This window comes from Callospermophilus lateralis, chromosome X (genome assembly GCF_048772815.1).
Source record: "Callospermophilus lateralis isolate mCalLat2 chromosome X, mCalLat2.hap1, whole genome shotgun sequence".
Taxonomy (NCBI): Eukaryota; Metazoa; Chordata; class Mammalia; order Rodentia; family Sciuridae; genus Callospermophilus; species Callospermophilus lateralis.
The window spans coordinates 110,300,936-110,445,114 of NC_135325.1; the positions used below are offsets into that span (position 1 = coordinate 110,300,936).

Here is a 144,179-nt window from a genome sequence, read left to right on the forward strand (position 1 = left end):
TTGTTCAAGAGAAATGAAGTCTTCATATAATTGAGCTGTTTTAAACAATGAGAAATGTTCTCTGTATTTGTAAAGTTCATTTGATGTGAAGTCTAATTATGTCTCCATAGTTTGTTCCCACAGTTAACAGATGTTAATTTGTGTCAACTGTAGATTTCTATATACTTTCTCATAGTTTGCCCTGTCTTGTTGTTTTTTCCTTCAACTCATATGTAGCACATTCTAAAAATTACATCATTTATACAATGTTTTTCAAAATGAAAAATTTCTTTCCTTTCTGACAGTACTTTTTAAAAATAATCAAGCAATAAAGTAAAAAGTTAAGGTTTCTGTATACGTGTCTACTTCCGAGAAATAACTTCTATTAACACTGTAGTATATTTACTTTCAGACATCGGATGTGTATATACAAAAGTGGAATTATAATATAACTTGTATTTTTCACTTAATGTGGTGAAAACTTTTTATTTCAATCTTTCAATTTTTTTTTCTTATCCACCAACTAAAAAACAACAAATAAATAGAAGGAAGACCACTAGAGTAGGGGAAGGGGTACGGGGGAGGAGGAGAGGAGGGAAAATGGAAGTATTGGGTATTGAAATGTATCAAATTATATTCCACACATGTAAGAATAGATCAAAATGAACCCTGCTATTATGTATAACTATAAAGCACTAAGAAAACTAAGAAAAACATTTTAAAAAGCTTATGTTTCTTAATAACAGTGTGCCATTTCATTGCGTGTGGATATGTGTGTCTTGTATGTGTGTGTGTATAGTAACTTATGTCATCAGTATACTTAAAAGCTGTTGTAATCCATTTTGTTGCTACTGTGTTCTTTGCCTTTGAAATAAAGATTTAAACATTTAAAAATAAAACAATGAATATACTAGGTGAAAAAGTACAATATACTTATCACCATGAATTAGGAAGAGCTTCTTAAACCATGGCAAAACCCCCCAGAAACTATAAAGAATATGCCAATCAACCCTGATGGCAGAATACTTAAAAAAATTTAACTGATTAACAAAGTTAAAACATGTATTAACAGATTGGATTAAATTGTCACAACACATGACAGAAGTCATAGTGTTGCTGTGCAACAAGCTCAGCTCACAGAAAGTAGTAAGAAAAGTTCAAAATTAAGTAGGAACATGGGATAAGTGATATTAGTCAATTCACATTAAGTGAAATACAAGTGGCCCATAATCTTGTGAAATGCTGTTCAATTGCACTAATTAAATAAAAATTAAAACAACAATGCAATAGTACTTTTGCCTATTAGCTCTAAGTGTGGGAAAGCAGAGCTTCCTTCACTGTCACGAGTGTGAAAATTGGCACAACCACATCAAAAGGACAATTTTGCATTCCATTTTAATATTTAAAATATCTATACCCTATGATACAATGGTTGCATTTCTAGGACTCTAACCTATAGAAATGAATGAGTGCATAAAGAAATATGAACAATTCCACATATTGCAGCAATATTTGAGAGCAAAATGTGAAACCAACCCGTAATTTTCCAATAGGGAAATGGTTAAATAAATGATGGTGCAATACTCTGAAACTTTTCATGAATGAAGTAAATATTCATGTATTATCATGAAAAAATATACAGGAAGTAATTTTAGGTAAAAAAAACACCTAAATTGCACAATAATATTCATGCTATTATCCTATTTTTTTAAAAAAAGTTTCTTAACTGTATCTATAGTATATGTATTTATATATGCATTTCTGTGTATTTGTGACACAAGAACATGCACATACACATGTATATACTTAGAAAAGGCACACACTCACACTAGAAAAATGTCTGGACCATAACACCAAATGTTAATAGTAACTACCTCTGGTGATGAGACATTTCTATCTTTATTTTAACAAATATGATTTGTTACAATGAAAAATCCAAGTGCTATTTTTGCAAAGATATATATAAAAGATAATTATTTAGAATATACATTTAGGATAATATGTATATATATGTGTGTGTGAGTGTGTGTGTGTGTGTGTGTGTGTGTGTGTGTGTGGGAATTTCCATCTGGAAGTTGTTTTTGTGAAAATTGACAGTTTTAGAGCAGGAATAAATATGAACAATTACAGCTTGGCTTTAGTTTAATGGGCAGAAAGGCAAGTACCGAAGACAAATAGCAGAGCCATTGTGGAAAGGAAAATCTATATGACCTGACAATGAATTATATGTAAGTGGAGAGATGGGGGTGAGTTAAGACACTGAAAGAAATTTGGAGATAGCATTAACCTGTGTGGTGAAGCTAGAGGAGCTGATTTTGAGGGAGAAATCACGACTTCAGAGTCTAGGCATATGTATTAGTTTATTGCTACTAAATAAATTTCTCCTAAACTTAGTGGCTAAAAAACTTGTTTCTACCCATGATCTCTGTGCCTAAATTGGAAGATCCAAAAACTGGAGGCTAGAATCTCTGATGATCCTTTTACTTGCATGTCTAATGATTGATGCAACTGGTGATTGGTGTCAGTTGGGAGCCTGGCAGGGACTATTGACCAATACACCAATAAGTGGCCTCTTCATGTGGCCTGGCTTCCATACAACATGGTGGTTGGGTTCTAATTGAGAGAGCATTCTGATGAGGGAAATACAGAGAGAGATCCAGGTGACAATCATATTGCCTTTTAGGACCTTGCCTTGGCCATCACAACACACTGCTCTGCTGTATGCCTCTGGCCACAGCAGTCACAAGCCCTCTTCTTCAGATTCAAGGGTGAGAAAACTAGACCCCACCTCCCAGATTGGAGAGTGTTATATTTTAAGAGCATGTGGGTTGAAATAAATGTATAGTTGTGTCCATCTTTGGAAAACAAATCTGTCATACTTCATCAGGCCTTAAGGTGAATTAGACTATTAATGGCTTCATGGATTATCACTTTGAGATAGATATGTATTGTTTTAGTCAGTTTTTTCATTGCTGTGACCAAAATACCTTAAAAATAAACTTAGAGGAGAAAAAGTTCATTTAGGGTTCATGGTTTCAGAGGTCTCAATCCATAGATGGCTGACTCCATTTCTTTGGACCCAAGGTGAGGCAGCATATCATGGTCCATTGGAGGAAAGACATTTCCCTCATGGAAGCAAGGAAGCAGAAAGAGAAGGGGAACGGGGCCATGGGGAAGATGCACCCTTCAAGGGTGCCCTCAGTGACCTACTCCTCCAGCCATAACCCACCTCCCTACAGTTACCACCTAGACAGTTCATTCTAAGTAGGATGGATTGATTAGGTTACAATTCTCATAACCTAATAATTTTACCTCTAAATAACACAAGCTTTTGGGAGACACCTCATATCCAAGCCATAACATGCATATAGCCTAAGGACCCCAATGACATTCAATGCCTTAATCTAAACAAATATGTCACTATAAAGTTGGGGAGGCAACATCATTAATAGTAGGAAGCATGATTGGAATATGGGAGTTTTAATCTTTGATTTAAAAGACTTACTATAAAAACTTTAAAAATACTTAAAAGTCTTTCACATGGCTGTATTAGCTTTCTGTTGCTATGGCAAAATACCTCAGAATAACATTTTATGAAGGAAATATTTATTTAGGTTCATAGTTTCAGAGGTTTCAGTCCATGGCCACTTGGCTCCTTGGTTTCTTGGCTGTGGTGAGGCAGAACATCATGGCAGAAGGGAATGGTGGAGCAAAGCTGCTCAACTTATGGTGGTTGGAAAGTAAAGAAAGAAAGGAAGGGGATTGGGCAAGATATATCCTTCAAAGACACACTCCCAATGATCCACCTCTATCAACTAGGCCTCACCTCCTGAAGCTTACATCAACTCCCAATAGTGCCATTAGCTGGGGGCCAAACATATGAGCCTTTGAGAGACATTTAAGATCCAAATCATAATAATGACATTCAAAGTTCCCTGTGATCTGGCTCTTGCCTAATTCTTGTAATTAATCTTCCATCTATTCCTTAATTTACATCTTAGCTTCAATGCATGCCAAATGCCTAGAAGCTTATCAAATAAACTCTCTTAAGTCAGCTTCTATAGAAGCAGAGTGTGAGGCAGGGATTTGGGCCCTTGTAATTTACTGATGGAGACCACTCAGGAAGAAGGGAGTGATAGAAGCAGGATGCAAAGCAAGAATGTGGGCTGATTTACAGTCGAGCGTAGGTCCGGAGGGACACCAAAAAGGTAATGCCATTCTGAGGCAAGTGTCAGGCAGTCATTGGCTGCAGGTTGTGGAAGGGGTCATGGCAGGCTGCCTGATATGATAGGGCCTGGACTCCATCCAAGGTGGCTTTCACTCCTAAGGGTAGTATTCTGGAGAAATGGGAGTAATCTTCAAATGAGGCAGCTGTAGGATTGGAACTCTGGCCAGTAAAGGGAACCTGGGAACTTGGGAACCTGGGAAGGCCACCTGTGGGGGCATCACACAAATGAACCAGTTTCAAGGCTTCAGCCTATGGTTCCTATTATTTCCTTATTCTGGGAGATAATTGCCTCTCTTATCACTAGCTCTTCTTCATCTCAGGTGAAGTTCAGGTGCACCTCTTCCAGGAGGCTTTCCATGGTAACTCTTCAGCTACATCCTCTTCATCTATATTCATGTAGAACCTTGTGTAACTCTCTGTCTGTGAGCATTTACTGCACTATATTAAAAACATCTGTCTCTATATCAGGCTTTTACAGTGGAGTAGCAGCTTACCAAGGCAGGAACCATGTCCTGTTTGTCTTTCGACCTCAGGCATGTAGCAAAAGGGCCAAGCAGAACCTAAGTAAATATCTGATGAACTGAACACCAAGTAAATGGCTTCTGTGGCCACGTAAGTCCAGCTGGCTCTGCTGCCAAGAACTCTTCCATGTGGGATGAGGGAAAATCAGAGACTAGCAATATTCTTAGGATGAATTAAGTAATTTATGATATAAAAACTAAGGGTTCTCACTATATGAAAGTAAAAGTGTGATTCTACTATCCTTTTTTTTCTTTGCAGTACTATGGATGGAACCCGGGGCTCCAGCATGATAGGTAAGCACTCTACCAGTGAACTACACTCAGCCCTATGGATACATTTTAAAGGACACATTCTAACATTGATTCCATGTTGTCAATTTTTAAAAATAGCCTTGGAAGGGAGTAGAGAAAAACAAAGAAGCCTATGCTTTAGCAGGAATCAAAATGTTTGTTTTTTTAATTAGTGGAAATGGTTTGTGTAAAAGCTGGTTTAGAATTCTTCACATCACAGATCCTCCTGAGAAGTTAAATGGAAAACTAAAATATATTGGCACTATGGGCTAAATAAGATGCAAAGGGCCTAAACCAAAAGAAAGGCAGCAGGGAGGGGGATTCAAGTGATATCCAAAAAGTAATAACTCCACAGTACTTGATGGCCTGGTGGATGTAATGGAAACAAGAGATGGAAAAAGATTCTAGGTTTCTAGAGACAGGAGAGGATAAGACTGGCTGTGACAGGCCTCCCTGGCCACTGTGCTTAGAATCACTCTGTGTGTCATGCACCCCCGGGGCTTCACAAACAGAATAATGATTCTCTTGCCTGGTGAGTTCCTATCATTCCATACTACAGCGGGGAATGGGGTGGTGGCCTCAGGGAAGTAAAGTAGAAGGAGGAAGGCTCCACAGAACTTATAAAGAGGAAAGATGGAGATTCTGAGGCCTCAGTGCAGACACTCATGCACCCTGACTTGTGGCAGGAAGTTACTCAAGTGGTATAACCCGCTGGGGATCTTGTGGGGACTGCCCTGGGCCTAGTTTCTTCACCCGCTATTTTATTTTTAGCCTACACCACCTCTCAGAGCAACCAGGTCTATAAACATCCATACAGTTAGCTGTGCCTGGAACTTGGCAGAAGGGAACAGCTAATAAAAAAGAATTGTACTTGGCTTTCTGCTGGGTACTTGGTTGCCTTTGATTGACAGATGCCTGATTTCACTTTGATTTTCTGGGTGTCTCACTATCATCACCATCCCTCAGCAGCTCTCCTCCCATTGGGTTTCAGAAAGAGGGTTCCCTGAGCACAAGGGTTTTTTAAAAATATTTTATTAATTATGCATGAATCTTTATTTATTTGCTTATATGTGGTGCTGAGACTCAAACCCACTGCTTCACACATGCTAGGCAAGTGCTCCACCACTGAGCCACAACCCCAGCCCCCCTCAGCACAAGTTGATCAGATCTATCAGTAGATAGATCACAGCAAATTGAGGCTCCATACAGTCCCAAAAGATGGATTACCCAAGGCCAGTCTCTTGGGGAATGCAGGAGGGCAGTCCCCAGACTGTGTTGCTGCTTGAAGCTGGTTGACTTCTGCCCTCCTCTCTGTGGCCCATCTGCATCCTGCTGTCCTGGCTTCCTGGGCTTCTCTGTTGGCAACCTGGATCCATGCTGGACTGCTCTCATATATCTGGGCTCTCGGGCACCCAGCACACACTCTTTCATTGTGATATTATTTCTGCACAGTGGGGAAGGTGAGCTTGGACTTAGGGTCAGGCAACTGATCAGCAGAGGGACCTAGGTTTCCCCACCTTCTCTTGGAAGAATAGTCCCTATCTCACCGGACTATGGCCCCAAGATAAGGTGTGCAAAGTGCAAGGTCCTTGCCTTGCACATAGTAAAATGTAAGCAATGAAGCATTGAAAACTCTACTATATTAAAAAAAAGCTGCCTGTGCAGCTTCTCCTCCTTCTGAGGTTTATGTTTATACTTCACCACTCCAGATTGCTTCCTGGTTATTTCTACTTGGGTGGCCCACAGGCAATTCAAACTCACCTTGTCCCCCTGCACACAGAATTACCTTTAGTCCGAAACCAGCGCAGATGGTGTGAACGGTTTGGCTACGTGGGAAAATCCTAAGGGAGTTTAAATTAAAGACACAGCTCTCATATTTTCACCTCTGAACATTCTTGCATTATCTCACACATGAATTTTTGAAGGACACCTCAGAACAAGATTATAATAGACAGTTACAAAGTCAGACCCTTCAGGAAACCTCTGTATGCATCCCTAAACTCTCTACTCCTTTTAGAATATGTCCTCATTCTTGTTGCTTCCATAACTTCCTGTATTTCCTGTCTGACAGCATTTAATATGTTATCGCATCTGCTCTTTTGCTTATTTTCCTTCTAGAATATAAGCTTTATGAGGGTATGAACTATAACTTTTTTTGCAGTGATGGAGATTAAACCCAGGACATTGCATATGCTAGGCAAGTGTTCTACCAGTGAGCCACAGCTTCAACTATTTTTAAATTTATTTTGAGATGAGGTCTTGCTGAATTGCCCAGGCTAGCCTTGAATTTGTGGTCCTCATGCCTCAGCCTCCCAAGTAGCTGGGATTACAGAAATGCACCACCCTGCCCAGTGGACTATGTCTATTTTTTTTTTTTTTAATTTTCTAGTTGTTGATGGACATTTATTTATTTATATGTGGTGCTGAGAATTGAACCCAGTGCCTCACACATGCTAGGCAAGCGCTTTACCACTGAGCCCAGCCTCAGTCCTGGACTATGTCTATTATTGCTTTTATTTAATACATGTGAAGAGCTTACTCTCTACTAAGCACTTCTATATGAGCTTTATAAGTATTAATTCATATCATCTTCAAAACAATCCTGAGATGCTATTATTATTACTGTTATTTAGATGATAAAGCTGGGTCAGGGAGAGATTAAATAATTTGCCTAAGGTCACAATCTGGTAAATGGCAGAGCTGGAATTCAACCCCCCAAATCCAAGGACTTAATCACTAAAGTGTGCTGGTTCCCTTATTCCCCTATGTATTGTCATTGCCTGTCATCTGCAAGGCCTACCCAAGAAATATTTGAAAAAAAACAAAGAAAGGATGACTAAATGAACAGACTGTGGAAATAACACAGTCCTTTGTGAGGGCAGAGGGAAGAAATAAGTAGCTACAGAATGGGAAAGAGATTAAGCTAGGAATTAGCAAATGTTGGGGGAAAAAGTCCAAGGGGTCAAAAGACTCCAGGAGAAATGGCAGGTGATGAAAAGCAAGGTAGATGGGGGTGGGGGGAGCTCAGGAAGGCAAGTGACAAACAGCTCTGCAATCAACAAAGGAAAATATAGAACAGACCATTGAACTTGGTCAGGGGCAGGCCACTGGGGACCTCTGAGTGGTTTCCATGGAGTGCTGGGGAGAGAAACCAGATTGTGCATGGTTGAGGAGTGAGTGGGTGGTGGAGAAAGCAGGCGGGAGGTTGAACTCCCCTCTGAGCCCTGAAAGGCAGGTTTTGGGAGGAGGTTAAGTAAGATGTTTTTGTCAAGATGTGGTGATTAGGAGCTGCTTGAAGCCAAGAGGGAAGAAATCTTCAGAGGGAGAAGTCAAAGAGGCCTTCACCAAAGCAAAGTGTCGGTGTCCTACATGGTGGTGGACCACATGGTGGCCAGCCATATGAAGGGTAAACAAGGGGAAAGTCTTCTAACATCTGTGTGAAGGGAATAGAAGCCAGGAGAGAATACTTTGTAGAAAATTCCTTCCCAAGAAGCAAATGGGGCCTCAGACATGAGGTAGAGAGTTCTGGAATAGGGGAGTGTGATAAGGTAGAAAAGCAAATTGATTTAGGGGCTCCTAGTGAATGAAAAGCAGATAAAGACCAGAGACATACAGAAGAAAGAGGAAACTATTTTCAAGAGCCCACAAGTTCAAAAAACATGAGATGACTAGAAAGAAGACAGGATGATTAGAACTACAATGAAAAAAAAAAAAAAAAAAGAATCAGTTTATCGGTCAGAGGCCTGACAGTGAAAAATGAGCCTGAAGTTAGGTAACAGTTGGGAAGAAGATTTGACTGAGGGTGACAGTGAGCAGTGCCACTGTCACTTTATAAAGTAGGATGATTGGAACATAAGGGATGCTGCCAGAGTTTGGAGGGGAAGGATGTCAATTCAAGATCTTAGTCTGAAGGGGCCTACTGGTGCCCCAAATTAAAAGGCTGTTGATCCCTAGGGACAAGGACTTGGTCCTACAAGCCAACTCTGATAGGGGCTGGCAGGCAGGAGCAACACAGCAGGGCTGAGTAGCCAGGAAAAGAGCCACAGGATAATACCCAAGTAGGAAAACAGGGAAAGAATGAGAACCACAGCATAGTTGACAATTTCTTTTTGCAGCCATGTATTTTTGTTTTATTATGTATTTATTTATTTTTGAAGTACTTGGAATTGAACTTGTGGCCTCAAACAAGCTAGATGAGGGCCCTACCACTAAGCTACATCCCCAGCCCAACAAACATTTATTAAGCAAGTATTTTATACCACACATTTGTTACAGGTACTGGCTGAGCTCAAGGAGTTTGTGTTCTAGTGGGACAAATAAGTCCATTCAAGGCACAAATGACCCCAATACAAGGGGGTTGATATTCTGTAGCAAAAATATGTCAAAAGAGCTCTGGAGTTTTAGTGTTGATGTATGCCAAAGAAATATGCTATAGAGGTCTATATACCCTCTACTATAATAAAGAGTTTATTTTCCTTCAGAAAAGGAAGAGTGGTTGCACACTGAGGGCTTAGGTTTTGGTTTAATGTGAATAAATAATACATTCAGTAAATTGGTATTTTTTGTATATTGTCACCATTTTTGTATTTTATGAGACGTGGTATTTTTCAGATTCTATGTTTTCATTATTTCAATTACATTTGAGCTCATGCCACAAAGAATAAATAACATGCCTTGTTAGAAAAAACAAAACACACAAATATATTAAAAGGCATTTGCCTGCCTGGAAAGAATACTTTTTTACAGAGGTCCACACTGTGGGAGCTGCATGTCCTCAGCCACTGCAGAATTGTGTAAATGAAACTATTTGTCCTTCACTAATGCTGGTAAATCATGTGTTGAGAGCCACAGTTTAGTCTGAATAACGCCTGGCATTTTGCTAGAGGGAATGGTTGAAAGGTGACCCTGCTCTGGGATTAGGGTGGCTAGGGATTAGGGCGGATCCTGCGGAGCCCAGTGGAGGGAGTGTCTTCTGGGGAAGTGTGTGTTGAGTGAGAGTTCGGGAATAAAGAGTTGCTGTTTGAACCTACAAGGCTTGTGGCGGCTCAGTTATTTTGTGCCCAGCCAGACTGCGGCAATCAGTTTGAAAAGAGTTTCCATATTATTCACCTGGGAGGGACTTTTTCAAGTTCTTTGTACGTGATTTTTAACATAGCCTCTTTTCTGATTATTAAAGTAAGGCACGCTAGTTGGAAAAAAGTTGAGAGAAAGTGTAGAGGAATTTTTTTAAATGTCATCTTAAAATGCCACTTGTGAACTGGGGCATATCATGACTTAGCAGTCTTTTCATATATATATATACATATATATATACATATATATATATATATATATATATATGTGTGTGTGTGTGTGTGTGTGTGTGTGTGTGTGTTTGCACATATATATATATACATATATGTATATAAATATATGTATATATACATACATATATATCAATCACAATAAAATATAAACTTATAATAAGAAATTCTATAATTCTTCAACAAAAGCATAGTCTAAGCAATCAACTAACCCAATGCATGTATTTTGGCAGGCTGAACATGTCATATTATTACTCAGAATTTACTTTAACCAAAACTGAGCTAGGTGTTTCCAGGTAATGATCTTCTCCCTACCTAATGATAGGCTGAATTCTTAGATGGTTCCCATGATCTACATCTACTAGTATTATTACATCCAATGTAATCTCCTGCAGGACCTGTGGCTTTCCTCTAGTGAACAGAACATGACAAAGGTAATGATTATGTTATATGAGGTTCCTCATTAGCAGATCAGAGTGAGAGATTTCCCTGAAGACAAGGCCATGCCCCCATGGCTGGGAACTGCAATAGCAGGTGGGCCTGAGGGAGGCATCTAGCTTGCATACATACAGCCTCAAGGAAATGAGTTCTGCCAAGAGTCTGCATGAGCTCAGAAAATGATTCTTTTTCCAGTTGAGCCTCCAGAAGAAAATGGCCTGACCAGGCCTTCACTATAGCCTTGTGAGACTGAGTAGAGAATCAGCTAGCTAAACCCAGACCCCTGACTTCTTGAAACCATGAGATAGGTAATAGATGCATGTGCCATTTTAAGCTGCTGAATTTGTGCTAACTTGTTACAAAGAAATACAAAACTAATATACAGGCCCACATCATTCCTATACTTTTAGTACCCTAGCCCATAAAGCTATTGTCCTCCATAATATTTGTATCAGCAGGATACACATATTGTAGTTTTTTCATCCTTATTTCTCCATCAGTTTCCTAACATTCCACCACACTGGCCTGAAATACACCGTGCATAGTACAGTCTCTGACTGAATTTTCGTTCATACCATTCCTTCCAACCAGAGTCCCTCCGGTCCCTCTTTGTACCTTGACCTTGAAACTTTCTGAACTTCTAGAACACTGGACCATTGCTTCCATTGAACTTTTTATTTGCATCACTGTTTGTCCCTGCCACATGACCTCTTTTGAAATCTTATTTCCCTGAAAATACTATTGAGTATGCATACAGAATATGTATAACACATAGAATAAATACATAGGATGTCTACATCGAACATTTAAAAGATTATACATGTGTGTGTAAGAGAGATCATCTCTACTCACCAAAAGTGCAAACTCATTGAGGCTCAGGATTCTACATCATGTGTGCATAGCATGTTGCTAGAAATACTCTGTATTTAAAAATTGTGTCACATGGTCACCACCATGTCTAGTTGACCACTTACTTACTGACCCCTTCCACAGAGACAGACCTGACCGCATCCCCATTGTTACCCTAATCTCAGGAGCTGCAATTTCCTATTCTGAAAATTGAGTATGATGTCATTTACCATAATTATTTCAAAGATTAAATAAGTCTACCACGGGTGCCTGGCACTTCATGGGTGCTCAATTGTGAATTGAAGCTGAATTTAGGTTGGCAAACCTCCCAGTGTAAAGGCTGTGCAGACACACAGTGGTGGAATTATCACAGGCTTGCCAATGCTTCAAAGAGCTGAATAAAACTGAAGAAGTCTGTGTTTACAAAACGCCAGTTTCCGTATTTGTTAAAGATTTAGTTTCCTTTCTAACTAAATATATATGGAATACAAGGTCAGCAAATAATGCACAAATACCGATCAAGCCAGTGCTGAATCCAAAGGAATGCGAGTAATTCTGACCAGGAAACTTTGCTTCTGAAATGTTTTGGTCTTAGCCACTGGCAGGATTGATCGGTTGCAGTTAGTAAAGCATTTTCTGTGCGGCCCGTCCAAGCATCTGCTTCTGTACTTCTATACAACTGTTGCTCAATTCACTATTCCTTTCGAGTTACCATCTTTGAGGAGCAAGAGAAAATCTATCCAAGCCACCTGCACGAGTCATCCTAAAGGCTTCCAAGTCCTTTAACTGAGAATCTGAGCCTACCAAGGGTCCTTTACATTTCCCTTTACCCCCTGTCTTGGTTCTAATTTCAACACCCTGGGTTCGCCCAAGTCCCTCCCCGTGTCCTGTCATCTGATGAATATGCAAATTCAAGATAATTGGCAGCCAATGGCGTGGATTGTGGTCACATGGTACTGATGGTAGGTGAGCAGACAGAAGTTGTGTGTCGGTGAACAGAGAGAGCTCTCAGTCTGGGGCGAGCACTCTAGTCAGTGCAGACGGATGCTTAGGCAGTAGTCCTGGCAGCAGCAGCGGCGGCAGTTGTGGTGGCAGGAGGAGAGGGGAGGGGGGAGGTCCCCGAGGGCTACACACGCTCACACTTTCAAGTTCCCGTGCAGGGAAAGGAGGTGGGGCTGCTAAAAGAGGACTCTAGGAGCTGTCCCATCTGTCCCGTCCCGTCTCCCCCTCTTCCTCTTTCTCCCTGCCCCCTGGCTCTGCCAGAGTTCAGGGTTCGGGTGGCCGTACGTGGCAGTGAGGGCAAGAGGGCCAGGAGAGTGGGGAGCAGAGCCAGGGGTGCGGGGCAAGATGCCCATCCTGCTGTTCCTCATAGACACGTCCGCCTCCATGAACCAGCGCACTGACCTGGGCACCTCCTATTTGGACATTGCCAAAGGCGCTGTGGAGTTATTTTTGAAGGTAATGGGAGGGGAGGGGAGTGATGGGTCTAGTTCCTGAGGGATTGGGAGGTGGATTTAGGTGCTTCTGTAACGCTCGTGTCATTCCCCTCCTTTTCCACGCGACCCCCTCCGTCATCCCTCGTTCCGCAGCTGCGCGCCCGGGACCCGGCCAGCCGCGGAGACAGGTACATGCTGGTCACCTACGACGAGCCCCCGTACTGCATCAAGGTAAGCGGGCCATCCAGGGAGTGATTGGTGAGAAGCAGCAGCAAGTCGGCTGGGGCTGCCGGCGCCTCGGCCCCCTCCCGCCACGGTCCTGCGTCCCCGGAGGGCGTGCGGGCGTGGGTGGGGGACGCAGAGGGCGGGCGGAGCGGTGCAGTCAGCCACTTCCGAAGAGCCAAGGCGCCCGGGATCCGGGATAGGGGAGCCCACCCGCGCCCCCCCCCCGGAGAAACAGCGGGAGGGCAGAGGTCTTGGCGCGACAACGGCGGCCGCCTCGGAAGATGGCGGACATTTTGCTTTTGTATGAGGCAGAGAGAGAGAGTCTGAGGGCGCTGCGGAGATGGAAAGGAGGAGGGGAGGGAGCAGAAGAAGGAGGAAGGAGGGCGGAGCCCAGGAGGGAGGCTGTAAGGCGGACCCGCCCCTTCGGAGAGCTCTGCGCGCGGCCCGGCCCGGGCGGGCGGGCGGAGCCTGAAACTCCACCGGGAGGTGTTGCGGACTGGGCGCGCGGGCTTTCCTGGAGCCCCAGCTCCTCCTCAGGTTCCTCCTTCCTCCCCTCCGCTGGCCTGCCCAGTCTTCCTCCCCCTCCTCAGATTTTTCGCTGTTTCTCCTTCTCCTCCTCTTCCTCTCGCTCCCTTCCCCTTCCTGCCAAAGCTTGGCAGCGCCAGCCGCCGGCCTTCAAAGGCCACACACTGCTTTTGCACTCTGCAGCCTCAAACCTACCCCCGCCCAATCGGAAATCTGTCCGCCCAGCCAGCTCCCAACCCCCAGGCCCAGAAACTCAGTTTCTGCTGGGGACTGGGTCAGGTTCAGCCCCATTCTGTTACCTTAGCTACTGTTAGTGTTTCATCTGAGATTCCAGGGAAGCAACGACGTGGGAGAGATGCCCATGCACAACCCTACCTATTTGCATCAGAAATTAGGTTTCTGCCAGCCACGTAGGGATTTGTCCAGGGACAAGCAAGAAAGGAAGGGAAGACTAAAATGTGAGCAGTTATACCCACCCAATTCGATGAGTAGATTCTCAGAGTTCTGATCCACCGGAGGAAAGTAGGGAGGACTTAGCCAATGTCGGATAGTTCGTTTATGCTCTCTCATGGTGATGAGATAAAGAACTTCTTCGCCTGAAGTTGCCAGATAAAATAGAACTCAAACTGGTAAACCAACCTGTGTAAGAGACATGCTTGAATATATTGTCAATTTAAAGTTATTACTATAATCCTTGACGTCTTTCACTAGACTTTTCCCCCTCGGAATTATCTCCATAGTGCTGCAGAGGTGCGGTCTGCATGTGTTGTAATCCGTTTCAGCAGACTGAGGTGTTTTAATGACTGGAATCTACCAGACTGAATAGTTGGTCAAAGAGTTCCCTTCAGACATAAGAAAACCAAAGGGAAGCTAATTTGGTAACCTGTAGCTTCCGTTAACAATTTCATTAATAGGTCCCTCTTGACACTGTTCTGGTTTCATTGCTTTGTTTTCAGTTTTTTAATATATCTTTTTACAAAGTATATATCTTTCAAAATGCCATTAGCTTTTTGAAAAATGTCAGTTTTCTGACAATTTTTTTTTACACCTACTAAAGCACATGTTTGTATATCCTGGGTTTAAATGGCCACACCTTTTTGACTACTAATACAGATGAGAACACATCATTTGTAGTGTGAACGTTTGAAGGCATGCTCCTCAATGTGGAAAAGTAAAAAGGATAAACTACAAAGTAGCGTGCCTGTTTTTTTCCTTTAAAGGAACAACTTACTTACATTTAAAAAATGCTAAGACTTACTTAGCAAATGAATATATATATATATATATATATATATATATATATATATAGAGAGAGAGAGAGAGAGAGAGAAACACACACATATATACACACATATATATTATCTATAAAACTTGCATGGCAATGTTTATAGAATCATTTTCTTTGGAAAGGAAAAAGAAAGTTTTATCCTACTCTTTTAACTCCAGCTGCCACATAGTTTTCAATACTTAAATTTTTTTAGTGCTTATATATCTTAACTGTGGTTTTAAAGAAGCTCCAGATGGAAAAGAAGGGAAAAAAAGATGGATTTTAGTTCAGTAGAAATTTCATCTGTTGGCTCTTTTTATCCTGTTACCTTATACTATATTTATTTTTTCAAAAGCAAAAAACATTTGATTTTTTCCTCATTAGGTCAAATATGGTAAGCTACTTTGTTTATGTGTTTTATTATTGATCTTTGATTATCTTAGTCTTTTTGCTTTTCCACAGTTTTTAAGGGCTTCAACTTTACTCTTAAGTGATAACTACATGTTCTAGAAAAAGGTTAATGATCTCATGATGTTCTTTTCATTTTGTTTTTCGTACTACAAATTCAAAAAACATAGGTCATGTTTTGGTAATATTTTCCTCTTCTGAGCCTCTTTGTGATCATTCACTCCTAACCGCCCCCTAGCCATCATTCTGTTCTTTTGCTTTTAGGATCTAGTCTGCTTGGAAGGTTAGATATTTTAGAATATCTGGTGATTTTTTTTTCTTAAGATTTACTCTAGTCTTTTACTTGCTAACAGTTAGGAATCATAGATCTGTTTTCCGTCATCTCACTGTTTATGAAACAGGCCTTTCTTTGATTGTCAGCAGGTATCTTAGTTCCTACTTAAAAGGGTTCATTCTTCATTAGGAGTCTGAGGTCCTTTGAGCAAAGTGATGTTAGGGTTTTATTAGTAGATTATTCTTTGAAGAATAATCTCTGTGTGTTTTTTAAATTTATCTAAGGTTAGAGAACCATTGTAACTGTTTTTCTCAGATTTTGGTTCTATCCAACTCTAAATACTGTAAAATGAATTTTATTTTCTACTAGAGGAGCCATTTCTATTGGTATTGTAACAGGCATGAGTTGTGCATTTGGTTGGGAGATTTTTCCCTAACAGGCATGCCACTATTCCCAGTATATCTACTTACAAGTTCTGATAATAAATCTTGTGAAAAGTTACTGTGACTGGAATTTTTCCTGATGTATACTGTTGAGTATGTAAATATAGTATTTCGCCAAAGACTTAGTAATTTTTTATTGCATACCTCTTGGCAAATAGCTGTGTGTTCTTTTAAAATTAGTCATACCTTTTATTTGCAGTTAGCTTTGCATGGATGGAATTAAGCTTGATTTGGGGATCATATAAAAAAGCATATGGAATGTAAGCATAGTGTGCCACATCTGTTTTAAGTGTTACTCTGTAAACAAGTTTTATAAATAGTATCACAACTGTTAACATTTATTTATACAATGCATCTTTAGTGTTCACAGCTAGGATAAAACCCTATTTAATACTTTGAAATTACCAATACATCCTTACAAGGCTAATACAGAATGTGGCTTTAAAAAATGTGTGTGTGTGCATAATAATCCCTAATCATTTTGGCTGAGGTTCTGCTGTCTTGTATGTATTGTTATGAATTACAAGTTCCTTTTATTCAGTGATGAGGAGAGGAATGCTTGTTGAAAGAATGTAAGCCACCAGTCTGGGATTTATATTAGCATAAGTAATCAAAATACTTTTATATTTGAAGCTAGTTTCTTAAAATTATTTCTATTTTATTAAGGGATTTTTTTAAAGTTTTTTTAGTTGTAAATAAAAAAAACAGTATCTTTTATGTATTTATTTTTATGTAGTGCTGAGGATCAACCCAGTGCCTAGCATGTATGAGGCAAACACTCTACCACTGAGCTACAGCCCCAGCCTGAGGGAAATTATTTTTAACATAAAATGGAGTCATTTTTCTAGAAATAGTTGAAACACAGGTATAAAAATAGTGTACAGAATTTTTTAAAAATATATAAATAGGAAGAGATACTGTTTCAAAGATATATCCTAATCCAGCAATTTGAAAACCTGAAACATTTGAAAAGGGGGAAATTTCCCTTGAAGGTTGCTTTTTTTCACATTCTGTAGCTAGCTTGGCTTCCTGGTGTCTGCATGTATCAGAAAAAGGCAGAATTTTGGCTTACAGATCAAGGAAATTAACTTAAGCTTTTAAAATGACGTGTGTTATATAGACATTTATTGGAATTTTAACTAAGACATACCTTTTACATATACCCATGAATATATTCCATGGCCCTTATTTGGAAAAGGGACGACTTTGAAGGGTGCCCTTCATTGTCTAGGAAGCTGAGGAAGTGCTTTGGGTGACATCTTAGAAAATGCAAGGTGATTTTAATACAAAATGCTGGAAGGCAGTGCAATGATTTTCATGATGGATTGTTTCACTTGTGATTTTGCTTTCTTTTTCACCTTCCTCACTGCCCATTGGAGGCATTTGGCAGTAGTTATTTTGAGATAAGAAAAGGGAACGGTTGGGGCTTAGGGGTAGAGTACTTGCTAGCATGTTTTAAGACACTGGGTTTAATTTTAAGCACTGCATATAAATAAATGAATAAAATAAAGGTCCATCAAAAAATTAAAAAATCAAAAAGAAAAGGGAAGGGTTAATGTACGAGACTAGATCTCTGGGCAAGGGAGTAAGTACAATTTTCAGAGTAGGGTCCAAACTCTAAGATAACTAGGGGACATTGACAAAATTATGGATGCCTCTCTATTCTGTATCTTCAACCTCTCTTGTATCCATTCACTCTTATTTGCTCCAAGTTTTAACCTTCATCATTTCTTCCCTGGACCATTGTCACATCAGCCACTCAATTGATAGTCTTGCTTTTCAACAAATTTCCCCCTTCATTGCCAACAGATTGCTCTTCTCCTTCTCCTTCTCCTTCTCTTCTCCTTCTTTCTTGTCCTCCTTTCTTCTTCTCCTTTCTTCTTCTCTCCTCCTCCCCCTCCTTCTTCTACTGGGGACTGAACCCAGGAGTGCTCTACCACTGAGCCACATCCCTAGCCATTTTTATGTTTATTTTTATTTATTTTGAGACAGGGTTTTGCTAAGTTGTTGAGGTTAGCTTCAACCTTGGCAGTCCTCCTGCCTCAGCCTCTCAAGTGACTAGGGTTACAGGCATGTACCACTGCCTGATAAACTTAATAAAACACAATGAAGTGCAATAAAATCATCATTCCTCTATGAAAAATAATCTTCCAGTGGCTCCTCATTACATTTCAGAATAAAGTCCAAATACCTTGGCCTGACTTCCAAGGCCCTTTGTGATCTGGCCCTGTGTTACCTTTCCAACAATTTCTTTCCACATTTTTCTCTTCTAATGGGCATCAGTATCCAATCACAAGGAGAAATTAAGCCCCCTTTTCCAAACTTACTGTATCTTTTGCTATTTCATACCTTGTTCTCTCTGTCTGGGACATACTAGTTAGCCTGACATCACAACTCTTCATTCCACAATTATCAAAACTTACCTGGCTCCTCTTCCCCACCCCTACTCCAAACAGTGTAACAATTCCTTCTGTGATCCCTTAACACTTTCCACATACCTTAACTATATATCCACATCTCTGTGTGTGTATCTGAACACATACACATACACATTTAGCATGTTATTTTATGTGTGTGGATGCTGAGGTTCAAACCCATGTCCTCATGAATGCCACGCAAGCATTCTACCACCGAGCTTCATCCCCAGTCCCTAGCATATGCATTAGATGGTGAATGTTAGAATTCATATTGGCCTAAAAATGCAATCTTTTTAAGGGCATATATTGGAACATTGCTATATTTGTACCTCTGATACCTATGGGAGTGCCTCGATTTTAGTAGATAGTCAATAAGTGGAGAAAAAATTTGAGGCAATATGTATGAGTGAAAGCTACTTACCCCCCTTCCCCTCTCATTGCTACAACTATTCACCAGAAGGTGACCACTGTTAACAGTTTAATATGTTTAATGTTTATTACAGTTAACATTTTCATATGGGTTCAGTTTATGATATGATAGAATTATATTTTTATAAAATGAGTGTATATACCTCCTTTTTCTCTCTTTTGCTTATCAAAGTATATTTTATATACAGTAAAATACAGGAATCCTAATGACTTGATGCATTTTTATATTTATACATTCATGCAACCACATCCCCATGCCAAGATAGAGATTGTTTCCATCAACCCAGAAAATGCCTTTTGCATCTTCTATAATGCCTCCCTCCCCGCTTGCAGGTAAATATGGGTCTGGCTTATATAAATATTACAGTGATATGATTAAAATGTTTTTTTTTCCATGGATAGTCTGAATACCTTGGCCTGACTTCCAAGGTATAGTCTGAAGGTGGTTTGCTGCTACAGCAGTCTAGCTATTTATTTACCATATGATTATTGAGCATCACCTGTGCACCAGACTTTGTTATAAGGACCTAAAGTGACACCAAGAAACATGTGGCCTAAAGGGACCAGAATAGTAAAAGATATGGCTCTAGTCATCAGGGGTCTTGAGAATAGTTGTTGGGAAAAGGTGACTGGAGAAGGTAGGTGAGGGTATGGGTGCTGTCAAGACTAGTGGACTCTTAACCAAAGAATTAGAGAGGAAAGATGGAGGGAGGATGCACAGGCCTCTGCGAGAATTCAGTTCATCTGGTCAAGATTGTAACTAGTTCAGGCTAGACAGCAAAAGGACTTTGAAGCCTACAGGCTAGAGTGTGTATATTTTGAGATGAAGAGCTATTCAGCGGATTTGAAGAAAAATGGGGCAAGGTTGTTATCTGTCTCTGTGCTTGTTTGATTATTATTATACAGCATTCCTTGAAGTGGGCTGGTGAGAGGGGAAATTGAAAGGTGAGGGAAACCCAGAAGATGTAGTTGATGTTGCCTAGTTTTGCATTAATAAGATGGTTGCTTGAAAGTGTTTGGCCTTGGCATCGGGATGGGAGTGGTAGCAGGCAGTGAGGAGCAGAAAAGGAGAGGGCAAATGTTTTCCTTTTCAGTTTGCCTTTGCGTCAGGAAGCTAATTTGAACTGCTTGGAACACAGGGTTCTCAGTTTCAACAGAGTGACCAAATCAGGCAGCTGCTTCATGTCTCATGGAGAAATTGCTTTCTGGGGAAAGGCCAGATTGAAGGACCCTCTGTTTGGCGTAGAGGATGTGAAGAAAGGAACCTGAAACTTTGTAAACATGGCCAGTTCCCTTTGACCAATAGAGTGTAAATGAGAGATCCAGGCAGATCCTTGGTATGTGTACTGGGAGCTTAGAACACATTATGTCCTGAGTACAAGGTTGGAAATGATGATTAACTTCCCAGAACTTCCTCCTTAGGAAAGCCTTTTTAACCCTTAGTGGTCACTTAGCCATAGAACTATTGTGTTTATGGGTTGGGGGTACAGCTTACTGGTAGCGGGTGTACTCAGTGGTAGAGAACTAGCCTAGCATACTCAGAGGCCCTGGATTTGGTCCCCAGCACCTGCAAAAAGTGAAAAAACAAAAACCACAAGTATCGTGTGTATTTTTGTTTCTACTATTGATAAATGGGTTTGGGTTTCCAACTTGATTTGTTAAAAGCATATCCTCCCAGCTTCTTCCTCACAACTTCCATCAGAGAAAGTGGCAGTTTTTCATATGTGTAGATTGACTTTATCTACACTCTTCAGCACAGTATCTATGAGCTATGTGTGGTTATTGAGCACTTGAAAAGTTGCTAGTCTGTAAGTAGATGCTGTACCGAATAATGGAAAATTTAATATTTTGTGAATATATGAAGCTAAATAAACTATGTCTTTTGTTTGTTTGTTTTAGTACCGAGGATTGAACCCAGGGGTGCTTAACCACTGAGCCCCATCCCCAGCCCCTTTTTATATTTTACTTAGAGACAGGGTCTCACTAAGTTGCTTAGGGCTTCACTAAGTTGCTGAGGCTGGCTTTGAACTCGTGATCCTCCTGCCTCAGCTTCCCGAACCACTAGGATTATGGGCATATGCCACCACGTTTGGCAATAAATTATGTTATTAATATTGCTTGTTTCAATTACAGTTTTTTTTTTTTTGATCCAGGGTCTCCCTCTGTTGTCCAGACTGGCCATGGTCTCCTGAGCTCAAGCAAACCTCTTGCCTCAGTGTCCCAAGTAGCTGGGACTATAGGCATGCTCCATCATGCCTACCTTTTACTGTTTTAATGTGATTGCTTGAAAATAAAAAAATTACATACATGACTTGCACTGTATTTCTGTTAGATAGCAGTGTTGGTCTGTATTCTTTCAGAAGGTATTTTCTGATATTCATGCCCTAAAATTTGTTTCTAAGGGAGGATCCTTTTGAAGTTCTATTTAAAATGAATAATGCCATAAAGGACTCATTTAAGCACTAAAGGTTATCATACAGTTCAGAGTTGATAGCTTGATAACCCTTTGCCCTGGGGCAGAATATGAAAGCATCCTATTCTTATTTGTATTGAGAGCCGGTTTGTTGCTTAGACTTTTGGATCCAGTTGCTGATCCAACTGGTTGGGTTAGAAGTCCCCCCAACTCTGGGTTAAATATGACAAAGAGTATATATGTGGATTAATCTAACTGTGGTAGTTAAGAATTCTGTTCATAAAACATGGTCATTGGTAGTAGTACATTTTTCAAGTTTTGGGTATTATTACAAATATATATCATGTCCCTTTTTAGATTTACTTAGCTACCTTGCCTAAAATTTCTCTAGAACAACCCTTTTTCTGGAAAAGTAGGATAAAGAATAAATTCTCCACCTTGGCATAATGTTAAACCTAGGAAACAAAGAGGAGTTTGTATCATTGTTCTTACTGAAGCCTTTTTTGATGTTCCTAGCAGAGCCTCTTTGTCTTATCATAGGAAGTCATCAGTAGCATTAAAATGACAGGGGAGGTCCACTGGACAGGAAGGTTCCCAGGATTCTTACTGCTGGTGTTAGTCAACTTCCTAGTGGGATTTCCAAGAGTGTGTCTTTGTATTTTTATCACTATAATTGCTCCTATTTAAGGAATATTTAATTGTGAAGCTGAATGGGAATACAGATAGAGTAATGAGTAGCCACATATAAGAGGTGAGAGAGGAGGACAGGGCTATAGCTCAGTGGGAGAGAGTTTGTCTAGCATTCCTAAGATGCTGGACTCAATTCCCAGTGCCAAAGAGGTGGGACCATTTTATAGCCCTAGTTTTGGATCCCTCTAAGTCCTATCTTGCAGTCAAAGGTGTTATCTAGTTTTTATAGCATACCCTGTATTTCATCTATGAGATAACTTATATCTGCTTCCTTGTAATCATGAATGATCATATAATTGGTTTCTAATAATAGCAGCTGACATTTATTGAGTAATGCTTATGTACAGGGAAGTGTGCCAATGAACATAAAGTATTATTTAGCTTATCTTCCCCGTCAGCTTATGTTGTCATAGGTACTATTATTATCACCATTTAATAGATAAGGAAGAGGTTTTATCTGGGGCCTGGAGAGGTTAAGAAACAAAACTGATAGCAATGTAGGTCTAGACCTATTCCAAAGACTTAAGTAATTAACCACTTCACTTTTTCTATAAATTGTGATAGGAGTTTTGTTTTGATAACTTCTCATAGGTATTTTTTATTACCATATGTCCCAAAACCATCATTTTTCAGAGTCAGAATGCTATTATTTATATCTGCATTTAATATAACTGTTTGATAATATAGTAAACATTCAATGGATGAAAATTGTTAGTACTAGCAATTATTTTTATTATTTCTCTGGCTATTTCTGGGTGAATATCATTATGCATTTGTTTGCATAAATTTGTTTGGGAGGATACTGAGAATTGAACCCAGAAGCACTCTACCACTGAGCTACAACCCCAACCCTTTTTACTTTGTATTCTGATACAGGGCCATGCTGAGTTGCTGAGGCTGCCTCAAACTTGCAGTCCTCCTGCCTCAGCTTCTTGGGTAGCTGGGATTATAGCTGGTGCCACCATGCCCTGCTATACTTCTGCCTTTGATGTTCCACAGATATGCCCTTACAAGGAATTGTTGAGATTCTGAGTTGATGGAGCTTGAGATTGAGTGTATATGTTGGTGAAAGTTGGAGTGATCTGGTGACTGGGCTGAGTGGGCCCTATAGGAAGGGTGGTAGGCTTCTAAAAGTAACTGGGTAGTCCTTGATTATCTAGTGGCACCAAAAATTGAAATGCCATTACCACTTTACTAATATCTGATAAATGTTTTTTTCTGTGTAGAAAAGAAAGATAGTCCACGCTTTCCTTGGTAGCTACTTGGCTTCTTTTAACTCACAGACTGTGGCTGAGGAAGACATTTATTTTTTAAGGCCTGGATGTACCATACTGCATCTTAGAGTTTTATATGCCTCATTTTCTGGTATGATCCTCATTTCACCCAGATCTCCCACTGTCTTCTCCAGCAACATCTGTCATAGCTAGATGGCTTTCCACTCTACTGTTTAGTCAGATGGCCTACTGTAGAGGGGTGGATTCAGAAAAGAAACAGAGATGCTGTCAACTCAACCATTGGGGTCCTAACTAGGGAAACATTACATGAAGGCTTTTGGTGTGATGTGTAACATCATGTAGAAAAAGTAATGTACTGTATCTCAAGCCTTATTCACTTGATGATACTACTCATTGATGCCTGTTGCTGTTTTCATTGTGTAGATTTCCCCCTTTAGTTTGAATAGTTCAGTGAATTAAATACTAAGAGCCAAGCTCTGGATTTGAATGCTATAGAAACAAAGCCTCTGAACATTATTGTTTTTGTTTGTACAACTGAGGAACAGTCCTATTGAGAAAAGTAAGTATGATTTATTAAGGTCTTAGGATTTACTATAGGGCTTCTTGGGCAAATTTACTGTTTCTTCTACTTATTCTTGACTGCATTTGAAAGTAGCTACTCCTTCCTTCCAGAAACTTGTAACCTCCTTTATTCTGTTTCTCTACCTCTCTCTTTTTATTCTTGTTTTATCTTCTAAATTATTTCCTCTGATAAGTACACCCCACCTTACTAATAGTTCCAAATATTTCATCTACACTGATGCCTCAACATTTCCAACTTTTCACTCAGGTTTCTCAACTGACTCCAGGTCATCTCCCCTGGCTCTCTGTCCTACTGTCAGCTCACAGTTAGACCTCCTATGTCTCTATAATCTTACCATCTCTTCTACATTCCTCATCTTTTAATCACTCAGGATTAAAAGCAAAGTCATTATTCAGCTGTGATTCTTTTCTTCCATCTTCTAAGGACCATCTCTCTTCCCTATGAAATGTCTCCTACATTTATTCAACTCAATTTCTACTGCCATTACTTTAATCCAGGTCCTTAAGTTTTAATGCTTTGACCACTCTATCAACCTTCTAACTGATCTCCCAAGTATTTCCCAAATTCCTACTCCCCACTCACACCAACTAACAAAAAAGAAGCTTTTGAGCTGTATATTAGAAGCAGATTTACACCATTGCTGGGTACTTATAAAAAGTGGTCATAGTAATCAACTGCTTACTTTCCACTAAAGCTGGTTCCATCATATCACCCTCCGAACAAACCTTCAAAGACTCCCCATGCCAATGGAGTTAAGTCTAAATTGCTCAGCTTGGCATTCAGAGCTTTGGAATCTGCTCCATGTGTTTGTATAAACTTATTCCCATCATTTATGGACATACACTTTAGACAGACCTGTCTTTTCTACCCATGAGTGTGCCTTCCCACTCCTGATGACAACCCTTAGAACATCAGTCAACAAAAGAAAAAGAGGTCCAGAGCCAGGAGTTGAAGGCCTGGGTGAGGAAAGGAAGTGAACTGACAGCATCCCATTAAGGGTGTGACTTGAGGGGAAAGCTGTGACGGAAGATGCTTTAAAGTGCTATTATAATGATGAGAAGTTGCAGAAGGAAGGGGGGAGGGAGCTGGAGTATGACCTTTAGTGGTTGATTAGCCTGAACTAGACCAAGATGGTTTGATTTAAATTGGCACTGCTATTTAATAAGAAACCCATTTCTCTTTGCATTTCTGTATCATAGGAAGAGGGCCCATAGAACTAACTAGGCAGTGGACTAAAGGATTCTAGGGAATATCTAGCATTTAATACAGATTTGGCACTGAAAAGTTAGGGCTCCTTCATGTATTTGTTCATTCATTCTTTTTTCTTCCTCCTCCTCCTCTTCCTCCTTCTCCTTCTTCCTCCTCCTCTTCCTCCTCCTCCTCCTCTTTTTCTTCTTTCTCTTCCTTGCCCTCCATCTCTCCCTTCCCCACTTCTCCTCCTCCTCTTTCTTCTTCCTTCTTTCTTCCTCTTTTTTTTTTCTACCAGGGATTGAATTCAGGGGCACTTAACCACTTAGCTGCATTCCCTTGTATTCTTTCTTGAATGAGAATGCTGGTGATATACAAAGCAAAATTTTCATTTCTCTTGAAATCTTATATAGATGCATAGACATCAAATACTCCATAGTGATGCTTTTGAGCTGTATATTAGAAGCAGATTTACACCATTGCTGGGTTCTTATAAAAAGTGGTCATAGTAATCCTTTCAGGTAGATCACACCATCCACTGCCATGTTATATGGCAAGCTGTGCTACTTTGGCAGCTCTGTAAAGAGTACTAGACTGGAAGGCAGTAGAATTATACACATGACCTCAGGCAAGTCATTTAATCTTTTATGGTGTCAGTTTCCCCATCTATTAAATGAACAGAGTAGACTGGATTGTTTCAAGGGGTCTTTCTGGAAAAAAGTACAGGAGAGATTGTATAACTGAAAGGCAGGAAGTGGAATAATTGAGGATTGGAATTCAGGGTGATTTCAAAATTACTTTAAACTTTAGAAAACAGTTCCTAGATGTGCTTAATGTACAATATCATACACTTAGCAGTTAAATCTGTAATTGTCACCCTGTCTTATTGATGTTGTTTCCCTTTGCCACTAATAAATAGTTAAATGTTCAGGACAGAGTCCTTCTGATGGTTACTTTGAAATGATGGACAGAGTGGCTAATTTTGTTTTTCTGTTGAAATTTTCAAAAATTAATTTGAGTTCCTTTTATCATGTAATAAATAGCTCATAAAATTATTTGAGGCTTTAAAAAATTAGTCTAGGGGAAAGAGATGCTATCTAATCTTTATAAATTCATAAATGGCCATTCTATTATTTATTTTCAACTCTTTTTGCAGTGTTTAGTTGGCTAAACACATTCCTGTCCATGTGTTTTTCCCCTAAAACTACCTTTGTTAATTTTTATTTTGTGTGTGTGTTCATAAAAAAAGTCTCATTTTAGAAGCCAAAACTTAAGCAAACATGCATGTGATCTGCACAGTACCATTTTTTCCCTGATAATAGCTACAATTGAAACAGTCTGAGCGTGGAAAAGGAACCCCCTCCTCACACACACACACACACAGTGATTTAACCCAGGATCTCAAGCATGCTGGGCAAGCACTCTACATCCCCAGCCCCAGGGTAAAGGAAACTTAACAATTATATCCTACCAAGCTTTCTAAATTCTAAGACATTTCTGTTGCAACAGCACTGCAATTGACTCTTGCATAGAGGAGAAAAGTTTCTAAAACCTATTTGTTTCTATGTGTTAACATCCACTAGTGAAGATCGATTTTCTTTTCATCTTATATTTTCCAGTGCACTTTTTTTTTTTTGCAGGACTAGGGATGGAACCCAAGGCCTTGCATATATTAGACAAGTGCTCTACCACTTAGCTGTACCCCCATTAAACTCTGGAGAGATGTGGTGCTTCCTACTTTTATCCAAATTCCTAGGGTAGGAATTGGAAAACTTTACAAAAGTATTTTGAAAATTTGCTTTATTAATCTTTATGATCATTCAGCCACTAAAAAAAATTCATAGATATTATATAGACAATGTGCGATGGTGAACTGTATCAATGGAATCAAAATGTGCATCATTTCTTTGCTAGGTTCACTTAAAATATGTAGTCCTATGAGTCTTTAAAAAATAAATGCCTTTATTTTATTTGTTTATTTTTATGTGGTTCTGAGGATTTAACCCAGTGCCTCACACATGCTAGACAAGTGCTGTGCCACTGAGCTACAGCCCCAGCCCTCTAAGAGTCTTTAACCATCTGCTGAAAAGCAATTCAGTGGTCCTAGACTGTCAAACAAGTTTCTGTTATATATTAGGTAACTTCTTAAGAATAGTTTTAAAGTAGAAGACTCAAATAAGGTAGACTTCTTTTATGTGATCTTGATTGGTAATATTTCCTGAAGGATGTGGATAGAAATTGGTAGATTGAACCCCAGAATGATAGCATTTAGAACTCACTGGGAGAGAACTCATTTAATCAAGTAAAATGGACTTTGCACATACATTTTAGCAAGTTCAGGACACCAAGAAAGGACTTTGGGAGGTGACTTTGACAAAAGGGAATCCAAGAGAACTAGATAGTCTTAAAACAAGAATTTTATAAGAAATTAACAAAAGAAATTAAAAGTACATATAAATTAAAGAATAGTGAAATGCCTCCTTTGTGCCCAAAAGTGTATCAATACCTTGAGATAATTGATTGGTACTTGAGTAAGTGAGAAAACCACAAAAAATGGGAAATCAAATCAGGCCAAATTGCTAGAGTATTAAGGGGAAAAATGTGTCAGGGTCAGAAAATATAATGCAAAAATGAGTCTGAAAAGGAGGTACAAGAAGAAAGATAAGTCTATTCTTGTAACGGTAAAGCTTCTTCCTAACATGTCCTTCATGATTTTAACAACCTCCTTTAAAGGTGTAAACATATTTTGAAAGGATATTTTAATTTTTTAAGGTGATTCAGCTGTCAGTGTTCTATTAAGAGGGCAGGTAAACCTTGTCTTGTATCTATCAGAATTGGAATTCATTTTAATTGCAAGAAGAAAATCCTTGCCATAGAAAAGTTTTAACTTGCATAAATGTTCGATATAAGGCTAAGAACAGAGACAAAGAGAAAAGCCATGTGTCTCCTTGGGAGACAGAGTTGATTGGAAAAGCAGGACTTCTTATTGTTCACTTCATTCCATTTTACTAGTCAGTTTACCAACATAGGAACATTTTGTAATGACAAAGATGATAGAATGTTAAATTGAAGAAGAAAGTTGGTTAAGAAACACTGTTGAAATTAATTTATTCCAATTGTCTGGGTTTTTGCAGAGCAAGTTTCCCCTAAACTTACAGAGAGCAAATGGAAAAGGGAAAATAGTTTATCTTTCACCAAGAGAATTGATGGCCCAGCTAAATTTAGACTCTCCAGCTTTAACTTGGGACATCTGGGAAAACACTCTAATCTGTTACTCATCTAGTTTGTAACCATCTAGAAAGAAGCCCAAAGTCCAGAATAGCTCTAAGATGGTCTTGTAAAGGGCAAATAGTATTGGGCTGATTTTATTTCCTTTAATAAAAGATAAAATGTCTGTTGAGAAGGGAAAGCTACATGAATTACCTGTGCATGTCAGTGACACATGTTTTTTCCTTATTGCAAAAGGCTTGTTGACAAATTGGGAAGACTTGGGATGCACTGCACCATTCTTCAGGGGGACATCCAAATAGGCTTAGGGGAGAAGTGTGCCCCCAAATCGTCTGTGTAGTGGCTCAGCACCAAGTTTGGGACACAGCAAGTGGTACCTTCCAGGGAGTTCTCTCCCTGATGTAATATATGGGATTCTATTTTATTTATTTATTTTTTTGGTAAAAATCCACTTCCAGTCCCTTTAAATAGCTACCACCTTAGAGAATCTTAGTTATTCAGTTATTTTTTTAATTTACATGTGCTCAATTTAAGTACATTTTTAAGGAGGATTTCTTGTGTGGAAAGTTAGGTGCAGCTGGCTGAAATTTCTTTTATAAGTTAACTTGGAGGGGAAATTAATAGTATGTTTATGAAACCTTTGCATTATACTCAAGCAATGTCACCAGTATTTTGGAAAATGATTACAAATTACCTTTGGAGATAGAGTGACAGTTTTCAGAAAGGGCTCTAACACTGTTCCCACATCCTCTTCAGGGACAGTTGATTTGCTTTTTTCTCTTTTACTTGTTTATAGTTCCTGGCAAGATTTTGATGAAGGAAAGAGTTCCTCATTTTAAAAAAATAAAAATCAATGAGAAATAGACTGGCCAAAATGGGATGAAGTTCAGGAAGGATAAGGATTAGGAGGCTGAGGTTTGAGGAAGACACTAAGTAATACCCCCTCCTTTTCTTCTTTCATTTGAAATCAATGGAGAAATATGTCCCAAGAACCAGCCTGAGTTCTAAGTACCAGTTTTATTCCTGATAAAAGCTAGAGCTGAGGACATAGCCTAGATGTGTGTTCACCAAAGCATCCAAATGGCTTACATATTGTCAGACCTCCCTGTAGGTCTGTTGTAATATATGTATAACTAAGAACTACATGTCAGGGCTGGGATTGTGGTTCAGTGATAGAGCAGTCGCCAAGCATGTGTGTGAGGCACTGAGTTTCATTCTCAGTGGAAAGAAGGAAGGAAGGAAGGGGAAAGGAAGAAGAAAGGAAGGAAGGAAGGTCTATCGACATACACATACACACACACACACACACACACACACACACATACATGTCAGAGAATATACAGAAAATGAGAAAGAGCCTTAGCAACCGGCCTAGAGAGAACATCTTGGTTTCCTGTTCCCAAACACAGCAGTCAGGATAGAAAATGGAAACAAGGGTGCAAGATGGTAGTAGGAAAGGATTTCTTTTGGTTTTTGCCTTTCTGAGCAAAAAAGTGCAACTTTTCTCTGTTCTGTGGTGATATGGGTGGGAAATAAATAGCTAGTGGCTAGCCAGATAGAGCTGAGACCAGAACCCGGGCCATCAATAGACTGAAAGGCCCATGCTTTTTTTAGTATGGAAGGTCATTTTTAGTTGACTATGCAAATTTAAACCAGGTCTGCACTACATTTTCTAAAGCAGGAGGTGTTTTCTTTTTGATTTATTTAAAGGGCTGTTATAAGGTGTAGAATAATAGGACACATAAGTCCAATTTATATAAAGGATTGCTTTGAGGTATCAAATTACAGGATATGAAAACTGGAAGAGAGCTTAGAATAGGGTTTTTTTTTTTAGCCCTTTTGTTCCTTGAATGAGAAAACAGAAGCCCAGAGGGCTAAGTGAATTACTATGGACCACTCACTTGTCAAGCTAGTGACAGCCCGGAATAGACCAGGGTCTTCTAATTCCAAACTTAATGTCTGCCCTACACCCAATTGTTCTGTATTTAGTCATCAGGGAAAGTAGGCTTAAATTAAATGAAATTTGGAAAATCTATTAAGTTTAAGAACTGTTAGGCAAATAGTTCTATATGAAATATATGAGTGTGTAATATAGTGGTTTAAATGGGGGGAGGGTGGCTCAGAATTTAGGCTACCTGGGATCAAATTCTGGCTGCACCAATTGTAGTTGTCTGAACTGTACAAGTTCCTTCACCTTGTTGAGACTCAGTATCCTCATCTATAAAATGGATATCATAATAGCACCCACCTGGAGGGTGGTAAGGAGACTCAGATGAGAAGGGTTTATATAAGATACTATGCTTGGCATAAGTGAGTTCCTAGCATGTAGGCACTTATAAATATAATTTGTCATCATTCATCACCATTTTCATTTACCTCTGAGAGACTTTTAAAACTTGATCTGCAAAGACAATAAATCCTTAACTTAGGATTCTACCCATGCCAAGATCCTCCTTTGTCCTAAACCTCCCTTATTTATGTCTCTCAGGATAGAAACTTTATAATCATCTTTTTTCCTCTCACCCCACATTATGGTACCTGCTCTGTCACTAAATCCTATCTTGTTGTTTCAAATGTTTCTCAATTAACTCCTTCTCTATTCTCATCCTAAGTCAGACCCTGATTCCCACAGCCCTGTATTACTATTTAAATCAACTCACTTCTTTTTCTGACTAGTTTCTCCTTCCTCAGTCTGTCTTCTATGTTAGAACCAGACTGATCTCCCTGAGACCCTGCTTTTATTCTATTTGCCCTGCATTGGAACCTGTAATGAATCCATTGTCTGGTGCTTCAATGCCAAGCTCTTCTGCCTGTCTTCAGTCCTTCTAAAAAACCAGTGTCCAATAGGAATATAATGGCAGCCGTCAACACAAAGTATTCTAGTTGTCACATTAAAAAGTAAAAAGAAAACATGAAACTTCTTTCTATTAATATATGTAACTCAAAATATCCAAAGTAGTATCATTTTAACAGGCAATATACAAAGGAATAATGAGATATTTTACATTTTGAGGATCTACATTCTCAAAATCCCATGTTTAGGTCTAGCAATATAGCTTGTGGTAGAATGCTTGCCTGGCCTGCATGAAACCCTAGGTTAAATCACCAGTAACACAAACATACACACACACACACACACACACACACACACACACACACACACACGTATTCTATACCTACATCAAATCTTGATTTAGACTAGTCATGTTTGAAGTGTTCCCTGGCTACTTGTGGCTGAGGGCTTCTGAATCAGATACTACAGTTCCAAAATGTGACTTGTCACCACTGTCACTCCCACAAATAAGATATACCTAAGTCTCCTTTCTTCCTCATTTTAAAAAATAGAGTTTGTAATGTGCTGTTGTATAGGTTGTCCTAAACCACTGTAAAGTGTGAAGGTGCTTTGTAAGCTACAATTTTGCAAGAATGTACAAATTTCACCATCCTGAGAGGAAGATATCTTTGAAATAAAGTAATTTGAAAGAAAGACCATATTAAGATGGCAAATTAGGGTTTGGGGAATATAGCTCATTCAGCATTTGTTTAGCTTGTGAGAGGCCTTGGGTTCAAATTCCAAGCATAACACACACAAAAACATGGCAAATTAGCTGTCCTAAATTCATTTCTGAAAAACTTCACTTCAAGCAATGAATAGAGACTATAACACACACTTTCTCTTGCTATCTCTTTATAATAGACTATTATAAAGAGATTTGTCACATTATTAAAGTTCTCTAAATATTTTAATCTGTGGTTCTTTTATTGTTTTTCCTTTGGCATTTTGAAAAATGGATATAGGAGCATTTAATTTTTCTCTTGAAATGGGAGGGGGACCGTTAGCAAGAAATTCATTGTCTTTGGTAATGCAGTGTACACACTTTTTAGTAGTGAGGTAGGAGGATTACAATTTGCTCATATTGTCCAGTTTATTGCAAAGGATCAGAATTGACCTAAAAACAGAATGTCAGAGTTTCAGATGGCAGAAAATGTAAAAATGCTTTAAAATCATAGTACAAAAGAATATTTAAATAGTAATTATTCTGACAGATTGAATAAGAAGAATTAGGACATTTTTTTAAAATATTGATGAGTTATAAAGTGACACCCAAATCTTATCCTAGGGCTTTGTCAAGCCAAATAGTCCAGTCATTTTTCTTTAGTCATACCCTGAACTGTCACATGGTCCTTTAGGAATTCGACACTTAATATAGATATTGTCATAAGGTTACAGTGTGGAAGGAAGATTGCTAAATGAAGTAATATCCCAAATAGTTAACTTTATAAGGCAGCTTCTTGATAAAGAACCCTACCATTCCTAAGTTTGCCCAAGCCAGAAACACTAACCTAATGTATAACTCTTTCTCCCTCACCTATCCCTGTAATTAGCTGCCTAATCCTTACAACTCCACCTCTTGAAATCCTTCTTTAATCTGCAACCTCTTCTCTGTCCTCACTGCCCTAGACAGGCTTTCATTACTCTTTTCATACCCTATTGCAACAGTCTCTAAACCAGTTTCCCAGCCCTAAGCTTCAGCCTCCTCTCCACCCCGCAATTTAGCCTCCAACTCGCAACAGAATTATCTGGCTAGAATGCAGATCTGATCATGCCACTCCCCTAATTAAAAACACCAAGCTCTTCCCAGGGCTGACAGATAAAATCTAAACTATTAAACATGGTATAAAAATCACTGTAAGTCAGAGCCCAAATTATTGGATCTGTTGTGCCTCCTGCCATGTACCCAGAACAATGATAATCAGGTTACTCCTGGTTCTCCAGTAAGTCCTATCCTTTTGTGAACTCTCTTCTCTTCCCTTGGGTAGTCCCCTCCACCCCTTGAGTCTCATGATCTTCAGGCTTATTCTCTCACTCTCATCATCTGTTCTTTCAGCCTTCATATTGCCTCCATACTTCCTAGTGCTATGAGAGACCATGAAATTGGAAAAGAGTACTATACTTATATGAATAATGGACAATTGAATATGAAATCCAAATAATTTAATTCATCTCAGTATTATTTGCTCTTGCTTTCTACCTCCAGCTATATTGGCCTGCTTGGCATAATTGTAGAATTCAGGATATCACCCTGCTGTCTTTAGGACTACCATGCTCAGTTCCACCATGTTGCCAAGATGTGCTATTGGCTGTCATCCTTGCTGCTTCACTCCTGGGACTTACTCGTAGTTGCATCTGTTTCTGTTGGTCTATTTCTTTTGGCTTCTCTTCTTGACATTTTGTACCGATTTGTTTTTATATCCATCCCTGACCAGTCAACACCATCCTTTCCTTCCTTTTGTTCTACAGACCAGTCAATGAAATCATGTTGACTGTTGACCTGAGGTCATTGGTTCTTTGATACTGTTCATGGGGTGCCTAGAGAATGCTGTTCCTTTGTCAAAACTTTTTGTTTCTTTTCTTTTTCCCCTTATTCTAGAGTTGGTGCTTTCTGAATGCTTGAGAGACTAGAAAGGTTATCTCCCAAGAAATGTGGCTCTATTATAATTCCCTTTACTCTGATTGAAAAGTCAAAGTAATTTGCTTGGGAGGAAGAATCCTGACTAGCAAAATTCATGAAGATCAGACACTTAGTAGCTAACATTTGTCTGTATTGAGAAAAATGTGTTTAAAAACTGCTCCTTTTTCTTCAGTGTCAAGATAAGGTAACAGAAGTGTCTTGGTCAATTTGGTTGAGCCTAAATACAAAAATAGACTTCTTGAGTCAAAGCTCTCCTGCCCTAGTAACTGAATATATTTGCTTGAGATTTTTGCTGTTGATCATTAAAGTTAGCAGATCTTTCTCAAACTGCTTACTTTAGTTCAACTCAAGCAGGCAAAATATAAAATAGAATTAGGTTAAGGAGTGATTAATTTCCCAGACAGAGGCTCGATACTTGCTGTTTAGTTCTTGTTCATACTTTTTATATTGTTCATTGTATAATCGGGAATTTCTTTGTAAATGTTTGGTTTTCAGGCTGGTTGGAAGGAAAATCACGCAACATTCATGAGCGAACTAAAAAATCTTCAGGCTTCTGGACTGACTACTCTTGGTCAGGCTCTAAGATCCTCATTTGATTTGTTAAATCTCAATAGATTAATATCTGGAATAGACAATTATGGACAGGTAAAAAAAAATTGAGTGAGTACAGCTAATTTATTTTGATGACTTGGGGTAAGAATTCAAACTTGGGCATAGTTACCAAGATTTCTTTTACTTTTCACATCCTCCAAAAAAGAGGTTCACATGCCTTTTAAGAATGTACTTTGCAAAAAGAAATCCTCTTGTTTGGTTCTTGTATATTGTTTGATGACAAAATAGTTAAAATCACCTATCATCAGATCATCAGAGAATGGAATGAATAAATTGCTGAGAAATATTGGAACAAGACAGTTGGAGAGAAACTCTGTCCTTAATCCACCTTGCTCCTCCCAGTCTGATGAAAAAGCTCTAGAATAAGAAGGCTGAAAAGCATTTGTTGTTTCTACCATTGTCCTTTTCTACTCTAAAAAATGCCCATAGTCTCCAGAGTCACTCTTAAGGTTGCAGAGTGAATCTACCAAGATTTTGACTCAGGTGAATTGATTAATGAATATAGATGATACTGTCATTATGATCCCTTTAATATCATTATTTTGTGATTACTTGAAAAGAAGAGAGAGAAAAAAAGTATTTTGAATATTAGGGATTAGGGAGTTTCTGAATTGTAAGAATTTCTCAGTTTATACAAGTATCACTTTTACACAGGAGGTATTGTTATTTTGATTCTCACATATTTTGGTCTCTAATCTTTTCTTCTTATTTATCCAAGCAGATTTTATCATTTATTTGAGAGGTCATTGGCAGGGCAAATGTAAAACTTGAAATACAATTTTATTACTTTATATAGCTCTAATGCTTTTTAACTGTATTTTAGGGAAGAAATCCATTTTTTTTAGAACCATCTATTTTAATTACCATCACAGATGGAAACAAGTTAACAAGTACTGCTAGCGTTCAAGAAGAGGTGAGATTTAATTTTTTTTTTTTTTTTACATTTCACTTACATGGCAGAGAACATGCAGCTATTTGTGTGGGAGGCATGTATTTCCAGTTAAGAATCAAGTTTGGACAAACCTCCCATCTTGGTAATCCTTGAGAGATTGCTTAATTTTATTGAGTTCCATGAAAGAAAAGTGAACCTTTTAACTCTTTCCTCATTTTTATATGGGTTGTTATGATGAACCTTTTTAAATTTTGCCTTATAGCTTCATCTTCCTTTAAATTCTCCTCTGCCTGGAAGTGAACTAACCAAAGAACCTTTTCGTTGGGATCAAAGGTTATTTGCCCTCGTGTTACGTTTGCCTGGAGTGGCTTCTGCTGAACCAGAGCAACTAGGGAGTGTACCCACAGATGAATCGGCCATCACACAGATGTGTGAAGTCACAGGAGGTATTGGCAATATTTCCTATTTCTGAAGGAAGAAATTAGGGCAGCAGAGTGTAGTTTTATTAAGTGCCATATATAGACTTGGCTTGTTTTCCTTCAAAACCTTTTAACTCTACTGCTTAAGCTCATTGTATTATATTTGCAGTCATTGTAGTTATGATCATTCCAAGCTTTATTTTAGGATTTCAAATGCTTGTATTATGAAATAGTATTTTTTAAAATATATTTTTTTAGTTGTCGATGGACCTTTATTTTTTATTTGTTTATATGTGGCACTGAGGATCAAACCCAGTGCCTCACACATGCTAGGCAAGTGTTCCACCACTGAGCCACAACCCCAGCCCATGAAATAGTATTTTGTTCTATCAAACTTGTGCACTTTGTTTTTCTCTCTGATATAGGTCGCTCCTACTGTGTTAGGACACAAAGAATGTTGAATCAGTGTTTAGAATCTCTAGTTCAAAAAGTTCAGAGTGGTGTAGTTATTAATTTTGAAAAGACGGGACCAGATCCACTTCCTGTTGGAGAAGGTAAGGTAAATCAACTTATTTTTAACCCTTAAGTGTTTCATAGGAGAATGACTTGAGATTCAGAAGATATTAAGCAATTGGTAATAGAGATAGCTTTTATTATCCATATGCATTCGAATAGTTATGGTATCCTTCAAATAATTGCCTATGTATGCATATCAGGTAGCCAAATTCTAATAACCTTAATTTTTTTTTAAAGAGAGTGAGAGAGGGGGAGAGAGAGAGAGAATTTTAATATTTATTTTTCAGTCATCGGCGGACACAACATCTTTGTTTTGTATGTGGTGCTGAGGTTCGAACCCGGGCCGCACGCATGCCAGGCGAGTGCGCTACCGCTTGAGCCACATCCCCAGCCCAATAACCTTAATTTTTCACATGAATGTTTCTAAGAAAATTCCTCCTTTTCCTGACCTCTTTTATATTCCCTGGTCCCACTGTGGAGATGACACTAATTCATTTACCTCTTTATTCCCAAAATATCTGGATATTCACTATGGTATGGTACTTCAGTAGCAGTCTGTTTGGGGGATTGTGAGCACTATATTTAAAGGTGCCTGTCTTTATGAAATTTGTTAGTTAACCTCACTGAAACAAGAGATTGTGAATATTTATCTAGGAACTTATAATATTCCATGCTGGTATTTTCCTTATCACTTTTTAACTGCAGAACCTTTTCAAATGAGATTTTACAAAAAGTTTTGACATCTAGAAATAGATAAAAGTAAAGCTACTTTTGCATGGGGGAATTTGGCCATAGTCATTCTTTAGATGCTTTGTGAATGGATGTTTGTAACTATTGAATATGTGTGGATTTCAAAGGGACCAGGGAACTAAACCATACTATAGTAATTGCAGGACTTCCTTAGACTTCTGATCTAGGTTATTATTTTTCCTCATGTGTCAGTTCAAACACATATATACATATGCATATATAGGTTCCATTGTTAATCATGATGCTTATCTGATCTGATCCATACATTTTAATTGTCTTGGCCAAGGCTAAAGTGATAGAATGGAAGTTACACATTTCTATCTGATGTAGTCCATTCTGTGGTTCTTGACTTTTTTTCTCTTTAGTTCTTGGATCCTTTTGAGAAGATGTTGGAAAAATATGGAGTCTTTTCCCTACAAAAAAATGATAGCTCATAAACAAGTTTTTCTACCAGGATTTCTCCCTCCCATCCCCCACTCACCTCCCTCTACTGATCCCTCTTCAATCCATTTACTTCTTTTTTTTAAATTAAAAAAGGTGTGTCCTAAGGATACACCTGATGCCAAGACTCACTGAACCACATCCATGCATGCACATATAAAAGGTTGATCAGATTCATTCCACTATTCTTCCCTTTTCCTGTTCCTTCCTCCTCCTCGATCCTCTTCATCTACTCTACAGATTGTTCCTCTATATTAATGAAATTCTCTCTCCCTTTTTTTCATTTCTCTTTCTCTCTCTCTCTCTCTCTCTCTCTCTCTCTCTCTCTCTCTCTCTCTCTCTCTCTCTCTTTAAACTCCCTCCTCCTTATTTTGGATTAGCTTCTGCATATCTGAGAAAACATTCCACCTTTAACTTTTTGGGACTGGCTTGTTTCACTTAGCATGATACTCACCAGTTTCATCCATCTACCCGCAAATGCCATAATATCATTCTTCTTCAGGCTGAGTATTACTCCATTGTGTATATATATCAAACACAACTTTATGTGTAATTTTAGGAGTTTCTTGAACTCTGAAATTAAAAATAGCTTCCATAGAATACTGAGGCCTCTCAGCCTATTTTAAATCAATCATATTGGAAGGGCATGCTATGTTGCTAGCAACTGACTGCCCAGGCCATAATTTTGTGTTTACTACTTTGATGTGAACTGAAAACTTTCATGTGGAAATCCTAGTGGGAATTGATGTCATGTAAATGGCTCACATTTATTTCCTAGCTCCAGTTCCCCTTTGACCAGAGTTCTTAACCTTTCACACTCTGATGAAAGCAAAGAACTCTTTTCTTAGGAAAATGCACATCCCCAGAATTGTGATCTCAATTTCACAGGGGTCCTCTGAAGCCATTATATGTTCTCCCTAGAACACAAGGGACCCCAGAAAATCTGATCTGAAGTAATTACTTGTTAAAGTAATGCTGAAATAAGAAAATCAAATGAATGTAATTTAAGAAAAATGAGACTAAATCATTAAAACATATTTTTTAAAAATATAATTTAGACTAATGAATCATGGGATAAAAGGTTATGTCACTCCACCTACTGGGTGGGGGCAAATGAAATAGGCTAGTTTAAATAATTAAAATTCATTCAGGACATGCACGTTACTCAGTGTCATACAATGTTCAGTTTCCATGGAATTTTAATGGTGAGTGTGAAAACAATAGTGAATTAACCCAAAATAACTTTGATGCATTTGCTTTTTGTTTATCACCCCTAATGACACACATAGATGGTATCTTCAGCATGCCTTCTACCTTCAAGTGAATTTGGTTAGATTTTATTTTGTTATGTGGACATTAGCTCTAACTGTTCCATAAAGAATACTTTTTTTCATCTGATTAGCATAGAAAGAGTATATAAATGGAATTTATGATCTATTTTATCACATTCCAAAAATATAAAAACTCTGCTGGGAAACAAATGATTTCATTTGCTTAATTTAGTAATTGACTTCTTGAAAAACAACTGTAGTGTTTTGGTATGTTTAATTTATGTGTCCAAGTCTCATAAAATTTAAAACTGATTTTATAATATTTTTCCACACATCTATATATTCTCATAATAGTTGAAGGATAGTGGAGGTGTTGAATTAGAGGGGATGGATTAGAGGAAGAGTTGCTAGAGAGGACATTTGGAAATCTTAGTAATATTGTCTTTTCTTCCATTTTTCATGAATCGCTTTTTGGTTTGCTTTGTTCATTGCTTTTAGCTGGAAAATTTGTACAAGACGATCAGCAATTATGAAAATAAATTCATGCCTCCATCTATCTTTTGTTTAATTTTTAGATGGACTTATGGATTCATTTAGGCCAAGCAATTCATTTGCTGCTCAACTGTGGCATAGTTGTCATAAACTCATTTATGTGCGACCTAACTCTAAAACCGGTGTTCCTGTTGGGCATTGGCCAATTCCAGAATCTTTTTGGCCAGATCAGAATTTACCTTCACTAGTAAGTATCATAAACAAAAAGGTAAACATCATTCTGAATTTTTCAATTTGCTGATTACGGTGAACTTTTAAAAAATATCTTTGAGACTTTTGAGCTGTACCACAGGCAAATGGATCTATTTTTTAATATCTTTATTTTTATGTGGTGCTGAGGATTGAACCCAGTACCTCACATGTGCAAGGCAATCACTCTGCCACTGAACCACAACCCTAGTCCCCAAATGGACCTTTTCTCCTTTGCCTTCTGTCTCTTCCTGAATGTGTAGCTTGTGCCTTAAAGCAAGAGAGAAGGGCTTCCTTTATTTTCTGGCGCTTTTCATTCTTTCATTTGCCTTTGCTGCTTAAACTGCCCTCTTTGGATGTTAAAGCATTATTGTTTTTAATATTGTCAAAATCTGTGACTTGGTTTTCATTTTAGAGGGGCTGACTTGATTTACTTGTAATTACAATGTCTAAACAATACTGGTGTTGATTTGCACACATAGCCTCAGGAAATTTGAACCTAGTTTACACCTTATATAGGTTCTAGAAGCATATTCAAAGTATCTTCAAAGTTCTACTAAAGGAGTCCTTAATCCCTACTGGAATGTGGTAGACCTACTTTCATCTTTTTTATTTTTTCAGTGCCAGAATCTTTTTAAATCAGTGATCTTCTGTTCTGTAGCAGTGCACTTTTAAGTGATGAATAATTAAATAATATTTTTAAATGATATTTAAGACTTGTCTTTTTGATCATTTCAATTGATATAATAGGGCTTGATACTATTGTTATTCCTAGTACCAAGTGGATGGTCTATAATGAGGAAGACTGTGAAGTATCCTCTCTCCCCAGCCCCCAGTGAAAGAAAACCTGTGTAATAACTCTTGTTTGGGCTGAGGAGTGGATGGGGGGGACACAAACATACTGTTACTCTAGTTTAACACCTTCCTTGTTCAGCTTATCTGTATTATAAATTCTAGAAAACTGCATTTTCTCCTAGATTACTATTTTGAAGCCCCTGCATTTCTTTTCAGGAGTATCCATGGAAGGTTTGCTTGTAAAACTAAAGAGCTCTTTGGTCCTTGCTCTGAGTGAGAGTGTCTCCCTCCTCACCCTGGTGCTCCAAGGAGGCACATGTGTTAAATCTCAGCTACTTCAAACACCCAAGTGAATGTTTTAGTGGCAAATTTTCTCATAGTTGCTAATGATAGGGCTTCTTATTGCCCTTTTACAAATCTAGGAACTCAAATGTTTCATAAGATGAATTGAAACTGAACTCAGGAAAATCTAGAATAAAAGAACTTCCAAATAATCTGCAATTAAATTGTGTTTCCATTCTTCTATCTTTAAAAGCTCATTGGAGCTGGGAGTGATGACTCACTTCCTTAATATAAGTGACTTGTGAGGGAGGATGAAGAAAAAGATAGCAAGTTTGAAGCCAGCCTCAGCAACTTAGTGAGACCCTGTTTCAGCAAATAAAAAGGATTATGGATATAGCCCAGTTGTTGAGCACCACTGGGTTCAATCCCCACTACCAAAAATATTAAATTTAATTTAAAACTCATTTGAGGGCTATTTTTCTCAACCCTCAAACATCTTGTAGGATTGTAAATGATAGGAGCAAATGAATGTATTTTTCCTTTTTATAAAGGGCATTAGTATTTTATTGTATATATGTTAACCTTCCAGATCTCTCTGCCCTTGCTGTCCCCTTTTCTCTCTCTGGTGCTTTCTAGTCATACAAGTTAAACCAAAATATCATGACTTCTCCATTAAACCTGCTGGGCTACCCCAGTCACACAGGCCTTTGCAACCCTACCAAAATCATACACAGCTCTAGCTATTTGAGGCAAGTATGTGGACATGAGCAATACTACAGAACTCCACCTGGACCCTCTAGTTGCAAATGGCTCCTTTTTGGTCGCTATTTTGCCCTTTCTCGTATCTTTGCTTTTTTTTTTTTTTAATTTTGCTTATAATTGGCTGTAGCTTTGCCCTTAATTACCTCATTAGAAAGTTTCATAGATTTTTTTCTTCCCCAGTGGTATCTGGATTATCTAACCTCATGACACAAAGAAATGAAGAGCAAGCAATGCTTAGAGGTTGTAAATGTAATTAAGGGTTTATCCTATGGATCATAATAACTTAAACATATTTAAAGCTGGGTTTTTACTTCACTAAAATTCTAGTTATGAGTGTTGTAATATACCTTTCTTCTTCCAGTGCTAAGTAGGTGGTAGAGATAAAGAATCTGAGTCCCCTCCCACTGTAGAAGCCTCTGATGATTCCTACAGATCTTGTAGCTTTTTGCTCATGTCCACATGTAGTGTTTTCTCAAAACACTAGTCTATATTTCAGTGATGGGTAATAGAATATAAAAGGGCTTGAAGAATTGTCAGAAATGTAAGCTTGCTTGATATCTGATCATGTTTTCTTCTTATTTTTAAATTTTTTAAGCCTCCACGAACATCTCATCCTGTTGTGAGGTTCTCCTGTATAGACTGTGAGCCAATGGTAATAGACAAACTGCCCTTTGACAAATATGAACTTGAACCCTCTCCCTTGACTCAGTACATCTTGGAACGAAAATCTCCCCATACCTGCTGGCAGGTATTTATCCTTGTCAATTAGCCAAATGTCTTTAACCACTCTGAGATATGGGAATTGTCTTAAGAAGTTTCAAAGGTTAATCTGGAAATATTAGACTAAGTTTTTTTTCTCTGAAATGCTAACAAATAGGCAATAGAACCAACCCAATAATTTTAGACTGATATGAATCATTAGCCTTCTGTACATTGCCATTTAAGGCCATATAATCTGATGAAATCTATATATTTGAAAACTTCAGGGGGCCCTAAAGCTTATCCATGAACCCCAGGTTAAAAAACCCTAACTTAAAGGTTGTAATTCTATTATGGTGTGGCCTCTGCAGTTGAAATGAGGTTTTCAGCTCTTGGTTTGAACTGGAAAGATTAGAAGTGCAGGATATTTGGGGCAGAAAACCATAAGACTATATTAGTATAATATAATAAACTCTTCTTAAAATACAAACCACACTCTGTATGTTTTGGGATTTTGTGTGGATGAGACAGATATCATACTCTGGCTCTTCTGAGTATTATGGTTCAGTTGGAAAGACTTGCTGATTGGTTAATAGTCACCTGTGGAGTTTGATTTGTAAAAATCTGGACATAGTAGTCACATAGTCTTTTTATTTGTATTCAACAAAAATTCTGCACTGTAAAGATGTTTGTTCTATTTCTAAATTACAGGGCCATATAGCAATCACTGATTTTTAAGTTCTGTTGGTGCAAGAGCACTTTCAGATTTCCATTTGTTTCATCCTAAAATATGACATTATTGTTACTAGTTCTCTGTCTGTAAGCTTATTGAATTCACCAAGATGCTTAAAACAGCAAAAAGGGAACAGGGTTGAAGCAAAGATTTAAGAGTGCAAGAAACAGAACAATATCAGAAACATAATATTGAGCAAAAGAGGCCAGACAAAAATTATTACATATTATTATATAATTCCACTTAATATTCAAAAAGAGTTAAAATTGCCTTACTCTGTTATAAGTCAGGATAGTGGTTCTTGTTGGGGGCAGCAGGGTAGTAACTGGAAAAGGACAGGAGGATGTTTCTAGTTGTGTTCTGTTTCTTTACCTGGGTGCTGTTTGCATATATACATCCACTTTGTAAACATTCATTTAATCATACACTTATAATTTATCCTCCAAAATGTTAGAAAGGTAGAGATATGGATAATAGATTGCTTAAAATAAATATGTGAAGCTTGAATTCATAGGTTGTAAAGCATTTTTGCAACAAATGCAAATAAAGTTACAAATGACACTTTTCCCTTAAAATAAAACATTTTTTCTATATAGTACATTCCTTGTACACCCCCTCTCATGAAACTTAAGAAATCCAGTATTCATTACTGCACAGCACCTCAAATATACCATAGTCCTTTATCCTGATGTTATGTTACTTTGTTTTAGAGTATTTTTAATGTGATGAATTATTAGGAGTGAAAAAGAATAAAATAAATCAGGAGCCAGGAAGTTTGGCAAAACCATCGTGAGAGTGGATTCTAACCCTAGCTCTGCCACCAACTATGTGGCCTTGTACTGGGCACTTACTTTCTCTGAATTAGATAGCCTCTAAAGACCCTGTTTTCTTCTAGCAATCTAAATTTGTGAGTGATAATAAATTTAGAAAAAGTTAAGGGTTTTATACAAAGCAAAGAAAGGGATGGAGAAAGTAAGGGTAGAAGAGAAAGAACCCCAAAACAGTGCTTTTCCTTTCATGGTAATCACTGGTCTGGCCCCTGACTGCTATGTGTATATAATTTTTTTTATCTTTCATGATGAATTTTCCCCTTCTTCTAATGTACACACACAGGGAATAAAATCTAGCATGGTTAATTACAGTTGTACATTTATATTGAGGTTCAAAACATAATACAAAATCTTGAATTATGATTTAGCACAGCTCATGCTTTGTGGAGCTTTAAGTCACATGGAAAAAGATATATTCTTTGTAGTTACTAAATAAAACAAGAATTTAGTGAACTGGTAAGTGATATTGCTGGTACCAAGAGCTAGCAAGATAAATGGATGTTACTAACATCAGGTTTTGACTTTGTCTTAAGTGATCCTGCCAAAGGACTTTGGAAAAAAACATGGTGTCTCTACAAGTATATACTGGTGTCCTGATTTGGACCAAAGAATATGGACATGGAACACAGAAAGCATAGTAGCTAGAGGACTCTGGCACAGCACAATGAAGTGTACAGGGGATGATAATATATATCACAAAGATATCAATAAGGAATAAGAAGATAGTCATGTAGGATAAGATTAATGTTTTAATCTTTATTGAATGTTTGCTCTAGCAGTGTACCTTATAGGAAAAAATGCCTTCCAGATTGAATCAAAGCATCTCCTTGCTTCCTCTTAATTATCTGCAACAGTGCCTGCCTTATAGTAGGTTACTAAAAAAATGCTTATCAAGTGAAAAGTGAATACATGGGTAGCGGAATGGGACAGTGAAGGGAAATAGAGCAAGTTAATAGTAGTACATATGAGGACTGTTCACACATCTTTTAAATGGGCTTTGTTTTTGTAGTTGCTGCTTTAGGCATGGAACCATGTTCCGTTTTCCTAGAAGTCTACCCTAATCACTACTTGTTCTTTTGAGCAGTTAATTTGTTTTAATGGCTGTTATCATTTAATGGTATTTCAGCCTTATTTTACGTTGTACTAATCAAGTAAATATTTGTATATTGTTGATGTGGCCTGTGGTCTCTGAATGGTTATTGCATAGTTTTGTTTTATTTTTTTTATTTTTATTTTTTTAAAATTTTTTTTTAGTTGTAGATGGACATGATATTTTTATTTTTATTTATTTTTTTGTGTGGTCCTGAGGATTGAACCTAGGGCCTCACACATGCAAAGCGAGCACTCTACTGCTGAGCTATAACCCCTGCCCATTGTTTCATTTCTTAATGTAATATATGGAAAAATTATAATCTCAACATTCATATTTAATGTCATATATTATGACTTAACCATAGGCTAAAAGCACTATACTATTTTTAAACTTGAATTAAACTGTGCCACAGATGTTGCTATGAAATGTTGCTATGAGTTTAGCTTTACATAAAATCATTATTGTACTAACTGTACATTAATTCATGTTCTTTTTAGGTATTTGTTACTAATAGTGGAAAATACAATGAACTTGGATATCCATTTGGTTATTTAAAAGCCAGTACAACTTTAACTTGTGTGAACCTCTTTGTGATGCCTTACAACTACCCAGTTTTACTTCCTCTTTTAGGTAAGTAAAATATGTCATTTAATCATCTTTAAAATACAGCAAAAAGTAGATATGAATTAAGTATTTCAAATTAACCAAATAATACTTGATACCAGAGTAAATAAAAGTATAAAAATTGATTTGAAAGAATAGAATTTGCATATTTTCTGGATTTCTTTTCTTTTTATTGATTGTACATCAAAGAGAAGAGATACCTGACCTCTGCTGTGTGATTATTATGCTGTTCTTAAGGTAGCAAGCCCCAATGAAATCCTCCTCTTCATTTTTAAAATGTACCTGGCCTTTTTTGTAAACTGGTTTGGGCCAAAAAATAAGGGTTTTATTGTGGTTGACCTTCTAAGAATTGGTAGGTTTTTCTTCAGAAAATAGGGTTTTCAATTCCTGAGTAAGAAAATGGTGCTGGATGCATCATAATACCTGATCTCAAATTATACTACAGAGCTATAGTAACAAAAACAGCATGGTCTGGCATCAAAACCGATATAAAGGCCAATGGAATAGAATAGAAGACACAGGACATAGATAGTCATTTGATACTCAAAAAGTAAGGTACCAACAGCATATGTTGGAGAAAACATAGCTTTTTTAACAATAGTGCTGGATATTTTTAACAATAGTGCTGGAAAACTGGATATTCACATGTATAAGAATGAAACTAGATCCCTGTCTCTCACTCTTCACAAAAGCCAACTCAAAGTGGATTGAAGAAAAGGAATTAGAACAGAAACACTACAATTGCTAGAAGAAAACATAGGGTCAACCCTCTGTCAAATTGGCCCAGGCACTGACTTCCTTAGTAAGACTCCTAAAGCTCAAGAAAAAAAAAAAAACAGATTCACTATGTAGGATAGCATCAAATTAAAAAGCTTCCACACAGTAAAGGAAAAGATTAAGAGGGTCAAGAGAGAGCCTACAGATCGGGAGAAAGTGTTTGCCAGATACTATTCCTCCAGGGGATCAATATCTAGAATATATAAAGAATTAAGAAAACCTTAACAATGGAAATCAAATAACCCAATAAATAAATGGGCAAATGACCTAAACAGACATTTCGGAGAAGAACCACAAATGGCCAACAAATATATGAAAAAATGTTCAACATCTTTAGCAATCAAGGAAATACAAATGGAAACTACCCTGAAATTTCTTCTCACTCTAGTCAGAATGGCAATCATCAAGAATACAAAATAGTAATTGCTGGCAAGGATGTGGGGTAGGGTTGCAAATTAGTACAACCACTCTGGAAATCGGTAAGGAGGTTACTCAAAAGACTAGGATTGAGCCACCATATGACACAGTTATCCCACTCCTTGGTATATACCCACAAGATCTAAAATCAGCATACTGCAGGGATACATCCACAACAATATTTATAGCAGCACAATTCTCAATAGCCAAAAATGGAAAAGTGCCTCTCAACAGATGAATGCATTGAGAAAAAGTGGCATATATTTGTGGTATATATACACAATGGAGTTTTACTGAGCCATAAAGAACTAACTTATGTTAATTGCTGGCAAGTGGATGAAACTGGAAACCATGCTGGTTGAAATAAAGCCAGACTCAGAAAGTTAAGGGTCAAATGTTTTTCTCATATGTGGAAGCTGGGTGTGGGAGGGGTAGAGGTGAGAGGAAGAAAGAAAGAAAAGGAGTAAAAAGAATGATCTACTGAAAATAGAGGGGAGACCAGGAGAGTTGAGGAAGGGAATCAATAGGGAGGGAGAAAGGGAGAGAATGGGAAGTACTGGGGAATGAAATTGAACAAATTACACTTTGTCCATGTACAAATATATCACAATGAATGAAGTTTTATATATAATTACAGTGTGCCAATTAAAATAATAATAATAATAATAATAGAAATAGAAGGGGAATTCATACAGTAGAGCTAATGGATGAGGGGGAGGGTGGAGGGAAAAAGAAAGGTACACGGGAATGAAATTTATCAAATTATGTTATGTGCATGTACAAATAATGGCATAATGATTCATATTATTATGTATAATTCAAGTCCATCAGTAAAATATGTATTTGATAATAAATTAATCAGTGAAAAAAATTGGGCTTCCTTTAGGGTATTGGCTTACACTCTTTCTCCTCAGAATATTAAGTGCTCTTGAGGTCTCTGTTTTAGGCAAGGCAGGAAGTTAGATAACAAGAGTGAATTCTGCAGTCACTGTGGTTATAGAGCTATGGTTTCCATGGAAAAATTCTGAAATTTTTCAAGCACTTGTTACTCAGAGACTAATGAAAATGTGTGGAAATTTTTTTCTCATTTGAAGAGCTATATCTATTTAGAGTTATAGATACTTCATGGTGTCTGTTTAGTTGTAAAGTTGTAAGAAATTTTGTTTGGGGGGATTTTTCAATTTTGTGAAAAGGATCAATCATTATAAAGTTTTTATACAAAGGGTCAAATCTTTACTAAGTTTGATCGTTACAAGTATAAGACTTTACATACTATAAATAGTACACATTGAGTACTGAAAAAGTAGTACTTTAAAATGTTAAGAAGTTTAAGAAGGGGTCATCATAAATATAGTAGCATGATTGTTTTGCACAGTCTAGTGACATTATTTCCTAGTCCAATCTGAAAAAAAAAACAACTTCTTTCCAAGAGTTGTTGTCAGTAATACAAAATGTAGGTTATGTCTTGGAGATGCATAAAACTGCCAATAAGATAATATATCTTTTATATTCATTTTTCCTTTTTCTTAAGTTTCCATTATTAGAGAGATTAGACCAGTTAATCTTCACTTACACTGTTAATTGTATTTTTTTTTATTTTTAAGCGTACTTTTTTGATCCATGCTATTGATTGTTGATTGATATACAAAAGCTGTGCATATTTAAAGTATACAACTTGATGAGTTTGGAGATAGGTATACAATCATGAAACCATACCACAGTTTATGATGTAAACCTATCCATCACTTCCAAAAGTTTCCTCTAAAAACTCTCTATATCAAAGGACACAATCAATACTTTGAAAAGGTAGCCTGTGGAATGGGGAAATATTTGCAAATCATATATCTCATAAGGGTTTAATATCAACAATAAGAACAACAAATATCCCAATGAAAAATAGGCATTTCTACAAAGATGTATACAAATGGCCAACAAGCATATGAAAAAGCACTCAACATCACTAATCATTGGAGAAATACAAATAAAAGCTACCATAAGCTATTACCTCATTAAAATTACTATGATTAAAAAAAGTGCTGGTGAGGATGTGGAGAAATTAGAATCCTTGTGCACTGTCCCTAGGAATGTAAAATGACATAACTATTATGGACAACAGTAGGTAGATTCCTCAGACTGTTAAAAATAGAATTATCATTTGATGTAGCATTCCTATTTCTGGGTATATATCCAAAAAGATTTAATCCAGGATTTTGAAGATACAGTTATTCATCTGCATTCATTACATCATTATTCACAATAGCCAGGAAGTGGAAGCAACCCAAGTGTTTGTTGATGGATGAATGGATAAAGGAAATGTGGTGGGCTGGGGATGTAGTGTAGCTTAGAGGTAGAGCACAAACAGAGGCTGTGCCTTTGATCCCCAGCACAGAAAGAAAGAAAATTTGATGTATACATACAATGGCCTATTATTCAAATTTGGAAAAGGAAAAATAAATCAGATGCTACAACATAGATGAACCTGGATGAACTTATGCAAAATGACATTCACAAAAAGACATACTGTGTGATTCCACTTATATGAGGTATCACATTCTTAAAAACAGGCTGGGGAGGGAGGAATGAGGAGTTGTTCAGTGGGTGTAGGGTTTCAGTTTTGTAAGATATAAAAACTCTTCAGATCTGTTGCACAACAGTGTGAAAATAGTTAACCCTACTGAATTGTATACTTAAAATGGTTAAGATAGTAAATATTTCATGGTTTTAAAACAATTTTAAAAATAAATTATATAAAGACCCTCATATATTCTTTACCCAGATTTTCCAATTAGATTACTTGCAAAACTATAGTACATTATCACAACCATGATACTGCATTGATAAAGTCAAGATGCAGAACATTTTCATCACCACAAGGCGCCCTCATGTGGCCCTTTTGTAGTTCTACCCTTCCTCTTGTCCCCACCCCTCCTTAACTACTGGCAACCACTAATATATTCTACATTGCTATAATTTTATCATATCAAGAATGGTATATAAATAGAATCAGTTAGTATGTGATCTTATAGGACTGGATTTTTTCACTCAACATTATTTTCTAGAGATTAATCCAGGTTATTACATAAATCAGTAGTTTGTTTCTTTTTAAATAATAAATCATGTCATGGGTATATCACATTTTGTATAGTAGCCATTGAAGGGCATCTTAGCTGTCTACACTTTTGAATGAAGTGTTGTGGTGAATGAAGCTACTATAAACATTTATGTACAGTTTTTCTGTGAACTTGAGCATCTTTATTTCTACAGCATAAATATGCACGACTACAATCTAATGGTAGTTGTATGTTTAGTTATTTAAGAAACTGCCTAAGTGTTTTCAAAGCACCTCTACCAGATTATATTTCCATGATCAGTGTATGAATGGTCCAGTTTCTCTGCATCCTCACCAAACTTTGTTGGTGGTAATTTATTTACTTATTTCTTGTTGTTTTAAGCCATTCCAATAGGTGTATGTTGATACAGATTGTGGTTTTAATTTGCATTTTTCTAATGGCTAATTATATTGATCATCTCTCCAATATGTTTATATACCATCTATATATCCTATTTGGTGAACTGACTTTTGCTTATATTTACTTGGGTAGTTTGCTTTCATTAGTGCAGAGTTTGTAGAGATCTCCATATGATGGAGATATCAGTCTGTGGTCAGATATGTGGCTTGCAAAGATTGACGTGGATCTTCTTTGGGCAGTGTTTGGCATTCAAGTACCGTGCATATTCTGTTAGATTTGCATCAAAGTATTTCAGTTTTTTGAGCGCTTACAAATGGTATTGTATTTTGAATGTTGGCATCCACATGTTCATTGGTGGTATATAGAAATGCAATTGACTTTTTAATGTGTATATTGTATCCTGGAACCTCCCTTAACTCACTTTCAAGTTGTAGGAGCATTTTGTAGATCCCTGGGAGTTTTCTAAGGAGGCATTCATGTCATCTGCAAATGAAGACAATTTTACCTCGTCCCATCTGATCTATTTACCATTTATTTCCTTTTCTTGCTGTATTGAACTCTGGAATAGCAATGGTAAGAACAGGCAGCCATGCCTTGTTCCCAGTCTTATGGGGGAAAGCATTCATTTTGTTCATTGTGAAATACGTTTTTGTAAATGCTCTTAATCAGGTTGTAGATGTTAACCTCCAGTCTTATTTTTTTGAGTTTTAAAAATCATGAATAAGGGGGCTGGGGTTGTGACTTAGCAGTGGAGTGCTTGCCTAGCCTGCATGAGGCCCTGGGTTCAATCCTCAGCACCACATAAGAATAAATAAATAGGGCTGGGACTGTGGCTCAGCGGTAGAGTGCTCGCCTAGCACGGGCGGGACCCGGATTCGATTCTCAACACCACATAAAAATAAAGGCATTGTGTTGTGTCCATCTACAAAAGAGATATTCTCTCTCTCTCTCTCTCTCTCTCTCTCTCTCTCTCTCTCTTTCTTTAAAAAAAAAGAATAAATAAATAAAGGTACTGTGTCCAACCACAACTAAAAATAAATATTTTTTTTAAATCACGAATAAGTGTTGAAGTTCTTTCAAATGTCTTTTATTTATCAATTAACATGACCATGTGATTATACTGATTGGTTTTGGAATATTGAACCAGATTTGTATTCCTGAAATAAACCCCATTGGTCATGGCATATCATTCTTTTAAATCTTATTGAGTTCTATTTCGTTATATTTTTATTAAGTATTCATGAGAGATACTAGTCTATAGTTTTCTTTATTATTTTGTATTGTTTTGGTTTAGGTATTGAATAATACAAGCAATGGGGGATCTTTCACTATCCCCCACCCCACAACACACACACAAATACTAAAATCTATAGATACTCAAGTCCCTGGTGTATAGTAGTAAAGTACATGCAACCTACACACATCATCCCATGCACTTTATTTTGTTTTTATAGTCTACTTATGACTGATAAATAAAAACAAAAATAATACATAATTGGGGGCATTATGTGATGTTTCCATGCATGTATGCATTGTATATTGTATTAATCAGGGCAAACATGTCCTCAGACATTTATTATTTCTTTTTGGTAAAAAAACATTCAAAATCCTTTCTTCTAACTTTTTGAAATATATAGTACATTATAGTTATCTGCATTCACCCTACTGTGCAATAGCACAGCACAGCTTCTTACTCTCACTATAACTTGGAACCTGTTGATTGATTTCTCCCCAGCTCTCTATCCCCCCCCGCCCTTGCTTTCCCAAGTGTCTTGAAACTACCATTCTACTCTCAACTTCTATGAAGTCAACATTTAGATTCCACATGAGGGAGATTATATCATACTTGGCATTCTGTGCCTGGTTTATTTCATTTAGCATAAGAGGATTTCATTCTTTTTCAGGAATGAATAATATTCCATTGTGTCGAAGTACCACATATTTTTGTTCTTTTTAGTTACACATGACAGTAGAATCTATTTTGATATATTCATAAGAACATGTAATATATCTTATTCTAATTAGTATCCCAGTCTTGTCAATGTACACAATGTTGAGATTCACTTTGATGTATTCATATGTATACATAGGAAAGCTGTGTCAGATTCCTTCCTCTGTCTTTCCTATTCCTATCACCCTTCCCTTCCCTTCATTCCCCTTTGTCTAATCCAGTGAACTTCTATTTTTACCCCCTTGTTGTGGGTGAGCTTCTACATATCAGAGTTCTCATTTAACCTTTTTAACATTATCATTGATTTCTAATTTTTTCCATTACAATCTGATAGAATGCAAGGTATTATCCCTATTTTTTGTATTTGCTAAGAGTTGCTTTGTGGCCTAAGATGCCGCAGTCTGGCTGGGCACAATTCAGGAGCCACTTGTCAAAAGAAACTAACGTTATTTTTAGAACCACACAGGCCAAACAAAACAGCTCCTCAGGAAAAACCCTCAGAGCCCAACTGCCACCACCAGCTTCCCACAAGCCACTCCCCCAACCACCAGCCTCTCCACCTCCCACAATCCTCCAGCTCTTGAGGTCGATTGCCTGGTCGCGTGGGCGGAGCCAAAAAAGTCTCCCAATGAGCAGCTCCGTGGCCTGAAAGGGCAGGGAAACAGCCCAATGAGCATCACTGCAGAGGAGCCAATCAGCTAGATGTTGCTGGGGCTGCTGTGAGCCAATCATCAGCTGGCAGTCTGAAAGTTTGCTGGGGACCCTTTGGCTGTGGCTCTCAACACTAAGATGTGGTCTATTTTAGAAAATGATCCAGGCACTCCTAAGAAGAAAGTGTATTCAGTCATTGATGCATGAAATATTTTATATATGTCTGTTAAGTCTAAATCATTAATTATATTTTGGTTGTATAGCTTCTTTATTTAGTTTTTGTTTCAAAGATCCATCCAGGGATGAGAGAGGGTTGTTAAAGTCACCCAGTATTATTGTGTTGTGGTCTCTTAGATTCTTGATATTCACAAGGGTTTGTTTGATGTATGTAGGGGCATAAATATTTATGACTGTTTTATCTTGTTGATGTATAATTCCCTTAAGCAGTATGAAAAGACCTTCTTTGTCCCTTCTGATTAACTTTGGCTTGAAGTCCACTTTATCTGATATAAGGATAGAAACCCATTCTGGGATCCTGGTCCCAGGAGTCCCCACTAGGTTCCATTTGTGTGGCAGAGTAGGTAATCTTTCACCCCCTCTGCCACCTGTGGATGCCGTCCTTCCTGGTCTCCTGGGTCCGGTCCCCAAGCATACTTACCTGCTTGATCTAATTCTCAGCCCATTCCAGCTAACCACCAAACCCAAAGGGTGGAAAGGACCTGGGATCTCTCAAGTCTCAATGACCTGTATTTTCCTGGGTAAAACACTTTACAGGCCTGAATTTATCCTGGTCAACTATGCACACTCTGAATCATGTGGTAGGCATCTGCCCAGTCTGATTCTTGGACCCAGCTTGGATGACACAGGCTTGGGCTCCTGGACTTGTTTGCATAACCACCAGCTACCATAGCATGGTGGGGAAAATGACATCTGCCTTATCTCCATGGACAGCCAGGAGATAAGGAGCATCTTTCCTGCACCAGCATATGGTTTAGCTCACTCTCTGGATCAGTCAGGCAGTGTCCTTGATCTCTTTTTCTGTATCAAGACATGCCACCATGTCACCTGAAATGCAGGTTCTCTTAGTCTCCCTCCCTGCTTTACCTGTGATGGATCAGCTCTGGTGGCCACTGCTGCCAGTGGTGGGTTTTCTTCTTCTATTTTATTATATCTAACCTTCTAAGTCCCTAAGCTGTTCTGGGAGTCTGATGTCTAAATCCCAGTATAATCCCTGTCACTCACCTCACTGAGAATCTGTTTACCTGTTTTCCTGGTCTCATGCCATGGAGCAGCTTGGAAAGCAACCTCCTTTACTTTGCCATCTTCAGGAATTCCAGATTCATTTTTTTATCTATTCATCAGTTGATGGACATGTAAGTAACTTTGATTTCTTGGCAACTGTGAATATTGCTGCAATAAACATGGGAGTGCAGGTGTCTCTTCAATATGTTGATTTCATTTCCTTTAGATGCATATCCAGTAGTAAGATTACTGGATCATATGGTAGTTCTATTTTAATTTAAAAGAAAATTTTTTGAGGAACCTTTATACTGTTTTTCAAAATGACTATAGCAATTTACATTCTCCCCCCACAATTTGCAAAGGCTCCCTTTTCTCCACATCCTCATCAGCACTTGTATTGCTTGTCTTTTTGACATGAGTCATTCTTACTGCAATGAGGTGTTATCTCAATGTGGTTTTGCTTTGCATTTCTCTGATGATTAGTGCTGTTGGGAATTTTCTCAAATACCTGTTGGTCATCTATATCTCTGTATCATCTATATTTGTTTATCAGGTCTGTTGCCCATTTTTAATTGGGCTGTTTTTTGCAGTCGAGTTTTGGAGTTCATTATATATTCTGGATATCAACCTCTTGTCAGATATACAATTTGCAAATATTTGCTCCCTCCCATTCTGCAGGTTGTGTCTTCATTGTGTTGATTGTTATTTTGACTGTGCAAAAACATTTTAGTTTAATTTATTTGTCCATTTATTTGTCTAGTTTTTTGCTTTTGGTTCGTGTGCTTTGGGGTCTTGTCCAAAAAATCCTTGCCCATACCAATGTCCTGTAGTGTTTTCCATATATCTTCTACTAGTAGTTTCATAGTTTCAGATCTCATATTTAAGTCTTTAATTAGATTTTGGTTTGATGTTTATAACTGATGAAAGGAATCTAGTTGCATTCTTCTGCATGTGGATATCCAAATTTCCCAGCACCATTTATTGAACAGATTGCATTTTCTCTGCTGTGTGAATGTTCTAGCATCCTTATGGAAAATCAATTGGCTGTAGATGTGTGGGTTTATGTGCAGGTCTCTATTCAGATTCCTTTGGTTTGTTTTTATGCCAATACCATGCTCATTTGATTACTATAGTTTTGTTGTATATTTTGAAGTCAGATACCACAATGCGTCATTCATTCTTTGCTCTTTTTGCTTAAGATTCATTTTGCTATTCAGGAATTTAAGGGATTACGTACAAATTTTTAAAATTATTTTTCTCTAATTCTGTGAAGAATGTCATTGGTGTGTTGATAGGGATTGCAGTGAATCTTTAGATTATTTGAGTAGTGTAGGCACTTTAACAATATTAATTGTTCAAATTCATGAACACAGGATGTCTTTCAATTTTTTTGTGGGGGGTGTCCCTTTAAATTTTTTCATCAATGTTGAATAGGTGTCATTTAGAGATTTTTCAGTTCTTTGGTTAAACTAATTGGAGAGATTTCTTTTTTCTAGCTATTTCAGATGGACCTTTATTTTATTTATTATTTTTATATGGTGCTGAGAATTGAGCCCAGTGCCTCACACATGCTAGGAAAGCATTCTACCTCTCAGCCACAACCTCACCCCTCTAGTTATTGTAAATGGGATTTCTTTCTTGTTTTCCAGTTCAGATAATTGGCTATTGGATATGACAGTGTTACAATTTTTCTGTGTTTATTTTGTATGCTGCAGCTTCACTTGATTTGTTTACTAATTCCAATAGTTTGTTTTTTTTTTTTTTTTTTTTTTTTTTTTTTTTTTTGGTGGGCTCTTTAGGGTTTTCCATATATCATGTCTTCTACAAACAGTGACAATTTCATTTCCTTTTTTTCCAATTTGTTGCCCTTAATTTTTCTTGCCTGATTTCTTTGGCTGGGACTTCTAGTATTATGTTGAATAAAAGTGGTAAAAGTGGGCTTCCTTATCTTGTTCCAGAGCTTAGAAAGAAAACTTTCAGCTTTACTCCACTTGGTATATTATCTGTCAGCTTATCACATATGACCTTTATTATGTTGAAGTATATTCTTTTCATACACAATTTGTTCCACATTTTTATCATGAATGGGATGTTGAATTTATCAGATGCTTTTTCTGCATCTCATTAGACGATCATGTGGATTTTGTCCTTAATTTTGTTGATGTGTTAGATTGCATTTATTTATTTGGGTATGTTAAGCCACCCTTGTATTCCTCCTACTTGAGCATGATAAATACTCTTTTTAATGTGCTGTTGGATTTAATTTGCTAGTGTTTGTTAAGGATTTTTGTGTTTCTGTTCACCAAGGATATTGGTCTGTAACTTTCTTTTTTTATTGTATCCTTGTCTGGTTTTGGTATCTGGGTAATTTGGGCCTTGTAGAATGTGTTTGGAAGAATTCCCTGCTCCTCAAAATTTATTTGAAATAATTTAAAAATAATTGGTATTAATTCTTTAAATGTTTGGTAGACCTCAGAAGTGAAACATCTGGTCCTGGGCTTTTCCTTGATAGGAGACTTTTTCTTACTGATTCAATCCCATTACTTGTTCTTGGTCTATTCAAGTTTTCTATTTCTTCATGGTTCAGTCTTGGTAAGGTGTATGTATCTAGGAATTTGTTAATTTCTTCTAGATTATCAAATTATTATCAAAATAATCTCTAATGATTGTTTGTATTTCTGTAGTTATTCATAATAATCTCTAATGATTGTATTTCTGTGATGTCAGTTGTAATGCCTCTCTTCCATATATATTTAAAATCATGTCTAGGTTACTTATAATGCCTAATACAATGTAAGTGCTATGTAAATAGTTGCTATGCTGTATTGTTTAGGGAATAATGACAAGAACGTAGAATATATGGGTTAAGTACAGATGCAATCCCTACCCCTATCCCTGTTTGAATCTGTGTGTGTGGAACCCACAGATACATGGAGGGCTAATTGTTAATTTCATAAAAGGAAGTGGGACTTGTTCTTCCTATTCTGTTTTCTAGAAGAGATTGTGTTTAATTCATATTATATTATTATTATTATTATTATTATTATTATTATTATTATTATTTAAACATTTGATAGAATATTTCAGTGAAACTGCCAGGTGCAATACCATGCATATGTAATCCCAGCTACTTAGGAAGCTGAGGTGGGAAAATCACAAGTTTGAGGCCCACCTTAGCAATTTAATGAGATGCCATCTCAAAAAATAAAAAAGAAGTAAAACATTCCTTGGTCCAATCTCCAATACCACCACAAAAAGAATATCTCAGTGAAACTATTTAGGCCTAGAGATTCCTTTGGCAGGGGTTAAATGATTAATTCAATTACTTTCATAGTCATGAGGTTCTTCAGATTATTTCATTGGGTGAATAATGGTTAGTTGTGCTTCTGTGGAATTTGACCATTTCATCTAAATTGTCACATTTAAGTATGGAGGATAGTTCTTAGTAATCCTTTACTATTCTTTTGGTATGTGGTTCTATGAGGATATCACTTATTTCATTCATGGTATTGATAATAGCGTCTCATGTCTTTTTTGTCAGTATCATTAGAGGATTGTCCCTTTAATTGGTCTTATCAAAGAAACAGCTATTTTGTTTCTTAATTTTATCATTTTTCTTTTGTTCAGTTTCATTGGTGTCTTTTTTGTTGTTGCTATTTCCTTTCTCTGGGTTTGTTATAATTTTTTATTCTCTGGATAGAATCTTATATTATTGGTTTGAATCTTTTCATTTTTAAAATTTCTCTCTCAGCACTGATGTAATCTTAACATGAAAATTGTCAAATTTTAATATGCTATATTTCATTTTCATTCACTTCAATATCTTTTGATGTCTCTTGACACTCTTTGACTCATATATTACTTAGAAGTGTATTGTTGGATTTCCAAGTATTTTGAAATTTTCCTGTTACTTTTCTATTAGCAGTTTCTAGCTTGATACCATCGTAATCAGAACACACACTGCATGACATCCATTCTTCTAAATATGTTGACATTTGTTTTATGGCAAATGCTATTGTCTGTCTTGGTATACGTTCCATGGATGCTTGAGAATAATGTGTGGTACACTGTTGCTGGATGGAGTATTTTATAGCTGTTAAATTGTTCCTGTTGGTTAGTGTTCTGCTATGTTTTTGTTCTTTTTCTACTTGCTCTTGCATTTTGTTGAGACAGAAATCTTAAAGTCCCCAACTATAATTATGGATTTGTCAGTTTCTTTTTCACTTCCATCAAGTTTTGCTTCAAATACTTTGCAACTCCGCTTGTTATTTGGTGCCTACACATTTGGAAGTGCTGTGTATTCTTCCTGTAATGAATCTCTTCTAATTTTCTTTGCTCTTAAGTGCACTTTATCAGATATTAATATAGCCAATCCTGCTATTCTTTAATGTTTGTAGGATTTCTTTTCCATTTTTTCATCTATCTATCTATCTATCTATCTATCTATCTATCTATCTATCTATCTATCTGTTGGTACTGGGGATTGAACCCAGTGGCATTTAACTACTGAGCCACATCCCCAGTCCTCTTTTGACTTTCATCTAGAGGCAGGGTCTCACTGAGTTGCTAGTTTCTGAGGCTAGCTTTATCCTCCTGCCTCAGCCTTCTGAGCTGCTGGGATTACAGGCATGTACCACCAGATCTGGCCCAACATTTTATTTTTAACATGACTATGACCACTAAGTTTTAATGAATTTCTTGTAAACATGTTTGAATTCATGTTTTTTCATCCATTCTGCAAATCTTAGCCTTTTAATTGGTATGCTTACACATGTAATATAATATTATATATAATATATAATTTAATATAATTATTGTTATATGTTAGGGCTTAAGTCTGCATTTTGATATTTTTATTCTTTATCTGTTTTTCATTTCTCTATTTTCATCTTCCTGGCTTGTTTTGGGTTATTTGGACATTTTTAAAGATTGCATCTTCATTTTTCTATAGTGTTTTTGAGTATATCTGTTTGGATAGATCTGTAAGGGACTTTTCTAGATGTTATATATACATAACTTAGGCAGTATACCAGTGTCATTATTGTATAAATTCGAGGGAAATATAGAATCTTTACATTACTTTATCCTTTTCCATTTATGATAAAATTAGCCTAGCTATTCCCTAAATATTTAGAAACATGTGAGGCACAACTTTTGTTTCAACTGTCAAACAGAAAACACAAGAGGAAAAAGAAAGCCTATTGTATTGACTCTATTTTTGCTTATCGTGTTATTTCTTCCTTCCTGATGCTCTAAGATTCATTTTTTTTTTATTGTTTAATTTCTGTTTCAAGAGCTTCTATAGCTGTTTTTTTTTTTTTTTTTTTTTTTTTGGTGGTGAGGGGGCAGTCTGCTATTGACAAATTCTCTTAGTTTCCTTTTATCTAAGAATGTCCTAATTTTAGCCAGGCCTGGTGGTGCATACCTGTAATCACCATGACTCAAGAGGCGAGGCAGGAAGGCAACAAGTTCAAGGCCAGCCTCAGAAACTTAGTAAGACCCTGTCTCAAAGATAAAAAGGACTGAAGATGGAACTCAGTGGTAGAATGCTACTAGTTTTGAACCCCAGTACTTGGGGAAAAACACACAAAAGAATGTTTTTGTGAAAGATGTTTTTGTTGGATATAGGACTCTGGGTTGACAGCATTTGTATTTCAACACCTGAAATTTCTGTGCTACTTCCTTCTACTCTTTAGTTTATAGAAACAAATCCACTTTTATTCTGATTGTTTTACCACTATAGGTGAGGTGTTGATTTTCTCTGCTTTTAAGACATATTTCTGTTTTTAGTTTTTAAAAGTATAATTAGGATGTGTCTTGGCATGCATTTCTTTGAGTTTGTTCTGTTTGGAATTCATTTAGCTTCAAGAACATAAATATATGTGTCTTTCCAAATTTGGACATTTTCAGTTATTATTATCTTGAATACTTTTTCAAACCACCTTCGTTCTCCTCTCCTTCCATAACCCCTATAATCGCATGGATTTCTGAGGCTCTGTTCATTTTTTTCCATTCTACTTTCTCTGTTTTTCAGATTAGATTATTTCCATAATTCTGTTTTCCAGTTCACTGATTACTTCTTCTGTCCCCTTCATTCCGCTGTTGAGACTATTCACTGAGCTTTTTAAATTTTGGTTATTGTACCTTTCAGTCCTAAAATGTCCATTTGCTGCTTCTTTATATCTTCTACTTATTTTCCATCTGCTTGCTGAGGCTTTCCATGTTTTAACAAGCCTGTTCATCATTATTTATTGAAACAAGTTTTATAGTGGCTTCTTTAAAATTCTTATAAATATTTCTAATATTGATACCTTGTTGTTGGCATCTTTTGGTTTTTTAAAATATTTTAAAATGTTTTTAGTTGTTGATGGACCTTTATTTTTATTTATTTGTACGTGGTGCTGAGAATCGAACCGAGTGCCTCATGCCTGCTAGGCAAGTGCGCTACCACTGAGCCACAACCCCAGCCCCATCTTTTGTGTTTTAAAATTTATTTTGATATCTTTCTGGCTTCTGGTATGATGAGTGATTTTTTTCCCAGTTGAAATCTATACATTTTCAATATTATGGGTCTCTGGATTTTTATTTTTTATTTTTTGTCAGTACTAGGAATGGAACCTGGGGCCTCATACATGCTATGCAAGTGCTCCACCAATAAGCTGCATCCCAAGCCCCTTTTAAATTTTTTTTATCTTGAGCCTGGGTCTTCCTAAGTTGCTCAGATTGGTCTCCAACTTGTAATCCTCCTGTCAGCCTCCTGAGACTGGAATTACAGGCGAGTGACACTATGCCTGGCTTGTAGGTTTCTTTTTTTCCTTTTTTAAATTGAAGTCTGGGGACTTATGTAAAAAATAAAATTCTGTTTTATATTAAGATCAGTTATGGGAGGTGGGGTTGTAGCTCAGTGGTAGAGCAGTTGCCTAGCCTGCACTAGGCAGTGAGTTCAATCCCCAGCACCTCAAAAAGAAAAGAATACTTCAGTTATGATCAGGAAGAAGAAAGGAAGATGTGTCAGAAAAAAAGACTAAAGAAGAATAATTTGTATAAGTTTCTATATATCTCATGCTTGACAGTTTACATTCCATACTAATTCAGTTCCTTAGAATATTATTGTGGTAAGGCAGTTATCACTTAAACCATTTTATAGCTGAAATGGGTGCTCAAAAAGGTGAATTGACTTATCCAGACTCACTTAGCTAGGGAAGTGACTGAGCTTGCACTCCAAAACAGATCTACTCTCTGTAGGAGAGTGGAGTAGAAAGAAAGAAACTGGAAGAGAAAATATCAGTAGCTTTTGAGGTATTGCCTGTATTATTTTACTTTATTCTACACTTTTATCTCCTATTCTTTCAAATATGAATCAGCTAATTGTTGACGAAGTTTTTACTGTACCATCCTAGAGACCCCATGCAAATGGACATCTAATAGCATAGAAACCATTTTCTGAGCCACAGAGGTAGCAACTAACGCAGTATTCCTACTATTATTCTAGACTATGGAACATTTTCTTCCTTCCCCTGACCCTCATTTAAAAAATTGGACAAGAAATATTTAGACTAATCCAACTTCTGGGCAGAATCATTGCACTTGGCCTTGTTAGAAATACTAAGTGTATTACTGACTCTGGTTATCTAATTTATTTGTATCTAAAAGTCTCTTCAGTGTTTTTATTTGTCAGTTTTCAAAAATCTGCCTAATTCCAAACAGATTCCATGTAAAGACACAGTATGATGGGATATTTCCATGGTGTCTCATGGTATCAAGATATGAATGAAGATCTGAATGGTCTATAAAGGACTGGCATGCTGCAATGAACCAGCAATCTCTTCAGATCTTTTTTGTTTTTGTTTTTAACCCTATACTAAAGAATGAAAGACCTACATTTTATGACTCTGTAAATTCATTTCAGCAGGAGTGAATAATTTGTTATAGCACTAAAAGGAAGAAAATGTGTAGTTGCTTTTTATTTATTTATTTATTTAGGTACTGAGGATTGAACCCAGGGGTACTTAACCACTGAGCCACATCCCCAGCCTTTTTTTTATTTTATTTATTTTTATTTTGAGACAGGTCCTTGCTAAGTTGCTTAGGGCCTTCTTAAATTGCCAAGGCTGGCTTTGAACTAACAATCCTTCTGCCTCAGGCTCCCAAATTGCTGAGATTTCTGGTGTGCACCACCACATCCAGCTTATAGTTGCCTTTTTAAAAAATATATTTTTAGTTGTACTTGGATACAGTGTCTTTATTTATTTTTATGTGGTTCTGAGGATCGAACCCAGTGCCTCACACATGCGAGGCAAGCTCTCTACCACTGAGCTACAGCCCCAGCCCTATAGTTGCTTTTCTTAACTAAAGTAATTCAGAATTTCAAAGAAAAGCCTATTTGTAGAGAAATTAAGCATGGTTTTATTTCTGGAAGTAAATATTTGCTTTTTTAAAAGTAAAAATTAATAAAACCTGAAGAAACAGAGTAGATAATGAATTCATGGTATATTTTGTATTTGTAGTATGTATGTCAGATTCATTTTGATGTCTGGGGATGCCAATTTTGAATAATTATATATGCTTCTTACCCTTGAAAGGAAATAATAAAGTATGAAGGAAATAATGAGATGTTTTGGAAATTTTCTTACAGTATATAAAATATATTTAGATTATCAAAATAATTAAAGTGTGAAAAGATAGGGAATGTCTGCATATTTAAGTTAAATATCTTTAGTTACATTGATATACATGGTACTTAAGAAACATATTCAGGGCTGGGGTTGTGGCTCAGTGGTAGAGCACTCACCTAGCACACATGAGGCCTGGGGTTTGATCATCAGCACCACATAAAAATAAGTAAATAAAATAAACATATATATATATATATATATATATGAAAATGAAACATGTTCATCTGTACCGAATTTTCAACTTTATCCTAACATCTCTATGTGCTTTTACTATCATCCAATAACTAAAATTTAAGTGACACAAAGTTTGGCTCAAAATGCTTGAACACAGAAAACGAAGCAATGAAGAGGAAGGGAAATATGGATGAACAAATAGGAGCCAATTAAGGAGAATCCAAAATATAACTTCGAGCTTGTCCTTCACTGCCTTGAAACTAGAGGCTGAGCTTTTCTTCTCAGATGTTTTGTAAAATCTCTCTCTTTTAAAAAATATTATTTTTTAGTTGTAGTTGGACACAATACCTTTATTCCATTCATTTATTTTTATGTGATGCTGAGGATCGAACACAGAGCCCCGTGCACGCTAGGCGAGTGCTCTACCGCTGAGCCACAACCCCAGCCGCTGTAAAATCTCTTTACCTTAACCTTTCAGCAAAACCAATAACATATTCTATGTTTAAATGAAAGAAATATTATTCCATCCACCACTGACTATGGAGCCTCCCTCTGATGAAAATTTACTACAGTGGAATCATCATATGTAATAGATCAGGAAAAATATTTCAAGTGAATCAGAGTCAACATATAGCTTTGTAGATGGAAGAGGAGTGTGTTTCTCAATAATTTGTTTCATTTTCTAGAAAAATTCTACAATACAGATGCTTTCCAACTTGTGATGGAGTCAAGTCAGATAAACCAGCTTTAGGTGATAAATGCCCTAATCTACTAACCACCCCACCATAGCTTAGCAACACAGTACACTGTAAAGTGTTAGTTGTTTCCCCTGTTGATTGCATGGTTGACTGGGAGCTGCAGCCCACAGTTGCTACCCAGCATTGTGAGAGAGAGTTGATTGTGCTACATATTTCTAGGCTGGGAAAAGATCAAAATTTGAAGCTTGATTTCTACCAAATGCATATTGTTTTCACACTTGTAAAGTTGAAAAATCATGAGTTGAACTGTTGTGAGCTTGGGTCATCTATATAATTTTGAAAAATACAACCACCAAAAAAAGACAATAATATAAATGATGGAATATTCATCTCAGTAATTAAAATCTGACATTTATGGATGCAAGTTACTAACTGCTTGATTTAGATGTTGGAATTCAGATGTTGGGATTTATTATATTAAAATAATGTAATATTTTATTTGTTTTTCTGTTACAGATGACTTGTTCAAAGTTCACAAGCTTAAGCCAAATCTGAAGTGGCGACAGGCTTTTGACAGCTACTTAAAAACTCTGCCTCCATACTACTTATTAGTATGTATAGATGTGTATATGTATTAACTGTGTCAATGATGATTCTTGTCATAAGAAATGTCAATGAATCAAAAGCTTTACCTTGCTATAAGATAGTTATCTTTTTATTTATTTTATGAACATTTGTGTCATCACTGTCTTCTCAAACCATGTAAGAGTTTAGAGATGTCATGATAGCATAAAAGAGCACTGTTTTCTCTTTTTTGTTTCTTTTAACTGCCATGGTTATTTTTATGAAACACATCTATGTTTCTCTTATTAAAACTGATCTTAAGAAATTATAATTTTGGAATGAAGAATATATAGGTATTGATTCATGTGTTATATCAACTTCCCTTTTTAAATCTAGAAATTCTCAATCTTGGGGACTCCCTCTGAAAACAAAATGCTGAAGACATTGTAGTTGTTTATGTTCTAGGCACAGCAAGAAGTGGAGGCACTGTAAACATTGCTTGGCCTCATTTTGGGTATTATAGTTGGAGACAAACACTCACAATGACTTTGAACTTGTAATGTAATCTAAATCCAGATTCTCAAACCTATTTCAGAGGTTGATGTGGTAACTTAAAACCAATTTTCTAGAGGTGAAAAGGCAGAATCTTCATTGGTGTCACTGGGAGGAGAAATTGGGGTGTATTGGTATTGACCATGGCAGGAATGGGGTCCACAATAAAATGCAATGTGAAATGATTTTATGACTTTGGAATTAAGACTGAAAGCAATTTACTTATTTGAATTTGCTGTTACTTGCTCTTCTTATCCCATTCTCTCCTGATTTTTTTTTTTTTTTTTTTTTTTTTTTTACTTTCTGCTCCTTACCTCTCTGCTATTTTCATTGCCACTTTTTAATGTTCCATGTTTGGTTTTATGTGCAGCGCCTTGACTTCTAAAAAATTAATCATGTCCCTTTGCCCCTTATAACTGAACTTTGAGTATTTTAAGATTTATTCTATTCTTACTGTTGTGTATTTTGTTTCCTTATAGCCATTAAAGAAAGCACTAAGGATGATGGGAGCTCCAAATCTGATATCAGATAATTTAGATTGTGGACTTAGTTACAGTGTTATCTCTTACCTTAAAAAACTCAGCCAACAGGTAGTATTGGTAAAAACAAACAAACAAAAATCCTTTGCCCTCAGAAGTGCATTTCCTTATTCTTTAGTATAATTGTAATTTTTCCAATTAAATGTATATATATATATATATATATATATATATATATATATATATATATATATATATATATCTACACTTTATTGGCTAGTAATAATGTGATTTTCTATGGCTTCTAGCTTCACCATTTAAACTGCAGTTAAGGGTCTGTCAGTATCGTTTGATGCTGTGCCATTTTTCCTTCTGCCTACTGGTTTGTCCTATTCACAACTGGCTGATATTTTGTGGCCTAAGAGGGACAGAGGCTTAAAAGAATTCTCTCCTGGGTCACATTTTGTCTATCCTCAACCTAGTTTCTCCTTGAATCGCTTTGGGCTAGAGCATCCCCCTTTGTAGGTCAGCACACTGAGGCCTGGTATGGTGAAATGACTTACTTGAAATTCATTTTTAGGCAGCATGTAAAGGACTTACACTCTCACATGCTACTAGCCCTTGGATAAACAGCTATCTGCTTTACCCTGGAGAAGGGGAAGATGAGACCAGTGTTCCTCAACCTGAAGAGTGGGATTCAGCCTCCTCTCTTCTTGCCCTCGACCTCCATCTGTTCCTTTAGACCCCACCTCATGTGCCATTATTCACTTTGTCCCTTGGATGCCCCTCTCTATTAGTACCTCATCCTCCACTCACCCCTCCTTATCATACTTCTCACCTCTACCTAGCCCATTCTTGTAGGATGGAAATGTTTAGGAACTATTGAGTTAGCACTTTACTACCATACAATTGTTCTATATTATGTGACAAATTCAGGCAGCAGTTTTACTGTCTTGTGCAAATTGAATTCCCAGGTAGGGAACAGTAGTAGCATTTGCAGTGGCTACAATGCTTCAAAACAAATAGATTTGGATATTTGGCCTTTGCAAAAACCAAGAATAGTAAGCAAAGTGTCAATTTACTAAAGGACTGAAAGGAGTCCACAACTGGCATGCTAACACATCTCTCTAGGAATGGGCAAAAACTTCAATACTGTTAAGAGCTTTCCTACCAGTCCAGTGTGCCCCAAAATGAAAAAAGAAAGTAAAGGCAAACCCAGAGATCTTATCTGCCAAGTGTCCCCCCAACCCCTTTTCCTCTCTGCTAAGTTTTTTTGTTTTTGTTGTAAATGTTTTGGTTTGGTTATTTATTTATCTATCTATTGGTCCATTTATTTTTTTAACTTGATGTTTACCTTAGGCCTTTAAGGCTGTGTCAGCAGGGTATGGCCACAAGGAAGAATAATGAACAGATTTGAAACTAATGCAAGTTCTTGGACCTTCTGGGGCACATTGATTATATATAGTTTTATAAATGAGCTTTCAAGGAAATTTAATGAAGTAGACCACTCATTTGCTCTTAAGTCATATTTAAGAATTTTTTAGAGCTAATAAACATAGACTCAGTTCCAACTATTAGGGAAGATCAATAAATATCCATGACCAAACCAAAATAAATCCAAAGTTTTTGGGGGACTTAATGAACATTGGTGGAATTTTACCTTTTAGAGAGAAAGATATCATAAATAATTTATAATATTTCTAATTACTAACTTAATTACTACTTGAATAACTATGTCACCAGTGCTCCTTAAACCATCTCAGATGTATATAGAACACAAAATATGTTAAATATCTTGCTACAATGCATTCTCAAGCAAAATTAATCAAGATAGTATAAAAATGTCTATTAAAAGGATTTTTCATAATAAATTAGTGAAAAACTTATTGAATACACATTACAAATTATTGGTTTGGTAACATTTGTTAAATTAAGCATTACAATATAAGGCTTTTTTATGTAGTCCAATGTTAAAAATAAACAGTTTAATTTTTTATATATAACACCAGTCTATATAATCTGAATTTTAGCACTAATTTACATGTGTACATAGAGTCTAAACCTTTATGTCTGTTTCTGAAACAAATATGTTGATGTAGACTAGATGCTTTAAAATGACTATGAATGAAATTCTTCCCCATGGTTTCCATTCTTTCCACAATTTAGCCATAGTTTTGACAATAGACAAGAGACAAAATATATTACTTGCCTTTCCAGCCCCCTCTTTGTTTGCTGTGATAGTACAGAGAAGCACAGGAAAATGTTTAATTATCTGTTTTTCTGTAATTTGCAATTGAAGTTGTTCTTTGAGGTTCTTAAAGTATTATCTTTCTTAAGTAGTAAAAATGGACAGCAGTAAGGTAGATGTTTTCATAACATACTATGTACTTTCATTTTAGACCAAACTAGAATCAGAACGAATACTAGCATCAGTGGGGAAGAAACCTCCCCAGGAAATTGGTATCAAAGTGAAAAATCATTCTGGAGGTGGTGTGTCCTTGGTTCACAATAAGAATTTTAGAAAACTATTGAAAGAGATTACAGGGGAAACTGCACTGAAACTGACAGAATTGAATACCAAAGAATTTGCTGGCTTCCAATTAGGGCTCTTAAACAAGGTAAATGGTGACATAAAGAGATTGTATACATTTGAACTTGTCTGATACATTTATGTTATTTATATGGCTTTAGTTTTGAGATAATGACAGTCCTATTTTGGAGTTAGTAGTTATTAATGGAACAGTTTAGGAATTCTCCTTATAGTGATGCCAAGATGGAATTAAATGTACAAGGAATGTTTGGGAAACAGCACCTGTGAAAGGTAATGGAGAGAGCCTCCAGGCTGCCATGCTGATCTAGCACCTGTGAGAGAGCAGGCAGGAAGGAGGATTGAGAATGAAGAGACTCAGATGTTGGTGCAGCTTGGAGAAAGTCTGGGCCAACCCAGTGGGGGCATCTGGTATGAGCTTTTCCCATGGAGAAGGTCCACTGGCAGAACTGGCCAGGCTCTACCATTTTCTTCATTCTTAGAAGGAGCAGGACCTCAGCTCAGTTCTGTAGCAGTTGCCTAAGTCCCTACAGCTGGACTCAGCTCACTGTACTCCCTTTGGAGTCAACCATTGCTGTCCTGCGGGGAGATTCCAGCAGCCCACCTCTACAGCTGCCAAAAGACTATGTCTAGATTACAAGCAGTGATCATGCAAAGAATAAATCTCAGGATTTTGAATTTAAAATGATATACTTGAAAAGGGATATTCCAGGGCTGGGTTTGTGGCTCAGTGGTAGAGTGCTCGTCTAACATGCATGAGGCACTGGGTTTCATCCTCAGCACCACATAAATGTAAAATTAAGATATTGTATCCACCTAAAACTAAAAATTAAATATTTATTTAAAAAATTGAAAAAAGAAAAAGAAAAGGGATATTCCTAGTGACTTTAATAGTGTTGTGGGTGTCTTAGAATAATCAGAACAACAAATGGAAATTTTTCACTGTGAAAATTCTACCATAGTTAGTTAAAGTAAATATAGCTCTTTTCAAAGAGTTTAAGAGGTCAGGTATTACATTTCTAGATTAGAAGCCTCAGGAGTAATTGAAATTGTTTCATTTCAAACAGGATTTGAAACCTCAGACATACAGAAATGCTTATGATATTCCACGCAGAGGTCTTTTGGACCAGTTGACCAGAATGAGATCCAATCTGCTGAAAACTCACAAGTTTATTGTTGGACAAGATGAAGGTAAATTGAACAGGGGAGTAATTTTCACTAGGAAAATGCCAGGCATGACTTTCATGAAATTTTCTATCTCATTATGAGTAGTTTATGTTGTAATAGTTTAATGTTTCCAAGTGCCTGTTTTCATGGAATCCCTACATCTGCTCAGACATAATTTATTTTTCTCAAGTTTAAAGGCAAGTGTACATTCATCAACACATACACCACACTCAACCATACTTTGCCTCAAACAACCCCATTAGACAGATAGTGTGTTTATGCTCATAAAATGGGCATTAAAACTGACAATGAGCATTTTTGTAGTTTTCCCAGGTGTAGCCCAAAGTAACAGAACTTAGGTCTGTCAGATTCTCCAATCTGCACACCCAGAACTCTACTACCCACTGTACCACCCAGCTTACTGTGATAAAGAGAATACCTCATTTCTAGAATAGTAATGAACTGGATAGTAATGAGCTGGAGAATCATGATCGTTTGCAGTTTCCCCTTACTCAGTTTTGTTCATTTTAAATGGGTTCATCCATCTAGCAAAATCAGCAAATCTTAAATTGGACAATCCTCAGAAACCCCTCACAAAATTTTGTGTAAGGGGACTTAGCTAGAAAGATAGCATACATATTTAATTAAATCCTCACAGGTTATGGCCCACTAACCAAGATTCTCTGTATAATAAGAGAATGCCATGGAACCTCAGCTCTTTCAAATGTAGCAGATTCATAGTGTTTTGGGTTAAGATGAAAGGCATGAAGCAGGTCATCCATTCTTTTTTTTATTAATTTGTTCTTTTTAGGTATGCATGACAATAGAGTGTATTTTTACATATCATACCTACATGGAGTAGAACTTATTCTAATTAGGATGCCATTCTTGTGGTTGTACATGATGTGGAGTTTCACTGGTGTATTCATATACAAATATAGGAAAGTTATGTCCAATTCATTCTACCGTCTTTCCCATCCCCATCCTCTCTCCCTTCTCTTCATTCCCCTTTGTCTAATCCACTGGAAGAATAGAAGGTCAACCCATTCTTAAACCTGGCTTGAAGGTAAGGGAGTTGTTCTCATCCTAGGGATATGAGCCTGAAGGCAGTAGTAATGGTAGACTAAATAATGATTGGGATGAAGAGAGATATGATTCAAGATCCCAGAATGCCAGATTCAAGATTTTCAACTTTATTGGATGCCAAGATGCACATTGTTAAACCCAATGATGATCAAGTCATCTCAAAAGGGACATGCACTCCAATTGTAGAGCATCAATTTAATTGCTGGTGATTTTTACAGATTCCCTTCATAGTGTTCCAGTTGCACAAATGGGTAACTATCAGGAATATCTAAAGACAGTGGCCTCCCCATTACGAGAGATTGATCCAGACCAACCAAAACGACTGCATACTTTTGGCAATCCATTTAAACAAGATAAGAAGGTAGGATGCCTATTTCTATTTCTGTCTAAATTGTGATACCCCTTTGATTCTCTTCTTTTTTGGTAAGAGGAATACAAATGAGAGATAAAATGTGATCCCAGGGCTCTTTGTGGATGGAAATGGGAGCCTCCTGACGCAAGAATGTGTTGATTGAGTAAAATAATACCTGCCATTTTTTAAGTACCTGGTAGGAGCTGGTGACTTTAATGATTACATTTTAATCTTACAATTGTTTTGCAAGGCTTATATTGAGCAAGTTTCAAAGTTTTGTGACATAACTGATAAGAACCAGGATTTGAACCCACATCTTTCTGGCTCCAGAGTCTATATTCAGTCCTACCACCACACATTAATTTCACCAATTATTTTATTTCATCTATTTCCACAAATCAGGTAGCAGGCTCTAGCTAGATGGTGATGAGTGTGTCCCTTGAAATATGGAATACTAGGTGATGTGAACTTTTTTGGGGGTGATGTCAATTTTTTGGAATTATCACGCTAGAGCTCTCAATGTGGTACATGTGTGATACATCAACTTGACCATTTTAGCATGAAAACAAATGAGATTATATATGTACTCATGGAGGAGACCATTGCTATTAAGGCACAGACCAGGCAGTAATCTCTTTTACAATCTCTTTTATATCTCTGAACTTAAAAGTATTTCACCTCACTGCAAAGCTTAACTAATTAAAGTATATTTTATCTTTCTGTACCTTAGTATCCTTACATAACATTGGGGATAATAATTGCACTTAACAGGCAGAGCTTTGTGGAATATTAAGCAAGTTAGTACATGCACACCGTTTAGAACATTACTGGGCATATAATAAATGCTCCATGAAAATGTTTTCCCCTTCCAGTATAGTATATGGGGGGTTCCTCTGGAAAAGTCATTTTCCATGATTTTGTTCAAATTATAGGGTACATACTCTTAGGTTATTCTTCTATATTTCTGGCTCTCATCCTTCATCTACCCTCAAGAGCAAAAAGTCTCCTTGCTACTTTGCTAGCACCAAGGTGAACATATTTGAATTCATATTGGAAGTTCTGGTTGGAAAAATCACTTTTTCCATCTAACTGTACAATGATAATCAGTGTTTCTTAATGATTAGTTTTAAGCACAAAAGCACCAAAAGGAGAACTTACTGGGGTAGGGGTGGGCAGGTACGCAAAGTGGTTTATACTTCTCCAAAAAGGTAACTATGAGTTTATCCCATTTTGGTTGGTCAGAACTGCTCATTCCTGAAGCTTTCTGATTATTGTTGTTGCATGTTTGGCCTTGGACAACACCTTGTATGTTAGTTTCCTCTTCGTTCCACTTAGACTGGATTAAAATTGAGTGTCATTTCTGAGAATAGAGTTGATAAATATTTGGCCTGTGTTTATACTTATGTTAAGTAATGTAATGTGTAATTGATTGATTGTATAAGACAAGTGTTTGCAGTTTTTTGATAGTGGAATCTTTGTTTTCAATAGAATATGTTTGTTAATGTCTTTTAGGGAATGATGATTGATGAAGCAGATGAGTTTGTAGCAGGGCCACAGAACAAAGTGAAACGTCCTGGAGAACTCAACAGTCCTATGTCATCTAAGAGAAGGCGGAGTATGTCCCTGCAGTTGAGGATACCACAAACACCGCCTACTGTAACTAACCATGTGGGCGGAAAGGGACCACTCTCAGCCTCGTGGTTCCCATCTTATCCAAACCTCATAAAACCCACCCTTGTACATCCAGGTATAGAGTAGTGGTTGTGATTTCCTTATGGCTCCTAGAGGACTAAGACGCTAAACAGTTTTATTTTCTTTTGTATTCCTTTTTTTATGTTTAGTTGTTGTTTATTAAGTAAATCATTTATTAAACCATCTATGTGGTAGGTGCAAAAGACCCCATGGGGAGCAGACAACCTGTTTCAAGGATCTTAGTATATATGAGAAGAGATTCATAATAACACAGCAATTAACACATGGCATGGACATAGTAATTACTAATTAATTCATAACTTAGTAAGTAAATAAATAACAGTAATTAATAGAGAGATGGAGAGTTATGGGCATGTTCATTGTAGCCATTTGAAGCAGCTTCAAGGGTTCGGACAAAGTAGGTTTCCAAGGCAATTGGAGTGAATTGGCTAGAGCGTGAATCTACACTTGCTCCCTGTGCTGTCACCTCCTGTTCATGCTCTAGCCAAGTACAGCATGGTGTCTGCCACCTTGAACCCACTAAAACCGTTCTCAGGCTCACCAGTGTCTGCTGCACCTTGCCATTACTTCTCAACAGCATTTGGACACCGTTGTCCATTCCCTTCTTCATGAAGACCTTCATGAGTTCCCAGATACCTCGTTTTCTTTTCCCTTTAAAAATGGTTCTTTCCATCCTTTTTCTGTGTTTTTCCCCCTTTCTTTCCTACCTCTAGAAATTGGAGGGCCTCAAAGCTCAATTCCAGAGCATCTTCTCTTCACTGTGTTTTCTCCCTGGGTGATCCCATGCAGTCTGGTGGCTATTAAATTGATTTAGATTTCAACAACTTCAACATTTATACCTCTAGATGAGAGCTTGCTCCTTAGCTCCAGATTCTTATTTTACCATGGACATGGGTTCTCCACTTAGGTGTCTAATAGTCATATAAAACTCAATAGGTTGCATGTGTTTCAACTAGGCTCCCAACCTTGCCCCTCTTCAAAATAACTCTGCTGACATCCTTATGCATAGCAATTAATGACTTTATCCAGTGACATGCTGGTAAAGCTACAGCACCTGTGGGGACTGAGATGGCAGAGAAACTCTAGACTATAGCATTTTCAGATTTCTCTAGAGTAAATAATGCTAATAGTATTAATGCCAGAATAGCAATCTGAGACTATTGAATTAGAGTCAGGAAGAATTGGGCGCAATTCCCTCTTAAGAGCAGTAGAAAATTGGCTCATTCATACCCCTGGCATTGTTATTTACTCAGTAGTTCAGGTGACAAACTTTAGAGTCACTCTGATTATTATTTTATTCTTCTCTTACTTCCATCAATTTATCAAATCCAGGAACTTGACGTTTAATATAATCCCTGTACTCTACCGTTTTTTCTATTCCATGACTCTACACTACCATGATCTCTCACCATGCTACTATGATAGCTTCTTTTCTGATCTCCCTGATTCCTGTTCTTTTATTTTTTTATTGTTTGTGCTTTTGGTAGTATGGTCATTTTGATAATATTAATTCTGCCTATCCAAGAGCAAGGTAGATCTTTCCATCCTCTAAGGTTTTCTTTGATTTCTTTCTTTAGGGTTCTGTAGTTTTCATTGTATAGATCTTTCATCTCTTTTGTTAAGTTGATTCCCAAATATTTTATTTTTTTAGGCTATTGTAAATAAGGTAGTTTTCCTCATTTCCCTGTCAGAGGATATGTCATTGATATACAGAAATGCCTTTGATTTATGGGTGTTGATTTTATATCCTGCTACTTTGCTGAATTCATTTACTAGTTCTAGAAGTTTTCTGATGGAGCTATTTGCTGATGATATGATTCTAGGTATCATATCATATATTATAAAATCATATCATCAGCAAATAGTGATAAATTAAGTTCTTATTTTCCTATACGTATCCCTTTAATTTTTTTCATCTAATTGTTCTGGCCAGTGTTTCAAGAACTATCTTAAATAGAAGTGGTGAGAGAGGGCATCCCTGTTTGTACTTGGGATGGAACCCAGGGATGCTTAACCACTGAGCCACATCCTCAACCCTTTTCTGTATTTTATTTAGAGACAGGATCTTGCTACCTTGCTTAGGGCCTCACAAAGTTGCTGAAGCTAACTTTGAACTCGTGATATTTCTGACTCAGTCTCCTGAGTCGCTGGGATTATAGGTGTGCACCACAGTGGCACTCAGGTTCTGATTCACATTCTTGCTCCTAACTCACTCCTGGCCCTGAAGCCAGAGTTATAGTGTCAGCAGGTAAATGGGTCCATGCCATGCCTATTCTGGAAGTGCATCCTCCACTTTCCCAAGCACTTAGAACACACCCTGAACTCCTGACTCTGGGTCATAGGCTCTGCACAGCTTTGCCTGGAGGCAGGCAGCCTCTTCCTCCACTCCTTGGTCCTCAGCAGGTCCCTCTCTGACCCTCACCCTTACTGCAGGCTGAACTGTCCCTCTAAATCTGCACAAGCCTGCTCTGTCTCCTCCTCGGGCTCTGCTCAGAGGACACCACCCAGAAGGCCCTGCCACCACCCTCAGCCCTGGAGGCCCCTCTGCTGCTCCCTCCCACTCCCCTGCCCACATCTCCCCCAACAGGAGTCCAGCTGGGATGGCCTGTTGCTCTCCATGCACTTCCTCTCTGACTTCCCATCTCGGTGTAGGTTCCATCAGGGCAGGTGCAGTTTCTGTTTTCCTCAGTGATGATCCATCTCTTGGGATAGCAAAAGATGAGTAAAAGATATGTCAGGCTTGGAGTAAAAAGAAACCCACTTTGACACAGAAGGGGCGAAGGATGAGGACAATCATATAGATAGATAGATAGATAGATAGATAGATAGATAGATAGATAGATAGATATAGAGATATAGATATAGATAGATACATTGATTTGGGGTGATGGAGTAGAGAGAGCATATTCAGCCCCAATGTATTTTCTCAGAATATTTTAGATAGAAGTGAGGCAGAATTGTCTATTCATGTTACCTGGCTTAAAGCTCAGGTAACAGCTAGCTCAGGCAATGCATGGTAGTTTATATGTGACTTTGAGAAATCATGTCATCAAGTGAGACTTGGTACTTTTTGCTTTGTAAAGAGTAATAGGATGACACTAAATCATGAGTACCAGGGACTTCCCAATGTTTGTTGTGCTATCTCAGTTTCTACATGTTTTCATAGTAGCAAGAGGGAAAAAGGTGATCATGTAATATTATTTTCCTGAGCTCAGTGTGAGGGGTTTCAGATTTCCACCTGGTACATATTTCTGCTCTGTGAAGTAAATAACTTCCTTGAAACTTAGAAGCACAGGGATGTATCTGTGGGATTGACATAATGCAACTACCTCATAGCTTAACTTCTTAAATTGCTTTCCAGATGCCACTGTCATTCATGATGTGCATGAAGAGAAGATGGAAAATGGGCATACCCCTCCTGATGGCTTCTTGTCAAAATCTGCTCCAGCAGAGCTTATGAACACAACAGGAGATGGTGTCCCACCCAGCCAATTGGATTCTCTATCTGATGACTTCACTAGTCTCAAGAGAGATGGACCATTTCACAAACTTGGTAATAACGTACTTAGAGGAGGAGCCCCAAACTGCAATCTCTCTGTGGATGACCAAAAAATTGCAGTAGTATCTACTTTGGGAACTGCACCAAATGCATTGCAGATCACTCCTGCAATGGCACAAGGAATCAATGCTGATATCAAACATCAATTAATGAAAGAAGTTCGAAAGTTTGGACGAAGTAAGTAGGACTATCTATCAATAATGTAACAGTAAAACAGGCGGTACCTCTAATTCTGTGATTCTGAAAAGATCCAAACTACCTCGTGATGTGCATTTTTGGGCAATATTGGGTTCTCACATAATTTAATGTGGTTCCTTCTGGCTTTAACTAAAAAGATATAATCACCTTTCTCCTTGTTTCTTGTAATAGTTCCATTTTGCTGCTATAACAAATTATTGTGTTTATTACACACATCATGTGTCACTGAGTTATTTAAAACAACACAAATTTATTATTTGATAGTTTAAGAAGTTAGAATTCTGAAGATACTTTCACTAGGCTAATATGAAGGTATTGGCAGGCCAGTGTTCTGAGGGCTCTGGAAAGAATCTTTTCCAAATTCCAAAGGCTGCCTGTATTCCTTGGTTCTTAGCCCTTTTCCTCATCTTTGAGTCAACAGAATTATCACTTTTTCTTCTCTCTAACCACTACTTCTGTCCTTCCATCTTTCTTCTCTCCGGCATTTACTGTCCCATCTTATAAGGATATTTGTGTGATTACATTGGACCTGCACATATAAATCTGGATGATCTGCCCATCTCAACATCCTTGGCTTAATTTTATCTGCAAATAACGTTTATTAGGCAACATTAAAAGTAACACTTTCACAGGCTCCAGGGATTAGGGCAATTTGAGGCAGCCATTTTTCAGCCTTCCACATTTGGTAGTGTTTGCAAGAGTTTCCTTACTAGATACAAGCAAATATTTTCATTTGAGTGTTTAAAATACCCATGAAGAATGATTATTGAGGATGAATCATGATTCAATACTGTATCTTATTCATATTTTTAAAAATACTAAAGTTTTTAAAATCTCTTCAGAGTATGAAAGAATCTTCATTTTGCTTGAAAAAGTGCAAGGACCTCTGGAGATAAAGAAGCAGTTTGTTGAATTTACCATCAAGGAAGCTGCAAGGTGAGTATAAACAAGCTCTTCAGAGTATGTTTTGTTTTGTTTTAGCAGCATGGCCCAATGCAAGACAGAGAAGAATAGCCTCTGCCTTGATTTTCGCAAACTCTCGTCCTAAGTCATAGTTAAGGCTGTCTCTAGAGGTATTTAGATTGATGTTATCTGCATCCAACTCATTCATTACTCTAGACTAATGTGAGCTTGGGCCTTCAGCTGGCACTCATTGTATTTGGTAAATCATATCTTCCTGTAAGGACAAATTGTATATCCCCCTGTAGGTTGAAAGTTCTGCTTTGTATCCCATTCGGTACCTTGCACACCATAAGTGCTCTAAGTATCATTTAGTTAATAAAATTTTCTTTTTTTTTTTCAGGTTTAAAAGACGAGTCTTAATTCAGCAACTTGAGAAGGTGCTAGAAAAAATAGATTCTCATCACCTTCTCAACAATGTGAATCACATCAACAGCAGATCATCAAGTTAATGCAGAGACAAGTGAAAAAAAAAAGATAAGATTTCTGAACTGTAGGACTGGTCAGGATATTGTTGAAGCCTCAAAGAGTCTAAGAGAAAGTGGTAGAGCTTTAAATTTTATGATTATCTGGCAGTAAAAGTTGGACTTTTGCCTTAAAAATTTTTGTGAAAAGCATCATTTTTTAAATTTTCTTGTTTATTTTCCCAATTAAAGGAAAGTGGTGGTGTTAATTCAGTAGGCTAACTTCATAAAACCCTGCTGTCCCTACCACAGGCAATAAGGGAATCACTCATTTAAACTGCCATTTCAGGCATTTTCAAAGTAATGAGGGGCTACCTGCAAGTGGAACACCACTTGATGTTCTTACAATGTCTTTTAGAAAGAATAAGCTTACAGAATCCAAGTATTAGTCATGTGTGTGCTAAAGAGAACTTTCAACAATTCCTAATTGTGCCTTTTAAACCATGCAATATTTTGGAAAGTTTGAATCAAAGAGTAAGAAGCTGCTATTTGGGTAACTTATTTCTCTGTGGGAAGGGGCAGGGAGAGTCACCAAACAATCTACCTCCAACTCTCTTGTATTTTGTCTAAAGACATTACAAAGTGCACCTGAGGCTGCCCTATGCTCTGGCTTTTGTTCTTGCATGTGATAACAGAACATCTTCAGGTGGACTTCAGTGCTTTGGAAGCACTAAAAGAAAAAAAAAATCTATGTGTCCTTTAATGTTTATATAAAAGTTTATATGGAACAGTATTGTTATGTTTGTATTATTTGTGAAAATTTAAGTATTCAAAGAGATTTTTTACTTTGCATATAAAAAATAAATCATTTTATTGATTTTCACAGTTTATTGATGATAGAGAAGTTTCTAGTGGTGTGTTTCTTGTGATGTGTCATTTTCAGAAAAAGTGCTTACTATTCAATAATTAAGATATTAACATAGGCTTTAAGCTTTCAAATATCACTCACAGGACTGAGTGATGTTAGTGAAAGTACTGGGGAGGCCAGTCTTTCCTAAGAAACACTGAAGAGGAAAAACTGTCAGAATCAAGTTTATTGAATTTCTAGAATATAAGTCAAAAATTTATAGCAACCAAGCAAATGCTATATCATGAGAAAAACCATTGAGTATGATAAGAGCTTTGATGCATTTCAGTTTACCCTTGTCCATGCCCCCCACACCATGGCATGGCAGTGATTTTGAAGATGGCAGCCTACATTCCAAGTATGGGCTCTCGTTTCTGGAGGGAGTGTATGTTTGCACCTGTCTGGAGGACTCCCTGAACTGATGAAAGGGGATTAATTGCCTTTGTTTTACATAACTCCAAAGTCTCTCAGCATCTATGTGGAGGATATTTCTCAAAAATATTTCAAGGCAGACGAATAAGCTGCAGCAAACAATATGGCAAAAGGCTGGGAGGAAATTGGGGGGTATATGACACTTTAGAGAATTAGGGCTTTAAAATTCTCCCATGTATACCTGGAAATCTAGGAAACCATATACATACCCAAAGTTAGAACTCCTGTCTATAAAAGACCTGAGAGCACAGATTTCACCTCTGTCTGATCTTTAGACCCAGTTCAAGCAGGAAATGAAGGCTAAAATAAGGCAAAGTTGTAAACAACCTGTTTAAGTGTTGAAGAAGCATCCCAATAGACAGCTAATGTACTATCACTTGGAGAATATTTTTTTTTCTTTTTATTCCAGATTTGTGAGAAAATCTTTTGAACTACTAGATGACCTCCAAGTTATAGGAACAAAGACTCCAGAGACTATACATGACAAAGAATACAGTCCTTAAAAAGAGTTTAGAGAAGTTAATAAATAATTGACAAAATAGGTATGGGGCTGTGGCTCATTGGTAGAGCGCCTGCCTCGCACATGTGAGGCACTGGGTTCGATCCTCAGCACAACATAAAAAATAAATAAAGATATTGTGTCCAACTACAACTAAAAAAATATTTAAAAAATAAGACAAAATAACCCACAAGTAAACAATAAACCCTGGGAGGAGTCAGAATTTCCAGGGTCATTATATCATAATATTCAAAATGTTCAGTTTTTAATAAAAAAATGTGAGGTTTGCAGAGAAAAAAAGTATGGATCAATAATGAGGGAGATGAGGGGCTAGGACTGTGGCTCAGTGGTAGCATGCTTGCCTAGTATCTGTGAGGCACTGGGTTCGATTCTTAGCACCACATACAAATAAATAAAATAAAGGTCCATCAACAACTAAAAATATTTAAAAAAACAATGGGGGAGAGGAGGAAATTAACACAAAGTATCCCTCAGAAGGTATGGGAATTGAACTCAATAAACAAATACTTTAAACAAATGTCTTCACTGTCTTCAATATGATCGAAGAGCTAAGGGAAACCCTGCGTAAACACCAAACAACCAGGAGAATGATGAACAAAGCAAAATGAATAAAGGGAACCAAATAAAAATTATGGACCTGGAATATACAATAATTGAGATGGAAAATTCTCTCAGAGGGTTCTACAGCAGATATGAGCAGACAGAAGAAAGACTCAGAAATTATCCAGCATAAGGAGCAAAAAGAAAACAGAAATTCAACAACAAATAGAACCTAAGAAACTTAGCCCAAATAACATCATCAAGCATAACACCACATAGACATAAGATCCCTGGAATGAAAGATGGGGGAAAATAATTTTAAGTAAATGTTGGCCTCGAACTCCCAGGTTTAATAATATACATGAATCCATATACCCAAGGAGCTCAAAGAACTGTATTGGAGACAAACTGAGAGATATTATAATCAAAATGCTCAAAGACAAAGAGACTCCTGAAGACAGCCAGAGAGAAAACACCTGTCATAACAAGAGATCAACACCAAGATTAGCAGCTAATTTCTTATCAAAAGCATGGGAGGTCAGAAGGCAATATAATGACGTTTAAAATTCTAAAAATGGGGCTGAGGGTGTAGCTCAGTGGTAGAGCACTTGCCTAGCAAGAATGAGACCCAGGATTGATTCCTAGCACTGAAAACAAAACAAAAAAGAAAACACACACACACACACACACAAAGCCAAAAAAAAAAAAAAAAAAACCAAGTTGTCTGTCCTGGGCCAAAGTAAACTTCAAAGAGGAAGGAGAAATTAAGACATTATCAGAAAAACAAAGGTAGTTCATTACTAGTAGACTTTCCCTATGAGAAAGGGATTTTGATTAGGGCTGTGGGGAGGAGATAATATAGAGTTGTTGCTGATGGTTACATCTGCTTGAGTGATGAAAAAGTTTTGAAAATAGGCATTGGTGATGTTTGCATAGCATTGTGAAGTGTAATCAAAGGCACTGAATTGTATGCTTAAAATTGGTTAAAATAGCAAATTTTAGATTATATATTTCAACCAATTTTTTAAAACATTAACTAGGTAATCTACCAAAAGGCATTGAATCATATACTTTAAATGGATGAATTATTGGATGTGAATCATGTCTCAAAAAAGTTGTTTGCTAAAGATTAGTAAAATGGTTAAAAAGGATATGATTCAACTACATGCTATGTAAAAGAGGCTCACTGTAGATTTGAAGCCTCATATAGAGAGAAACTGAAAGGATTAAAAAAAATATTCCACACAAATAACTGAAAATGAGATGGGTGGCTATACTAATATCAGAAAAAAGAACTTTAAGTAAAAAATTGCTACAAGAGAAAAAAAGGGATGTTATATATTGATAAATAGGTTAATCCATCAAGAACATGTAAAAATTATAAATATCTACTCAAAAGAGAGTATCAGAATAAATGAAGCAAAAATTGACAGATTGAAGACAGAAATACACTGTTCTATAATATTGTTGGGACTTCAAGAATAAATAGAACAACTAGTGAAAAGACGAATAAAGAAATAGAAGACTTGAATAATAGTATAACCAATTATATCTAACAGATACCTGTAAAACAATCCACCCAACAACAATCAATTACTCATTTTTCTAAACTCATGGAGTATTCTCTAGGATTGATCATATATTAGGCCACAAAACAAGTAAAAACAAATTTTAAAATATTGAAAAAGTACCTTATTTGATTAAAAGAGAGTCAAACTAAAAATCAAGAGCAGTTGGACACTTACCTCATACAAAAAAAAAATTAACTCAAAATGGATCAATACCAATACCTAAACATTAGAACTAAAACCATAAAACTCTTAGGATGAAAACTTTGGAGTAAATGTTAATAACCTTGAATTTGACAATGATTTCTCAAATAGGACATCAAAGCCCAAACAAAAAAAGAAAAAAAATGGAGATAATTTGATTTTAACAAAGGTAGAAACATTTTTGCATCAAAAAATGTTAGTATATTTTTTTTGTATCAAGAGAGTGAAAGACAACCCACAGGATGGGAGAAAATACTTGCAATGCATACATGTGATAAGGATCAAGCATTCATAATATTTAAAAAAATCTTCAAACTCACAACAAAAAGATGACCCAATGTATCACAGGCAAAGATGATGAAGAAAACCCGAAGTGAATATATAAAATTAACAAACATGAAAGACGCTCAACATCTTTAGTAATTAGGGATAATTATATCAAAATCACAACAAGGTAGAAGCTCACATATAATGGCCATAATTTTTTTTTAAATTTTGGTTGTTGTTAATGGACCTTTATTTTATTTATTTATATGTGGTGCTGAGAATAGAACCCAGTGCTTCACACATGCTAGGTAAGTGCTCTACCACTGAGCCCTAGGCCCAGCCCCAATTGGAATCCTCATACACTCCTGCTGAGAAAATAAATGGTAAAGCCCCCTGGGACAAAAATTTTGATACTTAGTTTTAAGTTATATATAGGGTCCCTATATGACCCAGAAATTCCATTCCTACATGTTTTCTAAAGACTTGAAAAACAGGTGCACAGAAAATTCTTTTCACAATTGTTAATAGCGCTCTTCACAAAAACAAAAAGGTAGAAACAGTACAAATGTCCTGCAATGGGTGATTAGATAAACAGAATGTGATATATACTTACAACGGGATACACGTGGTCATAAAATGAAATAAAGTATTTATACATGCCACAGAGTAGGTGAATATTAAATATATTATGCTAGTAAAAGAAGACAATCAAAATAGGGCACAAGTTGTGATTCCATTTGTGTTAAAATATAAAGAATTGGCAAATCTACAGAGAAAGGGGGAGGGATGGCGGACGGGGAGCCACTGTTGCATAAAAACAAGGCAAACATCGGCATATATCAGTCGTAAATATCACTGGTAAATATCAGCTAAGTATATTTTCCCCAGGGACGGGCGCCCTCCTGTGGTCCCAGCTTCTCCCTGGGCTGAGGTGGAAGGAGTTCCACAACAGCCAGGGCAACACAGTGAGACACGGTCTCAGAGAGTAAAAACAAAACACAGGTTTTCAGAACTCTAAAATTAACCAGACGCTTGCAACCACAGGAAGAGCCTTTCTTCAGCCAAAAAGGTGGAATCTCAACATGGCCAGCAAGCTCTGTGGTGTTTCAACTTGCCCCATCGCCATCCCCCACCCTCGCCTCCACAGAAGCCTTGAAACCAGCAATCTTACTCTGTGGGAGCTCAGGACTGGAGCATCTGTCTGCCACTGGAGGGGCGGCTGCCCTCAGATCTCCATTCCGACCCAATTGTCACTGCTCCGCATGCAGGACGACCCCCTGAAAAGCGCCATTCTCAAGGCTGTTCCAGAGAACTCGCTGGGCGGGAACAGCTTCACCTGCCACCTGCAGGTGCGAGCTGGGAACCCCTGGAGCATAGTGGTCCACACAAGAAAGACAGTGGCCGTCATCATCTCACTTGGACTCTATTAGGATTGCTTCTAACATTCTGCCTGGGAATAATGTGTACCTTTGGTTCTGGGGAGCGTGCTTTCCAACAAGTCCTTTATTTTTTTTAAGCTTCAATTTTTTATATCGTATTATTTGTTTATTTATATGTGTGCCTGGGATCGAACCCAGTGCCTCGCACAGGCTCCACTAGTGCTGTAGCACTGAGCTACGATCCTACAATCCCAGCCCCTCCCTTTTTTTTTTTTTTTTTTTCCCGTTCCAGGAATTGAATCCCAGGCTGCTTTCCCACTGGGCCACATCACCAGCCCCCTCCCCTTTAAGATTTTATCTGGAGACAGTTCTCCCTAACTACCTCTCGGCCTTGTTAAATCGGTGCAGCCGACTTTGAATTTGCAATCCTCCTGCCTCAGCTTCCTGAGCCCCTGACATCACAGGTGTGCGCGATGCACCGGGCTCGCACAAATGCTTTATTTTTTTCCTCACGGGGAGTCGTGGGATTTGATCCTACGAATATTTTACCCGGTAGGAAGATCCACCAGCGTCTTCCGTCAAGTCGGGTGGCACTTGCACTACCGGACGGCTCCAAATATACGCTTTTATCCCGCTCAGCTGAAGAGGTACTGGTTCCTTTGGAGATGTTTCTTGTGGCAGTTGTCAGGGAAGGTTGTGCCTGGAGGGCGCCAGAGACAGGGAAACGGAAAGTGGCGCCCCCTGTTTTCTGTGGCTGACACAGAGGGTCTGCTGGTCACCGGGTTTGTCCCCCACGGAGCTCTGGGCACTGCAGGCGGCTACCCCAGGACCCGGCTGGGCAGGGTGCAGAGGCCAGCCGCGCTCTGGTTCCAGCGACTTCCCTGGGTCTCCCTTGGCAGGCATGTACCAGATGCTTCCGGAAAAACACCCCCATTGACCCGCAGATGCCCCAGGGGGCGCATTCTAGAAAGCCCACTGCGGGGGTGGGGGTGGGGGTGGGGGGGCGTGTGCCCCAACCTCCCTGCCCTTTGGGGAGGTGCTTCATCCCAGGCTCCCTTACAAGGTCGGCATTTCAGCTGTGGAGCGGCCACTTTTCCTGGGGTGCTGTCCTTCAGCCCAGGAGGTGTGCTTATTACGGGGGTCTCAGTGCAGTCTGGGGTCCTATACCTGGGGAGGTTCTGCTCAGCCCTATATGGACGCCTGGTGAGGCGATGCGCTCAGTCCAGGAGAGCTTTCCCTTGGCACCCCTTTTTAGCTCTGCAGAGGTCCTCAGGAAGCCCCCACAGTTCCTCAGGAAGCCCCCACAGTTCTGGGAGGGACACTGTGCTGGTGACGCTCTCTCTCTCTCTCCACACACACACACACACACACACACACCCGTGTGGCAGTTCTCTGCAGGCGAGCAGCCATCCTTAAGGGGGCAGTGTTCCTGGCGTCCTGGGTGAGCCCCACGAGGGGACTCTTCCCTTCCTTCCCTGCTGCCTGGCCACCAGGGCTTCGCTCCTTACCTTGGGACTGCTCCCCGAAGTGTGGATCTCCACACAGAAGGGGCTTCTTTCCTGACGGCTCTTAGCCCCAGGTGAGGTGCATTCCTTGGCCAGTCCAGCTCCGCGGCGTGGGGGTGGCGGCGTCATCTCGCCTGCCTTGGGTCTCAGCCCCTGTCTGTCTGGTGGGGATTCCCGCCGCCCTTGCCCGGGGCACATTGTCGGCGAGCAATCCTGCACCTCTGGGCTGTGGCGAGGGGTTGCTGGGCCTCAGCCCCCACGGAGCTCTTCCACCGTGGTCTTGGGCGCCTGGGTGTGAATCTGGGTGTCGGAAGGTTCCAGTAGCCCCTCATACTGGAAGCTGCGCTGCCCAGTCAGTCACGCTGGAACATCCGCCACCCTGGCGGGTGTGCAGCCATCCCCTCTGTCTGCACTTGCATTTCTCTGCTGGTTGATGAGTTTGAGGAGGGTTTCAGCGTTCAGGACTTTTGCACAAACTCCATTGGCGTGTTTGTACTTGCAGGAGTGGTGAAATATGTAGCTCTACTATGTCAGGGTTCCACTCAGATTTTTTGATTTACATTCTTTTATGTACGTAAACACATCGACAAAAGCACAAGTTTGAGTTTTGATTCAAATCTTTGTTTTCGTTTTACAGTGTTTTTTCCCTGGTACTGGAGATTCAATTCAGGAGTACCCTACCACCACTGAAGGACACCCTAAGTCCTCCCTTATGTGTTAACTTTAAGAGTTTGAGCCAGGCTGGTTGGTGCATGCCTGTAATCCCTGAGGCTCAGGAGGCTGAGACAGGAGGATGGCAAGTTCAAAGCTGGCCTCAGCAATGGCGAGGCGCTAAACAACTCCGTGAGACCCCGTCTCTACATAAAATACAAAATAGGGCTGGGGTTGTGGCTCAAGTGCCCCTGAGTTCAATCCCTGGTACCCAAAACAAACAACAAAAAACCCCCGAGTTTGACACAGGCATTTGCTTAATTGCCCAGGCAGCCTGACTGGGATCCGCCTGCCTCAGCCCCCTGGTGTGTGTGATTATAGGCCAGCGCCAACACGCCAACCATAAATGCTGTCTTCTACCGGCACAGAAGCTACCCATGTAATTACTCAGACTAGTTTTTATGGTCGGTGTTTGTATTCTTTAAAAATCTATCTTTGCCCCCCACCCCAATCAATGAGGGTAACCCCCTGCTTTGGCTTCCCGTGGGGTTGTGGGTGTGGTTTTGCTGGTCTCTACGAAGTGAGCTGGTTAAAAGGAGGGTGGTGGGCTGCGGGCACAGGTCAGTGGTAGAGGTCCCCCGCAGCATGCGTGGGAGCCTGGCTTCGGCCCTGCACCTCAAATGGGTAGCCCGGGAAAAACACGCCTATTTTTCTCACAAGGGTTTTCTGGCCCCAGGGCAATAAATACAACTATTTTTTTTATTTCCAAATTTGTTGTGAGACTCTGTGCTGCTCTATTGGTGTATATGCCTGTCTTGCTCCAGGACCCTGCGATTGGACTTACATTGGCTTTTATAGTAAATCTAGTATCTAGAAGTATGTGTCTTCCAACTGTTGTTTAATTTCTTAAAGACTGTTTGGATTGTTTAAGACTTTGGTTTCCATTTTTGTATTACCAGCTTGTCTGTGCAAAATGACCATGGTGAGATTTTAGAGAAGATTTCCAGAATCATTCTGGGAAGAACCAAGAAAGCTTGTTTGTTGGTTGGTTGGTTGGTTTTTGATTTTTGTTTTGGTAGAGGGGATTGAACTCGAATTCGATGGAGCTGTTGCCCAGAGCCACATACCCAGCCTCCCCTATTTATATTTTATCTAGTGACAGGAATTGCAAAGTTTCTCAAGGCCTAGCTAAATTGCTGTAGCTGGCTTTGAATTTCCGATCCTCCTGCCTCAGGATCCTGAGCTGCTGGGATTCAGGCATGCATGACCACACTTGGTGACCGTAAAGTTTGAATAAGGATTGAACTCGGGCATGCTTTCCGAGTGACCCATCTCCCCAGACCCCCCCTTTTTCCCACTTTATCTAGAAACCGGTCTTGGTAATTTTACCAGGGCCTTATTAATTTGCTGAGGCTGGTTTGCAATTGAGATCCTCTTGCCCCAACCTCCCAGGCTGCTGGGATTTGGGCATGCGCAGCGCCCCTTCCCCACCATTAGGCTTTAACAAGGACTCATCCCAAGCACAGAAAGCCCATTTGTCTCCACTTAAGCAGCTCTTCAGTTTCTCTCGATGCTCTTTTCTCTTCGTGGAATGCCCCAGCACATCATCATTACATGTGTGCCTACATTTTCAGTGATTTGGGCACTGTTTTCAGTGGGGCTTAAATGTTCTTTCTGGTGACTTGTTGCTCTTATACGGATGTGCTGGTGGTGTTTGAAGAGTGTTGCTGGATCCAGCAACTTCCTACAGTCACTTCCTACCTGCAGTGGCTTTGTATCCTTCCGAATATTCTCCCTACATAGAAATGTCCTCAGAGAAAGATTGAAAGTTCCACTTGAAACATTATACTGTTCTGTTTATCTGGCTGTAGTGCACTTGGGGGACCTTCAACACCTTATTGACTATATGGTAGACATCCTCATCTTGTTGACGAATTTAGGGACAAAATGAGCAATACTTCACCTGTAATTTGGGTGGTTCCATGTTTTTTTTTTTTTTTTAATTTTCGTTGAATTGTTTTGGGGTGTTGGTTTGTTTTTGGAGGTGGGGGAGAATATTTTTATTAGGTTAAGGAAGTTTCCTTCTCTTATAAGTTACTGATAGTTTTCAATCATGAATAGGAGTTGCAAATTAACCAAAATATAAAAATGATCATGTGAATTCCCTTACTTCCTTCTGCTTCTTGTTGTTAATGTGGTTAACTCTGACTGATTTGAGGATGTGGACAGGTCTTGCCTTCCTGCATTACATGGTGCCATGCCTTGATGTATATGTTTTTATCTATCATTGCACTGGGTTGGCTTTTATTTTACTTAGGATTTTCATCAGTGTTGTCCAGACAGATGTTGGCCCATGGTTTTCTTTCCTTCTAATGTCCTTGCTAGCTGTTGGCATCAGGTTGACACTGGCCTCACAAAGTGAGCCGAAAACTTGTTCCTTTTATCTACTTTACAAAGGAGTTTGTGTAAAACACATTTCTCACCTGAGTATTTGGAGGACTCATTAGGGAGATGTCTGAACTGGAAGGTGTGCATTTTTTCTTTGTTAATAATTTTACCATCCCAGTGGCTCAGGGAGGCTGGAGCAGGAGGATCTCGAGTTCAAAGACAGCCTCGGCCACTTTGCAAGGCCCTAAGCAACTCATTGAGACCCTGTCTCAAAATTAAGAAATAAAAAGGGTTGGGGGTGTTGCTCAGTGGTTAGGCGCCCAATGGTTGAATCCCTGGTAGCATGACAAAAATTTTACCAGACATGAGAGCATTCAGATTTTCTCTTTCACATGGGATTGAATTTTATTTTTTTCTACAGGTGTTTTCTGCTTCATCTCATTTTTCAAATCTGAAGTCATAATTTTCACATTAATCCCAACCTCTTCTTTTCCTTCTCTTAGCATGCTTTATTTTCAGATAAAATTTTCCTTTTTCTCTCTTCTCCTTAAAAAGTTATGGAATGTTCCACAAATTTGCATGTCATCCTTGCTCAAGGGCCATGCTAATATTCTCTGAGTCGTTCCAATTTTAGCGTACGCACTGCCCCAGGAAGCACTAAGATTTTTGTTGCTTGGTGAAGTCAGACATGTCTACCTTTGGTGTGTGTTTTAAAAGATCAACTTTGCCAATGTTGGTCTTTGCTATTGTCGCTTTCTCATTCCATTCCATCAGCTTTGCTTCCCCTTAAATAGTAAAGTGGGGCTGGGTGTGTAAGTTAGTGGTGTTAGTGGTGGAGCCCCTGCCTGCCTGTGCTACAACCCCAGCTTCCCCCTCATACCCACCCCCCGCCAATAAAAGTAAAGCTCCTTCTCCTATTTTCTTTGCATTTGGATTTCTTGTACTCCTCTTTTACCTTACTGAAACTCACAGCTTAGGAATTTTCAGAATTTTTTTTCTTTTCTAATACTGCATTCCACATGTTATGCAATGAGATATATTCCTCAGAGCTCGATTACTTCTGTTGATTTCAGTTTAATTTATATTTTTGAGATGGGGTTTCAACACGTTGGCCACATGGGCCTCACACTCGCTGCTTAGGATGAACGGGGCTGGGGAGGGGGGGGGTATGAGACAGCAAGAGGGAGAGGGAAGAAATGTGTGTCACTGTAAAGGCACACGCCCAGTGACCCATGGCTTCCAACTCGGCTCCACCTCCTAAGGTTTCTAGCACCAACCAATAATGAACCCCACTGAGGACCAAGCCTTTAGCCCATGGCTTGGGATCAAACCATAACAGGCAGGAAGAACCCACGGGGTTGCCATGTTCCCTGGCTGCAGATGGAGTCACTTGGTGGTGGTGATGTCTCTAGGGGCTGCTCAGCTCTCACATCATCACCAGAGACTCGGGCTGATGTGCAGCCTTTTGGGTTCAACCTTCAGTCTAGCAGCTTCCGGGGGCTTGAGAATTCCAACAAGTGTTGATTCACACAGAAATGTCCCGAGAGCTTTCCAGAGAGCCAAAATGCCCAGGGTGGAGTGAGAAGCCTGGTACTGCTGGGCAGACTGCACTGCTCTTTTGCTCTATCCTGCTTCCTAGGTGCCTGGCAACTGTCACTGAAGGAAGCCCATGGAGCCTCCTCCTATGCAGTTCAGTAGTCCTCCATTTCCTTTCTTGCTGGCCTCAGGGCTGACCACCCCTGTCACTTATCTTCCTGACTTCCCCAGATGTTCCTCCTTCACGTCCAGAGGGGTTCGCTTAGCAGGTGATTCTTGGGGCAGAGTGCTTGTGACTGGAACAGTTTACCTGTAGGACAAGCCATCCCTGCCAAGGGGGCTGAACCTTCCTAACCACTAAATCTTCTCTTCCCAGAATTGTGCTTTGCCAAATAGCCGGCTAAGACATGGAAGGCATTGGAACAAGTTATGCTGTGTGCGTGGATGAGGATATGAAAATGCATCTCATTCTTATGTATAATTCTAATCCACAAGGAAAAGTAATGACAAATAAAACAAGAAATTCCTGGCCGTTATTCAATGACCTCTGGAAAATTCTTCCCTCCTCTTTGCACTCCTCTTCATGGGTAATACAGGAGGCTCACAAAACGTGTTGTACTGATTTTATTCCAGTAATGCTGGGGAGATTCTTGGGTTTCGCCTGGACAATAGGGCCTTACGTTAAGTCTTCTCTGTCACTGCCTCTCACCTTTACCTGCCACCAACACTGCATGGTGCACATGCAAGCTTTTCAGTGCCATCGTTGTGGTATGTGATGAACTCTCTCTCATGAGAACAGGAAAAGGAATTCCATCTCCAAACATGGGTAGCCACAGAATAGTGGGGAGTTATTCACTGAGGTCACTGTGAGTTCCAGTGTGGTTGCTGATATCCGCTCATTCCACAAGTACTAATTAATCATGAGCCATGTCTGGGTGTGAGCAGCACCTTGCATGTCACTTTCCTCCATGATCCACCTAGACTGGCCTAACGTTAGGTTAGTTTTCTGAGAACAGTGTTTGTGAGGTATGGCCAAACTTGGCCCACGGGTGAACTCACATGGGGACACAAGCACACAATTCTTTCTGCATGCAAAGTCTGCTGGCACTTATGTGATGGTCACATTTAGTAATGAGCAGAATGTATCCACTGGTGTGTTTCAGAAAACCATGGCTAACAAAGCAGATGAATTCTCGGGCGGACCTAGACCGAGTCCTAGACCACACAAGCGGAGGCGCACTATGTCCCTGATGTCAGTGCCGGAGGAAGGAGAGGGCCACTCCCGTTGGAAGGACTCCACCAAGCCCCAGGGAGATGGTAATTGTGTCCTGGGTGGGTGGGCAAGCCTGCAGTTGGCGTGTCAGATGCAGTACCTCCGAGAACAGGAACCTATTGGGAGAGGCTGCAGGAGGCCAGCATGAAGCAGCTTCCTGCAGGGCAGGATGGGGGCAGCAGCAAAGGAGGATGCATGGGAAGGCCCTCTCTGTCTGGCTCTTCTGTGGGTCAGGACACAGCGTGCCCTCAATCTGGCCTCTCCTCACACTGCCCAACAGGGGCTTTGCCTCCTGCCTCCTCACGCCACAGAAACCAGGGTGGAGAAGGCCAGCATGGCAGCTGGCGTTGCCAGTCATTTCTCAGCTGCATTTGACCCGTTGTTCACTGGCTCCGTGATGGGGACGTTCAGGGATTTCCATCTCTCCAGGCTTCTTTCTTCCTTGAGGTGGATCCTGATCTTTCGTTTATCTGCCTCTCCAATCTCACTATTGTGATGACTTTAAAATCACACCATGTTTCTCGAGTCTTTGCTCCTACTCTGACATGATTGATTGCCACTATGTTCCAGTAACATTTTCCCGTCCTTGTGCTTCTCAGTCCTCCCCTTTCACCCCTCCCCTCTCCCCCTGCAGCCAGACTGATGGTGTCAGCAGGTAAGGAGTGGGCCCGTTGTGTGTCCTTCCTGGAAGAGCATCGTCCTCTATGTTCCCAAGCACACAGAACACAACCTCAAGTCCTGGTCCTGACAGTGGACCACAGTCTCTGCGTGGCCCCACGTGGGTTCTGGGGGCCTCCTCCTCTGTCTCTCTGCTTCTCTCCTCCACTCCTTGGTCCTCAGCAGGTCCCCCTCTGGCCCTCTCCCTTACTGCAGGCTGAACTGTCCCTCTAAATCTGCACAAGCCTGCTCTGTCTCCTCCTCGGGCTCTGCTCAGAGGACACCACCCAGAAGGCCCTGCCACCACCCTCAGCCCTGGGGGCCCCTCTGCTGCTCCCTCCCACTCCTCTGCTCCCTCCCACTCCCCTGCCCACATCTCCCCCAACAGGAGTCCAGCTGGGATGGCCTGTTGCTCTCCATGCACTTCCTCTCTGACTTCCCATCTCGGTGTAGGTTCCATCAGGGCAGGTGCAGTTTCTGTCTGCTTCATTGCTGGTGGCCAGCTCCTGGCACCAAGGGGGTGGTGTAATTAGGGGTGTCACACTTGAGTGACATAAATGCCTTTTTCTGATACTCCAAACATGAGTGAGGAGGGTCTGTCCTCTTGACAGGGATCTCTGGTGACTAAGCGTGAATCCCATCAGGCATCTTGACACCACATGAACCTTCCAGCTTTTTGACACCTAAAGTACATCACAGGACACAGACTCATGAGTGCCATGGCTCTGTGAATGTTTTACTGATAGATGTCCTGTCCCCTGTGTTTCTACATGCAGTCCCAGAGCCACAACTTAGGAGGTGCTTTCCCTGTCCTCTGTGTCGCGATGTCCACTTTTGAGGTCCAAGAATTCTCTGGTGCTCCCAGCTGCTCTGAGAAAAGCAATCGCAGGACACGAGCTTGTAAATGTCCCGTGTAGGGCGTAGGGGGGTGAAGCCCACCTGCCTCATAGCTGAGCCTCTCCATTGGTTTCCAGATGCTACTGCCAGCCGCGTTGTCCCTGAGGAGACAATGCAAAGTGGTCCCACCACAGTGAGAGGCTCCTTGGCCACAAGCATGGCAGCTGGCAGTGTCCCCTTCTATCCGCTGGCTTCTCCACCTGATGCCTCCACTGGTCCCAGCCAAGGGGGGCTGCTTCTCCAGGCCGGTGGGGACCCCTTTGGGGCAGGATTCGTGAGCAGTGGCCCCTCTGCACGTGGCCCTGAAGTTCCTGCCATGCCCATGGTGGCGGTGGTGCCTGATCCATTTCCACAGAGTATTGAGGAAATCAACGTTGGTATCAAACATCAGCTCATGAAGGAAGTTCGACAGTTTGGACGAAGTAAGTGGTGGGGGGATGGTAGCGATGAAAACGCAGGAAGGCTCTCTCAACCTGTGGTTTAGAAGAGCTTGGAACTGCCTGAGTGGACTCGGCCTTGGCCAGAGTTGAGTCCTCACTAATTTCAGACGGTTCCCCTCTACTTTGCTTAGCGTGTCCCCCATACGTCTTTTCTTGTCTTGTCTTTGATGGTGGCTGTTTCCTAGAACTCTTTAGTGGCTGTGTGCAGAGGTCCCCATTTCAGCATTTCAGCCCCACACACTCTGTACCTTTGCAGCCCAGAGGGCGTGATTAGTGAGGGCCACAAACGGCAAGACTGAGTTCTGTTTCTTCCTCAATATTGAGGTGTTCTTAATACCTTCAGAATACGAAAAGATCTTCAAGTTGCTTGAAGAAGTGCGAGGCCCTGTGGAAGTCAAGAAGCAGTTTGTTGAGTTTACCATCAAGGAAGCAGCAAGGTGGGTGGCCAAGGAACTGGTGGAGTTCTTTCAGCAGTTGGGCTGGGGCGGTGTGGGGGCTGAGTGGTGGGGGCAGGGCCTGCCCCTGCTTGAGCATCCTGGGTCCTGCCCCCACTCACAGTTAAGGCTTGCTCTGTGTTGTTCAGCCTGTGTCCTCTGAGTCTGACTCACCCTCCCACACCCACTGGGCCTGGCCATCTCGCCATGGTCTGGGCTGGTTGCCGGCCCCCGTGGACACTCCTTGTGCACCTGAGCATCTCTCCCCAGGTGTGTGTTCCTTCCCTTGCCGTGTAGACCGTGAGCTCCCTGCCTGTCTGCCACAGCGCCCCCCCACTTCCTGGTGTCTTTGGGATTCCGCTGGGTAATGGCATGTCTCTTCATTTTCAGATTTAAACGCCGTGACTTAATTAAGCACCTTGAGAAGATCCTGGAGAAAACAGTTTCTGGCAACTAAGGTATCAGACCTGAACACAGTCCTGCTCTCACAATGATCAGATAGAAACCAGAACCCATTCGCTGTGCTTGAGAACGTAGCAAGATGTCACTGAAGCCTCGTGGCCTGTGTTGCTTAGGAGACTTGCCTTCCAGAGGCTGAGTCGAACGGGCGGAGCATTTTGATGTTATGAATTTCTATTAGTAAAAGTTGGCTTTTGCCCTCATTGTTTGGAAAGAGTCGTTTTTTTGTTACTCATCTGAGCTGGGGATGTTTTTATCTCAGCAAGCCAGATGCACCTTAGTCCTCAAGTGTCAGTCAGCTTGTCATCATTGTGACCAAAGTACCTGGCAAGAATAACCTAGAGCAGAAATTTCGTTTGGGTTCACAGTTTCAGAGTCTCAGTCCATGGACAGCTAGCACCGTCACTCCGGGGCTGAAGTGAGGCAGAACATCATGGTGGACTGCCACAGTGGAGGAAAGTTGCTGTGTCCAGACAGCCGGGAAGCAGAGAGTGAGACAGAGACAGACAGAGCAAGGGGCCAGCAACAAATAGGGCCCAGAGCTCGTGCCTTTGAGGTCTATCTCCTCTAGCCACGCCCCACCTGCCTATAGGTACTACCCAGTTAGTTGATTCGGTTCATCCACCAGATGGATCAGTCCATGGCTTAGGTCACAGCTCTCATAATCATCTCACCTCTTGCATCAGCACAGGGCTTTTGGAGGGACTCCTCCTTCAAACCAGAACACCTCATTTCTGTAGAAGGTCACAAGGTGATAGCTGCTATTTATAACCATCTTCTGCACTGCCTATTTCTTATTCCTTTTGCCCTGGGACAGCCCCACAGCAGGCCCTGGTGCTCGGTGTGGCAGGATGACATACAGAGTTCTTACTGAAGGCTCTGTGCCACTACATTTCCTGCTGAATTGGCTTCTTGCCCTATTCCATGGTCTCTAGTCACAGAACCTGTCAGTGCTAAAAAGGGCTCTGGATGTTCTACACACATTTCCTCCTTGGTCTCTGTTTGGCTGCATCCCATTCCCCTCTGATGGTCATTCCAGACATTAAGGAAGCCTTCCTTTGTATCTATTGATTGACAGGGAGGAACAATCCACAGTGATGAACTTGCTCAATGCCTTAACTTCCATTTCAATGGAGTCATTTTTGTATCCCACTATGAAAAGGGATTCAATTTGCAATGACAATATGTAGTCTACAGGAGCCAAGTTGTTGGTATGGGAAGTAAAATTGTGCTCCTGGATACTCAGTAAGTAGAGGAGACTTCGCATTGCTTTCATTGCTGAAGACATGAATATACCAATGTGAGCAACAGCTTCTCATCCTGGATGAAGAGTCGGGGTGGTAGTGGTGGGTGGAGACCCAAGAGAATATTATCTCCTACATTATTTGATCCAGCTCCAAAATGACTGCCACAAATCTAGAACTACAAGTGAAACTTTATAAGATTTTCCTATAGTTTATAATGGTGAGAAATATAGCCAGTCTAGTGAATAATCTGTTAGCATGAGCCCATTGCTGTACTTCATTTCCTATTAGCAAGTTCCATATTTAGATGTGATGCACTGTCAAAAGACCATCATGGAGGATTTGCCCTTTCCTAAGAATGTATTTTGAAAGTACATTAGTTGTGAATGAAAATCCATATTTAGAGTGTGTGTCTACTCAAGTGAAAAAAAAAAAGCTACATTTTTCCTGATGGACATAGACCAAGCTAAGTTGTAATCTGATATCTCACTGACCACACTGGGCTATGGTGCCTATTGAGGGTTCAGTATTTGTTTCTGGTCCTGGTAAACTGGACAGTTGACAGTGGCTATGCCAACATCAATCTTGGTAAATAGAAATTCATTTTTATGGGCCTATGTATAACTTCTGTTCCTGACTCCATGAACATGATGCACCACTACTACTTAGAATATTCAGGGGTGTACCTAAGGAGATATAATCTTGGTTCTAGGAGCTTAGATTGGCCTCAGTAGAAATAACAATGAAATGGGGACCTTGATCTTACAACATTAAGAACCTAGACCTGCCAGTAATGCAAATGAGCTTAAAAACATTTTTTTGTGTGTGTGTGTGTTTGTGTGTCTTTTAGTCATGGTTCTCCAGAGACAGAAACAATAGGAAATATAGAAATGTGAAAATAAATTTATTAGGGGAAATTGCTCACTTGATTATGGAGACTGAAAAGTCCCACAGTAGGCCAAGCTGAAACACTAGGAAACCCATTACCATGACTCAGTCTAAATCTGAAGGCCTTAGAACCAGGGATGCCAATGTGTATATTTGTCAGGTTAATGTTACAGATCCCAGAGCCTGGGCTGGAGGAGGCTAGTGTGGTTGTAGTATCCAAAGGCAAAAGAATATGAAGTTCTAAAATCCAAGGGGAGGTGAAAGATGTCCTCATTTCAAAAACAGAGTTCACCCTTTTCTGTTTTCTTTCCCATCCAGGCCTCTAGCCAATTGCATGGTGCCTGCCCATATTGAGAGTGTATCTTCTCTTAATCCACAGACCCACAAACCAATACCATCTGGAAATACCCTCTCACACATACCTGTGGTAGTCCATTCATTCTAATTCAATGTCAAACCCCCTGGATTTCTCTCAATAGAAGAGGGACAGGCTCAATGCCCACTGAATCATTGAGAATCATTAATGCTTTACTAGCTATCTTGGTGTCATTTAATCCAGTCATTAACATCCAAAAATCAACATTGTATTGAGTACTCAGTCACGAACCTGATTAATGCCTTGATGTCGATTTTGTGAGACCCTAAGCAGTTTTTCCAGGAATTCTGACCTACAGAACTGTATATTTGTGGCTTTGTAAGCTGCTAAATTGGGGCTATTTTGTTATTCAGTAATAAAAACCTAATACAAGAGGTATGTGTGTATTTAGAAGAAATTGAAAATCAGGTGCAATGTGTTTTTCTTTCCCAATTGACGGGTAATAGGGAACTCCCTGTGAGGCCACAGAGAATTTTTCTCTCAATCTGGACTCTACTCTAAGCTAGCAGGCTTTCAAGTGACTTTCCAATTTGTCAATGTAGCACAGAACATTAAATTTTATGTTACTACCAGCATCTAATACACCAACTTATTGTTGCTTCCTTTTTTTTTTTTGCAATAAGAAGGTTCAGCTATATCAGTTTGCTCTTTAGCTTATAACTATCTCGACATGCCCGTAGTCTACTAGATCATCAAAAATTTCACTCATTCACAAGGCTCTGATGATGTGTGGAATTGATGTCCCAAATTCTCTTGCAAGCCTGCTGTCGATGTGTGTGTGAATTAGTTGCTGCTTTCTTCTTAATCAGAATCATGTCATTGATGTTGCAGAATGATGTTATGTGTGGTATAAGGGAAAGATGATCAAAGTCCCTAAGTAGTAGTTCATGACATTTGTCTGGAGAGTTAATATCAATCTGAAGTAGTAAGTAATGGTGTATTGCTACCCTTTCCATGAGAAGCCAAACTCTTCCTTGTGAAAATTACTGAAAGGAAAACAAAAATCACATTTATCCAATAAGTACATGTTTATCAGGTGTTCAGGGATGTGTTAATTGCCCAAGCATCAAAACCACAGGTAGAACAGCAGTGGTTACTGAAACAAATAGCAGATTTGACTTATAATTTCTTGTCATTCTCCATGATCCAACTGTTTCTGCATAAAACAAATAGACAAGTTTAAATGGATGGTGTAGTAATAACTACGCTGCATATTTCAAATCCTTGATGATATCACAAACCATCACAGGGCAGATTTGGGGAAAACCTGGGCCTACTATATAAGGCATAACTGAGGCAAAAGTCCTTGATCACCTGACTTCCATAAGCCTCTACTTTGACTGGGGGCCTACAGTGTCATATTGGCACCCTTGAAACTAGTGCCATTCAGATCCAGCATCTGTTACCCCTGAAAATCAGGATACTTAACTTTCTACCATGTACTGACACACTATTAATTGGTCACAGGTCCATTTGAAGAAGGTTGGAACAATTAATAGCATAAACATTTGGCAGTGCAGCATGGTATATTAGCTGCATATTATTACAAGGAGATACCTAAGGTTTTTAACTTATAAAGGAAAAAGTTATATTTTGTCTCATGGTTGCAGAGGTTCTAGTCCAAGATCAGGATTACCTGATCAGGTGATACCTTTGCTTTGGATGTCTGGTGAAGGTAGCACATCATGGCAGGCAGGCATAGTGGGGTAACTCTACTGACATCACAATCCAGGAAGCAAAAGACAGGATGGATTGGGGTCCTACATTCCCCTTCAGGAGCACATCCCCAAAGACCCAAACACTGCACTCAGGGCCTCACCTTCTAAAGGTGCCACAACATTTCACTCTGAAAACCAAGCTTTTAACACATGAATCTTTTAAATATTTTTTTAGTTGTAGATGGACACAATACCTTTATTTTATTTTTATGTGGTGCTGAGGATGGATCCCAGTGTCTTACGTGTGCCAGGTGAATACTCTACCACTGAGCCACAGCTCCAGCCCTAATGCATGGATCTTTGGGGGACACTCATACAAACCATCACACATGGTCCTTCCTGAAGGGCAGGACCACAGCAACAGAACAAAGTCACCACAGGGGTCACCACAGATACCTGAGATTGCCTTAGAAAATCATTTACCATGTTTCTGAAAGTCGTGTCCTTTAGCCCTAGATGGATGAGTCCTGACCCTGAGGCTATAGGAGATAATGTGTGTGTGTGTGGGGCGGGGGGGGGGGGGGGGGGGGGGGGGGGGTGTTGGGGAGCATTTTAGGTTACTATTTCACAGCAATCACAGACTATTTCATTTCACTTATGTGGATACTTTGCTGGGAGTGTAAAGCCCTTGGCACATCATTTTCTTCCTCCGGAGCTCCAGCACATCAGCGATAACCAGTCATCTCTATTAGTCTCCTCAGTTTAGCAATATCACAGGTATTACGTGCTGTTAGGACCTTTAGCTTTAAGAGAGACTTTGGAAACAGGAAGAGGCAAGGTAACTAGCCCCAGGTCATAAGTAAATACGGGCATACTTGGAGCAACACTTCAAAGCCAGATCTGCCTCAACCCAAAGTGCTTTCCACTGCAACTATGTGGCCTTACCAGACTATAGACCCTCAGGCTTCCCCTGACCTACTGTCTCCTATGGGTTCTTATTCATCAAGTGATCCTGGATTCAGAACATTCTCTGCTTATTTTCCCTCCTTGATAGGATCTTCCAGGAGAAGAAAGGGCAAGCACTCCCCTGTATCAGCTTCTGCCACAGCCTGTCAGCTCTGATCTCCCAGGAAGCTGCCCCTGCCAGGATGGGCCCCACTATTCTCACTCAGCTTATCCTTGGCCCTCCCAGCTGGCCTCTCTCTATTCCCTCAAACAGACACTTGAAATCAATCAGTGACCCACCGTGAATTCTTCTCTTTCCCAGAACTTGCAGCCTCCACTAGGTACTTGGCCATGACTCTTTTTATTTCATATGCATCAAGAATATTGAGAATCTTACTACACAGTAGGCAAGAGGCTAGGTTCTACCACCCCTTGTGCTCCAAAAATACTCAACTATCATATTAGCAGGAAAAATGTTTATTCAAAGCTATCTTTGAAGGAAGATAGAGGAAACTTGTTTCACATCACCATGATCAAAGAACTTAAGGGTAAGGGACGTTTTTATAGAAGAGATGGCAAATTGGGAGAAAAGGCAGGAAATATATATACAGAATTAGTTAACCCAGAACCTGTCAGTCTTAATTTCCTAGGTATTTGGAGTATGGTGTGCTCTTCAGCTTCCACTTTCAGTAAGCAGAAGTATAGAAGTTAAAACCATGGAAGTTTCTCTTAATTTCAGAAGGAGTCTATTTCAGGAGGACATATTCCCATGTAACATGCAAAGCATGCCAGGCACTGGTCATCCCATTCTGCCATCATGTTCACTTTAAACCCTTATACAACCTTTTGAGGGAGGGGCTATGATTTCCCCTTAACAACTGAGGAAACTGAGAGATTCAGTCATCCCATAAGATCAGATGCCTGGCTGGCAGTGGAACCCAGGCTTAAACCCAGTCTTTCACTGCTGCCCATCTCTAAAGAACTTTACAACAATGTGACTGTACTACATAAAAGGAAGACTACATTCTTTACTAAACTGAGAGATTAAAAACTCAAAAGTGCAAAAGGTTTGCCTTACCAGGTGAAATCCATGGCAAGAACCTTTTTCTTCTCAAAGCACAATGCAACCCTCTCCTGGGTTTAAGAGAATACAATACAAGGGCAACATCGGCAATTTGGACCTTTTCAAGGAAGAAAGGAGGTTCTCATTACTAAAAACTTGCCCTTGGTAAGTGTAACTTGCACTTACAACAAGTCTCCTCTCAACAGGAGGTACTCATAAAACCAATTCATACCACACAGCAGAAATTCCGCTTAAAGCTATGATGTAATATCTCAAATCTGGTCTGTTTTCCTGCCTCTAAAATGTATGGTCACCTGTCTCCTGGCTGCCCTTTGAGACACACATCTCTACCCCTTCCCCATTTCTCCTTCTGTGTTCAGACCTCACCAGAGTCTGCTGTCCTGTGATCATTACACAGCAATGAGGAGTCCAGGCACCCTGGGGCAGAAGAAAGGCATGACTATGGAGGAAATTGCAAGAGAACCTGTTTTTTTGTTTTAGTTTTTAGCCTGTGGCCCCTACCTGCCTCCTTTGCACACATGACTTTCAGATTGTGCAAGTGAGATCCTGTCTTTATTTATAATTTAAATGTTTTGCTCATCATGGGTGTTTTGACTTTTAAAAAATTACAATAAACTATTATTCATCTTAATTACTAAGTGCTAAATTTTGCACCTGAGTGGCTCACTCCTCCCAACCTGGACCCTCCTGCCTGTCAGCCTATTTACCTCTCTGGGGACTTGTCAATGGTGAGCCCCTGAGAAACCCCAGGCAGACTGTTTGCTTATTACACCCAGCTGCACTCCTAAGTCACACCACTACTGAACTGTGGGATGAGAAAAGCCAATCACCCAATATCTTAGACACTATCTCCCCAGCATGTAGGAGAGAACCCAACCATAGAAGACTCTCCAGAAACATTTGCCTAGTAAAGGAAACACCATAACACATGTCTGAGGATTATTTAAGTTTCTCACTTGGATTGATTGCCAGTAAAGTGACTTTCAATCTTTAAAATAAAGGAATTACAGAGGAACACTACTTTTGTGAATAGGGGAAGCAAGGTCCCCAGACAGGAATGTCAAGACTACAAGGACTTTCAGACATTGTCTGTATTGGAGCTCTTACAGAGTTACAAATGAGGTCACAATAAGGAAAGGTTGCACTTAAGATAAAGGCATCTAGGGCCAGAGCAGAGTCTAGAAGCCAAATGCCAGAGCGTGTGCTCTACCACTGAGCTGCATCCCCAGAAATTTTTATTTATTTTTATTTTTTACTTTAAGAAAAGGTTTTGGTAACTTTCTCAAGCTGGCCTTGAACTTGCCATCCTCCTGTCTGAGCCTCCAAGTTGCTGGGATTACTAGTGTACACCACCACAACCAGATTCTTTCCCACCAGTTCTTACTCAATCTTTTAATGTCAAGAACACAGTACATTCACACTAAGTCTGTTAATATCAAGATCACAGTTTACTTGATCTTGACATTAACAGATTAATTATGGATGAGTGGGAAAGTATCTAGACTCCAGAGCCAGAATGCTATGGGTTCAATTTCTAGCTTTATCTCTTCTAAGCTATCACTCTGGCAAGCTGTTGACCACTGTGTGCTTTAATTTCTTTATTTTTCCATAATATCTTTATTTATCTTATCTGTTTATTTTTATGTGGTGCCAGAGTCAAACCCAGTGCCTCACGCATGCTAGGGAAGCACTCTACCACTGAGTCACAACCCTGGCTGCCTTTAATTTCTTCTTATTGAAGAGAACAGAGTAAGTCCCACCTTGCAGAATGGTTCTGAGAATTAAATGTGATAGTTCAAAATGTTATTAATGGCAGATACTATTTCATTCAACAACCACAATCTTGAATCAAAAGACTTGCACATTCCACATAAGCTCTCTTGTATCATATTTTACTTTTTAAATAGAATGGACTGATGCAGGTGATGTCATCAAGACTGCAGAATGGGAAGCTCTTAGAGCCTCTCTCCCCTGTCCTCCACAATTAACAATAGCCAAAAAATTACCACTCTCAAAAATACAGAAACCAGTTAAGTTTCTGCACCCCAGGTGAGCATAAAACCAATCACATTTAAGACTAGCAGGAAAGTTTATGACATTGCCTCTCATCGGAGAAACTCTCCCTTGACCCTGGGGCAGTTCAGCAAATTTTGGAGGAAATCCTCAACTGCCATCTTCTCCCTAGACAGGGAAAGATGTGAAATATATGTTCGATGTTCTGACTCTTTGGGGGCTGCCCAAAGGACCAGTTTCAGTCTCGCCTGAATTCAAGCATTGATTACAACTGGGCTCCAGATTGGAGTTTACTGAGGTCAGCATGCACTGGAGTCTACAATATTATAGATAGACACTAGGTGGAGGGCGTGTATCACGGAGTAGCGTGGCATCGGTGAGGCTGCAGTACCACGGATAGGCACCAGGGGTACTTCAGAGTAGAAATCAGCAAAACAATTAGGATTCATCCACAGAAAGACTTAGGAGGGTCCCGCATTGATACCCAGAAAGAGTAGATAAAATCTTCTTTCTCTGAACGCAGACTACAAGGTCTGGGATAAATGGTTGATTTTTCAAAAGCTGAAATCCTAACAGAAGGCAATGAGAGACACAAAAATAAACAAGCAAACATGGCCCTCTTAGAGTAGTTGATTAAATCTCCAAAAACAAACTCTAAAAAAAGCCAGGAATATATTAGCTGTCTGACAAAAATTCAAATAACAATCAGAAAGGATGTTTAATTAATTCAAGAGAATACAGATAAAATAACCAAATGAAATCAGGGAAATTATGTAAGTGTGAAATTAGATTACAGAGATTAAAACAGAGAAACTACAAAAAAAAAGAAATTCTGGAATGGAAATATACAATAAGTGAATTGAAAGAATCACTAGAGGGACCCAATAATAGGCAAAAGAATTAATGAACTTAAAGTTAAGACTTTTGAAATCACCAAAGTAGAGGATCAATATATATGAAGAAAAATGAAGAGATCCTAAGGGATTTATAAGACTACCATCAAGCAGAACAAGATATCTGGAACAAGGTACTAGGGAGTCTCAGATTACGAAAAAAGAGTGAAAGGGTCAGAAAAACAATTTAAAGACCTATCAACAATACCAACAACAAAATAAAAACCAAATCTAAGGACAGACATGGACATACTAATAGAAGCCCAAAGAGTTCCAAATATAAAATTAATGTAAAGTGACCTACACTAGAACACATCATAATCATACTCTAAAAGTCAAATACAGAGAGCACCTTGAAAGCAGCAAGAGGAAAAGCAATTTGTCACATATAAGGAGGCTTTAATCAGATCATCTGCAGATTTTCCAGAAAACTCCTTGTAAACTAGAAGGGAACGGGATAATATATTCAAAGTCTTCAATGAATAAAAGCTGCCAATCAAAAATACTGTATATGGAAAAACTGCCTTTCAAAAACAAAGGAGCAATGGGACTTTTGTCCTGGGTGAGCAAAAGCTGAGGGAGTTTGTCACCACTGGAACTGCCTCCCCCCATCCACACTACACACAAAATTCTGAAAAGCCCTTCAAGATTCAATGAGAATGTGACACACAGAAATATACCACCATATGAAAATATAAAATTTCCTGGTGAAGGTATATAGAGAATTCTGTAATACTGTAACACAGGTACATGAGTCGTATTTAAATTTGGCATAGACTTTACAAACAAAAAGCATAAAGCATAATTACCAATTTATGTTAATGGATGTACAATATAAAAAGAGGTTATTTGTGTCATCGATAACAGAAAGGGAAGAGTAAAAATTGGATTAGCATTTTCTTTTTATTTATTTATTCTAATTTATTGTATATGACAGAAGAATGCATTTCAATTCATATAGAGCACAATTTCTCATGTCTCTGGTGTTCACACAATAGAGTCACACTATTCCTGTCTTCATACATGTACTTGGAGTAATAATGTCCAGTTCATTCCACCATCTTTCCTACCCCCATTCCCCTTATTACCTTTCCCTCCCCTTTGCCCTATCTGAAGTTCTTACATTCCTCCGATGCTACCCCCCATCCCTATTATGGATCAGCATCCAAATATCAGAGAAAACATTCAGCATTTGGTTTTTCAGATTGCCTTACTTAGCACAGTATTCTCCAACTCCATCCATTTACCTACAAATGCCATGATTTTATTCTCTCTTAATGCTGAGTAATATTCCATTATGTCTATATATCACAGTTTCATTATCCATTCATTTACTGAAGGGCATCTAGGTTGGTTCCACAATTTAGCTATTGGGAGCTGTGCTGCTATAAACATTGATGTGGTTGTGTCACTATAGTATGCTATTTTTAAGTCCTTTGGGTATAAACTGAGGAGTGGGATAGCTGGGTCAAATGGTGGTTCTATTCCCAGTTTTCCAAGGAATCTCCATACTGTTTTCCACACTGGCTGCACCAATTTGCAGTCCCACCAGCAATGTATGAGTGTACCTTCCCCCTCACATCCTCGCCAACACTTATTGTTGTTTGTCTTCATGATAGCTGCCATTCTGACTGGAGTGAGATGAAATCTTAGAGTAGTTTTGATTTGCATTTCTCTGATTGCTAGAGTTGTTGAACATTTTTTCATATATTTGTTGATTGATTGTATATCATCTTCTGAGAATTGTCTGTTCAGCTCCTAAGCCCATTTACTAATTGGGTTATTTAGGCTTTTTTGCTTTTTTTGGTGTTAAGATTTTTTATTTATTTATATTATATATTGTATTTATATTTTATATTATATTTTTTGATTAGTGTTCTATCTGAAGTGTGTGTGGTAAAAATTTGCTCCCATTCTGTAGGCTCTCTATTCATCTCACTGATTTTTTCTTTTGCTGAGAAGAAGCTTTTTAGTTTGAATCCATCCCATTTATTGATTCTTGGTTTTATTTCTTGTGCTATAAGAATCTTATAAAGGAAGTTGGGACCTAATCTGATATGATGAAGGTCTGGGCCTACTCTTTCTTCTATTAGATGCAGGGTCTCTGGTTTAATTCCTAGATTATTGATCTACTTTGAGCCTTTGTCTAATATGAGATAACTCTATTTATGTAGTTTTGTCTGTGTGTCTTCTATTCTGTACCATTGGTCAATAAGTCTACTTTGATGTTAATACCATGCTGCTTTTATTTCTATTGCTCTGTAGTATAGTTTAAGGTCTGGTATAGTGAGGCCACCTGATTCACTCTTCTTGATAAGGATTGCTTTGGCTATTCTGGGTCTCTTATTTTTCCAGATGTATATCACCACTGCCTTTTTTTACTTCTTGAGGAATGTCATTGGGATTTTGATGGGAATTGCATTAAATCTATATAGTGCTTTTGGTAGTATGGTCATTTGGACAATTTTAATTCTGCCTATCCAAGAACAAGGGAGATATTTCCATCTTCTAAGGTCCTCTTTAATTTCTTTCTTTAGTGTACTGTAGATTTCATTGTAGATGTATTCCCAAGTATTTTATTATTTTTTGAAGCTGTTGTAAATGGGGTAGTTTTCCTAGTTTCTCTTTCAGTGGATTAGTCACTGAAAAAGAAAGTTAAAAGGAGCTAGGGGGAGGAACAGAGGAATGAATGAGTGTTCAGTAGGCATAGAATTTTAGTGTTGCTGATGAAAAAGTTCTAGAGATCTGTTGTACAATGATTTGAATAAACTTAACATTACTAAACTATTCACTTAAAGATGATTGAGAGTCAGGTGCGGTGGTGCACACCTGTAATCCCAGCAGTTCAGGAGGCTGAGGCAGGCAGATCACAAGTCCTCGGCCAGCCAAAGCAGCTAAGCAGACCTTAAGCAACTTAGTAAGACCCTGTCTTTTAAAAAAAGCAAAAAGGCTGGGGATGTGGCTCAGTGGTTAAGCATCCCTGGGTTCAATCCCCAGTAACAATGACAACAATGAATAAAGTGGTTAAGGTAGAAAATTAAATGTCATGTGTTTTTCACCAAAATAAAAATATGATGAACATGAGGCAAATGCACATGAAAGTTCCTTCATCCGCTGAGTGGTCCTGACAGGGCAAGAATAGAGAATGTTCTGGACTATTGTGAGGTGGCCAGCATCTCACCAGGGTAATTTTTCCTGCTCAGAAGGGGATTGTTGAACCCTGATGGAAAGAAAAGACCACTGACTCCAATTTTAGATCAAATTAAAGCAAGCTTGTATTTGTGTACACAAAGAGGGCTGAGTAGCAGCAGGGTAGAGATTAGCACCCCAGCTTTCCAGGAACAAAGTTTTTTTAGCACAAAAAGTTTGCAAAGGGGGGTGTCTTGAGAACTTACAGCTAACAGGAAATTGACAAGCATAATACAAAGGCAGATAGTAGGTTAATGATCTGCATAGCATGATATTTCAAGGTAGGAAGTAAATTCAGATCCCAACATCAGAACTTATGAGGCACCACTGAGGTTTTAGAGAGGGTTATTATCTGGTCAGGGAAAGCCAGGCATGGGTGAGTTCAAGGCATGGGCAGGAATTCCAAACAAGTTTAGAAATCACAGTAATTTATAGTAAAGTAGAAATTAACTTTTCATGACTTTGTGACAAGATGGCTCCCAATCTTAAACTGGAATTAGGCTGGGTTCATCAGGGATGAGCCACCTAAGAAAATGAAAGTCGGAAATAGTGAAGAAATAAGGCGTAGAGTCAGAAAATTTGTTTTTAAGGGAAAAATGGAGCACCTGAAAGTTTCTTCCAGTTTACATAGGAGCTGAAACAGAACAGCTAAAAAATGGCTCCAGTTCTTTAAGGGAGTACATCAAAGGCAGGGATAAGGTTTCAGCGTGGAGTCTCACTTTATGGTGTCTTGCAGTCAACAGGTTGATTGGCATCTTGTCAAGCCACCCATCTCTGAGAGGCTGTGTATCTATGTGGCTGTAGAAGGTCACCCCATCTCAGGCATTGTGTGGGACCTTTGGCAGAGCTGGGTGAGACCTTTGGCAGAGCTGAGTGGGAGTTCACTTGTATTTGGGCCATCTCAACAATAGGAGTGCTGCTGTGAGTTTCCAAATACCAGACTTTTCCATTCACTGGCTTCCATGCTGATCTATTCCATGCACATTTCACAAATGACTCCTGACACTAGACTCGGATCACTTGATGAGTAGGGACCAATAGGTGACAATGGGTTGGTGAGCAGGAGTCTATACCTGTGTAGTCTGGTGAGGCCACATTGGATGAATGCAAAGTACTTTGGGTTCAAAACAGACCTTGTTGGAAGTGTTTTTCCAGGTATGCCTTTATTTACCTGTGACCTGGGGATAGTTACCTTACCTCTTTGTGCTTCCATACCCTCTTGTGTAAACTGATGGTGATGGAAGCTTCTACCGTTTAGTCCTATTGTAAGAATTAAAAATCATTTATTCATTCTACATCTATTGAAGACCCAAGGGCCATGCAGTTATCTAGGCAGGAAGAAACAGTGAACAGACCACCATTTCCATGGACCTTGGGTTCCAACTGGGAGATAAGACACTGAGCCACCAGAGCCAAAGTGAGATCAGGTGGGTGCATGCAAGAAGGATGAAGTTGGGTGAGGAGCTGGGAAATGAGCAGATGGTGTGATATCAACAGGTGACTGGCAGTGAGGGAGACCTCCCTGAGAAGACGGCTACTGAGGAAGGAGAGGAGGGCCTTGGGCTCCTCGTGCTATTGTGAAATGCCTCCTGGGTACAGAATACTCTTCCCTGAGGTCAGTGCAAAAGGAAAAGAGCCCGTGTCCTTTACTGGGGCTCCAGTTCATGTGCATGGATTGTGGCCTGCTCCCTGTCTTTTCTTCTTAGAGTTCTGCTCTGCCACAGCATCAAGTGAGGGGATATCGACCACACAAGGATTGCTTCTGCCATTTCACAAGGCCATTTCCCTGTGACAAATCCATAACACAAACACATGTGTACATGTATGCATGAACATATATGTAGTTATATACATATGAACACACATATTGTCTTCTGATATTGTTATCTACTGATTTCCCTTTTCTGATTAAAGCCTAACTAATAAAGACTTTGATACTGAAAGACATTTTAGAGAACAATATTAAGGATCAGTTTCCTGAAATTACTTTGGGTTTCTGGAAAACCTTCTATAATCTTATTTAAATTATATTTAAAGGCATTAGTGACCTAGTTCCCAATGGGAAAGGGGGGCTCTTAGTCTATGGCAGGAAGTACCAAGAGAGATTCTCAAATAATCACATTTTAGATACCTATAGTCTATCACAAAATGCAAGGGTCTAGGTGATAAAGTAGGTGCTCCCTGGGAACACTGTAGTCACAATGAGAAAGATAATATAGATGACTTTTTGTCTCTTAATGTGCTGGAGTCTCAGCAGCAACCTGTGCTGACCAGATGAACTGGGCTCAAAAGAGCTGGCTGCAACATTAAGCTAAGAAAACAGCAAGAAAGCACAGGACACAGAAATAATTTCATATCGAGGGCGGAACTGCTCTGCAACCTTAAAGGTCAGCTTCCGTGCTGGAAAGAGCACTAGAAAGGAAAACATGCACCTGGAATCTCTTTATTTTTATACGGGGACACAAAAAGGAGTTTCCATAGAATGCTTTTCACCAAATAAGGCAGGGATAAGGTTTCAAGGGGGGTTGTTCAATCCCATTGGGTAACGCCCAAGTCCAGAGCTTCAGCAAACTTCTTTGCTGAGCGAAGTTGGAGGCCACTTGCATAGCACAGCACAAGGCGTGCAATGCCAGACCAATACCCCCTTACTCAAGGCTGAGGGAGTCTGCTTAGCTTATGGGTGGGTGGCTTCCCACACTGGAGAACCAGCCAAAGAAAAACATGTGTTCAGGTATTTCATGTTCCATATCAAAATCTACATGAAAAGCCTGAAATTTTCCAGGAAGGTTATGAAGCTATTATCTCCTATAGCTGTGATATTGAGATGTGGGAAAACCAAACTCAAAGGCTAATCATGTGATTAGGTGAATTATAACACATATTGAATTTTTAACCTCAGGGGGTCCATTCTGTTAATCTTAGGGCACTTATTGGAATAAAAGGGATCATGAAAATTGATGGGTAGAACCACAATGAAATATCACCTCATTCCTGTCAGAACTGCTTTATTTAAAAAAACCCAAAACAAAATAAGAAATAATAAATATTGCCAAGGATGTTCAAAGAAGAGAACCTTGTGGAAAGAAGGGCACACTGTTGATAATTATGTGAATTAATACAGCTATATAAAAAACTGAAAATATCACTACTTATGATCCAGCAATCCCACTTCTGAGTATATATCCAAAGGAAATAAAATCTGGATCTTGAAGAGATGTCCACACTTTCATGTTCACTATGGCAGTTGTTTACAATACCCAATTTGTGGAACCATCCTACATGCCCATCAACAAATGAATGGATAAAAAAAAAATGTGGTATGGGGCTGGGGTTGTGTCTCAGTGGTAGAGCACTTGCCTAATATGTATGAGGCACTAGGTTCAGTTCTCAGCACTGCATATAATAAATAAAATAAAGGTCCATTGACAACTAAACAAAATTTTAAAATGTGGTATAACATAATGGAGTATTATTTATCCTTTAAAAAGAAGGAAATTTTGTCATTTGTCATAATATGGTTGTAACTGGAAGTCATTATGCTAGCTGAAAGACAAATACTGCATGATTTCACTCACATGGAGAGTCCAAAAAGTAAAATTCATAAAAGTAGACAGAATGGTGGTTGCCAGGGCCTGAGGGTTGGGGGGATTCAGAGATGTTGGTCAAAAATCAAAATTTTAGTTAGGAGCAATAAGTGCAAAATATCTATTGTACAACCTGGTGATTATAGTTAATAATAATTTATTGCAATAACAATGTATAGTATACTTAAAAATTGCTTAGAGATATTAAATATTGTCACCATACCAAACAAAAAAAAATATGAAGTGTTTTTGCCAGTAGAAAAACACCTTCTCCTTGTGTTTGATGTAGTTATTTCTCCATTATCTGAAAAACCTGTAATTAACTCACCTGAAGTAGTGTTCTTGCAGGGCACTACTGATCCTCTTTAGGACTAACACTCACCACCTCTTATTGTTTTGAAAATATTTAATGAGCCTCAGATTCCCAGAGGCCAAAAAAGTTGGAGGTAAAGTTTTGACCCTTGTGGAGGTATAGAATGCACTGAAGAAATCAATTATTTTTAAAACCAATGCATATAGACAACAAAGTCGGGAAAATTTGTGTGGGAATGGTTCTTGAGGGTTGAATATGAAGGTAGGAAGAAATTCATATCAAATGACACCAAATTTATTGATATGGGCTCATATCAATGCTAAATATTATACATAACATCTGGATTCAATGGTTTAATTTCAGATGTTAGGGAAACTTCTCATAGTTCACTTGTTTGGTCAACTGGAAAATGGCCCAAAGGTGTCCAAATTAAACTCAAGTGTAAAAACTTGGTGTGCACAGGAAGAGATATGAATGCTTTAGGAGATCGCAATGCTAGAGGGAATTGATCATGCAAGAACTGTTCACCCACCTTGGTAGGCCTGGAAGACATGACTTTCACAAGGCAGTGATGAATGACTTCACAGAGCCCAGGCATCTTGTGAAGAACTCTGTGGTGGTTGTGCTCTGTTGGTAAGAAAATACTGTGTACTCGATCTTGAAGAATTGCTACCAACATAGCTAAATAATTATGCTGTTTAAAACATAGAAAATTTTATTTATATATTATTGTGTTAATTTGTTTTAATTTGTGTGGATCAAAAAATCAAAAAATCCTGAGGCAAAGTGTTCATCTGTCTTTTGCATAACTCAGAACATGTGGGGAAAGTAGCAGTACTGGTTGCAAAATCCATAAGGCATTTTGGAAACCCACAGATGCTTGTGGTATAAGATTATGGATTATGGTTGGAAACCCAATATTGTCTAAGGGAGAATATGGGATGGGACATTTTGAGAAATGAGAAATAATTATGCTGTTTATTGTTGTCCCAACCTTCACCAAATGGAACTGTGACCAATTACTAGTGTAATGATGTATTTATTAAAAGGTAAGTGGACTCCTTAAGGTTATCCAGAGAAATAGAACCAATAAGATATATGACTATAAGATATATACATATATGGATATATCTTATTGGAGAGAGGGAGTTTTATATTTCTTTGTACCAATGATTGAACCCAGGGGTGCTTAACCACTGAGCTAAATTCCCATCCCTTTTCTTATATATTTTAGAGACAGGGTCTCACCGAGTTGCTTAAGGACTCACTAAGTTGCTGAGGCTGGCTTTGAACTCATGATCCTCTTTCCTCAGCCTCCTGAGTCTCTGGGATTACAGATGTGTACTGAGAGGAAGATTTTATTTTTTATGAAGAATTGGCTTGTGCAGTTATGCAGGCTGAATAGTCCCACAAGCTGGAGACCCAGCACAGTTTGTGAGGTAATTCAGTCTGAGTCTGAAAGCCTGAGAACCATGGGAGCTATACCAGTGTAAGAATATTGAAAGGTGGGACCTTGAATAGGTGATTACACCATGAGGTCTCTTTCCACAGAAACAGATTAATGTCATTATTGTGGAAGTGAGTTATCACCAGAATTGTTTTGTTACAAAAGCAAGTTTGGCTCTTCCTTGATTTCTCTAGCCATTTGATGCTATCTACCATGTCATGACACAGCAAGAAGGTCTTCATCAGATGTGAGCCACTTGACCTTGGACGTCCCAGTTTCTAAAACTGCAAGAAACAAATCTCTATTTTTAATAAACTACCTAGTCCCAGATATTCTGTTATAGCAGCACAAAATGGTCTAAGATGGAAGGGCAGTCTACTTTACTGAGTGTACCAATTCAAATGCTATTCTAAACCAGAATCATCATAATTTCATTCAGAAATAATGTTTTACCCATAGTATAGTCAGGTTGATGCACTATTATTACAGAAATAATCTGAATTCTCAGGGATTATTTGATACTGGCTTTGAACTAGTACTAATTTCTGAAGAACCAAAATTTCACTATGGTTAATGGATCACTCTAGTAGCTTATGGAAGTCATATGATCAACATAGTTTTACCTCAGATCCATCTCACTGGTTGGTCCCTGAATTCACCCTCATATGTCCCCAGATTCAGAAGGTATCATTAGAGGAGATGTGTTCAGAAAATGGCAGATTTCATACTTTGGTTCACTCACCTATGGAGTGAAAGCTATTATGGTAGAAAAGGTCAAATGTGAACCACTAGAACAGCCTACCCTTATTTACAGTAAACTAAAAGCAACACGTCATTCTCAGAAGGAATGTAGTGATTGGTGACATCATCAAGGATTTCAAAGATGAAGGTTAGTGATCCTTATGCCATGTACAGAAAAACATGAATCATAGTGAATGATAATGACTATAATAATCTTGGCCAGATGATTACTGCAATCACAGATGCCCTTCTATATGTGGTTTCCTTAGTTTAGTTATCAATACACTCCTAGGTACCTAATTATAATAAAGGAAGAGTTTGGCTTCAGTTGGAAAGGGCAGCAATTCTCTATCACTACTTTTTCCATAGCTTTATTGAGGTAAAATTGAAGTACAATAAAACACACACATTTGAAGTACACAATCTGATCAGTTTTGAGATGTATGTAACCAATGAAATAAATTCAAAATTTCCATTACTTTTTAAAATTTGAAATCATGCAGACTATTTCATGCACGATTTATTACATTAGAAATCAATCACCTGGGGCTGAGGATGTGGCTCAAGCGGTAGCGCGCTCGCCTGGCATGCGTGCGGCCCGGGTTCGATCCTCAGCACCACATACAAACAGAGATGTTGTGTCCGCCAAAAATTTTAAAAAAAATAATAAATAAATATTTAAAAAAAAAAGAAATCAATCACCTTTATATAGAAACCCATCCCCACGTGTCAACTATTTCAAAATTAAATGGCACCCTTACAAATATCTGAGTAGTTAAGGAAGAAAGCATAAGAAAAACAAATAAAAAATGTTTTGAACTAAGCACTATCACTTTTTACCTCAGGGTTATATCAACTTTCTAGATTTACATACAAAAGTTAATTAGGGTCCTTGATCACTTTTCCCTTATACCACACATAACATCATTTCTTTTTTATTGATTTTTAAAGTAATGATACCAGAATGTATTACAATTCTTATTACATGTATACAGCAAAATTTTTTCATATCTCTGGTTGTATACATAGTATGTTGATACCAATTCATGTCTTCATACTTTGGATAATGATGTACATCACATTCCACCATCCTTGCTAATCCCCTGCCCCCTCCCATTCCCTCCTACCCCTCTGCCCTATCTAGAATTCATCTATTCCTCCCATGTTCCCCCTCCCTACCCCACTCTGAGTCACCCCCCTTATATCAGAGAAAACATTCACCATTTGGTTTTTTGGGATTGGCTGACTTCATTTAGCATTATCTTCTCCAACGCCATCCATTTACCTGCAAATGCCATGATTTTGTTCTCTTTTATTGCTGAGTAAAATTCCATTGTGTGTATATGCCACATTTATTTTATCCATTCATCCACTGAAAGATATCTAGGTTGGCTCCACAGTTTAGCTATTGTGAATTGTGCTGCTGTAAACATTGATGTGGCTATGTCCCTGTAGTATGCAGTTTTTAAGTCTTTTGGGTATAGACTAAGGAGAGGGATAGCTGGGTCAAATGGTGGTTCCATTCCCAGATTACTAAGGAATCTCCTTACTGCTTTCCGTATTGACTGCACCAATTTGCAGTCCCACCAGTAGTGTATGAGTGTGCCTTTTTCCCCACATCCTCACCAACACTTATTGTTGTTTGTCTTCATAATAACTGCCATTCTGACTGGAGTGAGGTGATATGTTAGAGTAGTTTTGATTTGCATTTCTCTAAAGATAGCATCTTCAACAAATGGTGCTGGGAAAACTGGAAATCCATATGCAACAAAATGAAATTAAGCCCCTATCTCTCACCATGCACAAAACTCAACTCAAAGTGGATCAATAATCTAGGAATTAAACCAGAGACCCTGCACCTAATGGAAGAAAGAGTAGGCCCAAATCTTCATCATGTCAGATTAGGCCCCAAATTCCTTTATATGACTCCTATGGCACAAGAAATAAAATGGGTTCAAACAAAAAAGCTTCTCCTCAGCAAAAGAAAAAAATCAGTGGGGTGAATAGAGAGCTTATAGAATGGGAGCAAATTTATACCACACACACTTAAGATAGAGCACTAATCTCTAGGATATATAAAGAAATAAAAAATCTTAACACCAAAAACGAAACAAAACAAAAACAACAACAAAAAATAACCCAATCAATAAATGGGCTAAGGAGCTGAACAGACAATTCTCAGAAGATGATATACAATCAATCAACAAATATATGAAAAAATGTTCAACATCTCTAGCAATCAGAGAAATGCAAATCAAAACTACTCTAAGATATCATCTCACTCCAGTCAGAATGGCAGTTATTAAGAATACAAACAATATGAGTTGGCAACGATGTGGGTACAAAGGCACACTCATACATTGCTAGTGGGACTACAAATTGATGCAGCCAATATGGAAAGCAGTATGGAGATTCCTTGGAAAACTTGGAATGGAACCACCATTTGACCCAGCTATCCCACTCCTCAGTTTATACCCAAAGGACTTAAAAACTGCATACTATAGTGACGGAGCCACATCAATGTTTATAGCAGCACAATTCACAATAGCTAAATTGTAGAACCAACCCAGATGCAGATGAATGGATAAAGAAACTGTGGTGTATATATACAATGGGATATTATTCAGCATTAAAAGAGAATAAAATCATGGCATTTGCAGGTAAATGGATGGAGTTTGAGAATATTACACTAAGTGAACTAAGATAATCCCACAAAACCAAATGCCAAATGTTTTCTCTGATATGAGGATGCTGATCCATAATGGGAATGGGGGAGAGAGCGTGGGAGTAATAGACAATTTTTAGATAGGGAAAAGGGGAGGGAGTGGAATGGAGGGGGAAAGAGGGCAAGACAGACAGTGGAATGAGACAGACATCATTACCCCAAATACAAGTATGAATACACAAATGGTGTCACTCTACTTTGTGAACAACCAGAGAAGGAAAAATTAAGCTCTATATGTGAACTATGAATTGAAATGCATTCTGCTGTCAAATTAGAATAGAAAAATTTTAACAAAAGATAATTCTTGCAAGGTAAGAAACAAGTTCCTACATTTTGCCTTTCTTATTACCACTAAAAGGGAATACAGCAATGAGTTGCCTAATAGTTCTGGTAGTAACATATACCCTATAGTTGTGCACTACTATGGCAAATTGATAAGTGTCCTGAAATCCTGCTAGAATGGGGTCCAGAAAAAAAAAAGAGCTTTTCTGGCATTATCTGTGCTCTTATGTATAATTTCCTGTCATCAATTTACTAGAAAAACCAAGAAAAACAAACAAACAACAACAACAACAACAAAAGATCATGCGTGGTTTTCAGTTGTTACTTCATGTTTGCAGGCATCATCTGCATCATTTTCCTACTGCTACAAAACAAACTACCAGGAACAACAAAAAATTACTACAACAAAATTACATAAACAAACATTTATGTGTGCCTCAGATTCCATTAGTCACAAAATCAAAGGGAAGGTATCAACCAGGCTGATGATTAAGGGAGATTAAGAGATAAACAATATGCAAGATAATTCAGGGTACTGGCAAGTCTAATTTTTAAGGTTACAGGTATTAAAAAAACACTCTAAGTTACAGGGCCACACCTATACTTCCCTAAGTGCACATCTAAATCTTTCTTATATTGTATTTAGTGCATTTTGGTAATGGTAGCAAGGATGGAGGTTAATTAACTTCCATGCCCAAGATCAATCCTACCACAGACACAGCTAACTATACAACATACCACCATGAGTAATCAACACTGAGGAACCAATAATGAATTACCTTCCAGAGCAATTAATGGGCTTCCAGGAGGCAGGCTGATTATTTTGTACTTACTTCATTAGACATTTATGCAGTGCATAGAATTTCCTCCTCAAATGTGTGTAGAGGAAATGTGTGTAGAACATCCAGAGCCCTTTTTAGCACTGACAGGTTCTGTGACTAGAGACCATGGAATAGGGCAAGAAGCCAATTCAGCAGGAAATGTAGTGGCACAGAGCCTTCAGTAAGAACTCTGTATGTCATCCTGCCACACCGAGCACCAGGGCCTGCTGTGGGGCTGTCCCAGGGCAAAAGGAATAAGAAATAGGCAGTGCAGAAGATGGTTATAAATAGCAGCTATCACCTTGTGACCTTCTACAGAAATGAGGTGTTCTGGTTTGAAGGAGGAGTCCCTCCAAAAGCCCTGTGCTGATGCAAGAGGTGAGATGATTATGAGAGCTGTGACCTAAGCCATGGACTGATCCATCTGGTGGATGAACCGAATCAACTAACTGGGTAGTACCTATAGGCAGGTGGGGCGTGGCTAGAGGAGATAGACCTCAAAGGCACGAGCTCTGGGCCCTATTTGTTGCTGGCCCCTTGCTCTGTCTGTCTCTGTCTCACTCTCTGCTTCCCGGCTGTCTGGACACAGCAACTTTCCTCCACTGTGGCAGTCCACCATGATGTTCTGCCTCACTTCAGCCCCGGAGTGACGGTGCTAGCTGTCCATGGACTGAGACTCTGAAACTGTGAACCCAAACGAAATTTCTGCTCTAGGTTATTCTTGCCAGGTACTTTGGTCACAATGATGACAAGCTGACTGACACTTGAGGACTAAGGTGCATCTGGCTTGCTGAGATAAAAACATCCCCAGCTCAGATGAGTAACAAAAAAACGACTCTTTCCAAACAATGAGGGCAAAAGCCAACTTTTACTAATAGAAATTCATAACATCAAAATGCTCCGCCCGTTCGACTCAGCCTCTGGAAGGCAAGTCTCCTAAGCAACACAGGCCACGAGGCTTCAGTGACATCTTGCTACGTTCTCAAGCACAGCGAATGGGTTCTGGTTTCTATCTGATCATTGTGAGAGCAGGACTGTGTTCAGGTCTGATACCTTAGTTGCCAGAAACTGTTTTCTCCAGGATCTTCTCAAGGTGCTTAATTAAGTCACGGCGTTTAAATCTGAAAATGAAGAGACATGCCATTACCCAGCGGAATCCCAAAGACACCAGGAAGTGGGGGGGCGCTGTGGCAGACAGGCAGGGAGCTCACGGTCTACACGGCAAGGGAAGGAACACACACCTGGGGAGAGATGCTCAGGTGCACAAGGAGTGTCCACGGGGGCCGGCAACCAGCCCAGACCATGGCGAGATGGCCAGGCCCAGTGGGTGTGGGAGGGTGAGTCAGACTCAGAGGACACAGGCTGAACAACACAGAGCAAGCCTTAACTGTGAGTGGGGGCAGGACCCAGGATGCTCAAGCAGGGGCAGGCCCTGCCCCCACCACTCAGCCCCCACACCGCCCCAGCCCAACTGCTGAAAGAACTCCACCAGTTCCTTGGCCACCCACCTTGCTGCTTCCTTGATGGTAAACTCAACAAACTGCTTCTTGACTTCCACAGGGCCTCGCACTTCTTCAAGCAACTTGAAGATCTTTTCGTATTCTGAAGGTATTAAGAACACCTCAATATTGAGGAAGAAACAGAACTCAGTCTTGCCGTTTGTGGCCCTCACTAATCACGCCCTCTGGGCTGCAAAGGTACAGAGTGTGTGGGGCTGAAATGCTGAAATGGGGACCTCTGCACACAGCCACTAAAGAGTTCTAGGAAACAGCCACCATCAAAGACAAGACAAGAAAAGACGTATGGGGGACACGCTAAGCAAAGTAGAGGGGAACCGTCTGAAATTAGTGAGGACTCAACTCTGGCCAAGGCCGAGTCCACTCAGGCAGTTCCAAGCTCTTCTAAACCACAGGTTGAGAGAGCCTTCCTGCGTTTTCATCGCTACCATCCCCCCACCACTTACTTCGTCCAAACTGTCGAACTTCCTTCATGAGCTGATGTTTGATACCAACGTTGATTTCCTCAATACTCTGTGGAAATGGATCAGGCACCACCGCCACCATGGGCATGGCAGGAACTTCAGGGCCACGTGCAGAGGGGCCACTGCTCACGAATCCTGCCCCAAAGGGGTCCCCACCGGCCTGGAGAAGCAGCCCCCCTTGGCTGGGACCAGTGGAGGCATCAGGTGGAGAAGCCAGCGGATAGAAGGGGACACTGCCAGCTGCCATGCTTGTGGCCAAGGAGCCTCTCACTGTGGTGGGACCACTTTGCATTGTCTCCTCAGGGACAACGCGGCTGGCAGTAGCATCTGGAAACCAATGGAGAGGCTCAGCTATGAGGCAGGTGGGCTTCACCCCCCTACGCCCTACACGGGACATTTACAAGCTCGTGTCCTGCGATTGCTTTTCTCAGAGCAGCTGGGAGCACCAGAGAATTCTTGGACCTCAAAAGTGGACATCGCGACACAGAGGACAGGGAAAGCACCTCCTAAGTTGTGGCTCTGGGACTGCATGTAGAAACACAGGGGACAGGACATCTATCAGTAAAACATTCACAGAGCCATGGCACTCATGAGTCTGTGTCCTGTGATGTACTTTAGGTGTCAAAAAGCTGGAAGGTTCATGTGGTGTCAAGATGCCTGATGGGATTCACGCTTAGTCACCAGAGATCCCTGTCAAGAGGACAGACCCTCCTCACTCATGTTTGGAGTATCAGAAAAAGGCATTTATGTCACTCAAGTGTGACACCCCTAATTACACCACCCCCTTGGTGCCAGGAGCTGGCCACCAGCAATGAAGCAGACAGAAACTGCACCTGCCCTGATGGAACCTACACCGAGATGGGAAGTCAGAGAGGAAGTGCATGGAGAGCAACAGGCCATCCCAGCTGGACTCCTGTTGGGGGAGATGTGGGCAGGGGAGTGGGAGGGAGCAGAGGAGTGGGAGGGAGCAGCAGAGGGGCCCCCAGGGCTGAGGGTGGTGGCAGGGCCTTCTGGGTGGTGTCCTCTGAGCAGAGCCCGAGGAGGAGACAGAGCAGGCTTGTGCAGATTTAGAGGGACAGTTCAGCCTGCAGTAAGGGAGAGGGCCAGAGGGGGACCTGCTGAGGACCAAGGAGTGGAGGAGAGAAGCAGAGAGACAGAGGAGGAGGCCCCCAGAACCCACGTGGGGCCACGCAGAGACTGTGGTCCACTGTCAGGACCAGGACTTGAGGTTGTGTTCTGTGTGCTTGGGAACATAGAGGACGATGCTCTTCCAGGAAGGACACACAACGGGCCCACTCCTTACCTGCTGACACCATCAGTCTGGCTGCAGGGGGAGAGGGGAGGGGTGAAAGGGGAGGACTGAGAAGCACAAGGACGGGAAAATGTTACTGGAACATAGTGGCAATCAATCATGTCAGAGTAGGAGCAAAGACTCGAGAAACATGGTGTGATTTTAAAGTCATCACAATAGTGAGATTGGAGAGGCAGATAAACGAAAGATCAGGATCCACCTCAAGGAAGAAAGAAGCCTGGAGAGATGGAAATCCCTGAACGTCCCCATCACGGAGCCAGTGAACAACGGGTCAAATGCAGCTGAGAAATGACTGGCAACGCCAGCTGCCATGCTGGCCTTCTCCACCCTGGTTTCTGTGGCGTGAGGAGGCAGGAGGCAAAGCCCCTGTTGGGCAGTGTGAGGAGAGGCCAGATTGAGGGCACGCTGTGTCCTGACCCACAGAAGAGCCAGACAGAGAGGGCCTTCCCATGCATCCTCCTTTGCTGCTGCCCCCATCCTGCCCTGCAGGAAGCTGCTTCATGCTGGCCTCCTGCAGCCTCTCCCAATAGGTTCCTGTTCTCGGAGGTACTGCATCTGACACGCCAACTGCAGGCTTGCCCACCCACCCAGGACACAATTACCATCTCCCTGGGGCTTGGTGGAGTCCTTCCAACGGGAGTGGCCCTCTCCTTCCTCCGGCACTGACATCAGGGACATAGTGCGCCTCCGCTTGTGTGGTCTAGGACTCGGTCTAGGTCCGCCCGAGAATTCATCTGCTTTGTTAGCCATGGTTTTCTGAAACACACCAGTGGATACATTCTGCTCATTACTAAATGTGACCATCACATAAGTGCCAGCAGACTTTGCATGCAGAAAGAATTGTGTGCTTGTGTCCCCATGTGAGTTCACCCGTGGGCCAAGTTTGGCCATACCTCACAAACACTGTTCTCAGAAAACTAACCTAACGTTAGGCCAGTCTAGGTGGATCATGGAGGAAAGTGACATGCAAGGTGCTGCTCACACCCAGACATGGCTCATGATTAATTAGTACTTGTGGAATGAGCGGATATCAGCAACCACACTGGAACTCACAGTGACCTCAGTGAATAACTCCCCACTATTCTGTGGCTACCCATGTTTGGAGATGGAATTCCTTTTCCTGTTCTCATGAGAGAGAGTTCATCACATACCACAACGATGGCACTGAAAAGCTTGCATGTGCACCATGCAGTGTTGGTGGCAGGTAAAGGTGAGAGGCAGTGACAGAGAAGACTTAACGTAAGGCCCTATTGTCCAGGCGAAACCCAAGAATCTCCCCAGCATTACTGGAATAAAATCAGTACAACACGTTTTGTGAGCCTCCTGTATTACCCATGAAGAGGAGTGCAAAGAGGAGGGAAGAATTTTCCAGAGGTCATTGAATAACGGCCAGGAATTTCTTGTTTTATTTGTCATTACTTTTCCTTGTGGATTAGAATTATACATAAGAATGAGATGCATTTTCATATCCTCATCCACGCACACAGCATAACTTGTTCCAATGCCTTCCATGTCTTAGCCGGCTATTTGGCAAAGCACAATTCTGGGAAGAGAAGATTTAGTGGTTAGGAAGGTTCAGCCCCCTTGGCAGGGATGGCTTGTCCTACAGGTAAACTGTTCCAGTCACAAGCACTCTGCCCCAAGAATCACCTGCTAAGCGAACCCCTCTGGACGTGAAGGAGGAACATCTGGGGAAGTCAGGAAGATAAGTGACAGGGGTGGTCAGCCCTGAGGCCAGCAAGAAAGGAAATGGAGGACTACTGAACTGCATAGGAGGAGGCTCCATGGGCTTCCTTCAGTGACAGTTGCCAGGCACCTAGGAAGCAGGATAGAGCAAAAGAGCAGTGCAGTCTGCCCAGCAGTACCAGGCTTCTCACTCCACCCTGGGCATTTTGGCTCTCTGGAAAGCTCTCGGGACATTTCTGTGTGAATCAACACTTGTTGGAATTCTCAAGCCCCCGGAAGCTGCTAGACTGAAGGTTGAACCCAAAAGGCTGCACATCAGCCCGAGTCTCTGGTGATGATGTGAGAGCTGAGCAGCCCCTAGAGACATCACCACCACCAAGTGACTCCATCTGCAGCCAGGGAACATGGCAACCCCGTGGGTTCTTCCTGCCTGTTATGGTTTGATCCCAAGCCATGGGCTAAAGGCTTGGTCCTCAGTGGGGTTCATTATTGGTTGGTGCTAGAAACCTTAGGAGGTGGAGCCGAGTTGGAAGCCATGGGTCACTGGGCGTGTGCCTTTACAGTGACACACATTTCTTCCCTCTCCCTCTTGCTGTCTCATACCCCCCCCCTCCCCAGCCCCGTTCATCCTAAGCAGCGAGTGTGAGGCCCATGTGGCCAACGTGTTGAAACCCCATCTCAAAAATATAAATTAAACTGAAATCAACAGAAGTAATCGAGCTCTGAGGAATATATCTCATTGCATAACATGTGGAATGCAGTATTAGAAAAGAAAAAAAATTCTGAAAATTCCTAAGCTGTGAGTTTCAGTAAGGTAAAAGAGGAGTACAAGAAATCCAAATGCAAAGAAAATAGGAGAAGGAGCTTTACTTTTATTGGCGGGGGGTGGGTATGAGGGGGAAGCTGGGGTTGTAGCACAGGCAGGCAGGGGCTCCACCACTAACACCACTAACTTACACACCCAGCCCCACTTTACTATTTAAGGGGAAGCAAAGCTGATGGAATGGAATGAGAAAGCGACAATAGCAAAGACCAACATTGGCAAAGTTGATCTTTTAAAACACACACCAAAGGTAGACATGTCTGACTTCACCAAGCAACAAAAATCTTAGTGCTTCCTGGGGCAGTGCGTACGCTAAAATTGGAACGACTCAGAGAATATTAGCATGGCCCTTGAGCAAGGATGACATGCAAATTTGTGGAACATTCCATAACTTTTTAAGGAGAAGAGAGAAAAAGGAAAATTTTATCTGAAAATAAAGCATGCTAAGAGAAGGAAAAGAAGAGGTTGGGATTAATGTGAAAATTATGACTTCAGATTTGAAAAATGAGATGAAGCAGAAAACACCTGTAGAAAAAAATAAAATTCAATCCCATGTGAAAGAGAAAATCTGAATGCTCTCATGTCTGGTAAAATTTTTGTCATGCTACCAGGGATTCAACCATTGGGCGCCTAACCACTGAGCAACACCCCCAACCCTTTTTATTTCTTAATTTTGAGACAGGGTCTCAATGAGTTGCTTAGGGCCTTGCAAAGTGGCCGAGGCTGTCTTTGAACTCGAGATCCTCCTGCTCCAGCCTCCCTGAGCCACTGGGATGGTAAAATTATTAACAAAGAAAAAATGCACACCTTCCAGTTCAGACATCTCCCTAATGAGTCCTCCAAATACTCAGGTGAGAAATGTGTTTTACACAAACTCCTTTGTAAAGTAGATAAAAGGAACAAGTTTTCGGCTCACTTTGTGAGGCCAGTGTCAACCTGATGCCAACAGCTAGCAAGGACATTAGAAGGAAAGAAAACCATGGGCCAACATCTGTCTGGACAACACTGATGAAAATCCTAAGTAAAATAAAAGCCAACCCAGTGCAATGATAGATAAAAACATATACATCAAGGCATGGCACCATGTAATGCAGGAAGGCAAGACCTGTCCACATCCTCAAATCAGTCAGAGTTAACCACATTAACAACAAGAAGCAGAAGGAAGTAAGGGAATTCACATGATCATTTTTATATTTTGGTTAATTTGCAACTCCTATTCATGATTGAAAACTATCAGTAACTTATAAGAGAAGGAAACTTCCTTAACCTAATAAAAATATTCTCCCCCACCTCCAAAAACAAACCAACACCCCAAAACAATTCAACGAAAATTAAAAAAAAAAAAAAAACATGGAACCACCCAAATTACAGGTGAAGTATTGCTCATTTTGTCCCTAAATTCGTCAACAAGATGAGGATGTCTACCATATAGTCAATAAGGTGTTGAAGGTCCCCCAAGTGCACTACAGCCAGATAAACAGAACAGTATAATGTTTCAAGTGGAACTTTCAATCTTTCTCTGAGGACATTTCTATGTAGGGAGAATATTCGGAAGGATACAAAGCCACTGCAGGTAGGAAGTGACTGTAGGAAGTTGCTGGATCCAGCAACACTCTTCAAACACCACCAGCACATCCGTATAAGAGCAACAAGTCACCAGAAAGAACATTTAAGCCCCACTGAAAACAGTGCCCAAATCACTGAAAATGTAGGCACACATGTAATGATGATGTGCTGGGGCATTCCACGAAGAGAAAAGAGCATCGAGAGAAACTGAAGAGCTGCTTAAGTGGAGACAAATGGGCTTTCTGTGCTTGGGATGAGTCCTTGTTAAAGCCTAATGGTGGGGAAGGGGCGCTGCGCATGCCCAAATCCCAGCAGCCTGGGAGGTTGGGGCAAGAGGATCTCAATTGCAAACCAGCCTCAGCAAATTAATAAGGCCCTGGTAAAATTACCAAGACCGGTTTCTAGATAAAGTGGGAAAAAGGGGGGGTCTGGGGAGATGGGTCACTCGGAAAGCATGCCCGAGTTCAATCCTTATTCAAACTTTACGGTCACCAAGTGTGGTCATGCATGCCTGAATCCCAGCAGCTCAGGATCCTGAGGCAGGAGGATCGGAAATTCAAAGCCAGCTACAGCAATTTAGCTAGGCCTTGAGAAACTTTGCAATTCCTGTCACTAGATAAAATATAAATAGGGGAGGCTGGGTATGTGGCTCTGGGCAACAGCTCCATCGAATTCGAGTTCAATCCCCTCTACCAAAACAAAAATCAAAAACCAACCAACCAACCAACAAACAAGCTTTCTTGGTTCTTCCCAGAATGATTCTGGAAATCTTCTCTAAAATCTCACCATGGTCATTTTGCACAGACAAGCTGGTAATACAAAAATGGAAACCAAAGTCTTAAACAATCCAAACAGTCTTTAAGAAATTAAACAACAGTTGGAAGACACATACTTCTAGATACTAGATTTACTATAAAAGCCAATGTAAGTCCAATCGCAGGGTCCTGGAGCAAGACAGGCATATACACCAATAGAGCAGCACAGAGTCTCACAACAAATTTGGAAATAAAAAAAATAGTTGTATTTATTGCCCTGGGGCCAGAAAACCCTTGTGAGAAAAATAGGCGTGTTTTTCCCGGGCTACCCATTTGAGGTGCAGGGCCGAAGCCAGGCTCCCACGCATGCTGCGGGGGACCTCTACCACTGACCTGTGCCCGCAGCCCACCACCCTCCTTTTAACCAGCTCACTTCGTAGAGACCAGCAAAACCACACCCACAACCCCACGGGAAGCCAAAGCAGGGGGTTACCCTCATTGATTGGGGTGGGGGGCAAAGATAGATTTTTAAAGAATACAAACACCGACCATAAAAACTAGTCTGAGTAATTACATGGGTAGCTTCTGTGCCGGTAGAAGACAGCATTTATGGTTGGCGTGTTGGCGCTGGCCTATAATCACACACACCAGGGGGCTGAGGCAGGCGGATCCCAGTCAGGCTGCCTGGGCAATTAAGCAAATGCCTGTGTCAAACTCGGGGGTTTTTTGTTGTTTGTTTTGGGTACCAGGGATTGAACTCAGGGGCACTTGAGCCACAACCCCAGCCCTATTTTGTATTTTATGTAGAGACGGGGTCTCACGGAGTTGTTTAGCGCCTCGCCATTGCTGAGGCCAGCTTTGAACTTGCCATCCTCCTGTCTCAGCCTCCTGAGCCTCAGGGATTACAGGCATGCACCAACCAGCCTGGCTCAAACTCTTAAAGTTAACACATAAGGGAGGACTTAGGGTGTCCTTCAGTGGTGGTAGGGTACTCCTGAATTGAATCTCCAGTACCAGGGAAAAAACACTGTAAAACGAAAACAAAGATTTGAATCAAAACTCAAACTTGTGCTTTTGTCGATGTGTTTACGTACATAAAAGAATGTAAATCAAAAAATCTGAGTGGAACCCTGACATAGTAGAGCTACATATTTCACCACTCCTGCAAGTACAAACACGCCAATGGAGTTTGTGCAAAAGTCCTGAACGCTGAAACCCTCCTCAAACTCATCAACCAGCAGAGAAATGCAAGTGCAGACAGAGGGGATGGCTGCACACCCGCCAGGGTGGCGGATGTTCCAGCGTGACTGACTGGGCAGCGCAGCTTCCAGTATGAGGGGCTACTGGAACCTTCCGACACCCAGATTCACACCCAGGCGCCCAAGACCACGGTGGAAGAGCTCCGTGGGGGCTGAGGCCCAGCAACCCCTCGCCACAGCCCAGAGGTGCAGGATTGCTCGCCGACAATGTGCCCCGGGCAAGGGCGGCGGGAATCCCCACCAGACAGACAGGGGCTGAGACCCAAGGCAGGCGAGATGACGCCGCCACCCCCACGCCGCGGAGCTGGACTGGCCAAGGAATGCACCTCACCTGGGGCTAAGAGCCGTCAGGAAAGAAGCCCCTTCTGTGTGGAGATCCACACTTCGGGGAGCAGTCCCAAGGTAAGGAGCGAAGCCCTGGTGGCCAGGCAGCAGGGAAGGAAGGGAAGAGTCCCCTCGTGGGGCTCACCCAGGACGCCAGGAACACTGCCCCCTTAAGGATGGCTGCTCGCCTGCAGAGAACTGCCACACGGGTGTGTGTGTGTGTGTGTGTGTGTGTGGAGAGAGAGAGAGAGCGTCACCAGCACAGTGTCCCTCCCAGAACTGTGGGGGCTTCCTGAGGAACTGTGGGGGCTTCCTGAGGACCTCTGCAGAGCTAAAAAGGGGTGCCAAGGGAAAGCTCTCCTGGACTGAGCGCATCGCCTCACCAGGCGTCCATATAGGGCTGAGCAGAACCTCCCCAGGTATAGGACCCCAGACTGCACTGAGACCCCCGTAATAAGCACACCTCCTGGGCTGAAGGACAGCACCCCAGGAAAAGTGGCCGCTCCACAGCTGAAATGCCGACCTTGTAAGGGAGCCTGGGATGAAGCACCTCCCCAAAGGGCAGGGAGGTTGGGGCACACGCCCCCCCACCCCCACCCCCACCCCCGCAGTGGGCTTTCTAGAATGCGCCCCCTGGGGCATCTGCGGGTCAATGGGGGTGTTTTTCCGGAAGCATCTGGTACATGCCTGCCAAGGGAGACCCAGGGAAGTCGCTGGAACCAGAGCGCGGCTGGCCTCTGCACCCTGCCCAGCCGGGTCCTGGGGTAGCCGCCTGCAGTGCCCAGAGCTCCGTGGGGGACAAACCCGGTGACCAGCAGACCCTCTGTGTCAGCCACAGAAAACAGGGGGCGCCACTTTCCGTTTCCCTGTCTCTGGCGCCCTCCAGGCACAACCTTCCCTGACAACTGCCACAAGAAACATCTCCAAAGGAACCAGTACCTCTTCAGCTGAGCGGGATAAAAGCGTATATTTGGAGCCGTCCGGTAGTGCAAGTGCCACCCGACTTGACGGAAGACGCTGGTGGATCTTCCTACCGGGTAAAATATTCGTAGGATCAAATCCCACGACTCCCCGTGAGGAAAAAAATAAAGCATTTGTGCGAGCCCGGTGCATCGCGCACACCTGTGATGTCAGGGGCTCAGGAAGCTGAGGCAGGAGGATTGCAAATTCAAAGTCGGCTGCACCGATTTAACAAGGCCGAGAGGTAGTTAGGGAGAACTGTCTCCAGATAAAATCTTAAAGGGGAGGGGGCTGGTGATGTGGCCCAGTGGGAAAGCAGCCTGGGATTCAATTCCTGGAACGGGAAAAAAAAAAAAAAAAAAAGGGAGGGGCTGGGATTGTAGGATCGTAGCTCAGTGCTACAGCACTAGTGGAGCCTGTGCGAGGCACTGGGTTCGATCCCAGGCACACATATAAATAAACAAATAATACGATATAAAAAATTGAAGCTTAAAAAAAATAAAGGACTTGTTGGAAAGCACGCTCCCCAGAACCAAAGGTACACATTATTCCCAGGCAGAATGTTAGAAGCAATCCTAATAGAGTCCAAGTGAGATGATGACGGCCACTGTCTTTCTTGTGTGGACCACTATGCTCCAGGGGTTCCCAGCTCGCACCTGCAGGTGGCAGGTGAAGCTGTTCCCGCCCAGCGAGTTCTCTGGAACAGCCTTGAGAATGGCGCTTTTCAGGGGGTCGTCCTGCATGCGGAGCAGTGACAATTGGGTCGGAATGGAGATCTGAGGGCAGCCGCCCCTCCAGTGGCAGACAGATGCTCCAGTCCTGAGCTCCCACAGAGTAAGATTGCTGGTTTCAAGGCTTCTGTGGAGGCGAGGGTGGGGGATGGCGATGGGGCAAGTTGAAACACCACAGAGCTTGCTGGCCATGTTGAGATTCCACCTTTTTGGCTGAAGAAAGGCTCTTCCTGTGGTTGCAAGCGTCTGGTTAATTTTAGAGTTCTGAAAACCTGTGTTTTGTTTTTACTCTCTGAGACCGTGTCTCACTGTGTTGCCCTGGCTGTTGTGGAACTCCTTCCACCTCAGCCCAGGGAGAAGCTGGGACCACAGGAGGGCGCCCGTCCCTGGGGAAAATATACTTAGCTGATATTTACCAGAATTTCTGATTTTTTTATGGTACAGTGACTCCCCTGCCCACTTCAGTCCTGAGGATTGAACCCAGTGGTCTCTCCTACTCACCTACATTCCCAGCCCTTTAATTTTTTTTAAACAGGGTCTTGCTAAATTGCCCAAGATGCTCTGAAATTTGTGATCTTCCTGCCTCTGGATTCCTTGGATTACCTGCCCAGCTTTAGTGGCTTTTGGAAATCCCTACTTCACTGTTCTGCAAGTGGTTTTTAGTATGTGGAACATTTTAAGGATATTTACATCCATGTAATCAGACTAAAGAGTATTTACTTTGTTTCTCATTTTGTTTTGGTAGATAATTTTATAAATCAGTGTGTGCATACTGTGAAGAGTTCTCTGTAAACAAGGCCTAAGGAATTACTTCTTTAGTGAGCTTGTTATTGCAATATCCACATGATGAGATGGTACACTCAGTATATTCCCTGTGTGTTTGTGTGTGTTTGTGTGTGCATGCACAGATAGTTATCCTGATTTAATGTTTTAAAACCATTACCCCCAATTTAGTGACTTAAAGTACACCTAGTTATTATTTATTATCTCAGATATATATGTGACAGGTGTTTGTGGTCTTGATTTGGTTCTCTGCTATGGAGGTCAAAACATTGAAATCCCAATCTGGGGCAAACCGTGTTCTCTTCCAGAACGTCTGAGGTGGAATAGTTGAAAATTCATTCAGATTGTTGGTAGAATTTAATTCCTTGTAGTGTGGAACCAAAGCACTTGATTTCTTCATGGGTGTGACCTGAGTTTCACCCCCCACTCATAGGAGTAATTTCATGTTTCTGCATTCTTCTCTCCATCTTCAATCTAGCAAGGGCTAATCCAATTTTGTGCATGCTAACAGCAACAGAAGATGTTCTGCTTTTTCAGGTCTAATGGGTACATGTCTGGACCACTAAGGGTAATCCCCTAGATGTACATGAAATAACTAGTATCCTTAGTTGTGGCTGCAAATTGCGTTTGACATGTTATGTACATAATCTGGGAGTGAAGTTTATGGGCACCATTTTAGATATTTGCCAAGCATAGACAGAGGAGTTCATCTAGCATTTTTAGGACCCATGGCTACTTCCTCATGGAACTTACTTTTTGGCTTCAGTACTTGGCTGAATCTAATATTGTACATATTACTTCTATTGATAACAGGGTGTTTCTGTGCCTATCTGTTGCTATGACTTTGGTGGATCATGTGGCACCAAGGTTAAGACAAATAGCTCAGGTGGCACCACAACTTGGTGTCCAAACTCAAGCACTGACTGTTAGCAAAAGTCAGTGACCAAATGTTTCCCCAAAGGACCAGAATGACATTTGTGTCTCTATGGAATTAGTATCATTTTGAAGCTCATGTCTCGTAATTATTAAGGAATCTTTTTATCTGGGAAATGCTAGTCAAGACTACATTGAGATTTCATCTCACCCCACTTAGAGTGGCAATTATCATGAATATAAATAATAAATAATAAATGCTCACAAAGATGTAGGGAGAAGGATACACTTATACATTGTTGGTGGGACTGCAAAGTAGTGCAACCACTATTGAAATCAATATTGAAATTTCTCAAAAGACTAAAAGTGGAACCGCCATATGTCCCTGCTATTCTACTTCTTGGTATTTATCCAAAGTAACTAAAATCAGAATACTAAAGTGATACATGCATTCCAATATTTGTAGCAGTGCAATTCACAAAAGTGAAGTTATGGAACAAAACTATGTGTCTATCAACAGATAAATGGATAAAGAAAGTGTGGTATATATACACAATGCAGTTTTACTCAGGAACAAAGAAGAATAAACTTATGGCATTTGCTGGTAAATGGGTGAAACTGAAAAACATGCTAAGTGAAATAAGCCAAAAACTCAGAAAGTCAATTTTTCAGTGTCAGATATTTCCTCTCATATGCAGAAGTTAGAGGGAAAATGGAATAAAAAAAACGAAATAAAAAGAGGGAAATCTCATTAAAATTGAAGGGAAAACAGTAGAATAGAGTTCAATGGGAAGGGAGGATAAAAGAGAAAGGGAAAGTACTGGGAATGAAATTGACCAAGTTATGCTATGTGCAATTATGAATATATCACAATGAGTACCACTTTTTGCATAATTATAATGCACAATTTAAAAGTTAGAGGGGAGACCAATCAAGTAAAGGAGGGGGGCCAGGGATACGGAGGAGAGGAGGGAAAGGGGAAATAGTGGGGATTTCAATGGAATGAATTATATTATGTACATATATGAATATGTCACAATGAATCTCCTTATTATGTATAATTATAATGTAGCAATAAGAACATGAAAATTAAAAGAAATCTGATTATATTTCTCTCCCTTGTACTCTCACCTTAGTAAATTTTCCTTGAATAAGAATGATAGTGTAATTTTTTTTTCAATGTAGAAAAGTCTCTCCTCAAGAGACAACCCCTTTATTCATGAGATTTTCAGTCTATAAAATAGTCAAGTCTAGGATTTTATCGAACCTCAATATTCATGGGGTTAAGGAGGTATATGTTCAGAATGCAGAATTTCCTGTACAACATTGCCTAGTATGCCCATATCCAGTGATCAAGGTCATTGGAAACTATAATTCATTCAAGACTGCTAGTGGCCCTGAACCTCAGGAATGAAGGTTTGGGTCATCCCACCAGGAATAGGACCATCATTAGACAGTCAGTTTGCTGAACACAAAGGGGTTATAGAGTGGGTACTGTAAAAAGTAACCACAAGACCAGCAGAATTTAGACATCCACATAAGCCCAGGCTTCCTGGCTCTCTTTTCTCATCATCTGCCTTTTCCCTTTTCCCAGGAGAAAGCAATCAGTTAGAGTGTCCTCCAAATCTGTCTTCTCTACACCTCCAGAAGACATAAAGGCAATAATTATGACTACCAGTTTCTTATTTTGATATTCATTTACATATACTAAAAATATATATTTGCTTTAAATAAAGGGAGTACTCATTCTTTTAATTTTAAGACAAGGTGTGTTATTAAGTTAACTTTATATTTCAGTATTTAAGATATAGGATAGTAAAATAATGACCAAAACAAGAAAAATAAAACTTCAGGTTGGAGAGATATATCATGTTAAGCAGAATTATGACTTTGTTCTTCTCTCTATTTAGAGACTAAGGATGGTATAAAGAGATGTGTCCGGATACCAAAATGACAAGATTATCACTTATAGTGTGTCACTTTTCTAGACTGAATTATATTACCCACAATCCACTTTGTGGGGTGTATCTGGTATCTCACAGGGGGATGCTTTGAAAGTTGTGGGTGGTGGTTGAAGGAAAGCAGCAGCCATTTGTAGCTCCCACACATTGCTGCTGATCTGCAGATTTACCTCATTGGCATGAAGCAACAACTGGACCTGCAATTTCTCTACTTTCCTCGGTATTCTCCTTCAGCTTCTCCATCTTCTGGGTCAGACGTGTATGTTTAGCGCAGGAGAAAGGGTCTTCCATGACTTCTTCAGGAGCCCTTGCCACCAAACTCAGAGGCAACAAGAAAGAATGTGTACCTCAGTCTGTCCTTACAGTATTCCAGATCATGTTTATGGGTTTCAGCTTATTTGTTACTGCCTCGTTCTCAATTGAGATGACAACAAACTTATAGAGACTGTTTAATCACCTTTCATAATTGCATAATACCAGTTTCTTTTATCTAATCAATGAGTCTATGTATCCTGTACTGCTATTAAGCTTCATTGTATTGCCACTTGTAGTTGTGTGTTTTCCTCCATGTTGATAGCTGTATACATGGCCTGTCTAGAAATCCATCATTTAAAACTTTCTTGCTATTAAGTTCAAGATTTCAAATTAAACATGAAGAAATACCATTGACAGTGATGATTCAGAGTCTAAATCCTTATATTCTTATTTAATTTTTTTAAAGAAAATGGCACAATATATTTTCCTATAAAGGAGTAAAAATCATGAGAATGACTAGAATTTCCTCTAACATTAATGAAATTGTGAAAATCAATAAATGTTCTATTTTTATATATGCAAAGTCTGAATCTTTTTACACAATATATCTGCAAAATAATAAAACATAACAATACTATTAAATACAAACATTTGTATTAATATTAAAAACAAACTACATAATATTTTTCTTTAGTTTTACTGTTTGAAAGGCATAGAATGTGGCAAGTCATACCTGGAGACAGTTGCCATACAGGAACTCCTTCATCAGCTCCAAACAACTATGCCAGTGTCACATGTACACACATGCACACGCACACGCACGCATGCACATGCATGCACACACACACACACACACACATTAAAATCTCCTATTAGTTTTGCTTCTCTGGTTAAAGACTTAATGAATCAGATTTTGGTATTAAGAATGGTTCCAGGGCTGGGGATGTGGCTCAAGCGGTAGTGCGCTCGCCTGGCATGCGTGCGGCCCGGGTCCGATTCTCAGCACCACATACAAAGATATTGTGTCCGCCGATAACTAAAAAATAAAATAAATATTAAAAAAAAGAATGGTTCCAAAGGAACAGAATCTTATGATGCTCTCCTTGAATTCATTCTGGGTTTCCTGGAAAAGATCTTTAATCTTGTTAGGGACTCTGGTAGTCTACAGCAGGAAGTAGCAAAATAATTATTCAAATTCTCATCTTTAGATACCTGTAATCAAATGACTATAAAAGACAAGTCTCTGGATCTAAACATTTCTTAGAATAGTTTAGTCAAAATAAGGAGTATTATGGAGTCCTTTGGTTTGTTGTTTCTAAATATGTTGAAGAATTTGAGGAAAGAAAATGATGAGTTAAAGTCCCCACTTGAAGGTCAAATAAAGGACCTGCAAACTCTAATGAAGCACTTTGTAGAAAGTGCTCTGTCCTATAGCCACTAGGCCAAGATTCTGGAAAACAAATATCACGTCTAATTCTGTGAGTGGCTCAGTTATAGATTGAATTTACAACTTTATAGGATCATTTCTGTTAATGTTAGAGCACTTGTTGGGAGAAATGGGATAGTGAAAACTGGGAATAAGTATATACGGTTTCATGCCAATAAACTTGAGCACCTTGAACCCTCTTACACAGTTAAGGCTACTATAAAAAAGTACCATAGATTGGGTGGCTTAGAAACAATCAATTTTTAAAAAATGTTTTATTTGTTCTTTTTAGTTATACATGACAGTAGGATCTATTTTGATACATTTATACAAACATGGAATATATCTTAATCTAGTTAAGATCCCAGTCTGTGGATGTACACAATGTTGAGATTCACTGTGGTATATTTATATATGTACATAGGAAAGTTATGTCAGATTCTTTTCACTGTCTTTCCTATTCCTATTGCCCCTCCTTTCCCTTCATTCCTCTTTGTCTAATCCACTTCTATCCTTCCTCTCCCCCAATTCATTGTGTGTTAGCATCCACATATCAGAGAGAACATTCCACCTTTGGATTTTTGGTATTGGCTCAATTCACTTAGCATGACAGTCTCCAGATCCATCCATTTACCAGTGAAAGTCAAAAGTCATTCTTCTTTAAGGCTGAGTAATATCCCATCGTGTATATAAACCACATTTTCTTTATCCATATTCTGTTGATGGGCATCTAGGTTGGTTCCATAGCTTAGTATTGTGAATTGAGCTTCCATAAACATTGATGTGGCTATGTCACTAAAGTATGCTGATTTTTAAGTCTTTGGGTATAGACTGAGGAGTGGGATAATAGGGTCAAATGGTGTTTCTATTTCTAGTTTTTTGAGGAATATTCATACTGCTTTCCAGAGTGGTTGCACCAATTTTCACTCCCACCCATAATGTATGAGTGTACCCTTTTTGCCACATCCTTGCCAACATTTACTGTTACTTGTATTGTTTTTAAATTTTTTTCTTAGTTGAGATGGACACAATGCCTGTGTTTTATTTATTTTTATATGGTACTGAGGATCAAACCCAGTGCTTTGCACATGGTAGGCAAGCACTCTACCACTGAGCTACAACCCCAGCCCTGTTGCTTGTATTCTTGATAATTGCCATTCTGACTAGAGTAAGGTGAAATCTCAGTGTAGATTTAATTTGCATTTCTCTATTTGCTAGAGATGTTTAACCTTTTTTTTCATACATTTATTGACCATCTGTATTCTTCTTTTAAGAAATGTATGTTTCATTCCTTAGCCCATTGGGTTATTATTATTTTTGTCTGTGTTAAGCTTTTTGAGTTATTTGTATATCCTGGAAATTAATAACTTATTTGAGGTATGAGTGGCAAAGATTTTCTTCCATTCTGTAGGCTCTCTCTTCATGCTCTTGATTGTTTCCTTTGTTGTGAAGAAGTTTTTAGTTTGATGCTATCCCATTTACTGATTTTTTATTTTATTTCTCACACTTTAGGAATCTTATTAAGGAAGTCAGGTCCTAAGCTGACATGATGAAGTTTAGGGCCTATTTTTTTCTTCTATTATGTGCAGGGTCTTTGTTCTAGTGTCTAAGTCTTTGATCCACTTTGAGTTGAATTTTGTGCAGGTTGACAGAGGTTCAATTTCATTTTGTTACATATGGATTTCCAGTTTTCCCAGCATCATTTGTTGAGGAAGCTCTTTTCTCCAATTATGTTTTTGGCACCTTTGTCTAGTATGAGATAACTGTATTTATGTGGGTTTTTCTCTGTGTCTTCTATTCTGTTCCATTTGTCTTCTTGCCTGTTTTGGTGACGATACCATTCTGTTTTTGTTACTATACCTCTGTAGTATAATTTAAGGTCTGGTAGATAATGTGATGCCTCCTGCTTCACTTTTCTTGCTATAGATTGCTATTCTGGGCTTGTAATTTTTATTTCATCTTCAATTCTGTAGCTTAATTTTTCTGGGTATAGATAGTATTCTTGGTTGGCATCCATTTTCTTTCAAAGCTTGGTATATATTATTCCAAGACCTCCTGGTTTTTAGAGTCTGGGCTGAGAAGTTAGCTGATACATGAATTGGTTTACTTCTAAATGTGGACTATTGTTTTTCCCTAGAAACCTTTCAAATTTTATCCTTACTCTGTATGATAGATATTTTCATAATAATTTGCCTTGGTGTGGGTCTGCATATTTGGAGTCCTGTGTCTCCTGTATTCAATTTTCCATTTCATTGTTAACATGTGGGAAATTTTGTAATATTATTTTATTAAAAAATTGTGCATTCCTTTAGTTTTTATTTCACAGTCTTTATCTATCCTGTTGCACCTTAAATTTGGCCTTTTCATGTTATCCCATATTTGTTGAAAGTGCTGTTCATGGTCTCTTAACATCTTTTCTCCATGGTTGATTTTATTTACAATATTATATATTTTGTCTTCATTGCCTGATACTTCCTTCCAAGTGATCTTGTCTGTTGTTGATGCTTTCCATTGAATTTTTAATTGATTCCTTCATTTCAAAGATTTCCAATTAATTTTTTTCAGAATCTCTCCTTATTGAAGTGATAGTTTCTCTTTGATTTCACTCCTTACATTGCTTTTTTACCTCACAGATCAGTTTAAGTATGAACTTTCTAAATTCCTTCTCTGATATTTCCTCCACTGTGGTGTGCATGGATTCTGTTATTGAGGTATTTTCACTTGTTTGAGATGGTTTGCTGCCTTGCTTTTTCATATTCTTTGGGTGTCTACCCATTTATCAGTATGAATCTGAGGTGGCAGAGTTTCTACCCTATGAACTTATAGTGTCCCTGAAGGTTTCTAGTGCCTCTTGATTTAGGAGGAGACAAATATTAATAACCACCAATGCAAACCATATACAGCATCAAACTAAATACTTAATTCCTATTATGACATGTACAATGTTAATTGGCACAATAAACAGAAATGGTATAAGAAATTACCATTAGTAAAAATGGTAAGCTTGCAAAAGGGTTTGCTATTTCAAAAGGTGAACTGGGAGAATGCAGAAGAGATGTAGGATGTGATGATTATGAAGGAGGAGGAGAGAAATTAGAAGTAAAAACTTAAAGGAAGAGTGAAAGAGAGAACATTTGAATTTGGTTATTAGCAAAAAGAGAGAGGGGAGAGAGAGAGAGAGAGAAAATCAAGACATATATATACGTGAAAAACAATACAAATGAAACCAAAATACACTAATCAAAAACCTCTAGACATGAATAGACAATGATGAAAAATAACTACCTTCAAAAAGTGCTAAAGATGAGAAAAGTGAGACAAATATATATATGTATAAATGTCCATGAACCATTCAGCATACAATCAAAAGAAAAAAGAGAAAGAAGAGGGAAAAATAAAATAAATATATAAAATTAAATTTTAAAAAAGGTTCTTGATGAAAAATTAAGAAATTGTTTCCATTGTGGTGGTCAAAAATTGTCAATGAGAATATATGTATGTTGCCTGTTCCCAAATGTCTTTTCCTTTCCACCTTTTCTTGAGGTATGTACTGCACACAAAAGCAGTAGTCGTAGGCTTTGAAGACCTTCCTCTTTTGGGGTTGTGTGTCATGTCGCCATTTGGAGTTCAAAATTTCTCAGCTTCCCTTCTTGGCAGTATGAGGTACAGTGGGTTGTAGAGTGTTGTCTGCTAAACTCCCAGGGTGGGGCCTGAGATTTCTGTGAGAGGAGTTTCTGTAGGCAGAGCTTCTGAAAATGGGGGTTAGGTCTAGGCAGGCCCTAGGTGCTTCATTGAATGGCAAATGGTCTCCAGATTTTAAATCAGTACTGTCCCAAAGCCCTGCAGCTGCTGATTCATGTTAGGAGTCTGTACTTCAGGAGTCTCCCCTAGGTTCCATTCATGTAGCAGAGGAGCTAATCCTTTGCCCCCTCTGTCACCCTTGGACCCCACCCTTTCCAGCATCTTGGGCTCAGTCCCCAAGCACATTCTCATTTCCAGTTGCCCAGTCGAATTCCTGCCCACCCCAGCTGATCCTGCAAGCTGCAAGACTTGAAGGGTGACTAGGACCCAGGATCACTTGGGTCTCAATGACCCATATTCCTCTGCATAAAATACACTCCATGCCTGAATTTCTCCTGGTTTCCTAAGCACCCTCTGAGTCATGTGGCAGACCTCTGCCTGATCTAGTTTTTGGACCCAGCTTGGATTATACAGGCCTGGGCTCCTGGACTTACTCTCACAGTCACTGGCCACTGCAGCATGGCAGTCTTTTTTCTCCATGGAATGGTGTTCCTGCATGAGGATATAGTGTAGCACTTCTTTTGGAGCAATCTGGCAGTGTCCTTGATCTCTGATTTCTCCATACCAATATACTCCATGGTGCCACCTAAAAAAATGGGTTCTCTTAGTCCTCCTTTCTGCTTTGCCCAGTGGATCTGCTCTGGCAGCTGCTGGCACCAGCAATGGGTTTTCTTCTTTTATTTCATTATATCCAAACTTCTGAGTCCCCAAGCTGTTCTGAGAGTCCAGTATTAAATCCCAATAAAACCCCTCTTTTCACCCACCTCACTGAGAAGCTGTTTATCTACTTTCTTGGTTTCACACCATGGAGCAGCTTGTAAAGCAACCTCCTCTACTCCACCATCTTCCCTTTTCCCAAATTTTATTTCTCACAATGATGAAAGCTGGAAGTCAAGATCAGGGTGCCAGCATGGTTGGGTTCTGGTGAGGACTCCCTCCTAGGTTGCAGACAGTTGATGTCTCATGTTTTCCCCTATGACAGAAAGTGAGTGAGAGAACTTCCTGGGGTCCCTTTTATAAGGGAACTGATACCACCACCCTCATGACCTAACCAACTCTCAAAGGCCCAGTTCCTAATAGCATCACAATAGGGAATAAGATTTCAATAAATAAATGATAGAGAGGCATATTTAATCCATTGCAGACTTCTGAATTTTGCAAAATATCTCAGCTAGTAGAAGTCCTTCCACTCCTTCTTGTAAAGGAATTTTTTCCTTTACCTACAGAACTTGTGAGGGTCTCACCTTAGATGGTTGTCTTGCAAGACACAGCTGATCCTCCCTAGAGCTACTATTACCATATCTTATTGCTTTCCCTACTCTACCCCTCCCCCAGGGGTGCTCAATCACTGATCTACATCCCCATCCCTTTTTATTTTTTATTTTGAGGCGAGGTCTCACTAAGTTGCTTAGGGCCTCACTAAACTGCTGAGACTGGCCTCAAACTTGTGATCCTTCTGCCTCAGCCTCCCTAGTCACTGGGATTACAGGTGTGCACCACCACACCTGGGCCATTGCTTCTAAATTGTACCTAGATTCAAGTTCCAACAGGCCAAAAAGTGAGTTACAAAATGAGAGCCATTTGTTAGTATGATATTCATCCAAAGATCTGCATCATTTTTCTAATTTTTAAATACAGTAGCCTGAGGTAATTGACTAAAAATGGTTCTTTTTTGTTTGTTTGTTTTACTTAGTTACACAAAAAATGGTTCTTAAATGGATAAAGAAACTGTGGTATAGATACATAATGGAATATTACTCAGCATTAAAAGAGAATAAAATCATGGCATTTGCAGGTAAATGGATGGAGTTGCAGAATATCATGCTAAGCGAAGTAAGCCAATCCCCAAAAAACAAAGGCTGAATGTTCTCTCTGGTAAATGGATGCTGATCCATAATGGAGGGGCATGAGGAAAATGGAGGGACTGTGATTGGGCAAAGGGAGGGGAGGCACAGGGGCAGAAAAGATGGTGGCATGAGATGGACATCATTATGCTAGGTACATGTATGACTGCACATGTGGTGCAGAAAAATGAAAAGTTGTGCTTCAGTTGTGTACAATGAATCAAAATGCATTCTGCTCTCATATATACCTAATTAGAATAAATTAATTAATTAATAACAAAGAATGGTTCTTAAGGCAGGGGTATGAAAATGGAAGCAACACAGTGTTCCATCTGGCTGCAAAAGTTTGTGTACAAATCTGTGTGTGGATAGATGCTTTCCTTTCTCTTGAGGATATGGCTAGAATTTGGATTGCTGGGTTACATGGTAACTTTATGTTTAATTTTTTGATGGAATGTCAAACTGTTTTCTAGAGATCCTGCACCATTTTCCATTCCTACCAATAATATTTGAGGATCCCAATTTTTCACACACTCCACAACACTTGTTAATCCCAATGTTGTGAAGTGATATCTCATTGTGATTTTGATTTCCATTTCCCTAATTTCTGATGGTATTCAGGATCTAGTTATGTGCTTAAGGTTATAGAAATAAGGTCTCCAACTTCCTTGCTGGATGTTAATAGAGGCCACTCTCAACACCTAAGTCCTCCCCATTCCTTCTCAGATGGACTCCCTACATCTTTAGAGCATTAAAATCATGCCCAATCTTTCTTCTCCTTTACATATCTCTGACTTCCTCCTTTGCTCTAGGATAGAAGAATCTGTGTGATTGTAAGGACTCACTTGTCTATGTCAGGGATATCTAAATTAAGGAGAGTTTTCCTTCTGCAAGGGCCCATCTCAGATGTGGCCAGTGGCGTGGGTAGAGGCTGCATGACTGTGGTTGGGACTTTGCTGTCATGAGCTTCCTGCAGAAGGATGATAGCTCAAAGGAGGTGGGGCCACTAAGACCCTGGTAACAAAGTCTGGCTGGGGTGAGGGCTCTGGTAGGGCTTCATCTTGAGTCCTGATACTGAATGAGGGACAGAGGCTCCTAGCAGCATGGATGCTGCCAGAATTGCAGTAACCAGGCTGGGATGTGTCCTACAGGTGCACAGCAGCTAAGATCCCTCAGGACCAGGGCCAGCATCCCAAGAACCCAGAATGAGGCCTCCAGGGCCTGCTGTGCCTCATAGAGGCCAAGGTGACAACACGTGGCTTTTTATTCTTTCAGCATTTGGTCTCACCCCTACAGCTCAACCATAAAAATAAAATAATTTTAAATTGGGTAAAGGACTTGAATATACATATCTCCAATGATGATATATAAATGACCAATAAAGTTGGGCATGGTAGCACCTGCCTGTAATTCCAACTACTGAGGAGGTGGAAGCAGGAGGATTGAAAATTCAAGTCCAGCATTTAATGACTTAGTAAGACTGTCTCAAAAGAAAAATTTTAAAGGAGCTGAGGATATATCTCAGTGACAGAGCACCTCTGGGTTCACTCCCTGGTGCCACACACACAAAAAAATTACTATAAGATAAATATTAATAAATGGCCAACAAGCATATAAAAGGATGTTCAGTCTCACTAATCATCAAAGAAATGCAAATCAAATGCACAATAAGATGTCACCTCATACCCATCAGGATGATTGCTGTCAAAACCAGACAAAACAAAAACAAATAACAAGGAAAATAACTAGTGCTGGCAAGGGTGTAGAGAAATTAGAATCCTTGCACACCAATGTGTGGGATTGAAAATGTAAAACACTGTAGAAGTTTATTCTAAAAGTTCACCACCCAAATTAAATAGAACTGCCACATGATTCAGGAATCTCTCTTTAGTATATATGTCCAAAGGAATTGAAATTGAGTCTTAAAGAAATACTTGTGCACTAATATTCATAGCAGCATTATCTATAGTATCCAAGAAGTATAAATATCCCAGATGTACACTGACAGATAAATGGATAAATTAAATGTTACAAGTTATGGTTGGAATGTGAGGTGTCCCCCAAAAGCTCATGTGTAAGACAATGCAAGAACATTCAGAAGTCAAATGATTGGGTTATAGCTTTAAACTAATCAGTGAACTAATCCCTGATGGGATTAACTGAAGACTATAGGGTGTGGCTGGAGGAGGTGGGTCCTTGGGGGTGGCTTTGGTGTATATATTTTGTATCTGGTGAGTGGAGATCTGTTTCTCTGCTTTCTGATCATCATGTGAGCTACTTCCCTCCACCACACTCTTCCGCCGTGTTTAGCCTCACCTTTGAGTCCCGAGGAATGGAATCAGCTGTCTGTGTAGTGAAACTTCTGAAACCATGAGCCCCCAAATAATCTTTTCCTCTTCTAAAATTGTTTGTTCAGGTCTTTTAGTCACAGCAGTGAGAAATCTGACTAAAACATCATATAAACCTGTACATATACTAGAATATTGGTCAGCCTTAAAAAGGAAAAAAATCTTGTCACAGAATACAACATGGATGAATTTTGAGGTTACTATGCCAAGTGAAATAAGTCAGTCATAAAAAGACAAATATTATGTGATTCTACCTATATGTGGGATCTAAAGCAGTCAAATTCATAGAAAAAGTAAGTAGAATGATGGCTGGGGAGGGAGGCATAGGAGTTGTTTAATGAGTACAGAGTTTCATATTTGAATGATGAAAAAGTTCTAGAGAGTTCAAGTGTAGCTTATGGTAGAAAATTTGCCTAGCATGTACAAGGGCTTGGGTTTCATCTCTAGTACTGGGGAAAAAAGTCCTGAGATATTTCAAAATATGAATTTACTGGTGAGAGATCATGGCAGCATGGACTAGAGGAATGGAGAGAAATGATGTTGGTTGGGAACTATATTAGACAGAATGTTGCCTGGAGTTGCTAAGAGATTGCATGTATGTCTAGAATAAAAGAGAAATAACATTGATTTAATGAATTCCTGCCTGAACCACTAGGTAAATAGTAGTGACAGTGGGGTAAAAGAGCTGACAACAACTTAAGAAAGCTGATTGTGCCCAACTCTTTCTGATTCAGTGTTCAGTAACCTTGTGTGGTAACTTGAAATCAGCCGTGTTTGGATTATTTACATTATATAATAATCTGCAAACACTACAAACCAGGGCTTCTCAACCTTCTCATCCCTGCACACCACATATAGGTAGCTGGTTGTTATGCTTTGGGCAGCACATCAACAAATGGTGTCATTAATTGGGTTGGCAAATGCTGTACATAGAGGTTTGTTGGGAGAGGGGGGTCAGGGGTTCAGGTTAAGCACATGCATCAGGTTGAGTTTAAAAATTGTCTTGGACATGCCAGAGGAGACACTATTTATGCATTTAAATTGAAATACAGGAGAATGAAATTGGATCCTCATTTCTGACCATATAAATAATCAAAACAATTAAAACATAAGACTTGAAACTATGAAACACCTAGAAGAAAACAGCAAAAACTTCTTAATATTGTCCTGGCAGTTATTTCTTGGATATGATCCTGAAAGCACAGGTGACCAAAGAAAATAATTTTGGAGATCTAATTTACAGCATGGTGCCTTTAGTTAATAATAATAATGCACTGTATATATGAAAATTCCTAAAAGGGATCCTAAATGCTCTCAACATGAAAAAGTGGTAAGTATGTGGCCAGGAACAGTGACACATGCCTGTTATCCCAGCAGCTCGCGAGGCTGAGGCAGGAGGATTGCAAGTTTAAAGCCAGCCTCAAGCAATTTAGTAAGCCCTAAGCAAGACCCTCTCTCAAAATAAAATATAAAAAGGGCTGGGGATGTGGCTAAATGGTAAGGCACCCCTGGATTCAATCCCTGTTAACAACAACAACAACAAAGTGATAAGTAGGTGAGGTGCTAAATATATGGATATGTTAATTGGCTTAAATTAATAATTCATTATTACATGAATTTATTGTAATCATAAAAATATATAATTTTTATTTGTCAGTTTTACCTTAACAAAGTTAGGGGGAAATAATAAAAAACTTAAAGCAGTAACAAAACCAATAATAACAACCAAAAAAGAGAAAAGTGATACAGTTATCCCTATCAATGCAGAAGAGGTGATGAATGCAAAGGAGTATTCTTGAGGACAAAATTAAACACATTTGTTAAGACATGAATATACCACAAATCTACAGTGTACATTATTTCTAGTGGTTAAAAGTTAGAATTATTCTTCATAAGATAAAGAACAAGACAAAGTTGCCCATTATCAGTACTTCTATTCAACAATGTGGTACAAAAATTTCTAGCTTGTACCCTAAGATAAATTATTTGCTAAACTAAAAGCTCAAATTACTCTATAAGCAAAAGAGTTTGACAAGGTTGCTAGATATAAAATCAGTATATGAAAATTAACTTTTTTTTACATAACAGCACCAAGAAAATTAGGAAATATAAGTTTTATGATAATATTAGAAAAATTACATGAGGAATAAATACATAAAGATATGTAGAAATGCACATATTATATACATGAAATATATATACAGAATATGTACATAATATATATGTGAATATAACGCATATAACTAAAGGTGTATAAAACTACTATGCAAACAGTATAAAATATTAACATTCTAAAATGTTACTGAAAGACATAAGAAGGGTCAAAGGGAGGGTTACATTGGATAGGAATACTGAATATCCTTCCCCCACCCCAATTTAATGTATAAATGCAGAAAAATTACAATAAAAATTCCAAAAGCTTTTTTCCCATAGAACTTGACAGGCTGATTCTGAAATTTACACAGAAGAGTAAATTCCTAAGAATACTCAAGACAAACATAAAGAACAAATTAGGGGAAACTTTATTATTATCCTCAAGACTTATTATGAATCTTTAGTAAGAAAGGCAATGTGATATAGAAGAGGTACCCAAATTGAACAATGAAATAAAAGCAGAGTCCAGAAAAATCCCATGCATATGTGGAAATTTTTATATAATTCTGTGGGGTTATTGCACATAACTAAGAAAAGGATAGATTATGCAATATATGGCACTAGGACAATTAGCAACCTTTGTGAAAAATAATGTAATTGAATTGCTTCCTCACACCATATATTAAAAAAATTCACATTGATTAAGTACTTAAAATGAAAAAGAAAAATTGATAAAGTCCTTAGAGAAATTATAGAAGAATTTCTTTAAGACTTCAAACTAGGAAGGTATTTTTATACCTTTATTTTATTTATTTTTATGTGGTGCTGAGGATGGAACCCAGTGCCTCACCCATGCTAGGCAAGCGCTTTACCACTGAGCTACAACCCCAGCCCAAAAATATTTCTTAAAGGGGACACAAATATTGCTAAGCATAACAGAAAAAGTCACTACAATAGTATTGGTACTTTTATATTTAAGTTTGATGGTAAGTAAACACATATCTCTTTTATTAAGTTCCATCATATATATATATATATATATATATATATATATATATATATATATATATATATATATATATATTCCATATATTTCTGTGTGGACCAAATATTGAATTATAACACATTTGACTACAAAATAAAGGAATATAAATCACAATAGAGGAAAAAAGGTCAGTATCCCTAATAATCATGGAATAAAGAAGCCCAGATGAAAAAGAAAATTTAATAAAATTTCATTTTTAGTAGAATTCTAGTATTATTAGTGAATCTGAGGTTTAAAGAAATTTGATAAAACAGGACTAACATTAAAGAAAAATTTTAAAACCAAAACTTCTATCAAGCTGTTATTTTAATGAATACTTGCTTTACCTGATGAATGCAAATATGGTTCACATTGACAATCAATTCTTATAATTCACTACTTTAATAGGAAGACGGAAGAAATGTGATTATCCTTATAGATAACAAAAGTGCATTTGACAAAATATAAAATCCATTGCTGAATTTTAATAATGACAACAAGGAGTAGGATTGAGGTTAATATACAGAAGTCAAATGTTTTCCTAAATACCAGCAATTGGAATTTAAGATTCAAAAATAATATTTGCAATAGCACCAAATAAAGAAATATGTATAAATCAAACAAAATATGTACAGCATTTTTTTGTGTTCCAGTAAAACTTTATTTTCAAGAATAGGAAGGCCAGATTTGGCTCACAGGCCTTGGTTCACCTGCCTGCCCAAGAGCACTGGTTATTTATTTATTTATTGAATATTGTGGTTTTACATATTGTTTTGATTCCATTTGACAAAATTATACATACAAGAAATTTGATTTCAGTCCCACTTTTTCCTCCTTCCTCCCTCCCTATTTTCTCCACCCTTTTTTTCTTTATTGGTACTTTCTATGTATACATAAAGGTGAAATTTCCTTTGATACATTGGTATATATATAAATTTTTAAAAATCATTCCATATTTCTTCCCTTTTCCCTTCCTTTTTCTTTTGTGTATTTCACTGAACTTTCCCACATCTTTATGATATTTGATCCCCTCTCCAATTATCTTTTCCTTTTTTTTTTTATCCCTTTGATTTATTTATTTTTATGTGGTGCTGAGGATTGAACCTAGGCCCTTGCTCCTACTAGGAGAGTGCTCTACGGCTGAGCCACAACCCCAGCCCCTTCTTTTCCTT

At 39.4% G+C, this 144,179-nt stretch overlaps 1 protein-coding gene and 2 non-coding genes across 9 annotated transcripts; 2 read left to right on the forward strand and 1 right to left on the reverse strand.

Annotated features, from left to right (window-relative positions):
• Positions 1-12,609: 12,609 nt before the first annotated feature.
• LOC143639124 (integrator complex subunit 6-like) lies at positions 12,610-77,771 on the forward strand. Of its 7 annotated transcripts, none has more exons than XM_077107286.1 (18): positions 12,610-13,067; positions 13,199-13,276; positions 34,340-34,489; positions 35,280-35,369; positions 35,611-35,794; positions 36,193-36,321; positions 39,321-39,484; positions 41,921-42,073; positions 45,178-45,310; positions 63,876-63,970; positions 64,955-65,065; positions 67,354-67,572; positions 68,570-68,693; positions 69,974-70,116; positions 71,620-71,854; positions 75,182-75,556; positions 76,420-76,513; positions 76,881-77,771. In XM_077107286.1, the coding sequence occupies exons 1-18, from the start codon at positions 12,957-12,959 to the stop codon at positions 76,987-76,989; spliced, it is 2,697 nt and encodes an 898-aa protein (XP_076963401.1). In that variant the 5' UTR covers positions 12,610-12,956; the 3' UTR covers positions 76,990-77,771. The 7 variants fall into 7 exon arrangements, 6 of the variants coding, with proteins under 6 accessions (XP_076963401.1, XP_076963403.1, XP_076963402.1 ...); XM_077107288.1 differs by having other exon boundaries at positions 71,620-71,722; XM_077107287.1 differs by lacking the exon at positions 64,955-65,065.
• Positions 77,772-87,853: 10,082 nt separating this feature from the next.
• On the reverse strand, positions 87,854-87,960 carry LOC143639641 (U6 spliceosomal RNA). Its single transcript, XR_013154784.1, has one exon. It is a non-coding gene; the product is annotated as a U6 spliceosomal RNA (small nuclear RNA).
• A 33,331-nt stretch (positions 87,961-121,291) lies between these two features.
• Positions 121,292-121,398, forward strand: LOC143639643 (U6 spliceosomal RNA). Its single transcript, XR_013154786.1, has one exon. It is a non-coding gene; the product is annotated as a U6 spliceosomal RNA (small nuclear RNA).
• Positions 121,399-144,179: the final 22,781 nt, after the last annotated feature.

What these genes read in the sequence shown, in the direction of transcription:
- LOC143639124 (XM_077107286.1), top strand. Translation starts at nt 12,957, where the DNA reads ATGCCCATCCTGCTGTTCCTCATAGACACGTCCGCCTCCATGAACCAG. An exon ending in TATTGTTGGACAAGATGAAG is followed by an intron (nt 68,694 to 69,973) that starts GTAAATTGAACA and finishes TGATTTTTACAG; the next exon opens with ATTCCCTTCATAGTGTTCCA. An exon ending in ACCATCAAGGAAGCTGCAAG is followed by an intron (nt 76,514 to 76,880) that starts GTGAGTATAAAC and finishes TTTTTTTTTCAG; the next exon opens with GTTTAAAAGACGAGTCTTAA.